This window comes from Ranitomeya variabilis, chromosome 1 (assembly GCF_051348905.1).
Source record: "Ranitomeya variabilis isolate aRanVar5 chromosome 1, aRanVar5.hap1, whole genome shotgun sequence".
Taxonomy (NCBI): Eukaryota; Metazoa; Chordata; class Amphibia; order Anura; family Dendrobatidae; genus Ranitomeya; species Ranitomeya variabilis.
This window is the reverse complement of record NC_135232.1, coordinates 28,343,658-28,487,836: the sequence shown is the minus strand read 5'-3', so window position 1 is coordinate 28,487,836 and position 144,179 is coordinate 28,343,658. Positions and strand designations below refer to the sequence as shown.

The window sequence follows — 144,179 nt, the reverse complement described above, 5'->3', positions numbered from 1 at the left end:
CATATCAGCATTATTACTTTTTCTTTTAGAGTATCTTCATTCTCTAAGTACTATCAATGAACATCCCCTTTAAGAGGGGACCAAGTCTCTATGATGTAGTGCAACTTCTCAAGCTGCAAGTCTGTTCGTTCGCAGTAAGGACTCCGGTGCTGGTTCCAAGACCAGTGTCTTCGCAAAGAGTCCTTTCCTTGTGTAAAACCAGTAGGGAGCACCTTTAAGAAGGTGCAAACTATTTACAATGAGTTAGTAATCATGCAGTGTTCATGATCCAGCAGTTCTTTTCAACAGTGATGAACAAGAAACAAAAACAAAAAGACAAAATAGGGATCCCGGGTAAACGAAGGGATCCCTTTAAGAATAACCCTAGTCGGGTTTAAAGCAGCAAAAAGCAGGGAAACAAGCAGTTAACTATTTACATATCCATGGCATCGAGGTTTACTCTCGCTCTGGCGGCCGTAGCTCCGCATAGACCTCGCCCGGCAAGGTGATCGGCGAGATCGGGGCCTTTAAGAAGTACTCCATACCCGTGGCCCGACCCCAGGGTGTAAAGCGCCGGAGTCTATAGGTCCCAGGGAGAGGGGGTGCCGCGACGGGGCCTATCAGCAGGTCCTCTGCTGGCGGGGCAGGGTCTTTCTTCATACCTGCTTCAGATGTGGTCCCTCCAGTGCCGATTTGCTCCGTCTCCGCTGGGTTCTGGAACGCTGGTTGCAGGGCCTTGCGCTGCGGCATTGTCCTCTCCGTTCGCAGCATCTCGCTTTTCGGCAGGGCACTGCTTTCTGGCTTTGGAGCGCTGGAACTTCTTTCTTGCTCCGGACCAGACGAGGCTGCCGACAGATGTCTGGTGAGGCTCCCGTTGATGGTCTCCTTCCACCCGGCCTCAGTGCTCAGCTGCGTCCGCAGGAGTTGGTGGATCAGCTCGTCAGCTCCGGTCTGCAGGAGGTCAGCGTCAACTGTGGAGGTCTGGCTGCGGTGCCTCTCCGGGTAGCTGGGGGAGTCCTCGGCTCCGACCCCACGCTCCGGCTCCGGGCGGCTGGCCATGACGTCCTCCATGTCGCTCACTTCTTCTTCCTGGTCCTTTTCCCGCTCTCTCCTTCGTGGGCGGTTTCGTTTTCTCTGTCTCCGCCCACCATTGAGAATCAGGAGGCGGATCTCGGCTGCTGACGGACACGTCCTCACGGTGCAGAAATATTTAGACTGGGCGGCCATTGTCCTTCGCGCTCTCCAGCTTGTCTACGCCCACTCCACGCCCCTCTTCTCCTGCGCTCTCCTCAGCGCTGTAATGGCGGCGGTTTTGGCGGCAAATGGCAATGCACAGTCTTTGCAATAAGTCACAGTCCAAGTACAATAAATCACAGTTCCAAGGCACACATGACCCGATTCCTCAGGCTTAAGTAGATCCTGTTCGTGACGCCAAGTTGTAGCGCCCCCGCTGCCGCAGGGCTGAGGAGTACCCGATACCGGGCCTCTGAGTCTCTGCTCTGGGGTTGTCACGGTGGCTAGACCCGGTCCGTGGCCCTGCTGAGGGGCGCACAATGATAGGTGGTGGTATGGTGCTGATGTTATGGTGCGGTGTAGTGCCGGTCGCGGTCAATAACGAGGACACCAGGTTGCAGTCTCTTTACCTCTTTACTGAAGGCTTCTGAGTCCTCAGTCCGGAATACGGTTAACCGGGCTGCGCAAGTCTGGCCGGTCCGATGGCACCTCCAGAGTTCCCTTTGCAGGTGGAAATCTGTGCCTACCTTCCTGCGCTTGTGTTGTGGTCCTCCCCTGCTGTGCTTATGGGATAGTCCCCACAACTGTTGTGTCTGTTTCTCGCGTTCCCTCACAACTCGATTCTGATGTTCTCCCTCTACGTCCCCCTGATCTTACGGTTAGGACGCACCCATATGACGGGGAGGCTCGGAGCTCTTCCGGGACTCCAGCGTCGCCCCACTCCTGTTGTTACCCCCCCTGTGTCTTCCTGGGTCTGGGTGAGACAGCCCGCCTGTAACTGACTGTCCTGCCGTAGGTTTGAAGTTTGGCTTGGAGCTCTATACTTCCTCGGCGTTCCGGCCGCCGGTTATGCGCCTCAATAGGATGTTGCCTCGTCTCACAGCACGACTCCTACTGGTATTCTCCTTGTTGCGTTGATCTCGTTTCTCACTCAGCACAATAAACCTCGCTTCTTGTCCTTTCTTGGGGTACCGCCGCTATATCGTGCAGGCGCGGTCCCGTAACGTTCTCTCTGGTTGCTAGGCCTCTGTCAGGATCCCACCCCTGACAGGGACCCCTCTGAATCTTCCCCTACAACACCCTCTGCCACAAGGTGTTGCCTGGTTCCAACCCAGTCAGCTTTCTCCCTAACTTCCTGCCTAACCCCCAGTTTTACCAGATTGTGAGGAGTGGCCTAATAAATAGAACCCTTAGCTCCCCCTGGAGGCCAGACTGTGAAATGTATTGGTGTCTGTGATACCTGGTCAGATGAACTCCTTCAGTGCCATCAGACGTACCATAGCCCCCCTTAGCGGCGGAGCAACAGTACTGCAACGACCAGGACTCTGGGGCGCTGCACATACAGATCAAGTAGGGTTTGTCAAGTGCCGGGAGGCCAGAGATGACACGTATAAAACTCATCTCCCAATGGCTCGGTCCAGATCGCTCCCGTTTTGTTTGCTCTCCGTTGACGCGGAGAAGGCCTTCGACCGGGTCAGCTGTAGCTTCATGTTGGCTTCCTTGCATCAATTGGGCCTGGGCGCCAAATTTATGGAGAAGATTCTCTCTATATAGGAGCCCTTCAGCTAGGGTTAATGGGTTCCTGTCCTCCCCTATCCACATCAACAACGGTACACGGCAGGGGTGTCCTCTGTCCCCTCTCTTGTATGTATTGATAATGGAACATCTGGCAATAGCCATTAGAAAGAACCCCAGCATTCAGGGTATTCCAGTTGGGGTAGGTCAATGTAAATCGGCCTTATATGCAGATGACCTCATGTTTATATCACAGCCTCGCATTTCCTTCCCCTCCATAGTCAAAGAATTTGAGACATTTGGCCATCTTATTATTTATTGTGTGTATATATGTATATATATATATATATATATATATATATATATATATATATATATATATTAATTATTATATTATAATAAAGATTATATTATCTTAGTAATTTTAAATATTGATTATGTTATAATAAAGATTATATTATCTTAGTAATTTTAAAGTGAATTTTTCTAAATCGGAGGCCCTTAATATAACTTTATCTAGAGATGAAGTTCAACATCTTAAAGATAATTTTTCCCTTTAAATGGCAGGAAGTATTAAAATACTTAGGAGTAACTGTCCCGGCAGATCATATTCTTTAAATTTCCAACCCCTTTTGGATAAGACTTTGAAAGACTTCTATAGCTATGAAAAGTGGAAGCTCTCATGGTTCGGCCGTATCAATGCGATAAAAATGGATGTATTGCCTCGTTTCCTGTATGTTTTCCAGACCGTTCCTCAATGCCTTCTTTCTTATCCAGAATCCAATCGGCCATCTCGAGGTTTGTGTATGTGGGGAAGGGTGGTAGACCCTGGATCGGCATGGGTACTTTATATAGGCACAAAGGCTCAGGGGGTGATGGTCTTCCAAATTTCAAATGGTATCACAAAGCAGCTCTGTTGACACGCATGCTAGACTGGCAGTTCCACAGTTCGGACAAACGATGGGTGGGAATAGAACAAGATAGCTCTAAAATTCCACTCCATAACCTCCCCTGGATCAGCCCTAAAAGTAGAGGTCAATTCAGGTCACTTAAAAGGATGGGATCTGGAGACCCGCAGAGGCTCTGTCCTTAAGCAGTGGACCGCTTACACCCCTCTTCTCTAATCCGGAGTTTCCCCTGGGGGTGGAGAGGGATCGTTTTCTTGCTTGGGAGTGAAGGGACAATACTAGATGCTTTCATGTCCTCAAGGGTTCGGCCATGCCCCCCTTCGAATCAGTGCAGCCGTTAGAGGGCGGGGGCCCTTCTGATTGGCTGAAGTACCTCCAACTAAAATCCTCTCGTCTCCAGAAGGCGCAGGCTCCAAGTAAAATCCTCTCGTCTCCAGAAGGCACAGGCTCATACTCCTCCCTTCCTACTCCATTTGAAAAACCTGCACATGCTGTCTCCTTAACATATGCTCTTTTGAAGCAAAATACCAAAGACTAGTTCCCCCCAAGTACATGGAGGGGTGAGTTGGGAGTTGATATATCTGAGGCAGAGTGGAGGAAGACGGTTGTATAGTAACATAAATTCTCTAGCCTGTGCCACACAGGAAAAGAATTACAAAATTCTCACCAGGTGGTATCGCTGTCTTGATGCCTTACACGCCGCTTTTCCCTCTGTCTCCGATAGGTGCTGGCGTTGTGGAGTAGAGAGAGGTACCATGCTACCCATTTGGAGGGGATGTAAGCATTTTAAGCCATTTGGGGGTTCTGTCTTTTCCACTTATCAAGCAGTTAGCAGTCATTCGGTGACCAGCTCCCCCCAGGTGGCTTTATTATCTATCATCCCAGCTGGTTCCAGAAAAAGGGGCTCCTAAGATTCTGCTTTACTGCTGCGCGCACTGTGATCCTGAGACTTTGGAAAGCCTCCCAATCTTCGAATATGTCTTAATGGGTTAAGGAGATGACCAGCCTTCAAAGTATGGAGGAATTGTCCGCTGAGGTTAATGGTTCAATGGAGAAATATCTGCAGGTTTGGAGACCTTAGATTTTGTATATGGACTCTCAGGATTTTCAATCCCTCTTTTCTATAAGGAAGATAGATTGAACAATACGGGTTAGACGGACGTCCGTTGCCCCCTGTAATATCAGACTTCGTGGTCCCCCCTTTTTGTTTCTCTTTTTAACCCTTCCCCCCCATTCCTTTTCTTCACCTCATTCTTTCCTTTTGTGTTTATACCACTATTATTTGGAGGGACCTGGCTTCTCTGGTTTGGGTCGCTCTCTTTCAGCAGATACTTCATATGTATCGCCAAAGGTCATACAGTTTCCCTACATCCGTCATGGATTTATTTTTCTGTTTTGATTTTGTTGGACTTGATTGAAAATTACTTTTGACCTGAAAATTCTATTATTTTGAGACTCGGCTACAGGTTTTGATATACAATTGTGTAAATGAAATTTATTTCTGCACTCAGTAATCGTTATGTTGCTGAATCCTTTGTTACTTGATTGTCTGAATTTCTTTTCAATAAAAACCAGATTAAACATAAATGTACAAGGGGGGGAAAAAAAGCTAAAACTGGTTAGCTATTGTCGGCAGCATACACCCATGGTTTTCTGTCTACCCCCCCCCCCCCCAAAAAAAAAAGCAGCCTAGAAAAAGTTTCTAATTTTGTAGGTAAGTACCTGGTCCTGCTTCTTTTGTGGCCATAATAGTATGTGGTCTTCTTTTAGGAGCCTTCAAACTTACCTGTATCAGATTACTTTTTTTTTCCAATAAGCTGTCCTGTACTTTTTCATGAGGAATAACACTATTTCTGGTCATTTTATGAATTAAATACTGTAAATTCCATTATGCAGGCTCCGTTTCTAATTTTCAGTTGTCTCTGAGCTAGCTGGATTAGACTAGTTGCTACGTTTCCCATACAGAACACACAGTGGTATAAGTGGGATTCCTGCTTTTCTGTGGCACATATTCATAAACAGTGGCATGAAGGACATTAAACAGCAGTATTGGGCAGTGTACCTGTGAATCCAGTACTGTGAGATTCAGAGTTTCTAGAAAGCAGTGGTATGCCAGACAATATAGAGCAGTAAAGATCAATATAACGGTGAATCCAGCACTGGTACGGCAGTACCAGTTTCTAGAAAGCAGCGGCATGCAGGACAGTATAGAGCAGTGCGGCTGTGAATCCAGCACTGAGGTGCAAGACACTTTAGAGAAAGCAGCTGCATGCTGGACAATATTGAGTAGTGTAGCAGTGAATCCATCACTGAGGTGAGAGGAAGTCTTGAAAGCTGTAGTGTCATATTGCTTTTTCCTGCCTCCACTCCCCTTCCTTTCCTCTCCATAGACTTAAACACTCAGCTGTAATATGATCTCTCAGTGAGCTGGCAGTATATTTTGTTTTGACCAAAATGGATATCGTCTCTTTTTGAGACTGAAATGAGTTCATGTGGCAGGGGAAGAGGTGGAGAAAAGAACATTTCTCATAAGATCAAGCACGTTTCTTTTAACCCCTTAACGACCGCCGATATGCCTTTTAACGGCGGCCGCTAAGGGTACTTAAACCACAGCGCCGTTAATTAACGGCGCTGTGGAAAAAGTGAATAGCGCCCCCCAGAGTCGGATTTTCTCTGGGGTCTCGGTTGCCGAGGGTAGCCGAGACCCCAGAGAACATGATTCGGGGAGTTTTTACCGACCCCCGAGTTGCGATCGCCGGTAATTAACCGTTTACCGGCGGTCGCAACAAAAAAAAAACAAAACGCGATTTGCCATTTAATTTCTCTGTCCTCCGATGTGATCGCACATCGGAGGACAGAGAAATAGTGTCCCCGATGGCCCCCAATAGCCCCCCAATACTCACCTATCTCCCCCGGTGCTCCTTGTGGCTCCCGATGGGCGCCGCCATCTTTTTTCTGGGAAAAAATGGCAGGCGCATGTGCAGTGCGCCCGGCACCCGGAAGATCTTTGGGGTCTCGGCTGCCGGGGGTAGCCGAGACCCCAAAGAACATGATCGGGGTCGGTTTTTACCGACCCCTGTTTTGCGATCGCCGGTAATTAACTGTTTACCGGCGACCGCAAAAAAAAAAAAAAGCGATCTGTAATTCTCTGTCCTCTGATGTGATCACACATCAGAGGACAGAGAAATAGGGGGATTCGGGGACCCTATCATACTCACCCGGTGTCCCTGGGTCCTCCTGCGTCTCCTCTTGCCGGCCGGCTTCTTCCTCGGTAAAGAAAATGGCGGGCGCATGCGCAGTGCACCCGCCATCTGCTGCCATCTGCCGGCCGGCAGGAGAGACGAGTTGGGGCTAAAATTAGGGTTAGGATTGGGGCTAAATTTAGGGTTAGGGTTGGGGCTAAATTTAGGGTTAGGGTTAGGCTACTTTCACACTAGCGTTTTTTGGCTTCCGTCGCAATGCGTCGTTGGAGAAAAAACGCATCCTGCAAAAGTGCTTGCAGGATGCGTTTTTTTCTCCATTGACTTGCATTAGCGACACATTGCGACGGATTGCCACACGTCGCATCCGTCGTGCGACGGATGCGTCGTGCTTTGGCGGACCGTCAGCACAAAAAAAGCTACATGTAACTTTTTGTGCGACGTGTCCGCCATTTCCGACCGCGCATGTGCGGCCGGAACTCCACCCCCGCCTCCCCGTACCTCACAATGGGGCAGCGGATGCGTTGAAAAAACAGCATCCGCTGCACCCGTTGTGCGGCGCTTACAACGCTAACGTCGGTACGTCGGCCCGACACACTGCGATGGGCCGAGTACGACGCTAGTGTGAAAGTAGCCTTAGGCTTCTTTCACACTTATGTCGGTACGGGGCGGTCGCAATGCGTTGGCCCGACGCACGTTGTGAAAATTGTGCGCAACGTAGGCAGCAGATGCAGTTTTTAAACGCATCCGCTGCCCAGTCTATGTCCTGGGGAGGAGGGGGCAGAGTTACGGCCACGCATGCGTGGAAATGGCGGACGCGACGTACAAAAAAAGGTTACATTGAACTTTTTTTGTGACGACGGTCCGCCAAAACACTACGGATCCAGTGCACGATGGACGCGACGTGTGGCCATCCGTCGGTAATACAAGTCTATGGGAAAAAAAAGGCATCCTGTGGGCACATGTGCAGGATCCGTTTTTTGGCCAAAACGACGGATTCCGACGGATGCCACACGACGCAAGTGTGAAAGTAGCCTTAGGGTTGGGGCTAAAGTTAGGGCTAGGGTTAGGGTTAAATTTAGGGCTAGGGTTGGGGCTAAAGTTAGGGTTGGGGCTAAAATTAGGGTTAGGGTTGGGGCTAAAGTTATGGTTAGGGTTGGGGCTAAAGTTAGGGTTGGGGCTAAAGTTAGGGTTAGAGTTGGGATTAGGGTTAGGGTTTGGATTTGGGTTGGTATTAGGGTTACGTTTGGGATTAGGGTTGGGATTAGGGTTAGGGTTGGGATTAGGGTTAAGGTTAGGGTTGGGATTAGGGTTAGGTTTGAGGTTAGGGGTGTGTTGGATTTAGGGTTTTGATTAGGGTTATGGTTAGGGTTGAGATTAGGGCTGTTTTGGGGTTAGGGTTGTGATTATCGTTAGGGTTGTGATTAGGATTATGGATCAGGTTGAGATTAGGGTTAGGGGTGTGTTGGAGTTAGGGTTGGAGTTTGAATTGGGGGGTTTCCACTGTTTAGGTACATCAGGGCGTCTCCAAACACGACAGCCAATTTTGCGCTAAAAAAGTCAAATGGTGCTCCCTCCCTTCTGAACTCTGCCGTGCGCCCAAACAGTGGTTTACCCCCACATATGGGGCATCAGCGTACTCGGGATAAATTGGACAACAACTTTTGGGGTCCAATTTCTCCTGTTACCCTTGTGAAAATAAAAACTTGGGGGCTAAAAATCTTTTTTGTGGGAAAAAAAATATTTTTTTATTTTCACTACTCTGCATTATAAACTTCTGTGAAGCACTTGAGCATTCAAAGTTCTCACCACATATCTAGATAAGTTCCTTAGGGGGTCTAGTTTCCAAAATGGGGTCACTTGTGGGGGGTTTCTACTGTTTAGGTACATCAGTGGCTCTGCAAACGCAACAGAACGCCCGCAGACCATTCTATCAAAAGCCTGCATTCCAAAATGGCGCTCCTTCCCTTCCGAGCTCTGCCGTGCGCCCAAACAGTGGTTTACCCCCACATATTGGGTACCAGCATACTCAGGAAAATTTGGACAACAACTTTTAGGGTCCAATTTCTCTTGTTACCCTTATGAAAATAAAAATTTTGGGGCTAAAAAATCTTTTTTGTGGGAAAAAAATATATTTTTTATTTTCACTACTCTGCATTATAAACTTCTGTGAAGCACTTGGGCATTCAAAGTTCTCACCACATATCTAGATAAGTTCATTGGGGGGTCTATTTTCCAAAATGGGGTCACTTGTTGGGGGTTTCTACTGTTTAGGTACCTTAGGGGTCTGCAAACGCAACATAACGCCCGCAGACAATTCTATCAAAGTCTGCATTCCAAAACGGCGCTCCTTCCATTCCGAGCTCAGCCATGCGCCCAAACAGTGGTTTACCCCCACATATGGGGTACCAGCATACTCAGGACAAATTGGACAACTTTTGGGGTCCAATTTCTCTTGTTACCCTTGTGAAAATAAAAACTTGGGGGCTAAAAAATCTTTTTTGTAAAAAAAAAAATATTTTTTATTTTCACGACTCTGCATTATAAACTTCTGTGATGCACTTGGGCATTCAAAGTTCTCACTACACATCTAGATAAGTTCCATGGGGGGTCTAGTTTCCAAAATGGGGTCACTTTTGGGGGGTTTCTACTGTTTAGGCACATCAGGGGCTCTCCAAACGCGACATGGCGTCCGATCTCAATTCCAGTCAATTTTGCATTGAAAAGTCAAATGGCGCTCCTTTGCTTCCGAGCTCAGCCATGCGCCCAAACAGTGGTTTACCCCCACATATGGGGTGTCGGCGTACTCAGGACAAATTGTACAACAACTTCTGGGGTCCATTTTTTCCTGTTACCCTTGGTAAAATAAAAATTTGGAGGCAAAAAGATCATTTTTGTAGAAAAAATGCGATTTTTTTATTTTCACGGCTCTACGTTATAAACTTCTGTGAAGCACCTGGGGGTTCAAAGTGCTCACCACACATCTAGATAAGTTCCTTAAGGGGTCTAGTTTCCAAAATGGTGTCATTTGTGGGGGGTTTCCACTGTTTAGGCACAACAGGGGCTCTCCATACGTGACATGGCGTCCGATCTCAATTCCAGCCAATTCTACATTGAAAAAGTAAAATGACACTCCTTCTCTTCCAAGCTCTGTGGTGCGCCCAAACAGTGGTTTACCCCCACATATGGGGTATCGACGTACTCAGGAGAAATTGCACAACAACTTTTGTGGTCTAATTTCTCCTGTTACCCTTGTGAAAATAAAAATTTGGGGGTGAAAAATTCATTTTTGTGAAAACAAATGAGATTTTTTATTTTCACGGCTCTACGTTATAAACTTCTGTGAAGCACTTGGGGGTTCAAAGTGCTCACCACACATCTAGATAAGTTCCTTAAGGGGTCTAGTTTCCAAAATGGTGTCACTTGTGGGGGGTTTCCACTGTTTAGGCACATTAGGGGCTCTCCAAACGCGACATGGCATCCGATCTCAATTCCAGCCAATTCTGCATTGAAACAGTCAAACGGCACTCCTTCTCTTCCAAGCTCTGCGGTGCGCCCAAACAGTGGTTTACCTCCACATATGGGGTATCGGTGTACTCAGGAGAAATTGCACAACAAAATTTGTGGTTAAATTTCTGTTTTTACACTTGTGAAAATTAAAAAAAATGGTTCTGAATTAAAATGTTTGCAAAAAAAAGTTAAATGTTCATTTTTTTTCTTCCACATTGTTTCAGTTCCTGTGAAGTACGTAAAGGGTTAATAAACTTCTTGAATGTGGTTTTGAGCAGCTTGAGGGGTGCAGTTTTTAGAATGGTGTCACACTTGGTTATTTTCTATCATATAGACCCCTCAAAATGACTTCAAAGGTGATGTGGTCCCTAAAAAAAACATGGTGTTGTAAAAATGAGAAATTGCTGGTCAACTTTTAACCCTTATAACTCCCTAACAAAAAAAAATTTTGTTTCCAAAATTGTGCTGATGTAAAGTAGACATGTGGGAAATGTTATTTATTAACTATATTGTGTGACATATCTCTCTGATTTAAGGGCATAAAAATATAAAGTTTGAAAATTGCAAAATTTTAAAAATTTTCGCCATATTTCCGTTTTTTTCAGAAATAATCGCAAGTAATATCGAAGAAGTGTTACCACTAACTTGAAGTACAATATGTCACGAAAAAACAATCTCAAAATCAGCGAGATCCGATAAAGCGTGCCAGAGTTATAACCTCTTAAAGTGACTGTGGTCAGAATTGTAGTAATTGGCTCGGTCATTAAGTACCAAATTGGCTCTGTCACTAAGGGGTTAATTAGCTCAATTCATTTATGCAAATTTTTTTTTAATAGCGTCCATTTCTCCTTCGCCTTATTGATGACACTAAGTGGCTCCAGTCGAACCAGTTCATGCTTAGTGTCTGTAGAAGGCACATGGGTCTGGTCTTCAGACCACAATTTTTTTATTTTTACTTTATTTTTTATATTCTTATTCCTTTTAGTGGAGTACAGTGGGCGACGGATCTCCATTTTAAGTGGTTGTTGAGAATTAAAAAACAAACAAACATGGCTTTCTTCCAAAACTAGCAGCACACTTGTTCATGAAGCATTGAGTCATCGGCTTAATTTTAACCAGCCCGGAGAGGATTAAATGGACAGTATTTCATGCTGGCCGTTGGTTTTGGCATGAGATAGACAAATGAGAGCTGTAGGATTCCCGGGAGATTGCAGTCACGCTGGATGGAGATGCTAAAGAGAACTTATTTAAAAAAAAAAGTGATATTTAAGTTGACTGCAAAATTCCCGTTATGAATAATGGACAATTAATTGGGACACGGCTTTTGGACTGATTGAATGGGACCTTGGTAAGTGTTTATAGTTTTCCTAACTTTGGTGTTTAGTGACTTTTTTTCATTCATGTAAATGACTTCTTCACTCGTGTGTACACTGATATGGCCCATCACAAGCCCTCTCCAAAAGTTCCCTCCAAATTAATTATTTCCTTGTCCTGCACCAGAAGGCCACAACAAGGTTTAGGGACTGGCAGCCTCCTTTTGAGGCTTATGGAGACCCCAATTTGCTGCTTACTCATGTGTCCACAAAGCACTATATCTGAGGTCAGGTACCCCAATGAAGTGTTGGGAGCAAGTGGCGCACCGCCTCCTGAATGATCAGTATGACCAACGTGGACTGGGGGCAGCCTACGGGCGGCCAACCTGACCACAGAGCAAAGATTACAGCTTTTCTACAGGTAAGGCATATCTGCTATAACACAGGAAGTTAAATATCAGTCTGTTTATGGTGGAAATCTAAAAAAAAAAAAAAATTGTTTTATGATTGGGTCTGTCCTGCAGAGCTGATGCAGCAGCCGTGGTTTGAGAGTAAGAACTGCTTTCAGGTAGAATTTTTAAGTCCATGGCTCGATAAATTCTGTAGTATTTGAGAATTTGTGTCAAGGGTGGTCATTAAATGTAGCACCACTCAAAGCCATATAATGTATTAGTTATTGGCTTCAAAGTGAATGAACCTGATGGGAAAGAATGAGCAAAGCATGAGCGCTTCATTTCTGCAAATTAGCTGGACTAAACCTAAAGATTTGTTCTCCGTGTGTTTATAACTGGTGAGGAGCGTGCGTGTTTGGATATCATGTTATCAGAATATCTTAGGCGTGCTCTAGTAATATGTTCTAGTCCCTGCGGCTGTTAGCACCAACCCATGCATGGATTGCCTAATAAACAGGTAATCCCCAAATGTCGAACAGCCGTGAAACATGCAGCCACGGGGACTCAGGCATACCCGATATACTCGGATAACACCCTAGCTTGCTCGCTCATCACTACTTTTAAAATCAGTATACTGCCATTATTAAAGGAGTTTTCCATGTATATGGGTTTTATTTTTTTCATTCAAAAGTATGTAAATTGACCAGCTCACTTGCCTTGTTGCTATTTGAAACCAGGGCCGCACCATTGTCTTGCGTTTCAACTGAGCTTGACATTGTAACCACTTTTCTCTATCGCTTCATTGGGGGACACAGGAAACCAAGGTGTATGCGGCTGACACTAGGCAATGAATTTAGCTCCCGAGTAGCATATGCCCACCAATCGAAGCCAAGCTAACCAGTTTTAGCTTAATGTCAGTAGGAGGCAGACACAGGACTACTGTTGACCCCATTTTAACCATACAGAGGGATAGGTGGACCTTGACTCCATTCCTCTGACATGCAAGCTCCCCAGATCCAGACATACAGGGTGGGAAGACTGAACTGGTACCTTCCATCTGTCCGACGGCCTCCGGGACCCGGTACCTTCCAGCCACCCAACGGGCTCCAGGACGTTGATGACAGTCTTCTCCATATGTTGCGAAGATGGATCCCGGGGCCTTCAGGACAGGTATCCCTCTCCCTAAGTCCCAGGAAAATAAGGGAGGGACTCCCTTGTAAATATACACTGCTCAAAAAAATAAAGGGAATACTAAAATACAACATCTTGGATATCTCTGAATTAAATATTCCAGTTGCAAATTTTTATTCATTGCATAGTGGAATGTGTTCAGAATAATAAAACAATTATCAACGTAAATCAAAATGAATGTCCCATTGAGGTCTGGATTTGAAATGATGCTCAAAATCAAAGTGTAAAATCAAATTACAGGCTGATCCAACCAGTGGAAATGCCTCATGACAAGGAAAAAGATGCTCAGTAGTGTGTGTGGCCTCCATGTGCCTGTATTACCTCCCTACTATACCTGGGCATGCTCCTGATGAGGCGACGGATAGTCTTCCAGACCTGGACTAAAGCATCCGCCAACTACTGGACAGTCTGGTGCAACGTGACATTGGATGGAGCGAGACCTGATGTCCCAGATGTGCTCAATCGGACTCCGGTCTGGGGAAAGGGCAGGCCAGTCCATAGCTTCAATGCCTTCATCTTGCATGAACTACTGACACTCCAGCCACATGAGGTCTGGCATTGTCCTGCATTAGGAGGAACCCAGGGCCAACCGCACCAGCATATGGTCTCACAAGGGGTCTGAGGATCTCATCTCGGTACCTAATGGCAGTCAGGCTACCTCTGGCGAGCACATGGAGGGCTGTGCGGCCCTCCAAAGAAATGCCACCCCACAGCATTTCTGACCCACTGCCGGTCATGCTGAAGGATGTTGCAGGCAGCAGATTGCTCTCCACGGCGTCTCCAGACTCTGTCACGTCTGTTGCATGTGCTCAGTGTGAACCTGCTTTCATCTGTGAAGAGCACAGGGTGCCAGTGGCGAATTTGCCAATCCTGTTGTTCTGTGGCAAATGCCAAGTGTCCTGCACGGTGTTGGGCTGTGAGCACAACCCTCATCTGTGGACATTGGGCACTTAGGCCATCCTCATGGAGTCGGTTTCTAACAGACACAGGCACATTTGTGGCCTGCTGGAGGTCATTTTGCAGGGCTCTGGCAGTGCTCATCCTGTTCCACCTTGCACAAAGGTGGAGGTAGCGGTCCTGCTGCTGGGCTGTTGCCCTCCTACAGCCCCGTCCACATCTCCTGGTGTACTGCCTCTGGACACTACGCTGACAGACACAGCAAACCTTCTTGCCACAGCTCGCATTGATGTGCCATCCTGGATGAGCTGCACTACCTGAGCCACTTGTGTGGGTTGGAGAGTCAGTCTCATGCTACCACAAGTGTGAAAGCACAACCAACATTCAAAAGTGACCAAAACAGCCTGAAAGCATTGGTACTGAGATGTGGTCTGTAGTCCCCATCTGCAGAACCACTCCTTTATAGGGGGTGTCTTGATAATTGCCAATAATTTCCATCTGTTGTCTATTCAATTTGCACAACAGCATGTGAAACTGATTGTCAGTCAGTGTTGCTTCCTAAGTGGACAGTTTGATTTCACAGAAGTTTGATTTACTTGGAGTTATATTCTGTTGTTTAAGTGTCCCCTTTATTTTTGTGATTAGTGTATTTAACCATTATTTTTTTTTATTGTTTTAGGCGCACTTATAAAGTTAAAAACCGAGAAGTTTGATTTACTTGGAGTTATATTCTGTTGTTTGTGTTCCCTTTATTTTTTTGAGCAGTGTATAAGTGATGTAGATGGTTTTTATAGCATTGTGTTTTAATTTTTAATTAAATGCAATTGTGGTGTTATTTCTCCGTTCTTTTGTTCATGGGGTAATTTTTTTTCCTAGGTTTTCAGCTCAGCGTGGCCACCCTAGCCCTCTCCTGATTCCTTCCGGTGGCCAGGTTTCTAAATTTATTTCCCGGCCTGGTTCGGGACCTTTGCCTCTTGCCCACTTGGCTCATCCAATCACAGGTCGCCTTGTTTCCTAGATGCGTGGGATCTCATTGCGCCTTTTCTTTTGCTGACACCCCCCCCTTCATCGCAATCTTTCTTGCCCTGGTGCTGGCATATTACACCACAATATAAGGAGAGATGAGCTGTTTCCAGATCTCCTCCACCGCAGTGTTTGGCCCGGTCCCCAGCTGACGAGGCTCTGTGCTCACTAGCAGTCTCCCTCTGTTCTCCAAATAGGACAGGACATAACGCCAGGACAAAATTCATGGGTGCAGGACACAACATAGCCTGGCACTGGTCTAGGCATTTACGCTGAATAAGGTTACACTTATTTGCTGTCTTTAGCCTATGCATATGATATCTTATGGACCTTTCCAATGCAGCTCTCTCAGCTGTCTCTAAAGTGCGTTCTTCCTGGGCTGCTATTCACTTTATTTCTGCCAAATATCCAGATCTCCATGCCCACGTTCACTGGGTATTGAGAATGGCTCTATAATACCTTGCGACTGGCTCACCATGGATGCAACAGTGGTTCTAGTGTTTCTGTCCACTAACCAGTGAGTCGGATGCACCATTTACCATGTACCTCATGGTTGGTCGCAGCAGTGGTCCATTTGTCCTGTCCATTATCCAGTGAGCCAGATGCACCATCTACCACGTACCACATGGCCAATTGTAGCAGCAATGCAAGTGCCCTGTCTGCTAAGACTCATCATACACCAAGTACCATATGACTGGTAGTAGTAGCAGTGGTCTTGGTACTCTGTCCATTATCCAGCGAGTCAGTCCCACTTTATACCACGCACCTCATCCTGATTACTGTTGCACCCCAGGTGCCTTGTCCACCATGCGGTGAGTCGGACCTACTACGAATTATCCAATATGTCAGGACCTATATCTAATGCGAACCACATTACTGTGTGCAGCACGGTCCAGGTGCACCATCCAGTGATCTAGACCCACCATATGATCCACATGGCTGATGGCAGCAGCGTTCTCTAGTGCCCTATCCAGTAGCCAGTGAGTCAGATCCTACATCTACCATGATCTTCATGGATGATCACAGCGTGGTTGATGGGCCTCAAGCGATTTCATCACCTCAGTTCTATGTCGGTACTTACCCTCTCGTCCTTTTGAATCTAGAGCCAAAGTATGATGGTTTCTTCAGGCCTGGATCAGATTCCGAACATCAGGTAGAGTTCCCCCCTCCTGCAAGAATTGTATCATTTCTCAAGATTAGAGTTGCATTCTGATAATTCCCTCCTGGTGATTAGATCATGACTCTCGGGTTAATCTGTCTGGGAACCCTCCTTTCCATGGTTCGACCTTGCTGAAGAGATTGCCCATGTCAGGTTTTTTTCTTTACAGCTGCTGACATTTCTCGACTCATGAATATCGTGTTGTGACTCATGTCAAGGTAAGCGATTCTGCATGAATGGAGCCTTGCTCCGTTCCTTTCCAAGATGGCTTGGGTCGGACAAGAGCTTCCCAAGAAGCCTCAGGTTATCAATACTTGTTTTCATAGGCTGGACCAGTTGTCCTTATAGGGTCATTCCACATCAAGTGGACCAGTTTTAAAAATCCCCACTCGACCTTCTCCGATTTTGCTGAAAATTTATAAGGATGTACATGTATGTTTGAAAAGAGGTTCTGTAAATTTTTAGGGCCAGATCTCAAATACATTGGCCACTGTTGACCTTTCACTGGAGGTTCCACCAAGCCTGCCGCTTCAGCTAAGAGGATTTTGCAAACTTTGGCACATAGCCATTAGAGTTCTATACTGGCTATGATGCTGAAATTTGGCATACTAGCTCAACTTTTGCTGTTAAACACGATAAAATTATTACCCGCTATGACAAAACAATATTTCGGTCGCAATTTTGTGTCAAAGTAGCTTGAAAAACGCGTCGCATAAAATTTATGCCAAACTTTGCCCATGTATAACTCAAGACCAAAAACCAATAGTAACTGGTGCTTTGCCCTGTACACCAAACATCTACATTACTTTGCATTGCTGCAATATCACGGTCAAAGCATATGTATTTGTGGAAATATTCACACCCACATATGATGAAAAACTTTAAAAAAACGAATTTTACCTATTTTTAGGTCAAATTTCTCAAAAAGGGTACCCCTAAAATATATTAATTCTGATATCATTAGAAAGAGCACATTTTTCTCTACAAGGATCATTGTTTTCTTTTTTGGAGTCTCTCAGTTTAAGAAATGAAAAATGCCACTGAACATGGTGTTATTTATTAATACGCAATGAATGGTAACTGCACTATTCAAACCCTTGCGTTGGTCCATGGTGGTTATACCACAACCAATTCCCTAAGAATTGGTATTATAATCCTATTAAGAATTGTAATAATGCTGTCTTTCGAAAATTGGCAGCCCCATCGCCTAGGAGCCATGGCCGGTAGCCATGCAAGGCGAGCCTCGGGCGGTCTCTTTATCGCAGGTTCCGAAGCCTGAGGGTGGGTGTCTTTGCCTAGGATCCCAAGCCTAATATTGGGTATCTTTTGTTGGTTCCCAAGCCATAATGCTCAGTCTAAGTGGTCTGGAATTGTTGCTGAATTTGCAACATAATCGGTTCAGAGAAGCTGTATTGTCGGCCCATTGCTGTTGCTGGAATTATTGCAATGATTGACTGCTCGGGAATCCGGCATGTATCATTTCTCCCAGGCCAGTGAAAGAAGCTAGCTGGTCCATGAGGATGCATAAAATTTATTAATGCATCATGCTCGTCGACTGAAATTTCAGAAATATTTCCAATCCACCAGTTCCTATCGTAAATGCAGGCAATGTATTGCCCTGGCTGGAGGTTTGCAATTGGCACAAAAGGCATTTCTGATCTGACAGATCTATCTACATGGGCAATGAAAGATGATGGGTCATTTGACACCCTTGAAATGCAAATCTTTTTGTCATCAATTGGCACAAACTGGTAATTTTCTCTTGTTCCAGCAATTGTATGTCCATCTTTGAACCTTTCCTCTTGAACTACCCGTATTTCGTCAGTTTTTTTTCTTTTGGAATAAAAAAAAAAAAACTTGATTCCATGCAGTTGCTCGTTGCAAAAGTTGAATAAATCCACCGGGGTCAGTATTCGGTTTTCAGTTGGGCGTTGAAGACTGGCACGAGCTGCCAACCTCTTTGCTGTCCGTCCAATCCCATCACAGGGCGACTTTCCATGACTGGTACCAAAAAAATTCCATTCAGCGCTGATATTGAAATCAGCATTGTGGTGGCACAAGTTGAGAAAATTTTTGAAATTTTTGTACTGGGCTGCAGATCCATCGCTGAAGTAGTGGATATGACGAATCCCATAGATGAGTCTTGAGATACTCCACAATTACTGTTAAGAAAGTGTGGACTGCAACTGTGTCATGTCGTGAGCAATCACTGATTATGCACAAGCTGATGTTCTGCGCAGCTTCAACATTTAACTCCTTGAAGTAAATTACAAATGGGTGTACTGTAGCTTGACTATTTTCCCAGTGGAAACTTTGAATGGCATCTTGAACAATAAATGAGTAATTTTCAGCAAAGTCCATAAGGATCACAAGCGCTCCAGGTCTCAGATTTTCCTTCATCATTTCAGATAGCAACTTTGATGCTTGGCGATGTAGTGATGGCTACAAAGTTTAGAAATTTTCAAAACCAATTCTTCAATGAAATCTTCTATAGTCAGTTGTTTGGTATCAAGCATGTCTCGATCAGTGTGAATCCATTGTTGGAACTCAATAATATCTTCAGGGTCACTGTTGACAAACACATTGACTAGAAATTCTTTTAAAACTTCAGAACCCGGGCATTTATCACAACGGCCAAGCATACAGTCCTTGGATTCAATTCCACAGACCATTTTGCATATGAGCTCTTTGTAGTCATCATTGATTGGGCATGCTGCAAGCATTAGTTTGACATTTTGGTGAATGGTACACACATAAACGGAATGTGTTCTAGCAGATCCAACGGTTACGCACCACTTTGGCCGAAGCTCACAAAACTTGGAAAATCCAATTTCAGGGCCATTCCAATCCCGATAGGCAACAAACATTTCCCTCATATTGCTCAGTAATAGTCGCTTTTGCATCTGCTTTTTTTATCCTGCTATTCGCACTGATACATAGTCTTTTTTACCAGGGCACATTCGACTGAATTCATCATCCTCAAAAAAATGCCTGCACCTTTTTCTTCACTTCCTCAGAAACTTTCTTGCCACACTTGATTCTAGGTAAGATGGACATACAATTGCTGGAACAAGAGAAAATCACCAGTTTGTGCCAATTGATGACAAAAAGATTCACATTTCAAGGGTGTCAAATGACCCATCATCTTTCATTGCCCATGTAGATAGATCTGTCAGATCAGAAATGTGCTTTTGTGCCAATTGCAAACCTCCAGCCAGGGCAATACATTGCCTGCATTTACGATAGGAACTGGTGGATGGGAAATATTTCTGAAATTTCAGTCGACGAGCATGATGCATTAATAAACTTTATGCATCCTCATGGACCAGCTAGCTTCTTTCACTGGCCTGGGAGAAATGATACATGCCGGATTCCCGAGCTGTCAATCATTGCAATAATTCCAGCACCAGCTGCAACAGCAATGGGCCGACAATACAGCTTCTCTGAACCAATTATGTTGCAAATTCAGCAACAATTCCAGACCACTTAGACTGAACATTATGGCTTGGGAACCAACAAAAGATACCCAATATTAGGCTTGGGATCCTAGGCAAAGACACCCACCCTCAGGCTTCGGAACCTGCGATAAAGAGACCGCCCGAGGCTCGCCTTGCACGGCTATCGGCGATGGCTCCTAGGCGATGGGGCTGCCAATTCTCGAAAGACAGCATTATTACAATTCTTAATAGGATTATAATACCAATTCTTAGGGAATTGGTTGTGGTATAACCACCATGGACCAACGCAAGGGTTTGAATACTGCAGTTACCATTCATTGCGTATTAATAAATAACACCATGTTCAGTGGCATTTTTCATTTCTTAAACTGAGAGACTCCAAAAAAGAAAACAATGATCCTTGTAGAGAAAAATGTGCTCTTTCTAATGATATCAGAGTTAATATATTTTAGGGGTACCCTTTTTGAGAAATTTGACCTAAACATAGGTAAAATTCGTTTTTTTTAAGTTTTTCATCATATGTCGGTGTGAATATTTCCACAAATACATATGCTTTTACCGTGATATCGCAGCAATGCAAAGTCATGTAGATATTTGGTGTACAGGGCAAAGCACCAGTTACTATTGGTTTTTGGTCTTGAGTTATATATGGGCAAAGTTTGGCATAAATTTTATGCAACGCGTTTTTCAAGCTACTTTGACACAAAATTGCGGCCGAAATATTGTTTTGTCATAGCCGGTAATAATTTTGTCGTGTTTAGCAGCAAAAGTTGAGCTAGTATGCCAAATTTCAGCATCATAGCCAGTATAGAACTCTAATGGCTATGTGCCAAAGTTTGCAAAATCCTCTTAGCTGAAGCCGCAGGCTTGGTGGAACCTCCAGTGAAAGGTCAACAGTGCCCAATGTATTTGAGATCTGGCCCTAAAAATTTACAGAACCTATTTTCAAACATACATGTACATCCTTATAAATTTTCAGCAAAATCGGAGAAGGTCGAGTGGGGACCACTGGTCCACTTGACATGGAGTGACCCTATAGTGATTTGAGTCCTCATCGGTGTCATCCTTTATCGCCATCCGACTGTTGTTCCTCAGCACTTAGTTTCATGGACAACTCTTCAGGGGAGCTTGTAGGTACTTTCTCAGGTTTGCGTCGCCTTACTCCAGCCACACAGTGGTAGGACTACCTCGCTTTCCATTTAGAATCTCTAGCTTATGACTGATGTATCCTTCAACGTCCTCCAGGATGGAGTCCTCATTTCAGCGGATAATCCCATGGAATCTACAGCCTTCCTTCTCCCAGTGCACTTGAATTTGCCTCTGTTCATCTTCTGGATCAGCAAAGACGCCAAAAATATCTGTCAACCCTTGGTGTTACCATTCAGCTTAGCCTCTTTGCCAGTGCTCTTTCAAGGCTCACACATATGGTTCAAGGCTCCTCTTTTCTACATGCTGGGAGATTCTTCTCACATTTTCCATTCGGTTTCGACCTTCAGCAGGTCAAAATCGTCTCGTAATCCAACCTAGATCTTCAGAGCATACTGTTTTGATCTGCACGAGAAGCCTTCCTCTCCCTGCAGAAGGATTTTTAACCCTTCGTAAAACTCAAACGCTCTGACCTTCCTTTCCCTGTCCCTCTCCTCTGAGCATACTCTTATTCTTGGTCTAGTAGCGGTGTCTTAACCCCCACTGTTTGCAAATCACGGGCATCCCTTTTCTCACACATTTTTTTCAAGTGTTGCATAGCTTAGGATCGCTCGTAGGTTAAGCTTGTAGCCCCTCTCCCTTCTGGAACCCAGAGAGGTAGGATTGTCCTTTCCAACGTGGAAGCCTATCCTGATCAACCTCGGTAGAGGTATATCTGGTCATGGACTGAACAAGGTCTGCAGGTGTCTTCAGCAGTTCATTCGTCCATAGTAAACTATGTTCTACCGACTTCCTAACTTGCAAAACTCATTCGATAGGAGAGGGGTTTGACTCACTAGACCGTTCTCTGGGTTGCGTCATCAGACTTTTTTTTTACTCTCCCATAGTCTCTTATGGCAGAACATTCCCAACATCGATCCTAGGACATCCATTTTGCCCTATGGGGTCTTTCAGTCCGTTTCCAGACTCGATGGCTGTTCTGCAACACTTTCGTAGTCTCCTGGACTCGCATCCCCCCTTTTCCTTGTGTCCTCTGCTAGCGCAAAAATAGTCTACTTGAAGTAGTCTCTTTCCTTACAATCTTCTGTTGGAAACTTCCATATGTTTTCCAGCTTTATACTCTTCTCTATCAAGATTTTACCTTCCGTTTCATGGCCTGACTTGTGGTGTTCATGTTCCGGTCTCTCTGATCACATCTTGATCACGATCTAAGCAGGGAACCCTCTTACTCTTCCCTTCCTCTTCCCTCCCTCCTGACCTGTCGGGCCTTGAGTCTGGTTTGTTCCTCAGCTCCCTATGATTGGGTTTCTGCCTTGCCTTTTAAGGAATCTGGTTCCTGTTTTATCCGTTCCAGTTTTCCTGTGGGGTGCGCATGATTGGTAAACCTCTACCGGCCTCCCGTGGATCTTTGAGGCCCCCATCTGGTGTTGAACGCTCAACAGTGCTTTTCTTCGTACCCTTTTCTTGCTTTCTAGTAAGTTCTTTCGACGACTATCTCTTCCAGCACTGTCCTGTAGCCTTTCTTTCCTTACCTTCTCCTGGTCATGATGGTCACCCATTTGGTTCTCTTCTTTATTATGGGAGATGGCCTCTCTCACTCTGTTCTTTCTTCTTGTCACCCTCATCAGTGTCTAGGATATATTATAGCTGGCCATAGTTTTGTTGCGGTGCCTTTTCGGTGGAGAACAGATTCCTCAGATGCTTGGATTCCCTAACTGTCCAGACACTATCAGAATGGTCTTCCAATCTGGATTCTCTCTACCATTCTGGATGCTTATTGGCAAGTGACAAAGCGTCGTCATTGACCTTCCTGCTCTCTTCATCTTAACATGGGGCCTCCTGCATATTTAGTCATCAGGCCTCTATTGGCAGCTTTCTAACCTGTTCCTTAATTATTAAACTTTCCAGGTTATACAGAGTACTTGGCTTCTTCCCCTTGGCTGTCTTGGGCCTGAGCATAAAGGTTTTACATATGCAAAGTGGTTGGTTTCTGACCTGCCCCTGTTCTTACATTTGGCTAGTCCATTTCTTTTTCTCAGCTTCATTGGTGGACACAGCACCCGCCCTTTATAAATGCATCTGTTGGGCCAGTCTGTTTAATTTTAGGTGGCTTCTACTATTGCTTTCACACTAACTGGTCAGCTTGGCTCCTACTGGCACTAAACTAAAACTGGTCAGCTTGGCTCTCACAGTTGGGCGTATACTACTGAGGAGGAGCTAACCTTTTTATTGCCTAGTATTTTCTGTGTTCCTCAATGCAGGCTCCAAGAGATTTTAAAGTGTCCTCAAAATCTTCTTTTCTCTATCACTTTATTGGGGGACACGGGAAACCATGGGTGTATGCTACAAGGCACTACACAGTTTTTTTTTTTTTAAATGTTCATCTGGGTGTATTTCCTCACCCTCCAGTGCTGTCTACAACCTCTACATCAATTCTGGATGCAGAGGTTCCAAACATAAGAAATTTTTGGTCAAGTTTATTTACAATGACACTACTGTAGTTGTGCTGCTGCAATTGATTGTTGAACTGACAGCATAGGGATGGCATTGTCTCCTGCACTTAAGGGAGTGTCTGTAGGAAATTAAGAGTTCATAAACTCCTCAATATCCATATCTGCAGAGGGGACCAGAGATCACGCAATGAGTCTGTTGAAGAGTGCAGCCGTCTAGTACAAAAAAGCTAGTGAAGGCAGTTGTAATTTATGGACCTCACATCTAGCCGATCTAAGACTAGACGCAACCTGCACGTTGCATGTCTGTAAACAACCTGTATCTGTCACAGCCAGTAGAAAGCTTCCAGATCTAAAGAGATTCAAGCTACTGTAAATATATATAAAAAAAAAATCATAATTTTATTAATTACTAAATGGTGGCCCGATTCTAACGCATTGGGTATTCTAGAATATGTATGTAGTTTATTGATGAAGATTTAAGAATAATGCAATGAATACATAGGATTTTGTGGGTAAAATATATACATTATTAAATTTTATTGCTCATAGAACTTAATACAACTGAACGAAATTAATAAACAGATCATCAAACTATATAAACCATTACATGAATATCTAACTGTATTTAAATAAATCTGATGAAAGAAGTACATCGACACTATAATATATTTAACAATATCAACCCAAAATATTTCTGTACACCACATTGACAGAACTTGTTTCAGTAAACGTGACTGAACTGCGTGGCACTGTGACAACTTGTTCAGTAAAGGTGACTTGAACTGCATGGCACTGTGACAGAACTCGTTCAGTAAACGTGACTGAACTGCATGGCACTGTGACTGACAGAACTTGTTCAGTAAACGTGACTGAACTGAGTGGCACTGTGACTGACAGAACATGTTCAGTAAACGTGACTGAACTACATCACACTGTGACTGACAACTTCTTCAGTAAACGTGACTGAACTGCGTGGCACTGTGACAGAACTTGTTCAGTAAAGGTGACTGAACTGCGTGGCACTGTGACAGAACTTGTTCACTAAACGTGACTGAACTACGTGGCACTGTGACGGACAGAACTTGTTCACTAAACGTGACTGAACTATGTGGCACTGTGACTGACAGAACTTGTTCAGTAAATGTGACTGAACTGAGTGGCACTGTGACTGACAGAACTTGTTCAGTAAACGTGACTGAACTACGTGGCACTGTGACTGACAGAACTTGTCCAGTAAATGTGACTGAACTACATCACACTGTGACTGACAGAACTTGTTCCCTAAACGTGACTGAACTGAGTGGCACTGTGACTGACAACTTCTTCAGTAGACGTGACTGAACTACTTGGCACTGTGACTGACAGAACTTGTCCAGTAAACGTGACTGAACTACGTGGCACTGTGACTGACAGAACTTGTCCAGTAAACGTGACTGAACTACATCACACTGTGACTGATAGAACTTGTTCAGTAAACGTGAGTGAACTATGTGGCGACCAATCAGCGATGCGGGATTTCCGTTACAAACAGACAGAATTAGACGATTATATAGTAGACTAGCTGAAGAGCCCGGCGTTGCCTGGGCATAGTAAATATCTGTGGTTAGTTATAGCACCTCACTTCTCTTATTTTCCCATCACCCCTCTCATTTAGCACCTCACATCTCTCATTTTCTCCCTCACACCTCTCATTCCCCCCTAACACTTGTCATTTCGACCTCACATCTGTCATTTTCTGATCACTCCACTATTTTCCCTCACTTCTCTCATTTTGCACTCACACCTTTTCATTTTCACCTCACACGTCTCATTTTCCCCTCCGTATATACATGTTTTTCATCTCCCTTGTATATAGTATACACCTGTATGTCATCTCCTGTATATAGTATATACCTGTATGTCATCTCCTATATATAGTATATACCTGTATGTCATCTCCCCTGTATATAGTATATACCTGCTGTATGTCATCTCCTATATAGTATATACCTGTATGTCATATCCTCCTGTATATAGTATTTACCTGTCATCTCTTCCTGTATATAGTATATACGTGTGTCATCTCCTGTATATAGTATATACCTGTATGTCATCTCCTGTATATAGTATATACCTGTATGTCATCTCCTATATATATAGTATATACCTGTAAGTCATCTCCTGTATATAGTATATACCTGTATGTCATCTATATATAGTATATACCTGTATGTCATCTCCTCTGTACATAGTATATACCTGCTGTATGTCATCTCCTATATAGTGTATACCTGTATAGTGTATACCTGTATGTCATATCCTCCTGTATACAGGTCCTTCTCAAAAAATTAGCATATAGTGTTAAATTTCATTATTTACCATAATGTAATGATTACAATTAAACTTTCATATACTATAGATTCATTATCCACCAACTGAAATTTGTCAGGTCTTTTATTGTTTTAATACTGATGATTTTGGCATACAACTCCTGATAACCCAAAAAACCTGTCTCAATAAATTAGCATATTTCACCCGTCCAATCAAATAAAAGTGTTTTTTAATACCAAACAAAAAAACCATCAAATAATAATGTTCAGTTATGCACTCAATACTTGGTCGGGAATCCTTTGGCAGAAATGACTGCTTCAATGCGGCGTGGCATGGAGGCAATCAGCCTGTGACACTGCTGAGATGTTATGGAGGCCCAGGATGCTTCAATAGCGGCCTTAAGCTCATCCAGAGTGTTGGGTCTTGCGTCTCTCAACTTTCTCTTCACAATATCCCACAGATTCTCTATGGGGTTCAGGTCAGGAGAGTTGGCAGGCCAATTGAGCACAGTAATACCATGGTCAGTAAACCATTTACCAGTGGTTTTGGCACTGTGAGCAGGTGCCAGGTCGTGCTGAAAAATGAAATCTTCATCTCCATAAAGCATTTCAGCCGATGGAAGCATGAAGTGCTCCAAAATCTCCTGATAGCTAGCTGCATTGACCCTGCCCTTGATGAAACACAGTGGACCAACACCAGCAGCTGACATGGCACCCCACACCATCACTGACTGTGGGTACTTGACACTGGACTTCAGGCATTTTGGCATTTCCTTCTCCCCAGTCTTCCTCCAGACTCTGGCACCTTGATTTCCGAATGACATGCAAAATTTGCTTTCATCAGAAAAAAGTACTTGGGACCACTTAGCAACAGTCCAGTGCTGCTTCTCTGTAGCCCAGGTCAGGCGCTTCTGCCGCTGTTTATGGTTCAAAAGTGGCTTTACCTGGGGAATGCGGCACCTGTAGCCCATTTCCTGCACACGCCTGTGCACGGTGGCTCTGGATGTTTCCACACCAGACTCAGTCCACTGCTTCCTCAGGTTCCGGTCACCTCTTCTCGTTGTACAGCGTTTTCTGCCACATTGTTTCCTTCCAACAGACTTACCATTGAGGTGCCTTGATACAGCACTCTGGGAACAGCCTATTTGTTGAGAAATTTCTTTCTGGGTCTTACCCTCTTGCTTGAGGGTGTCAATGATGGCCTTCTTGACATCTGTCAGGTCGCTAGTCTTACCCATGATGGGGGTTTTGAGTAATGAACCAGGCAGGGAGTTTTTAAAAGCCTCAGGTATGTTTTGCATGTGTTTAGAGTTAATTAGTTGATTCAGAAGATTAGGGTAATAGGTCATTTAGAGAACCTTTTCTTGATATGCTAATTTATTGAGACAGGTTTTTTGGGTTATCAGGAGTTGTATGCCAAAATCATCAGTATTAAAACAATAAAAGACCTGACAAATTTCAGTTGGTGGATAATGAATCTATAGTATATGAAAGTTTAATTGTAATCATTACATTATGGTAAATAATGAAATTTAACACTATATGCTAATTTTTTGAGAAGGACCTGTATAGTATTTACCTGTCGTCTCCTCCTGTATATAGTATATACCTGTGTCATTTCTCCTGTATATAGTATAAACCTGTATGTCATCTCTTCCTGTATATAGTATATATCTGTGGGTCATCTGCTCCTGTATATAGTATATATTTGTATGTCATCTCCTCCTGTATATACCTGTCATCTCCCCTGTATATAGTATATACCTGTATGTCATCTCCTCCTGTATATAGTATATATGTCATCTCCTCCTGTATATACCTGTCATCTCCCCTGTATATAGTATATACCTGTGTCATCTCCCCTGTATATAGTATATATGTGTGTCATCTGCTCCTGTATATAGTATATACCTGTGTGTCATCTCCCCTGTATATAGTATATATATATGTGTGTCATCTCATCCTGTATTAGACCTTGTTCACACATTATTTGGTCAGTATTTTTACCTCAGTATTTGTAAGCTAAATTGGCAGCCTGATAAATCCCCAGCCAACAGTAAGCCCACCCCCTGGCAGTATATATTAGCTCACACATACACATAATAGACAGGTCATGTGACTGACAGCTGCCGGATTCCTATATGGTACATTTGTTGCTCTTGTAGTTTGTCTGCTTATTAATCAGATTTTTATTTTTGAAGGATAATACCAGACTTCTGTGTGTTTTAGGGCGAGTTTCGTGTGTCAAGTTGTGTGTGTTGAGTTGCGTGTGGCGACATGCATGTAGCGACTTGTGAGATGAGTTTTGTGTGGCGACATGCGTGTAGCAACTTTTTATGTGTCGAGTTACATGTGACAGGTTAGTGTAGCAAGTTGTGTGCAGCAAGTTTTGCACATGGCGAGTTTTGCGTGTGGCGAGTTTTATGTGTGGTGCGTTTTGAGTATGTGCAAGTTTTGTGAGAGGCAACTTTTGCATGTGTTGCAACTTTTGCATGTGTTGCAACTTTTGTGCATGTGGCAATTTTTCCGTGTGCAAGTTTTGCGTGTGGCGAGTTTTCCATGAGGTGAGTTTTGCACGTGTGGCGAGTTTTGCATGTGGAGAGTTTTGCGCGTGGCGAGTTTTGAGCGGCGACTTTTGTGTTTCGACTTTTATGTGGCGAGGTTGGTGAATGTATGGTGAAATGTGCGCTGAGGGTGGTATATGTGTTCGAGCACGTGGTAGTGTGTGGCGCATTTTGTGTGTGTGTTCATATCCCCGTGGTGGTGTGGTGATTATCCCATGTCGGGGCCCCACCTTAGCAACTGTACGGTATATACTCTTTGGCGCCATCGCTCTCATTCTTTAAGTCCCCCTTGTTCACATCTGGCAGCTGTCAATTTGCCTCCAACACTTTTCCTTTCACTTTTTCCCCATTATGTAAATAGGGGCAAAATTGTTTGGTGAATTGGAACGCGCGGGGTTAAAATTTCGCCTCACAACATAGCCTATGACGCTCTCGGGGTCCAGACGTGTGACTGTGCAAAAGTTTGTGGCTGTAGCTGCGACGGTGCAGATGCCAATCCCGGACATACACACACACATTCAGCTTTATACATTAGATATAAAACCAAAACATAAATTTAAACACAGGGCAAAAAGTCTCCAACAGAGGGGGAGGCATGTCCCCGGAAAAAGCATAGGCGAAACGGCATCGGGTGTGGGGAGGACACATCAACCTGCATTTTACCCACTGATGGTCTTCAGGATTTAGGTAATACACCTTTTTCATTTTTTGCTACTAGAGGTGGGTTCCTTTTACTATCCAGGCATAATCCTACTGCCTGTGACAGATACAGGTTGTTTATTTTTTTGGCAAAATGTCAAGCATTTATTGTTTAGGACATTTAGGATAAATGGTGACTCTGAGAATGAGGAACTGAAGATTGCAGACTGACACGTGGGTTTATCAAGCTAAAAAATTGACAAACCATTTTTCCTTGTAAAGTGTACATCCCCTTTGTAATTAGTCTTTATCAGTCTGATCACGTCTCCCATCCTCAGTTGGGCAGGACAGAACCAAGCATTCTATACAAGACATGTGAAGCATTCATTTGGTGGCTGGATAGCCTTAAAAGTAAGGTCGGTAGGTAACCTGAATCTGTTTGGAGGGTGTGGGTGACTTTTTAGTCTATCAACAAGTTCCACATTCCCTTTCCAGACATGGGATAGACCAGGAAAGCTCAACCTTGATCATAAATCAGGTAAGGAGATAGTTCATTAGAAGGTCCACAGACCCTGAGGTCAGATGAGCTCACCGATTCACTGGTAACGTTTTCTGCAGTCTATGTACTGTGATTCATAGAGCCTGAAGATATCAAACAGGTGAGTGTATATCCTTCCCCACTCATGTTCCCCTTGTGAGAAAGGATCCTCCTGGGGTCATATATAGGTTTTTTTCCCCTCTCCTTGTGCCTCAAGAGGTTTTTTTTTCTTCCAGCCGTGTTGTATTCGTTATAAAAAAAAAAAAAAAAGCCCCCCTCAGACTTCTCCATCACGTTGCTTACCTATATTGTTTACCATGCTCTCAGCCAAGCTACCCCTGTGCCCAATATCTTAACTCCCTGCCTGCTCAAGAATCAAGCTTCCACCATGGGTCAGGTGTTTGGCCAGGTTACTGGTTGAGCTGCCCCCAAACTATGGTTGATTTCACTGGAGCGCTTGGCAGCTCGATTGTGAATGTTATCTAGCCCAATTGGGTCTAGTGGTTGCCTCTGTAAAGCTTGAGAAGCCTACCCTCTTTCCCAACAGATGTTCTTACAAGAGCCATAAGATCTCTTCCCACAGATCTTCGTTGGTCTCCTTGGAACACCTTCACAAGAGAGCCACAGTGGATTTGAAGCTTCTCCTTCTGCACAGTCCAAACACCTGGAGGACACCTCACGCTCTTAGCTTGAGCAGAATGCTAATCTGGTCTCGGCCTTACCTGGATAGTGAGGGACACCTTTCATGTGCCCGATGAGTCTGCCTCTATTTCCCAGGTAGCGGTTTGTTTCCATCGATACCAAATTTTCCCAACCACAAAGACTTTGCCAAGATTATATATTCTTCTTGCCAAGATTACCTACCCTGAAGTGCTTTTTCTGTATACATCAATAATGGGGATGAGCGAATAAATTCGCAGGACCCTTGTCCAGTGGTCAGATCAGCATTCCATGGCACTTCTTTTGATTAGCCTGCCTGGCAAAGCGTAGTGTGCACATCACGCCGCAACGATGACATGTGCCAACTAATCATAAAGGCTTCAGCTGCCATTAAGTAGGAGGCAGTTCCCAAGGCCACAGTATTAAATCATCTGCTTCCACCTCTAATTGGACATCTAAAATTTCAATATCGCTCTGATGCCATTTGTAAGTTTTCTGTTAAAAAGGATCAGATTCAAGGTCTTCATAAACTCATCCATTTCCATTCCCTGATCTTTTTTGCCAAGAAATTGAACCACGTGGACAGGCACTTTCCTCTTCATAGAGGTACTTTTCCTCTTTTGGAAGGATTTGGTGACCAAATGGTTCACACCTCCCTCTGTGGATACCCATATAGCTAGTTTTAGAAAGAGGCAAGATAGAGGCTCTACAGAGATGATGTCCCTCAGAGATCCGCTGGATAATGAGTCCCTCTGTAACGTAGCCTTTACAGCAGCTCTATGTCCTGCTTTTGTTGCATCGCTTGATAAAGGCCTTTTTGATAGATTGAAACATTGTTACCTTTTACACGTCAGAATAAATTTTATTTTACTTTTTCACTCAGGACGCTGTCACTGTCACTACGTACTGGATTACCTTCTAGTGGGTTCCTTGGATCTTTCAACTTGGCTTCCTTTGATAAAGTGCTGCTGGTTGCTTTCTTCATTCCTGTTCTGTTGCATCGTGTCAACCAAATCTGGACTAAGCGGCTTCACCATGTTTTATCCTCCAGGGATCTTTGGGAGGATCTTTTTGATCCTGCTTCTTGATTGCTGCACACCTTTTAATTTCTTTTGTGAGACATTTCTCAATTCAGTACAACTTGCAATAGGCGCCGCAGAGGCTTCTGTGGCTGTTCGGTGCGCCATTTGGCTCACATCCTGTTCTGATGAGCCATGGTGGAAAAAGGCCCTTATTGGGCTCCCTTTCACATGGTACCTAGAAGCGATCATCACAGATGCCACAGTGGGACAAGAGTGCTGTGCTTCACCAGACCTGTAAATGCCCTCTTCTGTTTAGGCGATTCCAGTAGTTTTGCTCCTTCCACAACTCTTTGTTGGAAAGCTCCTTCAACTGCAGACAGCCCTCGTCAGGTCTTCCTGGCATACCTGCCCCAAAGTCGCATAACACTCCATTTCCAGGCCCTCCATCACAGAAAGGTCTTCCCTACCCAATCAAAACATCATTTTGGGTGTGGGATCGTCTTGTCAGATTTGGATGGCTCACGTGGAAGACACTGGTGGCAGGTAGACGGTAGAGATTAGTTGTCCCCAAAGAGGACTCTTCCTTCATCCGAACCACCCACAACCGTTAACTCCAAAGAGTAAAGGTACCTTCACACGAAACGACATTATAACGATATCGCTAGCAATCCGTGACGTTGCAGCGTCCTCGCTAGCGATATCGTTTCGTTTGACACGCAGCAGCGATCAGGATCCTGCTGTGATGTCGCTGGTCGCTGAATAAAGTCCAGAACTTTATTTGGTCGTCCGATCGCTGTGTATCGTTGTGTTTGAAAGCAAAAGCAACGATACCAGCGATATTTTACACTGGTAACCAGGGTAAACATCGGGTTACTAAGCGCAGGGCCGCGCTTAGTTACCCGATGTTTACCCTGGTTACTAGCGTAAAATGTAAAAAAAACAAACAGCACATACTTACATTCACGTCCCCCTGCAGTCTGCTTCCTCCTCTGACTCAGCGCCGCAAAGTGAAAGTGAAAGCAGCACAGCGGTGACGTCACCGCTCTGCTCTCACTGTACGGCGCTCAGTCAGTCAGGAAGTGGACGCAGGGGGACGTGAATGTAAGTATGTGCTGTTTGTTTTTTTTAGATTTTACGCTGGTAACCAGGGTAAACATCGGGTTACTAAGCGCGGCCCTGCGCTTAGTTACCCGATGTTTACCCTGGTTACCAGGGGACCTCGGCATCGTTGGTCGCTGGAGAGCGGTCTGTGTGACAGCTCTCCAGCGACCAAACAGCGACGCTGCAGCGATCGACATCGTTGTCGCTATCGCTGCAGCGTCGCTTCGTGTGAAGGTACCTTTAATGTTCCCTTTCTAGAACTATTCCATAAACCATGACTTAATCAGACACAATCTTGCTGCTTCAAGTGTAAACTGAAAACTAGACTACAGTAGCTTACCTCAAGGGTCGGGTTGGCAGTAAGCAGGAACTTGGAAATCACGAGGAGCCATCACAATCCCTGCCATTTTAATTTCTAGAGTAGAGAACTGAGCTGCAGACTCTCAGGTGAGAAACCCGAAATACCAGAAAGAGGGCTCTTCACCTAGAAGCTTTCAGCCAGCCCTGCATCACCCCCAAAGTAGACCTCAAGTCCAGTCTCGATCACAAGGATCCAACTATGTAGCTAGGACTAGAGGGCCTTTGCGGTGGATATTCCTTGGACAGAGTTCTTTCTGCTCTTTTTCGCGTTCTGAAGCACGTCAAAGCGGAGGGTGTTTTGGCTATCCGGATAACTCCAGACTGGCGGTACCAGGCATGGTACTTTGGCCTCATTGAGCTAGCTGCAAACGCCCCATGCCCCCATCATATACCGTCTTTCAATCCAACATTGCTTCTAGCCTTTGGCTTCCACATCCATACAAACGCAGCTCAGATTTAAGTGTCTTTTTTTTTTTTTATATATCATTTTCAAGACAAGGCTGAAGACTCGTCAGCCTCTACCTGCTAGGGTTTACCACTTTCCCTGGTGCGAACGACAGTATTTCCCCATCTCATAGATTTCTCTTTCTAAGATATTTTCCAGGAAAGGAACTTTGGGAAGATGCTGAAAAGTGGTTTGTGTCTGTTCAAACACCATGGAGATGATCAAGTCGTTTGTCCTCTCCCTCTCCATCCTTTCTTCCAAATGTGGGTTTGACCTTCCATATCATCAAGGACAACCCCTCCTTGTCCATTCCCTCCACCTCTTGGACCTCTTAGGGCCGACCTTTCTGTTACAGAAATCTTTTTACTCTTTGGGAGCTTTACAAGGTCCTGGCTGCCTCCAAGACTATCATTTCCAAGTGGATCAGGTCACTTATTTGGTTATTGAGCGAGCCTTCAAAGCCAAGGGTCGATCTCTGCCCTTTCGGGTTACCACTTTCACTAGGGGACTCCTTGGCGGTCAAGCATCAGGCCTCTATTTTTCTGATCTGCAACATCTGTGTCTCTGTCCACACCTTTGTAAAATATTACAATATTCACACAAATGGTTTGTGTCGGTGCCATCTTGGGACATAAGGTGCTGCTCGCTTTCTACATTGTCAGTTTTTCCTACCTTTCGGAACTGCTCTACAACGTAGACCAATGTAAAAGTTGGACTTTTGTTACGTAAAATCCCACCATATTCCTTTCTTTCTCCTCCTGTCCTGGGGTCACATCTGGTTGCCTGTGGGCAATGTTTTTCGTTCCTGGTTCAGGGCATGTTAGTTTCTGGGTGGTATACCCCATCTAAAGCCAGGGTGTTCACCCACCAATATATTAACCACGAAAGGGATTTCACAGGAAGTACTAAAAACCATTCTGAAAAAAAAAAAAAGTTCAATTTATGGAAGTCAAACAACAAATCTGCTGTGACTCTGCCCCTAGGAAGACTAGATTAATGAGGTTTTATATATTCAGATAGTGTCTAGAAGGACTAAGATGAGCCTAATACACAATCTGTACAAGGCTCAACTTTATTCCACCATAATTGGATAAATCTTATAAAGACAAAATATAAATAGATAATCTTCATAAAAAAATGTAAAACTTTATAAAGCCTCATATCATACAGAACAGAAAATCCTCATAGTTACAAAGTAAGGCAAAGACCACAACAGGAGATGGAAACGATGGCTGTCCAGGCACACGAGACGCCCTGTGTCACGCCGGCCGCAGGACTGTCAATTCAATAAGAACAGTACTATGTTTCGGGGCTTCGGACGCCGGCCACCAGGTCATCTATTGCATTCCAGTCCAGCTCGCTGAGAGTACTGCCAGTGCGCTCTGAAGAAATGTCCGGGTGATGGAGCTGTAGATCTACGTCTCCGTTCAGGAAAGACCCCTTGAAAATTTAAAAAAAAAAGGGTGATATTATTAAATCAGAAAAATGCTGACCATAACATTACAAGGTAAAACACAGGCTGGTGAATGGGGAACAATAAATGATGGCTGGAGAAAGGCTCGGTCTCTGCTGACAGTGACCCTCGCAGAGCAGCTGGTACTGTTGATGGTTGATTTATTCCACCATGACAATATAAAAAAAAAAAAAACCCTATGCAAGAGCCAACACTTTTCTGCAGACGCAGTGGGTGACACCACTCACTTATGAGTTACTTATAGATTTTACATCAGCCCCGTCCACTATTACTACAGTCTGCACAGGGTGTGGAGTCTGTAACCGCTGCACCCCGACAGCTGCCGACTCCTCACTATCTACAAGTGGCCTCTGTCTCCCTCTGCTGGTGGTTGTGGATATTACAACAAGGTACAGATGTATTCACATGCTGGGCTGTACCTGGGACAGGATGGAGTTTCTGCTGCTGTTTAAGATCCTGTTGATTTCATCAGGGATTTCCCAGGGGCTCACAATGTCCCTCTCGTAGTCTTCTTCAAGGTGGACTTCATCAAGCTGTGACAGGGGGCTGGTCCCTTTACTGCTCTTATCTGTCCGTGCGATGCAACATAATGGAAATATTACATAGAGAATAAGTGTAGAGGACCAGTAAAGATAAGTAATGTATGTACATACAAAGTTTACCCCAGAGCTGCACTCATTATTCTGCTGGTGCAGTCACTGTGTACATACATTACTGATCCTGAGTTACATCCTGTATTATACCCCAGAGCTGCACTCACTATTCTGCTGGTGGAGTCACTGTGTACATACATTACTGATCCTGAGTTACATCCTGTATTATACTCCAGAGCTGCACTCACTATTCTGCTGGTGCAGTCACTGTGTACATACATTACATTACTGATCTTGAGTTCCATCCTGTATTATACTCCAGAGCTGCACTCACTATTCTGCTGGTGCAGTCACTGTGTACATACATTACATTACTGATCCTGAGTTACATCCTGTATTATACCCCAGAGCTGCACTCACTATTCTACTGGTGCAGTCACTGTGTACATACATTACATTACTGATCCTGAGTTACATCCTGTATTATACCCCAGAGCTGCACTCACTATTCTGCTGGTGTAGTCACTGTACATACATTACATTACTGATCCTGAGTTACATCCTGTATTATACCCCAGAGCTGCACTCACTATTCTGCTGGTGCAGTCACTGTGTACATACATTACATTACTGATCTTGAGTTCCATCCTGTATTATACTCCAGAGCTGCACTCACTATTCTGCTGGTGCAGTCACTGTGTACATACATTACATTACTGATCTTGAGTTCCATCCTGTATTATACTCCAGAGCTGCACTCACTATTCTGCTGGTGCAGTCACTGTGTACATACATTACATTACTGATCCTGAGTTACATCCTGTATTATACCCCAGAGCTGCACTCACTATTCTACTGGTGCAGTCACTGTGTACATACATTACATTACTGATCCTGAGTTACATCCTGTATTATACCCCAGAGCTGCACTCACTATTCTGCTGGTGTAGTCACTGTACATACATTACATTACTGATCCTGAGTTACATCCTGTATTATACTCCAGAGCTGCACTCACTATTCTGCTGGTGCAGTCACTGTGCACATACATTACATTACTGATCCTGAGTTACATCCTGTATTATACCCCAGAGCTGCACTCACTATTCTGCTGGTGCAGTAACTGTGTACATACATTACTGATCCTGAATTACATCCTGTATTATACTCCAGAGCTGCACTCACTATTCTGCTGGTGCAGTAACTGTGTACATACATTACATTACTGATCCTGAGTTACCACCTGTATTATACCCCAGAGCTGTACTCACTGTTATGCTGGTGCAGTCACTGTGTACATACATTACTGATCCTGAATTACATCCTGTATTATACTCCAGAGCTGCACTCACTATTCTGCTGGTGCAGTCACTGTGTACATACATTACATTACTGATCCAGAGTTACATCCTGTATTATACCCCAGAGCTGCACTCACTATTCTGCTGGTGCAGTCACTGTGTACATACATTACATTACTGATCCTGAGTTACATCCTGTATTATACCCCAGAGCTGCACTCACTATTCTGCTGGTGCAGTCACTGTGTACATACATTACTGATCCTGAGTTACATCCTGTATTATACCCCAGAGCTGCACTCACTATTCTGCTGGTGCAGTCACTGTGTACATACATTACATTACTGATCCTGAGTTACATCCTGTATTATACCCCAGAGCTGCACTCACTATTCTGCTGGTGCAGTCACTGTGTACATTACTTGCACTGTAGATATTACTAATTACAGGATGCCGTTTCGTTATTAACCCTTACCTTGTCTGGACATTTGCTTCGCTGCGGCTTTTAGAATGGGCTTTGTGTTTTTACTGTGTACATTTAACCTGTTCCTGGCTGCCAGCATCCCCCGGCGTGTGATTTGGGACAGGCGGTCCCCAGGCAGGGACGGATCTAGGCAGAAATATAACAATGTGAACATTACATGGCGTCTGTAGAAATTCACAAGTACTGTGTGACCATTGATCATTTAAAGGGGTATTCCACCAGGGAAATAGTTATCATCTATACAATGAATAGGTGATAAGTGTTATATTTAGCAAGGGAATGACTGCTGGGCCCCCACTAATGTCTACAACAGGGGCCCACAGACATGAATATAAATGCAGCACGCTCACACAGGGTGGTATGAGGCCAGGGTGTGCACGCTCCATGTTTGATGAAGGACTGAGGGTCTCTAATTCTGGTGACTGGTGGGTTTTCCCTAACAATCTTCATTTATCACCTAATTCACAGGTGCTACAAGTTTCTGGGTGGAGTACCCCTTAAATCTGCAGCGGCAAACTCCTGCTGGTCAGCGAAATCTTGTGATGAGTAAAAAGACATGACCCATGGAAATGCAGACGACCACATAAGAATCCTCCTGGTGGTCTGCACGCCTGCATCTCTTACCATGTCTCCTGTGGACGGAGTAGCTGGGGGCGCTGCGCGTCCGGAGTTTGGGTTCCCAGTTGCTCTTCGGAAGCACAAAGGTTGCGGTTCCTGTGAGAGGAGAACATGGCAGCACTGGATGTAGATACATAGAAGATGCTGCTCTCTATATACTATGTAGTTTGGGCTGGTGGTCTCACGGCTGAGGCCGCCACACATCCTGATAACGCTTTGTGTGACTGGAGCTCCAGTGATTGTGCACAAGAGTACAGCTGTGCCAGACCACCGCCCATCGGGGTCCCTGTGCAGAGACCCCGCAACTGAGAGCAAGTTAGCACTTATTGTGTGGACAGGGAATGACCCCAATGCAACCTGCAGATTCATCTCCATGCGCCAATCGTCCTACCCCGTATCTGTGGCCGTGCCGGGGACGACGCGCTCCTCGTCTGTGATCTTTCACCTCTGGAGGACGATCTACGCTTTTCCTTGTCGGCGGACGCGCCGCGAGCTCTGGAACAACAATGAGGCGATCAGTGCAAATATCCCCCCTCATCTAACACTGCGAAAGACGAGCGATGACCCCTACGGCGTTGTGGACAGCAGGCCGACATACGGGTCGTCGAACGGTCTGGCCGAAAAACAGCAACTGGCAACGACACCTTACAAAGAGAATTGTTATAGGTGCAAGTTTTTGGAGGTAATTTACCCTTTTGGTGAGACCAAATGTCTTAAGGGGGCAGCTCGGAGTGCGGTGGGCTGGGAACTGGAGGAAGGAATTTGTTTGGCTTCCGATAACATCTCCTGCATGAGGCCGATGGCATCTGACGCCCGATGACTGTGATGATCTGACAGCAGAGTCCTACATGACAGAAATAAATATAGAGGATCCCCGGGGGAAGGTGGGGACGCAGCCCCTGTCATGCATCATACCTTCACATCCAGGCTGCACAATGCCGCTGGAGTCTGGGAATAAATGCCGGACTTACCGATCTCGCTCGTCCTTCACGTGCTGCATTTCTCGGATTGCTTTTGATGTGTTCTAAGGGAAGGAAATGGAGAAAACCCAAGTGAAAAGCGATGTAATAAAACAGAGTCCGGAGCCGTAGACTATATGTCGTCTGAACAGGCGGAAGTGACCAGCTGAGGGCTGGGAGGGATCGACGCACAGAGGGCTGGTGACCGGCGTGCCAAGGGCTGGGAGGGACTCGACGCGCCGAGTTCTGCGAGGGACAGACGCGCCGAGCTCTGCGAGGGACAGACGCGCCGAGCTCTGCGAGGGACAGACGCGCCGAGCTCTGCGAGGGACAGACGCGCCGAGCTCTGCGAGGGACAGACGCGCCGAGCTGTGCGGGGGACAGACGCGCCGAGCTGTGCGGGGGACAGACGCGCCGAGCTCTGCGGGGGACAGACGCGCCGAGCTCTGCGGGGGACAGACGCGCCGAGCTCTGCGGGGGACAGACGCGCCAAGCTCTGCGGGGGACAGACGCGCCGAGCTCTGCGGGGGACAGACGCGCCGAGCTCTGCGGGGGACAGACGCGCCGAGCTCTGCGAGGGACCTGCGAAACTATCACATAAGTGATGCTATGTTACTTGTGGACCCTTTATACAAGTCAAATGCTGAAGCCTCAGTTTTTTTGCTGCAACTGCAGTGAGACCCCAATTACTGCTGTAGTTCCCCATAAATATGGGCCCTATAGTAGAGCAGCAGTTCTCGTCCGTCTCGCTGACTCCTGGGCTCTTTGTGCTTGATGTCTGGTAGGTATTGTGCTCTTGTAGGCCGTACATGCTGCTGCCATGAAATGTTCAAAGCTCCGAGGAGACTTCGAAACTAACGGCACACATTCACCCAGCGCTGCCGCAATCACTGGAGCGCGATATTGTGCCCGGTTATAGCTGCCGATCTCCATCTGGCAATCAATCATTTATACTGAGGAAACAGACAAGGCTAGGTGCAACTGGTGGACAACAAGTCCCAGAATGATGAATGCATGTACTGGAGTCTGCAGCGATTGGAAGGGTTTGTGCTCCTTCTCCCTGAGCTCCCGCAGCCTCCTCCGGTGATCGGCCAGACGCTCTCTCTGCTTTTTCTTCATCCAGCGCAGCAGATCTGCCCGCTCCCTCGGAGTTCTCCTCGAGGTCCCCGGGGGCTTCGCCCTGTGAAGATAAAGATGTGTTGTGGCCATGATCATAAGGCACCATTATACGGAGGGGAACACTACTGCCGTGTACAAACCTGGAGAGATTGTCCGCCTGCGCCGGCGTCAGCCCGAGATCAGAAGCAGAGACCCCTCCAGCCATCAGATCCCCCAGAATATCAGCGATATCACTAAGGCCGCTCATCTGAAGGGCATCCTGGAAAACGCTGCAGAAAAAAAACCTCACAGGATCAGGAAAGTCCTAACGTGGAGAGTCCGAACGCAAGGAAGCGCAAAAGAGAGAACCCTGCGACTTCTCCAAACTAAATCTGGTGCTGAGAGTGAGAAACGGAGCAGAAATCTGCAAGAACAGCAGAAAAAAATCCACTAAGTGTGAATGTCGGCTTATAAGAGAATGTAACGCCCCGCGCTGCTTACCTGGGATCCGTCTCCTCGGAGCGTCCGAGAGCTGAAACAAGAGGAGACGACACATGAGGACGGTGCAGTGATAATGTGCCATGTCTGTTCCCAGCGCTCGGCCCTCACTTACTGGGTAACCCGGGGAGACAACTGGAAACACGACCATTTCTCACCGACGCCTCGTACCGACAATGGGGAACCCGAGAGGAGCGTCGCTCGCTGGATATTGGACTCCGAGGAGAACATTTCATTCTCAACTTTAATTAACCCCATAAGGACAGGGACGATTTTAACTTTCCAAAAACTTTTTTTTGTTCTGTCTTTATAATAACTTTTATATTTTTCTGTCGCCGTATGAGCAGGGTTTGCTTTTTGCCAGATAACTTGTATTTTTCAATGTTCTTATTTTAACTATTTATTTTTTGTACTAATTTTGCGATATTTTCCCTCGTGGAATAAATAACATTTTACTATTGTTCTAAGATTCCGAGGTACTCAGAGTTTGATGGAAACGACACATTAATTATTACTTTTATACTTTGCATAAAACTTTCTGAAACTTTTTTTTTTTTTTTATAACTTCCCATGATAATATGGAAACAGTCCTGTATCTCAATATATTAAAGAGTCTCAGTGTAAAACTGACAAGCGCTTATAGACTTTTTGGTAATCATGTACGGCAGCCGCTCACTCTGAGGGTCTTTCTTTGGTCGTTGGCTGCCATATTCAACTTGGAACCACTCACTAAGGGTTAATTGGCAGAGATCAGACCATTGTAGAAGGACCGGCTCTTAATCTCAGCCACAGACGTCACTTTTAGAGTCCGAGACATCCCTACGGTATACACATATGCAGCCAGTCTACATACTCAGGCAATAACGACCCCTCTGACATTTTTGAGTGGTCAATCAGGTTTTAGTATCCATGACTGAGCGTCAATCTATCCAGGGGGCAAACGCGCACCGAGACGGAGGTATCACATGCCCCACTACATTATTAGACCGGACACACATACCTGTGGTGAGATCTCCATCCCCACTGGAAAATATTAAGTCCTCCAGGGGGCGCTCACGTGAGCCGATACCCGCAGGACCGGTTCGGTCATAGGCCTCTTCCTCGTTCAGGTCTTCCAATGGATCATCACGTAACGGGAACACTAAAAATATTATCAGAGAAGAGAGAAATCATGTGCTGCCAGGTAATAACCCACAGACGCGTCCCCTATGAAATGTGCGTCCCCCCAGACAGTATATGATTAATACCAGCTGGGGACTGGTTCATGCCGGGTCGCGGCACTACGTTCCCATATATAGTCACAACATTCGCTTTAAGGGAAGGTAACATAGTTTTACGGCTCAGAAAAATTCTTGGAGGTCAAACTTATAGGATTTTTTATCAATATATTTTCCCATTAAAAAAAAAAAAAAAAAAAATACAATAAAACTTGCAAAAAAAATGGTTTCAATTGCCATCTTTCTGAAAGCTATAGCTTTGTTTTTGTACGCTTTACACAAGGGGTCCGCACCGTTAGGGGAGCGACATCACTGCTGGGAGCAGATATCAAGTCTGCAGATAGAACATGATGGGTGACCCCGTCCACAGCACTGGGACCCCTATCCCCCAATTGTGCCACCTCCGGTATATCTGGTGAGAAGATGGGACGAGGAAAAAGTTATAAAAAAAAAATGGACTTTTGCTAATTGCTGCTTGCTGTAAGCCAGTGGAAAACTTCTCATTTACATCCAAAACGCAGGAAATAAAAATGATTCTAACAGCTGAGGGTTTGTCACAATGTATCAGTGCAGGTAGAACCGTATCAGTCAGCCTACACTGCAGACGTGGACATTTCTATTCACTGGTGTTAGGCGGACAGATTACAAATGGTGACAAATCGTACCAGTCGTGTAGGGACCTGTGGGCTGGATGCGCTCCGGAGCGTGCACGGTGGTGACGGACGCCGCTAGGTGATGGACCTCAGCTGAAGATGGAACATCCGGATCAGTGAAGTCTGAAAAACGCTCTGGAAATTCTCCCACGTCTCCATAATGGACGATCTGTAATAAAAGGAGGAATAAAACGAACCTCTCCAATGTACACACAACCAGGAGGACCCCGATAATCGGCCGGAGGTCCGGTGCACCGAAAGTGAAACGCTGCTACAGGGGACATTGTGCCTCCCGCCTGCACTGCGGAGCTGATCGGGGGCTGCTAAGACCCTACAGTTTCCTGCTCCTTCCAAGCCCCCAACGATCACATGATGACAGGAGGAGGAAGCGGCGACACCGACGATTCTCATAAACAGAAGACGGCGGCCACATCTCACAGGGTGCCAAATACTCAGAACTTCTTACACGGCTGCGCGGCTTCTCCAGTTGGCCATCGTGCGGCTGCTGTAGATTTAGGAATAACTCCGGAGGCATCTGCTCCTGTACGTCGGGGGGCAACACTTCTGTATAAAGAAGAGGATGGAGAAACATGAGCAAAAAAATCCTTTTATTACATTTTCAGGCAAATGTTTTGTATTTATTAATGGTTAAAGGGTTTTTTTCCCGTCTGCTTTTGGGAGAAAAAAAATTACCCGAGAACAGCTGATCATCAGGCGGCAGTGAGCCCGAGTGGGGAGGCGGAGGTGAGCCCGAGCGGGGACAAAAGGCCGGAAGCCCGAGCGGGGACAGGCGACCGTGAGCCCGAGCGGGGACAGGCGACCGTGAGCCCGAGCGGGGACAGGCGACCGTGAGCCCGAGCGGGGACAGGCGACCGTGAGCCCGAGCGGGGACAGGCGACCGTGAGCCCGAGCGGGGACAGGGGCCAGAAGACAAATTATTATATTATTGTACCATCCACGGAGAAACAGTGGCATCAAATAAAGAATGGCAAAGGTTAAACAATAATAAAAAGGGCTCTCCACCGCCATTCACTGCTGCATACTACTTATTAGAAAAGCACACGTGCAATCCCACCCCCTTCTGGCCGAGCACACGTGCGATGCCACACTTCCTGGTCGAGCACACGTGCGATGCCACACCTCCTGGTCGAGCACAAGTGCGATGCCACACCTCCTGATCGAGCACACGTGGGATGCCACACCTCCTGATCGAGCACACGTGCGATGCCACACCTCCTGGTCGAGCACAAGTGCGATGCCACACCTCCTGATTGAGCACACGTGCGATGCCACACCTCCTGGTCGAGCACACGTGCGATGCCACACCTCCTGGTCGAGCACACGTGCGATGCCACACCTCCTGATCGAGCACACGTGCGATACCACACCTCCAGGTCATGCACATGTCACACGTTATCCATACAAATAATGTCGCATTCACACATCTTGAGCAAAGACCATGATGGACGGATCGTCCGCGGGTCAAACAGCCAGCAGCTATTCCTGTCCACACACGTTCAGCAGAGCGACCATGTGCCACCAACAGGAAGTGTGCCATAAGCCAGGGCCTCTCCCTCTGGTGGCGACTTATTTATCCAGGTGAAAAAAAATGGTTCTAAATGAAGCATTGATGGATATTTCTTTATTGCTGGTGAACGAGAAATCTGCAGAGACGCCGGCGGATGGAAGAGGAGAGGACTGCGAGCAAACCTGGAGCTGGAGGACCGGCAGCCGAGCCGCGAGGAGGAAAGTCTTCTGACCCCACCGAATATTGGTCTGGGAGATGTCTGGCTGTTGCAGCGAGAGATGAGAAGAAAGAGCAAAGTAAGATTAGGGGTGAGGAAAGATCCCGCAATGTCTGACCGTTCATTAACAAGAAGCCCCCAATGTACAGAACGTCAGAAACTTCAGAAAAGTCCAACACCCGCCTTCCTCACCGATCAGCAGCTCCCGCAGCGGGCGGATGAAGCTCTGTACTCGGTAGTGGCCGCGGCGTGGTGCACAGTGCGGTCTGGTTCCATACACTGTGTATATACAGAGCTGATAGGTGGGTTGTCAGGTGTCAGACCCCCCACAGATCTGATACCGGTGACCAATCCCAAGCATCGATTATCAATATCTAAAGTCCTGGACATCCCCTTTAAGTAAACCTCAGTATTACCAGAATCCGTGTTGGTGCTCGCATCCCGAATATCCGGTGGTCTCTTCATAGTAGAAGCTAAAAAGTGAAGTTCTGCCATAGACGAGATGGGGGTCTCAGGGATTTCATGAGATAACATGGATTCAAAGGAGCCTGAAAAACAAGAAGAAAAACGTACATGCTGCCATTACTGCCCCCGTTGTGTACACTGCAGGCAACTCACTGCGGGGGGAGGCGGATGAGCGGACGCTACAGTCACACACTGAGGGGGGACGACACGCACCCAAAGGGATCACAAAATCGTTTCCGCCTTCGGGGTCCGGCTTATCACGATATACGATCTGGGGAGGTGAAAGAAAAAAAAAGGTAAAGGGACATTACACGAATAATGAAAAGGAGGGAAATCAGAAATTAATAATGTACAAGGAACCTTAATATTGGTGATTATCAGTGGGGGTCCGACTTGTCACCCGACCATTCGGCAGATTTAAGGGACTGGAGACTCGAAACTGGGAATTCTATATTTTGTGTTGCAGCTGCATAGAGCTGCAGTACCTATCTTGGCCACCACACAATTCACGGCGCTGTGCCGGCTCCACTGCACCACAACCTCCTCGATCAGGGGAAGCAAAACGCAACAACTGCTCCTTCCTTTCAGGCGGAGATTTTTTTTGTCCTTTTGTTACTTTCCTCCTTATTCTTCTTTTACGAGCCATAGATTTTGTTTAAACATTTTTCAGTCCACATAGGCCGGTAATGAACGTTTATTTTTACAGCAACAAAAAACTTGGAGAGTTTATTTTATATAAATATTTTGTGAACTTAAAAAAAAAAATTCTTTGTTTACATTTTTTTTTTTATTATTTCTCACTATTTTTTTTTAAGATATGAGATTTGAACCGGCACCCACCAGGGTAGGGGGTGATGAGTGTCCAAACGCCCAGCCACGATCGCACCACTTACGTGCTACAGTCAGAGATTGACAGCAGCATTTAAATGGTTAAACATCAGTGATCACAGCAAACTCTGGTCGCAGCTGTTCCAGTCAAGTACTGGCTGTGGAGAGCGGGCGCAGCTCCTGAGCCTGCTACATACACCTGCACCCATAATGGGGCAGAGAGGGATTTTCAGTTGATCGCTGAGACTAAAAAGACGACATTTAATCCCCCGGAAATGAACAGACAATCCCGCCAGAATACCTCGGGTCGTGTCACCTCATCAAGGTTGTTAGAAGCGATGATGGAGTCATCTGGACGGAAGCTAACTGACACTTTCTTTTCCTTCTTTTCATTTTTTTCCTTTAAAGTGCGTCTGTTCTTTCTAAAGTAAGAAATATAACATTTATTTAATGGGGATCGCAGCTTTGGACAATCCCTGGTAAGCAGATTACAAAGAGAAACCTACCGATCAGCACTAATCACCTTCCCTGCAGCGCGTCCAGAGGAGAAATTAAGTATTACACAGAGTCCATTTAGATCAGTGGGCTTATTTTGCTTTGGAGGACTAATTGTGTAATGTTTCATTACCCCTGAGGGGGCGCTGCAGGGAAACTGAACTGATGCTAGGCTCCTCTATAGATTACAGATGACCACTGGAGGTCCTGCAGGGAGATATTCTGAGAGCAGTGCATTGGCTGGGCACTGCTTAAACCAGTGTTTCCCAAACTCCAGTCCTCACGGACCCCAGCAGGTCATGTTTTCAGGATTTCCTTAGCATTGCACAGGTGATGGAAGAATCAGGAGTTCTCTCACTTGTGCAGCACTATGGAAATCCTGAAAACATGACCTGTTGGGGTCCGTGAGGACTGGAGTTTGGGAAATACTGGTTTAAACCAAAAGCCTCAAAGATCCCAGCCTGACATGATCCGTCTTCAAAGACTCCAGCCCAGCCTGGCCCAACCCTACCGCAATGAGTCCAACTCGACCTGTAAAAACACAGCATAGCCTGAACTGGCCTTACAAAAACCCAGCACAGCATGCCCAACCATAAAGGTCAAACGAAGCTCGACCTGCCCCAACCTCAAAGACCCCAGCCCGATTAAACCCGGCCTTCAACCTCAAACACTCCAACCCAATCCAACCTCACAGACCCCAGCCCGATTAGACCCAACCTTCAACCTCAAACACTCCAACCTGATCCGACCTCACAGACCCCAGCCCGATTAGACCCAACCTTCAACCTCAAACACTCCAACCCGATCCAACCTCACAGACCCCAGCACGATTAGGCCCAACCTTCAACCTCAAACACTCCAACCCGATCCAACCTCAAAGAACCCAGCCCGATTTAAACCAACCTTCAACATCAAACACTCCAACCCGATCCAACCTCACAGACCCCAGCCCGATTAGACCCAACCTTCAACCTCAAACACTCCAACTGATACAACCTCAAAGAACCCAACCCAATCTCAAACAACCCAGAACAGTCTGTCCTCAAAGACCCTAGTCCGACCCAACCAAAAAAAACCCCGGCCCAGCCTACCTCAATTTCAAAGACCTCAGTCCCATCTGACCTCAAAAACCCTAGTCTGACACAACCTCAAAGACTTGAACCCAGCCCAATCCAACCTCCAAAGACAGCAGCCCAGCCCAACTTTAGACACCCCAGCCTTGTCCGTCCCCAAAGACACCAGTCTGAGCAAACCACAAAGACCCAAGCGCAACCTAAATCAATCTTAAAGACCCCAATCTGATTCAGCCACAAAGATGCCAACACAACCAAACAACTTCAAAAACCTAAGCCCGACCCAACCTCAAAGACCTCAGCCCAGCCCTAATCTCCAAGACCCCAACCCAGGCAAATATGAACCCCTCACCTACAGAGTAGCTGTGGTCCAGAATGTCCTACAGATCTGTGACATAACATGGATGATAAATACCTGGGCAGTTCCTATATTGGAGCATTGTGATTGGTGCTCGCTCTAGTCTGGGTATGTGTGTGCACACCGGAGCTGGTCCAGACTGTGCGGGAGGAATCCGACTACTATACGATCTCTTACCTTTTGATACTGTCCCCCGCATCCTCAGTCCGGATGATATTTGCTTTCAGCCGCTGGTGATTTTCTTCTGTAACTCCGGGATCTCGTCTCTTGGCATCGGTCTGAAAAAGTCATTGATCCCAAAAAAATTATATCTAGACTGGTCCTAAATCAGGTTCTCAGATGATCAATATGGAAGTCAAAGGGGTTGTCAACGATTAAAAATAAAAGTCTGTTTATATTTTATAGAAGCAGCGCCTCTCCTGTCCACAGGTGGGATTTGGTATTGCAACATATTGGAACCAAAATGCAATTCAACCTATGGACAGGACTGACGTTGTTTCTGGAATCAAACTTATTCTTTCTGATCCCAGAAAACCCCTTTTATACCTCAACAACCAAGTATGTAGAATGCAGAGTATAGAGAGCTCAAAGCAGCAAAGACTCATAATATGGCAGCACTGAATGCAGCACTCCCACATCTCCCGATCACAGCCAGGACCACACTACAACCTATAGTCTGCTATTTCATACTGTCAAGGTGAAAATATATTTTCTTATATACCTTTTGTACTTTTATATATCTTATACTGTGAAACAATAAGTTTTTCCTATCTGCTAGCTAATGCAAATGTAATTGTATCTAAAGATGGCTGCCAGTGTTCATTCTTCATTTCAGTTTAGAATGTGAAGGGTTAAGAATTATTTCTCCTGAAAAGATAACTCTGGAATGTGAAGAAAGAAGTAACCACTGGGAGATGTCCTGACGAATCAGAGAGAGAGACTGAGCACTAGATGTATGCTGCTTAAACTCCGCCTAATGCATTCCTTTTCCTAGAACAATATAGTGCTGTGTATTTGGAAATAAACGCAGTTGCTGTGACCGTTACACACGTGTGTGGATCCACGAGCATGCACTGAGATTGAACCAGCTACCTGTCTGACTCATTCTTACCCGGTACCACATGCTTATAGTTTAATTTGGAATGACTGGTGAATGAGGGTATATTGTCGTTTACGACCCCGACAATTTGGCAGCCCAACGGGGGGCGTGGCCAGCGATCCGAGACCCTCTGGATCCATGCCTGGATGTCTGTGGATGATACCCGTAGTGGCTGACCTCGAGGACTGATCACCCTCCGAACACGGTAAGTGGCGATCATGTACACTGTATATGTCACACTTGCTAGTGTCTCAGCCGTTATTGGTTTGTCTGTGGTCTCCTTGGGTCCGGGAGGTGACCGGTCGAGTGGTGAGATCGAACGCGATCCTGTGCCACGCTCTGAACCAGCAACTGAGAGACGTCGCATCCTGTGCGTCCTCTGTACACCACACCTCCTCCACCGGTCATTGTACTCCGTTCAACCACCCTACCCGTAACTATTGTCCAGTAGTGAAGTGGAGTGATAGATTGAGAAAGTTGTAGAGTGTGGGGCAGCTTAGAGAAAGGGATAGGAGACGCAGCCTCTGTGATATTGTGCTGACAGGTAACTAAGGCGTTCCGTGAGGGGACCACCTGTGCTGACAGGTAACTAAGGCGTTCCGTGAGGGGACCACCTGTGCTGATAGGTAACTTAAGACGTTCCGTGAGGGGACCACCTATATTTTTGTGGAGGGGTCTCATTAGGAGGCTGCCTCCCAACGGTTGGAATATCGTGGCAGGATAGTCTGTAATCACTGTTGTTCAGGTTAGGGACAGGAAATATTGAGCACGAGGCTCTTTTCCTAGTACATCGAACGTGAGGCTCCGTACTGTAGAACAAAGTGTTGATATCGCTGCCAGTGGTTTTACTGCAGAAAACCACAGTATTCTGTGAGTCATGTTGCGTCTCTTAAAGCAGAAGAAGTCCATGCCCCACAAGTTAGATGAGGATGCCGTGGAAGTCAAGGCAATAGTTGAGTCACGGGAGGGCAAGAAGGCAGTCAAGAATGTTGAGAGATTGTATAAGCATGTAGGATTGCCCTAGTCAGGGAGATTGTAGCCGGCTATGTGGCCCAATCTCATAGAAAATAAAAGGGGCATGCTGAAAGATAAAGGATTGTTAGAACAAGCGCAAGCTCATCTGCGAGTTGCGCGAAGCTTAAAGAACAAAGGATGAAAATAGGTTGATGGAGAGGAAGGATCAGACAATATAGAACCCGTATTTGGTTATAAAATGCCTTTGAACTGTGATCTTACAGATTGTAAAATGGCCGCCGTGCCACTGATGATGAAAATGTAGTCCCAGCCACCGCCCGGTAATGGCGGCGGAAAGAGATCTCCAGAAGCGTAGGTGTGTTCTGTTTGTGTTGTGCAGAATCCAACCTGGGTGGAAACCTGCTGTGTGTGTGTGTACGGGCCGTCCTTGGGGCTCCGCCCAGACCACGGAGGATCATAGGAAAGTTTTGTAGAAATTAAGTCTGAAAACTGCTGCAATTTGTGACTTTGTAGAAGATACGGAGCTTTGTATCAGTGCTGTGTAGTGGATGGGAGGGGCGGAGCGGACCGCTGCGAGATTTCTTTGTCGGTTTTCTTCTTTCCTCCTTATCTATGCTACAAGCCAGAGAAAGGGGGGCAAAGATCTGGGCTTTTGTGTTCTCCCTTCTGTGCTGACTCGCTGAGGAATGCAGTGCTGGATGGGAGGGGGCATGTGAGCCCCTGCGCGATCTGCTTGAAATCTCTCCCCTCGGTTCTATGGGCTAGAGGGAAGGGGCCATGTATTGCATTCTAAGTTTTCTCTGTCCTTGGTTTAGTACACGCTGAGAGATTTATGTTTAAAGCAATAAGTACTGTATGAAATTGAAAGTGAAATAGACCTGTGCCTGGTCTTGGAGGAAAACTTGTAAATAATTGAAAGATTGGTAAATTAAGCCTCTTCTCCCGACTGTAAGCTCTGTGCCCCTCAATCCCAAAGCACCAATATATACTGGGTTGCCAAAACTTAGTGCGCCTCTATTCTATGATCCTGTCGGGTGGATTTGTGATGTATGCGGAGTTACTAATTCTCAGTGTAGAGAGGTCTGTTACAATTGTGGAGCGAGTAGATTCAGGGTCGTAGCCCCCACCTTTCGCTTTCAAAACGCTGACAGCAATTCCCCGCTCCAAATACAGCCCCCACCGCAGTCCGCAGTACAAGGACGAAGCTTCATTCCTTATCAGAGTCTATGTAACAGAGTTCAGCCCCTGCCTTCCCCACCTTACACAAATCTAGTCTCATACTAAAATATTCTTTTTAACCCTGTCTGGGAATCTCCCTCCCCAGCCCCATGTCAATTTTCAGACCAAGAGCTTGCTTTAATCGGTGTAGATGGCAGACCCCCCAGCCCGGAAAGGCCCCTACATCTCCTCTTCCCATGAAACCTTCACACTTACAAGGCCAGATTTTCCAGCGATCTGAGGTTTGGTTCCCTGTCATTCACGTTACTACATCACACTTCAGGAATCCCAGGTTCTTTTCTCAGTAGGGTATGGGGACATAGTTACCCAACAGGTAGGAGCTATAAGTGAACCCAGCTAATTCTACCCTGTCACATAGAGGTTGTTTGGCCCAACAGATAGCCAACGGGGGGGGGGGGCCCAGCCATAGCCCAAGAGTGTCAGGCCTACTTTGCCGTTTATGGCCCCTTGCATCCAGGAGACGCTATGTCCACCCAAAGAGGGAATTTGCCCTGTGATATAGTGTTACACACTGCAGGCCCTATATATGATTACAAGACACCCGAGCACTGCCGTACAGTATTGCAGACTGCCTTGCAGACAGAGCTCACCTATGCAGGACATGCTACAGGTGTGCTGATTCAGCTTCATGGAGACAAACAGACCTGTTGTTTATTACAGCAGCCGCCAGGATAAGGTGGCAAGAGGAAGTCCCTTATGTGTTTGGGCTGTGTTGTCTGTCCAGCTGTTGCTACACAAATCTTCAGAGATTGTTTTGGATTATCCACTGATGGTCCACATCCCACACGATGTACATAGTATCTTTAACCAGGTACAATCTAGCCACATGTCCATGGCTGGACAGCTGCGACTTTGGTGTGCTATTCTCATGCCTACTAATGTGACTTTGAAAAGGTGCACTGTCCTGAACCCCGCTACTTTTCACCTAGTTCCCCTGGATCCAAAGGGGGGAGGAGTAGGTGACATAAGGAGTAGGTGACATGAGCAAGGACACTCTTTTTCTTTTAAGAATGGATCCAGAGGAACAAGATTAGGTTTCCAAACCACATGATTGTCTAGAATTGATGTCTTAGGAAACGGCTGGTCTCTAGTGTGCCTATTCTAATGCTGATTTTGAGCTTTTTGTAGATGGATCCCGTCACCAAGATGACCAAGGACGCTTCTGTACCAGATATGCTGTGGTCTCAGAACATGAGGTAATCAAGGCAGAGTCAATGCCAGCTCATATGTCTGCACAAGAAGCAGAGCGTGCAAACTAGCAGAAGGTAAGACTGTAAATATCTACACTGATTCCAGGTATGCTTTTTGGCATTGCACACGATTATGGGCCTATCTGGAGAGCCAGGGCTTTCCTGACAGCAAATGGCCACCCCTTTAAACATGCTGAGGCAGTCCAGCAACTTATGAATGCACTACAGCTTCCCACCCAAGCAGGCATCATAAAGGTAAAGGCACATACTAAAGGCACTGATGGACAGAGAAAGGGTAACGCACTGGCAGACCAGGCTGCCAAGAAAGCAGCAAGCACTCCTGTAGCCTCTCGAGTACATCACCTGGACACCCCACCATCTCCACTTGTGTTGAAAGACATCTTAGCCCGGTTACAAGAACAGGCAAGTAAGGAGGAGAAAAATAGGTGGCAAAGGATAGGGGCTTGCTCTGATACCGTCACTGGACTATGGGGGAGGGGTGAAAAGGTCTGCCTACCACAGGCACTGTACCCAATGATGGCACAGGTTCTGCACGGGAATGTGCACCACTCGAAGACGGCCATGTGTGACACCCTACAGAAACAATGGATTGCCCCCGGGTTTTCCACCTGCGCAGAAAGGCAGGTACAGAGCTGCATGATATGTGCCACACATAATCAGAGTAGGACAGTGAAAACCCCATCCAAACACACTCCCCGGCCCCTTTACCAATTCCAGAGACTGCAGATTGATTATATTCAGTTACCCAGGGTAGGGACGTATGAGTATGTGTTGGTCTGCATTGATTTATTTTCAGGTTGGCCAGAAGCCTACCCAGTTGCCAAAGCTACGGCTAAGACAACAGCGAAGAAACTGATGGCTGAGATCATATGCAGGTATGGAGTTCCTGAAGTCATTGAAAGCGATCGGAGTTCCCATTTTACTGGAGAGATCATGTCAGAGGTAATGGCAGCACTGGGGGTAAGTCAAGCATTGCATACTCCATCCGCAGAGTAGTGGAAGAGTAGAGAGACTAAGTGGAACTCTTAAGCTTAACCCCTTCCTGACATCAGACGTACTATCCCGTCGAGGTGGGGTGGGCCCGTATGACCGCCGACGGGATAGTACGTCATCACCGATCAGCGGCGCTCACGGGGGGAGCGCGGCCGATCGCGGCCGGGTGTCAGCTGCATATCGCAGCTGACATCCGGCACTATGTGCCAGGAGCGGTCACGGACCGCCCCCGGCACATTAACCCCCGGCACACCGCGATCAAACATGATCGCAGTGTACCGGCGGTATAGGGAAGCATCGCGCAGGGAGGGGGCTCCCTGCGGGCTTCCCTGAGACCCCCGGAGCAACGCGATGTGATCGCGTTGCTGCGAGGGTCTCTTACCTCCTTCCTGGCTGCAGGTCCCGGATCCAAGATGGCCGCGGCATCCGGGTCCTGCAGGGAAGGAGGTGGCTTACCGAGTGTCTGCTCAGAGCAGACGCTTGGTAAGCCTGCAGCCCTGCACAGCAGATCGTAGATCTGGCAGAGTGCTGTGCACACTGCCAGATCAATGATCTGTGATGTCCCCCCCTGGGACAAAGTAAAAAAGTAAAAAAAAAATTTTTCCACATGTGTAAAAAAAAAAAAAAAAAAAAAAAATTCCTAAATAAATAATAAAAAAAAAATATATATTATTCCCATAAATACATTTCTTTATCTAAATAAAAAAAACAAAACAATAAAAGTACACATATTTAGTATCGCCGCGTCCGTAACGACCCAACCTATAAAACTGCCCCACTAGTTAACCCCTTCAGTAAACACCGTAAGAAAAAAAAAAAAAAACGAGGCAAAAAACAACGCTTTATTACCATACCGCCGAACAAAAAGTGGAATAACACGCGATCAAAAAGACTGATATAAATATCCATGGTACCGCTGAAAACGTCATCTTGTCCCGCAAAAAACAAGCCGCCATACAGCATCATCAGCAAAAAAATAAAAAAGTTATAGTCCTGAGAATAAAGCGATACCAAAATAATTATTTTTTCTATATTTTAGTTTTTATCGTATAAAAGCGCCAAAACATAAAAAAATGATATAAATGAGATATCGCTGTAATCATACTGACCCGACGAATAAAAATGCTTTATCAATTTTACCAAACGCGGAACGGTATAAACGCCTCTCCCAAAAGAAATTCATGAATAGCTGGTTTTTGGTCATTCTGCCTCACAAAAATCGGAATAAAAAGCGATCAAAAACGGTCACGTGTCCGAAAATGTTACCAATAAAAACGACAACTCGTCCCGCAAAAAACAAGACCTCACATGACTCTGTGGAGCAAAATGTGGAAAAATTATAGGTCTCAAAATGTGGAGACGCAAAAACTTTTTTGCTATAAAAAGCGTCGCTGGTTTCACACTTGCGTTTTTGTCTGCAGCGTTTTTTGCACAAAAAAACGCATGCGTTTTTTCCCTATATTTAACATTGAAAACGCATGCGGTTTTTTTGTACGCGTTTGGTCGCGTTTTCAAACGCATGCGGTTTTTTTCTGCATGCGTTCATTTTCAGAAATACAACCTGCAGTATTTTCTTGCGTTTTTAAGCACATGCGTTTGTTTGCGTTAAAAACGCATGCATTTTTATCGAAAAAAAACAGAAAACACACTGAAAAGCCACCCACCACCATCAAGGTGATAAAGGGATCCAAACCCTAACCCTAACTCTACACCTAACCTCACCCCTAACCGTTTAATGAACATTTTCTGACAGTCATAGTGCCATGTATTTCAGTGCCACGTATTTCAGTGCCACGTATTTCAGTGCCACGTATTTCAGTGCCACGTATTTCAGTGCCACGTGTTTCAGTGCCACGTATTTCAGTGCCACGTATTTCAGTGCCACGTATCACGTATTTCAGTGCCACGTATCACGTATTTCAGTGCCACGTATCACGTATTTCAGTGCCACATATTTTAGTACGTATTTCAGTTGCACGTATTTCAGTTGCACGTATTTCAGTTGCACGTATTTCAGTGCCACGTATTTCAGTGCCACGTATTTCAGTGCCACGTATTTCAGTGCCACGTATCACGTATTTCAGTGCCACGTGTTTCAGTGCCATGTATTTAAGTGCCACGTATCACATATTTCAGTGCCACGTATTTCAGTGCCACGTATTTCAGTGCCACGTATTTCAGTGCCACGTATCACATATTTCAGTGCCACGTATTTAAGTGCCACGTATTTCAGTGCCACGTATCACGTGTTTCAGTGCCACGTGTTTCAGTGCCACGTATTTCAGTGCCACGTATTTCAGTGCCACGTATTTCAGTGCCACGTATTTCAGTGCCACGTATTTCAGTGCCACGTATTTCAGTGCCACGTATTTCAGTGCCACGTATTTCAGTGCCACGTATCACGTATTTCAGTGCCACGTGTTTCAGTGCCACGTATTTAAGTGCCACGTATCACGTATTTCAGTGCCACGTATTTCAGTGCCACGTATTTCAGTGCCACGTATTTCAGTGCCACGTATTTCAGTGCCACGTATTTCAGTCACGTTTAGGGTTAGGGGTAGGGTTAGGGTTAGGGCTAGGGTTGGAGGTAAAGTTAGGGTTGGGGCTAAAGTTAGGGTTGGGGCTAAAGTTAGGGTTAGGGTTTGGATTACATTTACGGTTTGGATTACGGTTGGGATTAGAATTATGGGTATGTCAGGGCTAGGGGTGTGGTTAGGGTTACCGTTGGGATTAGGGTTAGGGGTGTGTTTGGGTTAGGGTTTCAGGTAGAATTGGGGAGTTTCCACTGTCCAGGCACATCAAGGGCTCTCCAAGCGCGACATGGCGTCCAATCTCAATTCCAGCCAATTCTGCGTTGAAAAAGTAAAACAGTGCTCCTTCCCTTCCGAGCTCTCCCGTGCGCCCAAAAAGGGGTTTACCCCAACATATGTGTTATCAGCGTACTCGGGACAAATTGAACAACAACTTCTGGGGTCCAAGTTCTCTTGTTATCCTTAGGAAAATAAAAATTTGGGGGGCTAAAAATCATTTTTGTGGGAAAAAAAAGATGTTTTATTTTCACGGCTCTGCGTTATAAACTGTAGTGAAACACTTGGGGGTTCAAAGTTCTCACAACACATCTAGATAAGTTCCTTGGGAGGTCTAGTTTCCAATATGGGGTCACTTGTGGGGGGTTTGTACTGTTTGGGTACATCAGGGGCTCTGCAAATGCAACGTGACGCCTGCAGACCAATCCATTTAAGGCTGCATTCCAAATGGCGCTCCTTCCCTTCCGAGCTCTGTCATGCACCCAAACAGTGGTTCCCCCCCACATATGGGGTATCAGCGTACTCAGGACAAATTGGACAACAACTTTTGGGGTCTAATTTATCCTGTTACCCTTGTGAAAATACAAAACTGGGGGCTAAAAAATCATTTTTGTGAAAAAAAAAAGAGAATTTTTATTTTCACGGCTTTGCGCTATAAACTTTAGTGAAACACTTGGGGGTTCAAAGTTCTCACAACACATCTAGATAAGTTCCTTGGGAGGTCTAGTTTCCAATATGGGGTCACTTGTGGGGGGTTTGTACTGTTTGGGTACATCAGGGGCTCTGCAAATGCAACGTGACGGCTGCTGACCAATCCATTTAAGTCTGCATTCCAAATGGCGCTCCTTCCCTTCCGAGCTCTGTCATGCGCCCAAATAGTGGTTCCCCCCCACATATGGGGTATCAGCGTACTCAGGACAAATTGGAAAACAAATTTTGGGGTCCAATTTATTCTGTTACCCTTGTAAAAATACAAAGCTGGGTGCTAAAAAATCATTTTTGAGAAAAAAAATAAAAATTATTTTCACGGCTCTGCGTTATAATCTGTAGTGAAACACTTGGGGGTTCAAAGCTCTCAAAACACATCTAGATAAGTTCCTTAGGGGGTCTACTTTCCAAAATGGTGTCACTTGTAGGGAGTTTCAATGTTTAGGCACATCAGGGGCTCTCCAAACGCAACATGGCGTCCCATCTCAATTCCAGTCAATTTTGCATTGAAAAGTCAAATGGCGCTCCTTCCCTTCCAAGCTCTGCCATGCGCCCAAACAATGGTTTACACCCACATATGGGGTATCATCGTACTCAGGACAAATTGCACAACATTTTTTGGGGTCCAATTTCTTCTCTTACCCTTGGGAAAATAAAAAATTGGGGGCAAAAAGATCATTTTTGTGAAAAAATATGATTTTTTATTTTTACGGCTCTGCATTATAAACTTCTGTGAAGCACTTGGTGGGTCAAAGTGCTCACCACACATCTAGATAAGTTCCTTAGGGGGTCTACTTTCCAAAATGGTGTCACTTGTAGGGAGTTTCAATGTTTAGGCACATCAGGGGCTCTCCAAACGCAACATGGCGTCCCATCTCAATTCCAGTCAATTTTGCATTGAAGAGTCAAATGGCGCTCCTTCCCTTCCAAGCTCTGCCATGCGCCCAAACAATGGTTTACACCCACATATGGGGTATCATCGTACTCAGGACAAATTGCACAACATTTTTTGGGGTCCAATTTCTTCTCTTACCCTTGGGAAAATAAAAAATTGGGGGCAAAAAGATCATTTTTGTGAAAAAATATGATTTTTTATTTTTACGGCTCTGCATTATAAACTTCTGTGAAGCACTTGGTGGGTCAAAGTGCTCACCACACATCTAGATAAGTTCCTTAGGGGGTCTACTTTCCAAAATGGTGTCACTTGTAGGGAGTTTCAATGTTTAGGCACATCAGGGGCTCTCCAAACGCAACATGGCGTCCCATCTCAATTCCAGTCAATTTTGCATTGAAAAGTCAAATGGCGCTCCTTCCCTTCCAAGCTCTGCCATGCGCCCAAACAATAGTTTACACCCACATATGGGGTATCATCGTACTCAGGACAAATTGCACAACATTTTTTGGGGTCCAATTTCTTCTCTTACCCTTGGGAAAATAAAAAATTGGGGGCAAAAAGATCATTTTTGTGAAAAAATATGATTTTTTATTTTTACGGCTCTGCATTATAAACTTCTGTGAAGCACTTGGTGGGTCAAAGTGCTCACCACACATCTAGATAAGTTCCTTAGGGGGTCTACTTTCCAAAATGGTGTCACTTGTAGGGAGTTTCAATGTTTAGGCACATCAGGGGCTCTCCAAACGCAACATGGCGTCCCATCTCAATTCCAGTCAATTTTGCATTGAAAAGTCAAATGGCGCTCCTTCCCTTCCAAGCTCTGCCATGCGCCCAAACAATGGTTTACACCCACATATGGGGTATCATCGTACTCAGGACAAATTGCACAACATTTTTTGGGGTCCAATTTCTTCTCTTACCCTTGGGAAAATAAAAAAAAGGGGGCAAAAAGATCATTTTTGTGAAAAAATATGATTTTTTATTTTTACGGCTCTGCATTATAAACTTCTGTGAAGCACTTGGTGGGTCAAAGTGCTCACCACACATCTAGATAAGTTCCTTAGGGGGTCTACTTTCCAAAATGGTGTCACTTGTAGGGAGTTTCAATGTTTAGGCACATCAGGGGCTCTCCAAACGCAACATGGCGTCCCATCTCAATTCCAGTCAATTTTGCATTGAAAAGTCAAATGGCGCTCCTTTCCTTCCGAGCTCTGCCATACGCCCAAACAGTGGTTTACCCTCACATATGGGGTATCAGCGTACTCAGGACAAATTGTACAACAACTTTGGGGGTCCATTTTCTCCTGTTACCCTTGGTAAAATAAAACAAATTGGAGCTGAAATAAATTGTGTGTGAAAAAAAGTTAAATGTTCATTTTTATTTAAACATTCCAAAAATTCCTGTGAAACACCTGAAGGGTTAATAAACTTCTTGAATGTGGTTTTGAGCACCTTGAGGGGTGCAGTTTTTAGAATGGTGTCACACTTGAGTATTTTCTATCATATAGACCCCTCAAAATGACTTCAAATGAGATGTGGTCCCTAAAAAAAAATGGTGTTGTAAAAATGAGAAATTGCTGGTCAACTTTTAACCCTTATAACTCCGTCACAAAAAAAAATTTTGGTTCCAAAATTGTACTGATGTAAAGTAGACATGTGGGAAATGTTACTTATTAAGTATTTTGCGTGACATATGTCTGTGATTTAAGGGCATAAAAATTCAAAGTTGGAAAATTGCAAAATTTTCAAAATTTTCGCCAAATTTCCATTTTTTTCACAAATAAACGCAAGTTATATCGAATAAATTTTACCACTAACATGAAGTACAATATGTCACGAGAAAACAATGTCAGAATCGCCAAGATCCGTCAAAGCGTTCCAGAGTTATAGCCTCATAAAGGGACAGTGGTCAGAATTGTAAAAATTGGCCCGGTCATTAACGTGCAAACCACCCTTGGGGGTGAAGGGGTTAAAATCCAGAAGGCAATGACAGAGACTGGTAGACCATGGACAGAATGCCTCCCTCTAGCTTTGTTTTCAGTAAGATATACCCCAAACAGGAAGACAGGACTGTCACCGTATGAGATTCTGTTTGACAGGAGCCCCAGTCTTGAATGTTTCTTTCCACAACAGTTGCAACTCAAGTACCAAGACTTGACTAGCTATGTGCAGGCCTTACATGGACACCTTGCCAAAGTGCATTTAACTGTCTTCAGTTCTCTTCCAGACCCAGACAAGGTTCCTGGACACCATCCCTTTGTGCCAGGAGACCTAGTGTATGTGAAAAAGTTTGTGCACAGAGACTGTCTCCAGCCGAGATTTGAAGGACTTCACACGGTGATCGTGGTCACCCCCACTGCAGTGAAACTTGAAGGAAAGAGCACCTGGATCCATGCCTCACACTGTAAAAGAGACTGTTGTTTTTGATCCTGGAAATGGGGGCCATCCTCGCCCCTACCTTTTCGGCCCCTAATGTAAATGAAAATACTAAGGTCCCACTATTCTCTGGGTAAACCTGACAGCCCCGGTGAATATCTGGCGATTTGATTTCTGTGATGTAGTCAAGTGCCCCGAGACTGAACGGGTGGTAGAGGGAATCATCCAGTTTTATATGTGTGTTACCAGAAATGACAACAATAACTGTTATTATTGGTCAGATGCTGCCTGGAATACGGGAGATGATTGGGGATATAAATCTAGCGAAGCCATGTTCCCAAGGATGGGACGGGTAGGAGTCTTCGTGGGAGAATGCATCTAACAGCCTTTCTGCAACCACTTAGGGGCTGTAGATGGGGTAATAGTTGTCATCCCCTCCTCCTAAATCTCGAAAGCCCCCAATCTGCTGACCTGCAGACGTTTGTACTGGGAAGATATTATAATTATGTATTTAGTAGTGGATACCATGGGAATTTAGGCCATATACAGCTCCAGGATATTAGCTTCAGACCAACCAAGGCCCCTGTTACCAGTACACCTAAAACAGGCCCAGGTGAGCGTTTGCAAAATATAGTTAATGAAGTGATCCCCATTCCAGGTCTCAGTTGGCAAGAGGTTTTCTCCATAGAAACACAAACAGCCCCAAGGAAAAACCTGTGGTTAGAATGGGTGAGATACAATGTAAGAGTCCAGAATATCTCTGTAGGATGTATTGCTTGTGCTGCTGCGAATACACATCTATACACACATGCATTGCTTTTTCCTGATGACAACACCACTACCTGTGTCATGAATTTGTTGAAAGGTTTGAAGCCCACTGATTGCTCAGATTACGTCCCACTAATTCATGAGATACCCAAACTAAAGGTTCCAGGAGAAGTAACCGTATTAGCTGACAATTATACCTGCTATAATTCCCATGACACCACAGGTACACCAGTAGAAATCTCCGACACAGGTTTCTGCAAGGAGAACAGTTCCTTAGATACTGATTTGCTAATCAAATATACACAATGTATGTATGACATTTATTGGTTATGTGGAGATGGTAAGCTCCGTCCTAGGTTGCCTAATGCCTGGATAGGCCAATGCACCCTTGTTAAACTAGCCATGCAGTTCAAGATTTTATCTTGGGATCCAAAGATACCTGATGAACCTACCAGAAAAAGGAGAAGTCTCGATCAGCTCCACATGAGTTATGAAGAAGATCCACTAGTATATATTGATACCATTGGAGTGCCAAGGGGGGTGCCTGACCAGTTTAAAGCCCAGAACCAGATTTATGCCGGCATTGCTTCTATAATCCCACAGGTGCAGATTAATAAAAATGTTGAATGGATCAATTACATATATTACAGTGAACAAAGGTTCGTCAATTTCAGCCAAGATGCCTTCCAGGGTATAGTTGAGGATTTGGGCCCTAACACTTGTATGACCCGTGCAGCAACCCGACCTAAGAGAATTACACTGAATCCTGTCCAGACAAGATCACATGTAGTGACATAAGAAGCTGACACAGGATTGTGGTTGGCAGATAGTGGGGACATTAACTTTTAGGAGTAGGCTGACAGTAATCCTTTTGGGAAGGAGCTGTAGACCAGCATGTCATGTCATGCCCCCACCACCAGAGAACCAACCACATCAGGTAGGGTAAGACAGATACAGGAGTATTATCCCTGGAGGCCCTCTGACTAGCTAACTACGCAGAACAATTGGCTGACCCGGAGAACCAACCTTTCCCATTTTTCAGATAAAGACAATATGATGGATGTATAAGTGCACCTAGGCAGGCCTAGGTAGTTAGTGAACACAAAAACAGATGACGTACTAGGACGCAAATTAAGATTTTTTACAGATGTGACAAAAGGAAAGTGTAGAGCTATTGTTTGGACGGTTACAGCTGAAATGGGAAGACATGGGGTACAGTCCCATAAACCCACTTGATGTTAAAGTATTGGTAAATACATTCATTGACGGTATGATCAAAGACTTACGAGACGAAATATAGACAGCCAGACCTGAATGGAAAAATGTAGATCCGAAAGACCTGAAGGTTTCTAAAGAAGTTGAACAAATTAGGACAATAAGACGACGTGTCATGTATGCTGGAGCAGACACATCTTTCTTCTCCAGTTGGTTAGGTGGGATCAAGGGATTCCTTCAATAAGTTTGTTTGGTACTAATTGCCCTCCTTATAGTTGGATCGATAATTCTCTGTTGTGTTATTCCCTTGTATAAAAAAGTTATTGCCAAAGCAACTCCGACTGGCGCCTTCCTCAATCAAGAAATAGATCCACAAGAGTACAATGGTACTGATCCAGGGGAGATCCCGAAGTATATTCCTCTCAAGAGAGTAGACAAAACCCCTCATTCTCAGATGATGCCAAGACATTTAGTTTAGGGACAGTGGGAGAACTCCATGTGAAGTTAGTGAAGGGTTCAGCTGCCTGGAGGCCTCTCGCTAGGGGAGAGTTTCTGAGGTGTCTGGATGAAGAAATCCACCTCCCCTTTTCCCATCACATGGACAGTCTCGAAGGATCTTTCTTTAAGGGAAAAACTTAGTGTTTAGGGGGGATTGTCAAGGTGAAAATATATTTTCTTATATACCTTTTGTACTTTTATATATCTTATACTGTGAAACAATAAGTTTTTCCTATCTGCTAGCTAATGCAAATGTAATTGTATCTAAAGATGGCTGCCAGTGTTCATTCTTCATTTCAGTTTAGAATGTGAAGGGTTAAGAATTATTTCTCCTGAAAAGATAACTCTGGAATGTGAAGAAAGAAGTAACCACTGGGAGATGTCCTGACGAATCAGAGAGAGAGACTGAGCACTAGATGTATGCTGCTTAAACTCCGCCTAATGCATTCCTTTTCCTAGAACAATATAGTGCTGTGTATTTGGAAATAAACGCAGTTGCTGTGACCGTTACACACATGTGTGTGGATCCACGAGCATGCACTGAGATTGAACCAGCTACCTGTCTGACTCATTCTTACCCGGTACCACATGCTTATAGTTTAATTTGGAATGACTGGTGAATGAGGGTATATTGTCGTTTACGACCCCGACAATACCTATATGAGACAACAGATACAGAGCCCAAAATCCCATGCACAGACGTAATGTACTGCTCAGCTTCCTGCAGTCACCACTAGGGGGAGCTCCCTGTATACAGAGATACATGATAAGATCCTGCCTGCGGTCACCACTAGGGGGAGCTCCCTGTATACAGAGATACATGATAAGATCCTGTCTGCAGCCACCACTAGGGGGAGCTCCCTGTATACAGAGATACATGATAAGATCCTGCCTGCGGTCACCACTAGGGGGAGCTCCCTGTATACAGAGATACATGATAAGATCCTGTCTGCAACCACCACTAGGGGGAGCTCCCTGTATACAGAGATACATGATAAGATCCTGCCTGCGGTCACCACTAGGGGGAGCTCCCTGTATACAGAGATACATGATAAGATCCTGTCTGCAACCACCACTAGGGGGAGCTCCCTGTATACAGAGATACATGAGAAGATCCTGTCTGCAGCCACCACTAGGGGGAGCTCCCTGTATACAGAGATACATGATAAGATCCTGTCTGCAGCCACCACTAGGGGGAGCTCCCTGTATACAGAGATACATGATAAGATCCTGTCTGCTGCCACCACTAGGGGGAGCTCCCTGTATACAGAGATACATGATAAGATCCTGTCTGCAGTCACCACTAGGGGGAGCTCCCTGTATACAGAGATACATGATAAGATCCTGTCTGCAGCCACCACTAGGGGGAGCTCCCTGAATACTGAGATACATGATAAGATCCTGTCTGCAGTCACCACTAGGGGGAGCTCCCTGTATACAGAGATACATAAGATCCTGTCTGCAGTCACCACTAGGGGGAGCTCCCTGTATACAGAGATACATGATAAGATCCTGTCTGCAGCCACCACTAGGGGGAGCTCCCTGTATACAGAGATACATGATAAGATCCGGTCTGCAGTCACCACTAGGGGGAGCTCCCTGTATACAGAGATACATGATAAGATCCTGTCTGCAGCCACCACTAGGGGGAGCTCCCTGTATACAGAGATACATGATAAGATCCTGTCTGCAGCCACCACTAGGGGGAGCTCCCTGTATACAGAGATACATGATAAGATCCGGTCTGCAGTCACCACTAGGGGGAGCTCCCTGTATACAGAGATACATGATAAGATCCTGTCTGCAGCCACCACTAGGGGGAGCTCCCTGTATACAGAGATACATGATAAGATCCTGTGTGCAGTCACCACTAGGGGGAGCTCCCTGTATACAAAGATACATAATAAGATTCTGTCTGCAGCCACCACTAGGGGGAGCTCCCTGTATACAGATACATGATAAGATTCTGTCTGCAGCCACCACTAGGGGGAGCTCCCTGTATACAGAGATACATGATAAGATCCTGTCTGCAACCACCACTAGGGGGAGCTCCCTGTATACAGAGATACATGATAAGATTCTGTCTGCAGTCACCACTAGGGGGAGCTCCCTGTATACAGAGATACATGATAAGATCCTGTCTGCAGCCACCACTAGGGGGAGCTCCCTGTATACAGAGATACATGATAAGATCCTGTCTGCAGTCACCACTAGGGGGAGCTCCCTGTATACAGAGATACATGATAAGATCCTGTCTGCAGTCACCACTAGGGGGAGCTCCTTGTATACAGAGATACGTGATAAGATCCTGTCTGCAGTCACCACTAGGGGGAGCTCCCGTATACAGAGATGTTTATTGCTCCGCTGGCGGACATTGGGGACATTTTATGTCCTGCCTCCAGCCTTATAGGAGAGATACCCTCCTTACCTGTACGTTCGGCGGTACGTTGCTCTTCATCCACATTATCTTGGACGGATCGGGTACGTCTTTGGGGAGATGTAATAACATTGGGGCGCAGCGGGTGGCATTTTGCGCTGGCGGGGTATAGAGCACTGGAGCTGAGCGCAGGTGGAGCAGATGGATTCCAGTTTTGTTCTGTTCACTTCCAAGAAGACTGATCTGCGGTTGTTGGTGACTGTGGCCGGCGCTCTGTGACGTGGACGGAGGGGCTGGGGATCTTCTGCTCACAGATTCCGCCCATTTCTGCAATTTCTGTGTCCTGATGGGATCACTGGCACCAGTGATACCTGGAGGTTGGGTCAGACGAGCGGGCACAGGGATGGGCATTCTCGGGGCAACGCTCGCAGGTGCCCATGCTTCTCTTACTGGGGGTCTTATGTTCAATGGTAGGAATTGGGGGTCGGACTGCAGTCTGAGCAGCGGAAATCCACTGGGGTTATTCATGACAGGAGGTCTGATGAGCATTGGAGTCATCTGTGGCCCTGATGGGGCAGTTACTAGGGGCAGCCGGTGGGGAGGACCGGTGCTTAATAACCCCAACCTCGCTGGGATCTTTGCTCCATCACTGGGGGGAATGCGGAGCTCCGGAAGTTTCTGCATAGAGAAAAAGAGCCAGAGGGTCAGCAAGAGAGCTAAAAAGTAGACTAAGCCCTGTCTCTGCCAACCGCAACGACCCCGGCCCTGTCCACCGCGACTGCAAAGACCTTGGCCTTGCCCAGTGAAACCTCAAAGACATTGGCCCTCCCCACCACTATCGCAAAGAACCACCCACCAAGAACCTGACACTGCCCACCATGACCGCAAAGACCCCAGGCCCTGCCCACTGCAACCACAAAGAGCACAGCCCTGCCCACCGCAAAGTCCATGGGCCACCGAAACACCACGGCTCTCCTGTCCATCAAGACCTCTAACTTGTCCACCGCAAGGCACCTGACCTCAAAGAACCAACCTCAGCTCACTGCAACGATCCCACCATGACCATAAAAGTCCCGGCAGGGCCCATCGTGACCTTATAGACCCCAGCCAGCCCTGATTCTGGCCCATCGTAACCTTATGGACCCTAGCCAGCCCTGACCCTGGCCCATCGTGACCTTATAGACCCCAGCCAGCCCTGATCCTGACCCATCGTGACCTTATAGACCCCAGCCAGCCCTGATCCTGGCCCATCGTGACCTTATAGACCCCAGCTAGCCCTGATCCTGGCCCATCGTAACCTTATGGACCCTAGCCAGCCCTGACCCTGGCCCATCGTGACCTTATAGACCCCAGCCAGCCCTGATCCTGGCCCATCGTAACCTTATAGACCCCAGCCAGCCCTGATCCCGGCCCATCGTGACCTTATGGACCCCAGCCAGCCCTGATCCTGGCCCATCGTGACCTTATGGACCCCAGCCAGTCCTGATCCTGGCCCATCATGACCTTATGGACCCCAGCCAGCCCTGATCCTGGCCCATCGTAACCTTATAGACCCCAGCTAGCCCTGATCCTGGCCCATCGTAACCTTATAGACCCCAGCTAGCCCTGATCCTGGCCCATCGTAACCTTATGGACCCTAGCCAGCCCTGACCCTGGCCCATCGTGACCTTATAGACCCCAGCCAGCCCTGATCCTGGCCCATCGTAACCTTATAGACCCCAGCCAGCCCTGATCCTGGCCCATCGTGACCTTATGGACCCCAGCCAGCCCTGATCCTGGCCCATCGTGACCTTATGGACCCCAGCCAGTCCTGATCCTGGCCCATCATGACCTTATGGACCCCAGCCAGCCCTGATCCTGGCCCATCGTGACCTTATAGACCCCAGCCAGCCCTGACCGCTCATCACGACCCAAACCCTCATGTGGATACATAACCAAACCACCAAATACACTGCAGGAACGTGTAAAACTCCTGCTGCAGATATTCTACATTTTCACTACCTCCAGCCTCCAGTAGGGGGCCCACATGTACACAGCTGTGACCTGCCACGTCTAATGACCTGAGGTCAGCGGGGGTCCGGATCTCTGATGGACCTGGGTGATATCGGGGGATCGTCACGTAGACGGAGGACATTACACATTACCTGTAGAGCCTCCTTATTCTGCTCGTTCCCGCCCATTCCTGCAGCTTCGACAGCGCCGCCCGTTTGCAGCACGTCCGCTTTCCGCTGCACGTCAGGCACTGGTTCTGCAGCCGCGGTTTGTGACGGGGCCGGATGAATGACCTGAGGTGCAGAGCGGTCGCCCACAGGGTTTAAGACTGGATTCCTTCCCATTTGTGAGGTTTGCTCCAAGACGTGCTGCAGCGCCGGCACAGCCGCGAACGACGACCCCACCACCTGCATGAGACTCATGAAGTTGATCTGCTGGAGCTGGAAAAGAAATGCAGGAGAAACATCACTGCAATGTGTAACGGAGACCGTGCCGTCATCTGCAGGCGATACAGCCCCTGCGCTCTGCAAAGCAACACACTGAGATCTGCTGCGCAACGCGACCACAAACAACACACAAGATGCACGGCGCACAATGCACCATCCTCAGACTGTGTCTGTATGTGGCGTCAGGAGAGACATTTCCATACAGGACCCTGAGCCGGGTCATCAACGCTCGATCACAGACCGCCGACCTCCCGCTCCCCCCAATTAGCACAGTGAGGGTCCGTCCGGCTCTTCTGGATCACTGTGCGGCAGGTGCAGCAGACTGTGCCTTAGACTCGGTAAGGCAATGACGGTGATGTGTAGTAGCGTCATGGCCCCCGAGGTCGGACCCTCGCCAGCCACACATTCTAGAAATGAAGCACGACGGGGGTCACCACCGCGGCCACGAGAAGCGAGACGTGACCTACCTGCAGGAGCCGGAACATCTCGTCCTGGAGAAGTTGTCTCACGGCCTCGGAGCCGGGAACCGGCTGTGGATAACAGCTGAGGTCAGGATTGGTGGGTTCTGGCTGATTGGCGGTGGGAGCAGGAGGCAGGAGAGGCGCCGCGCTGGAGACAGACTGGGGGGCCGGGGGGTTCCATCCTGAAGCTGGGGGGCCGTCATAACTGGAAGACAGAAACAATGCAAAATATGAGTAATTCGGATCTTTCCTCAATATCAGAAATGCTGGCATGGAAGATTAGGAGCCCCGCACAGACGATCAGGAACCCCACTGACCCCGGTACCAAGGATCAGGACCCATGCTGACCCCGGCATCGATCGGGACCCCCGCTGACTTCAACACCGAAGTTCAGAACCCAGGGCTGACCCCAGCACCAATGATCAGGACTCCCTGTAATAATGGCATCAATGATCAGGACCTCTTGCTGACCCCGACACCAGAGATCAGGACCCCTGCTGACCCCATCAACGGAGATCAGGACCCCGCTGACCTAGTCATCGATGGTCTGGACCCTCGATACAAGAGATCAGAGAGATCAGGGCCCCCACGCTGACCCCGGCACTGATGATCAGGATTCCCCACTGACCCCAGCAGCAGAAATCAGGACTACCGCTGACTCCGGCACCGATGATCAGGACCACCGCTGACCCCGGCACTAGAGATCAGGACCCCCACTGACCCCGGCACCAGAGATCAGGACCCCCACTGACCCCGGCACCAGAGATCAGGACCCCCGCTGACCCCGGCACCAGAGATCAGAACCCCCGCTGACCCCGGCACCAGAGATCAGGACCCCCGCTGACCCCGGCACCAGAGATCAGGACCCCCGCTGACCCCGGCACCAGAGATCAGGACCACCGCTGACCCCGGCACCAGAGATCAGGACCACCGCTGACCCCGGCACCAGAGATCAGGACCCCCGCTGACCCCGGAACCGGAGATCAGGACCCACGCTGACCCCGGCACCGGAGATCAGGACCCCCGCTGACCCCGGCACCGGAGATCAGGACCCACGCTGACCCCGGCACCGGAGATCAGGACCCCCGCTGACCCCGGCACCGGAGATCAGGACCCACGCTGACCCTGGCACCGGAGATCAGGACCCACGCTGACCCCGGCACCGGAGATCAGGACCCACGCTGACCCCGGCACCGGAGATCAGGACCCACGCTGACCCCGGCACTGCAGATCAGGACCCCCGCTGACCCCGGCACTGGAGATCAGGACCCCCACACTGCTGTATACTCCATGCGCTCATCTGTATACAGGCTGCAGCCTGTCACCTGTACATTAATGGACGCTCCTCTACCACGATCCGCCCGATGCTGCCGGCGGCCGCTGTTTGTTTTCATCTCCAAAGCAACAAAGTCTGGAAATCAGCGGCGTCCGATCTGGGAGGAAATGTGAAATGTGCTGCACGGCTTAACCCCTTAACGCCCAGCAAGTTATAGGCCTCAGATTTTGTTCATCTACTGATCAAATAGCGACGACGTTATTTATTATTTTTCAACTTCATTAAAAGTATATTTTTGCAGCTTTTTTTCTGCCATTATTTTATTTATAGAAAAAAGGTAAAAAAAAAAATATTCTTTGCACACATTTATCTATTTAATAATATAAAATGAACATTCAATTTTTAATCTTTTTTTTTTTTTTTTTTTTTACTATGGTCTAGTGCGGGGCACTGTGCTGGGGGCTTTTTATTATGGATTTTCTATTACTATTATTTTTTAATTATTATTTTGCAATTCTTTCTTACATTTTCTTACAAAGACGGATCTAGTTTTGCATTCACTGACCACCCGACCCTCGACAGGTAGGGACCCCCCCACTCTGATAAGTTTAGGAGAAGCAGCTAAATAAAACAATCCAGCCACCACCAGGGGGAGCTCACTGCTATGGAGTAGAATAGGAGCTGTGTATACCCTATGCAATGAGCTCCCCCTAGTGGTGGATGTAGGTGAACAGAACTTTATAGTGTAACTTTTTGAGCTGTTCGGAAGCTGGAACAGAAAAACAAAACTCCGACCACTAAAATAAAATATAATAATGCATCCGCTTTCCTTTCCTACCTCCGTAACTATCACAAAATATTAGGCGACATATCTGGACAGTCTGTATACAAGGAAAAGTGCAGTTTAGTTTCTCCACCAATGTAATCGATCCCACTCTGGAACTGGAGAAACCCCCTGAACTCACAGTGACGCTCCTCTTATGTTCGGGACGGCCGCTTCCTCTGGATCTGAATGTTCGGAGTCACCGGGCCGGATCTGAAGAAGAGGAGAGAGCGTCGGATACTGGCTGCAATGATTTGGTCCCGGACTATCGGGGTTCGGGGCTCACCTCCGCCTCCTGGTGGACAGGACGAATGCTGACAGCGATCTTTACGCTCCTTTGTGTGTCACTTTCCTCTTCTTGGTCATCTGTCAATCAAAGATTATTTATTTCAGCTTTATTGGATTCTTAAAGGGGTTGTCCAGTATTTTTTTACATAGATGCATGTGGCTAGACGTTGCAGCAGAAAGGATAGAGAAGGGAAACGGTGCAACTAATGAAACCAAAATATAAAAATGATACTCTAGAAGCAAGAAACTATAGTCAGACCCCCATCTTCATGAAGGAAAACTGCTTCTACTTCCATTTTGACATTAACACAAGATAAAAAGGCCAAATCCAGCACGAACCGTCCGTTTCTGACCGAAGCTCCAGTCTGTGGGGGTCACTCAGGACGGACTGACCCTCTTGAGACTTTTCCTGAGCCCCCGGCCGCCTCTGCTCATCCTGCTTGAGACTTATTTCTGATGACGCTCTAGGAGGACAGATCAGAGTTACAGCGGCTCGGATGTGATGACACCACGTCTACGGAGACCACTCACCTGGAAGCGTTCTCCTCCCCCGAATCACCATCCAGCTCATGTTCTCCACACGGGGGAGAGGTATCCGGCTCCAATCGCTCAGCACCCTCCAGGGATTTCTCCTGTAATTTGGGATCTTCTGCACCTTGTATAATGGGAGCAACAATGGATTCACCGGGAGGAACCTGCAGATAATAATGGCGACAGTCCAATATCAGGGAAAATGAGGTTCAGCAGCATAAACTAAGACCCAACAGGTCCGTCCGATACCAGATTTTGGGACACAAGAGTAATTAAGCGGCAAATATCCGGAGAATATATTCATTGGAAAAGCAGAAAAGATGATGAACCATCTCTGAGGAATGTGGTTATCTCTGACAGATTTAGTGACCACTAGAGGGAGCGCACTATATACAGATTATACAGCCACCACTAGGGGGAGCTCATTATATACAGATTTATACAGTCACCACTAGGAGGAGCTCACTACATATAGATTATACAGCCACCACTAGGGGGAGCTCACTACATACATATTTATACAGTCACCACTAGGGGGAGCTCACTACATACATATTTATACAGTCACCACTAGGGGGAGCTCAATACATACATATTTATACAGTCACCACTAGGGGGAGCTCACTACATACAGATTTATACAGCCACCACTAGAGGGAGCTCACTACATACATATTTATACAGTCACCACTAGAAGAAGCTCACTACATACAGATTTATACAGCTACCACTAGGGGGAGCTCACTGCATACAGATTTATACAGTCACCACTAGGGGGAGCTCACTACATACATATTTATACAGTCACCACTAGGGGGAGCTCACTACATACAGATTTATACAGACACCACTAGGGGGAGCTCACTGCATACAGATTTACACAGCCACCACTAGGGGGAGCTTAACGTATAAAGATGTTGTTGGGTAGGCCAGGAGAAGTTAAACTACCTTTAAAGTGACCCCACCAAACGCTCAAAAAAAAAATGCTGCAAAACGTCCATCTAAAGAGGCAGAAGTGCTCAGAGCGGTGTTCAGGCCATGCCTCATGCGTTGGGCACTTTAGAGCAGTATTTGAGCAACTGGTGGGGGTCTCAGGCTCCGGCCCCCCACTGATCTACAGGATTCTTTAAAAAGGAGCTTCCATCCACCAGTAAGAAGATGGCACAGCTGGCTGCTTTCGCCTAACTTTCTTAAAATCCTGTCCACATCCTTGAATACAATACCGCCCCTAGGACAATCTTACATGGTGCATGTAGGTGCTCCCCAGGTACGGCCGCTCCAGCAGCCATAGTGATGTGAGTAAGGCAGCGGAGGACGTCTTGGCGCGGATGGCGGTGCTCGCAGCAACATGGCACAGTTCAGCTTTGCCCGTGCTCCAGAACAGCCTGCGGTCGGACCACCGGATCAGCCATTCCACCAGTTTGGCTTCTTGGCTGTACTTGGCCTGCAGCTCGCCCCCCAGTTCTTCATTGGGGGTGCAGTGCTTGCCCTGGATTAGTCGGTATCTGTGGTGGTCCTGTCTGGGGGAGGATGGCACAGATGCTGATGGCACATTGCTGTCTCTGTCCTTTGGTCCTGGATCTTGCAGACCAAACAGGCCGCTCCGGACTGGCTGTCCTGATACCTTAGGAATGGATCTCTTCCCCGCGATCAGTGGCTTCCCCAGTACGATGGTGGGACCCGCAGCGCGGTGGGGCTCAGCCGCACCTCGTGAGGGAAACGACACGCCCTCCGTGTCCACAGAGTCACCTACACTTTCAGATTTCAGCATAAAGCAGGACCCCGCCCTGAAGACGCTCCCGATCCCGGCCCTCACCAGCTTACGCTTCAGGGTGGTGTGAACATCGAAGACGAGAGAGTTCAGCTCGTGGTCTCGCAGCTGCTGGGAGAAAGACGTGAGGAACGGGATCCCGGGCTCGCTGCCGTGGAGAAGGTCCCGCTCCAGGAGATAGCTGAGGAACAGATCCAGAAAACGGCAGTACTCGTCATCGTTGCACTCAAATTCCCAGGTGCCGACTCTGGGTGGAGACGGCCCGGACTCGCCGCGAGCTTCTCTTTTTGCCTTTAATTTCTTATTGGCGCCTTTGCTCGGTTTTCCAGCGTTCACATCTCTATCCAAAGGAAGACTGCCCTCCATTCTGTAGAAAAGAAATGCTGACATCAGAAATGACGCAGAAAACCACCATCAAGATGTAGCTCCACTATAAGCCGGCGACATGGCAGCTCGGTACAGATTAATACAGCCACCACTAGGGGGAGCTCACTACATATTTATATAGTCACCACTGGAGGGAGCTCACTACATACAGATTTATACAGTCATCACTAGGGGGAGCTCACTACATACAGATTTATAGTCACCACTAGGGGGAGCTCACTACTTACAGATTATACAGCCACTACTAGAGGGAGCTCACTACATAAAGATTTATACAGTCACCACTAGAGGGAGCTCACTACTTACAGATTATACAGCCACTACTAGAGGGAGCTCACTACATAAAGATTTATACAGTCACCACTAGAGGGAGCTCACTACATACAGATTATACAGCCACTACTAGAGGGAGCTCGCTACATACAGATTTATACAGTCACCACTAGGGTGAGCTCACTACATATAGATTTATACAGCCATCACTAGAGGGAGCTCACTACATACAGATTTATACAGCCACCACTAGGGGGAGCTCACTACATACAGATTTATACAGCCATCACTAGGAGGAGCTCACTACATACAGATTTATACAGTCACCACTAGGGGGAGCTCACTACATACAGATTTATACAGCCACCACTAGGGGGAGCTCACTACATACATATTTATACAGCCACCACTAGGGGGAGCTCACTGCATACAGATTATACAGCCACTACTAGAGGGAGCTCGCTACATACAGATTTATACAGTCACCACTAGGGTGAGCTCACTACATATAGATTTATACAGCCATCACTAGGAGGAGCTCACTACATACAGATTTATACAGTCACCACTAGGGGGAGCTCACTACATACAGATTTATACAGCCACCACTAGGGGGAGCTCACTACATACATATTTATACAGCCACCACTAGGGGGAGCTCACTGCATACAGATTATACAGCCACTACTAGAGGGAGCTCGCTACATACAGATTTATACAGTCACCACTAGGGTGAGCTCACTACATATAGATTTATACAGCCATCACTAGGAGGAGCTCACTACATACAGATTTATACAGTCACCACTAGGGGGAGCTCACTACATACAGATTTATACAGTCACCACTAGGGGGAGCTCACTACTTACAGATTATACAGCCACTACTAGAGGGAGCTCGCTACATACAGATTTATACAGTCACCACTAGGGTGAGCTCACTACATATAGATTTATACAGCCATCACTAGGAGGAGCTCACTACATACAGATTTATACAGTCACCACTAGGGGGAGCTCACTACATACAGATTTATACAGCCACCACTAGGGGGAGCTCACTACATACATATTTATACAGCCACCACTAGGGGGAGCTCACTGCATACAGATTATACAGCCACTACTAGAGGGAGCTCGCTACATACAGATTTATACAGTCACCACTAGGGTGAGCTCACTACATATAGATTTATACAGTCACCACTAGGGGGAGCTCACTACATACATATTTATACAGCCACCACTAGGGGGAGCTCACTGCATACAGATTATACAGCCACTACTAGAGGGAGCTCGCTACATACAGATTTATACAGTCACCACTAGGGTGAGCTCACTACATATAGATTTATACAGCCACCACTAGGGGGAGCTCACTACATACATATTTATACAGCCACCACTAGGGGGAGCTCACTGCATACAGATTATACAGCCACTACTAGAGGGAGCTCGCTACATACAGATTTATACAGCCACCACTAGGGGGAGCTCACTACATACAGATTTATACAGCCACCACTAGAGTGAGCTCACTACATACAGATTTATACAGTCACCACTAGGGGGAACTCACTACATATAGATTTATACAGCCATCACTAGGAGGAGCTCACTACATACAGATTTATACAGTCACCACTAGGAGGAGCTCACTACATACAGATTTATACAGTCATCACTAGGGGGAGCTCACTACATACAGATTTATACAGTCATCACTAGGGGGAGCTCACTACATACAGATTTATACAGTCATCACTAGGGGGAGCTCACTACATACAGATTTATACAGTCACCACTAGGGGGAGCTCACTACATACAGATTTATACAGTCATCACTAGGGGGAGCTCACTACATACAGATTTATACAGCCACCACTAGAGTGAGCTCACTACATACAGATTTATACAGTCACCACTAGGGGGAGCTCACTACATACAGATTTATACAGCCACCACTAGAGTGAGCTCACTACATACAGATATATACAGCCACCACTAGGGGGAGCTCTTTACATACAGATTTCTACAGCCACCACTAGGAGCCTGTAGTCTGTGGAGGAAGGTGTGCTGGTTTGTTCGCTCCAGGAGAGTCACAGTTTTTTTTTTCCACCCAGTAATTCCCCCCCCCCCTCTCTGACCTAGGAAAGAGAGGGGTGTAGTGGATGGACTGTGGGGCTGAGTCCCCGTCTCCCACCCCTCGGTCTAAGCCGGCGAGGGGTGGGAGCTCATTCCTACCGGCAAAGAGGGTCACCAGATCCGGCAAGGCCCAAAACATGGAGGAGCCCAGGAAGACCCAGGAGGGCTGCAAAGCCCCTAAGGCTGAGGCGAGGGCCACTGCGGTGTCTCCTCCCGGAGGTGAGCGGAGTACTCGCAGAGGTGCAGCGGCGGCGGTGCAGAAGGATTGGGGCACTAGGGCCGCACGGGAGCCAGTTACCAGCTATGGCTCCCGCATCCATACGTACCTCAGCGAGTATGATGAGGCTGGGAAGACCATCAGGAGACTCCGGGAGGAGCTGAAGGAGGTGAGGCAAGCTGCAAGCAGAGCCTCCCGCACAGAGAAGTCTGCCCTGACAGCCAGGATATCCAGCCTGGGGATATGCATTGAGGGCATGGAAGCCCGGAGAGCGGCTATATTGGACAACAGCGGGCCCTTCCGGGAAAAACTGGAAAATGAGGACCGATTCCACAACATGGCTGCTGCAAAGGAGCCAGAGGGGTCTCGGCGTCCGACCCAGGTGGAGGAGGTGGACCATGAGGAGATGGAGGAGGCGCCATACCCACCTGGGGGCTTGGTAAGTGATCTCCAGGCCACACACAGTGAGATAGATCCAGTGCAGGTCCCACTCCCATCAGACAATAGTATTTCAGAGGATGATGGGGGTGATGCGGATGATAGCAGCAGCGATAACAGCAGTAGTGGGGGTTGCCTCGTCTTGCAGCAGATCCGTCAGCTAGAGTCCCCAGTAAATTATGCCCACCTGAAGTTTGGGGATGAGGTCTGCGGGGACGAGGCAACCAGGAGGGGGAAAAAGAAAAGCAAAAAAAGGAAGAAAACATCGGAGGAGAGGTTGGTGTTTGTCCCCCTTCCTGGGACCCCCCGATCCCGCTGTGTGGAGCCCGCTACCCACCCCGGCCCGGGACCTGCAGTGGGTCCGGTGCGAGGGAGCGGGGAGAGTACAAGTCATATGGCGCAGGTCGCCGTCTCTGCTGGCGGTAGCAGAGGGGGCGAGAGTGGGCATGCGGCTGCAGAGCCGGACAGTGTGCATGGTCTGGAGTGTGGCCCTGTGGCGGGCGGTAATAAGATCGGTGGAGGTGTCCAGGCCCGATCCTCTGTGGAAACGGGGGACGGCCTGGTGCCTGCTGCACCTGCTGGCGCTCGGGGGGTGGAGGCTGTGGGTACCTTGCCGGTGGTCGCCGCTCCCCGCAGTGTTGGCGGTGCGCTGTCAGCCGGGGCCGCATCATCGGCGGCGTGTGCTGTGGTGTCGGGGTCCCCCACATGCAGATCCGATGCTGGGTCAAAATCCGGGACCCCGGCACCGGTTATCATCTCAGGTGCAGCTGTAATGGCTGCGGTAATGCCGGACCGGATCGCACCCTCACCGGAGGGGGTCGCACCGCTGGGGTCCTCTGCATGTGTGTCACCTGTATCTGCGGGGGACCCGGCGGTGAAATGCACACAGGAGCGTGGAGATGGTCTGCAGGAGAGGCTGGAGCAACAATCTGCAGCTGCCAGCACATGCTCTGCTGAAAAGCAGGGTGTGGTAATCAAACCCTGCAGTATGGATCTTAAAGGGGCAGCTGCACTGCAAATAGCAACAACCCCAGCAGAAAACAGAAAAAAAAATGCAAATAAAAATGTAAATGTAAATAAGAATGGAATTGGTGCAAGTGGTGTGAATAGTGTCTGTGATAACGGTGACGGGTCAGGGGTGGTTTCTGCTGGAGGTGTGGTTGGTGTGAATGGTGCCAGTGCGGTGATTTCTACCAGTGAAAATGGTGAGGCTGAGGTAAGTGAGGTGGAGATGGTTGACTGTGAGGTTGAGGGTTCAGGGAATATAGGGGCTGGTCCATCGTCCCCCTCACCTGCAGCCGCCATTAGTTATGCGGCTGCTGCCGCTGGGGTTCCACAGGGGTCTTCCTCATCTCCGAACCCAGGGAATGAAGCTTTTCGCCGCTGTTTCCTGGAGGCCCTCAAAAAAGGGGAGCGGACGATCAATGTAGAGGGAGGAGAGGTGGCGTTGTCCTACTGGCTAGATAAGTTTGGTCTAGCTGCCTTCCAAGAGAAAGGGGGGGGGGGGGAGACCGTGTGGTCCCTCCCAACAGCCGGGCAGGGGGTCTCCAGGAGAAATGTGGTTCGTCTTCGCTGGAGGGGCGATGAGGCGTGTCCATCCAGGACAAATGTGGTGAAGCTCCTCATGAAGATGGACTTCAGGGCTATTGACATCTTTGCTCTGATACATCCTTTTGGGACCTCCACCTTTGATATCAGCTTTGTTCGGCCGGAGGGCTTGGAGCTCTTTTGGTCGAATTATGAGCTGGTAAAAGAGGAGCCCGGCTGGCGAGGGTTCGCTGTGGAAGCAATTTCTCGCCAAAGTGGGCCAAAGAAAGTGACCGTTTTAACATGTAATGAGTCTCTTTCTGGCGTTGACATAATGACCTGGTTGAGCCGGTACGGCGAGGTTGTGGAGGTCCCTAAGAAGAACCGGGACGATTTTGGTATCTGGTCAGGTGGCTGGACCTTCATGGTAAAGTTGAAGCGTTCAGGTGGCACTGTCACCCACATCCCTTCCTCGGCTTTCCTGGGAAGGGATCGGATTCTGGTCTTCTACCAGGGGCAGCCGAAGGTTTGCCACAGGTGCGGTGATCCTCGCCACTTCAGCGCGGGCTGCAAGGTGCAGAAATGTGCCTTGTGTGGCGAGGTGGGTCACCTCGCCGCATCCTGTGGTGTCATTCGATGTCACCTGTGTGGTGATCTAGGTCACCCGTTCAGCCGCTGCCCTCGTTCCTTCTCTAATGCCATGGCCGGCCGGGCGGAGGGGAGCCGTGAGGAAGTTCCTGGCGGTGCAACTTCTGCAGAGGTTGGAGGTGGCAGCGGGGGAGGAGCTGAGGGGCCGATGAGGAATGGCAGGGCGAGGGGCCCCTCTTACCAGCGGAGGCAGGCAAGGCGTCAGGAGGGCAGGGGGCAGGAGGAGCCTCGGGAAACTGGGGTAATGGCTGCCCCCTCCTCCGAGGCGACAGCTCATGTCACTGAGGCCCCGGGGGAGGAAGCGGTGAATGAGGAGATCAGACGGATGGAGAATGAGGAAGTGGCTGATCTCTCAGATGCCTCTCAATATGAAAGTTTTGATGAGGATGGAGGGGAACAGCCAAAAGAAATGGGTGACAAGGGTACCAAGAGTGCCAAGAGTGCCAAAAGTAAAAAAAAGAAGAAAAAAGGTGGAAAATCTTCTTTCCTGACCAAGGTGCCTAAGGAAGGTCCCACCGACTCCCCTCTGATCCCCCTCTCCAACCGGTTCCAAGCCCTTGACGATCCTGCTGAGACGGGAGTCGGGGGTGAGGTTCCGGAGGTAACATCGGGAGGGCCTTTGGGAGGCGGGGGAGTCCCTTCTCCAGGGGGTGTGTCTTCCTCGGGAGGTAGGGACGACCCTGGGTCCGGAGATGAGAAAGAGGTGGGAGGGATGGATACCTCTGTCTCTCTGAAAAGAAGAGGGGGGGCTTCATCGTCCGGAGATGAGCGGGCTAAGAAAAAGGGTGGGGGGAAGAAAAAGGCCATCTAACTCGATCACTCATGATGGCGGCACCCACCCCGTTGACTCTAGCGACCATTAATGTTGCTAGTATAAAGTCTGATGCGGCTAGATTTGCGGCCTTTGATTTTCTCACCCGATTTGAGGCTGAAATTTTGTTTTTGCAGGAGACCAGGCTTACCGATATGGGGGCCATACGCAAGGCGGAGAGCGAGTGGAGGTGCGGGTCTTCGTACTGGTCTCTTGCGGCCGAGCCGTGTAGCGGGGTGGCAGTCCTTTTTAAGACTGCATCGGTTGAATGCCGGAGAGTTATCGAGGTAGAAATGGGGAGGTGCCTGGTCTTAGACGTCTTCATGAGGGGACAGGAGCTTCGGCTCATTAACATCTATGGTCCGCAGTCAAAGTGGGACCGTAAATGTCTCTTCCTGAAGATTAAGCCCTATCTTTTTACGAGTCGGCAGGTGGTCTTTGGAGGTGACTTTAACACTGTCACAAGGCTTCGTGATAGGGGAGGCTCCATTGACCGGCTGGCTTATGATAGTAATACTCTTAATAGCATAGCTAGTGACGCTCGCCTGGTGGATGTCCACATCCGGCACACCCCAGGTCACTGTGGTTTCACCTTTCATAGAGGTAATTGTAGGTCTAGGATAGACAGGTTTTTTTTAAAGGAGGATGCCATCTCTTCAGCAGTGTCCGTTGTTGAGGTGGAGTTCTCCGATCACTGTCTGATTTCTTTTTCTCTGAATGTTTCAGAAACCCCTCGGATGGGAAGGGGACTATGGAAGCTGAATTCGTCCCTCTTGGAAGAAGCAGAGATAAGACAATCCTTTGAGGACTTTCTTCAGAGCCAGGTACCGCTTTTGGATCTCTGTAGCGATAAGTCAGAGTGGTGGGAGATGTTCAAGGATCGGGTTGCGAGTTTCTTCCGCCGGCTCTCGAGCCTCAGGAGCCTGAGCAGGTACCGCCTGTATCAGGAACTGAGGAGGAAACTCGAACATCTCGTCTCGGCTGGAGGTGACCGTGAGGAGATCTCCAGAGTGAAGTCTTTACTCAAGAGGTGTCAGTACGATAGGCACACATCTTTGGTTTTTGAGAGGGATTTCGGGAGGTACCGCTCGCCTGACCCCTACAGAAACTGTAAGATGTCAGTGAGTTGTAAGGTGGTGACAGGTTTGGTCGACGATACGGGTTCCCTGAACAGATCCAAATCAGGGATCCTGGAGGTGATCAGATCTTTCTACTCACACCTCTTGGGGAAGAGGGATCTGGATCGGAACGTGATGTCGGCTTTCCTGGCCGAGGCCATCCCTGAGCCAGGAGATGACCCCTCGCTTCACGTTTTGACAGAACCAATCAGGGAAGAGGAAGTGCGACTGGCCATTGATGGGCTTCGGCCTAAGAAATCGCCAGGTCCGGATGGCTTAACATCCGAGTTTTATAAGACATTTAGGGACTCCTTGGTCCCCCTCTTGACCGAGGTGTTTAACGAGTGTCTCTCCTCGGGCGCTCTCTCCCGGTCAATGAGGCAGTCGGCCCTGATTATCCTGTCAAAGGGTAAGGACCCGTCCCGTATTGAGAATTGGCGTCCCATAGCGCTTCTCAATACGGACCGGAAGGTTCTGGCAAAGGTGCTGTTCAAACGGCTGGTGAAGTTTGCACCCCGGCTCCTTTCGGGGGCCCAGCACTGCTCTGTTCCAGGCCGCAGTACGTTTAGTGCTGTGCTCGGTGTCCGAGAGGCAGTGGAGCAGGGCAGGGCAGGTCACTGGAAGGGGTACTTGCTGTCCTTAGACCAGGCGAAGGCTTTTGATCGGGTTAACCATGAGTACCTCTGGTCCGTCCTTCTGAGGTACGGTCTGCCTGGGGGGTTTGTAAATTGGCTAAAGATCTTGTACGCGGGGGCAGAGACTTTCCCGCTCGTGAATGGTTGGTCTGGCCGCCCTTTTGAGGTTGGGTCTGGGGTCCGCCAGGGCTGTCCATTGAGCCCGCTGTTATACGTGTTCGCGATAGATCCCCTTTTAAGGAGGATTGAGCGTGGGCCGTTGGCGGGAGTCAGGATGGACCAGGTGGCCCCGGAAGCCACTCTGAGGGTGGTAGCGTATGCCGATGACGTCTCCCTTTTCGTGTCCTCGGGTGAGGAGGCAGAGTGGATCATGTCTGAGGTTGATCGCTACTCGGAGGCTTCTGGGTCCAGAATTAATCAGGAAAAGTGTGAGAGTCTCTGGCTGGGAGGGGGTGACCCTAGTTTTGGTCTCCCGGACACTCTTCCAGAGCCCCAGGCATCGGCAAAAATCCTAGGCATCGAATTTGGCCCTGGGGACTACCCCCAGCAAAATTGGGAGGGCAGACTTAAGATCGCCGCCCAGAAGGTGGACCAATGGAAGGGTTGGTCTTTGACCCTGAGGGAAAGGGTTAGCCTGGTTAAGGGTTTTTTGCTACCCTTGTTAATATACCTGGGCAGTGTCTGCATGTTGCCAGAGCCGCTCTGGACACGGGTCTACAGCCTGTTTTTCCAGATGTTATGGGGAAATAGGCTGAACCTAGTCAAGCGGGAGGTCACGTACCGCACGAGGAGACTAGGAGGGTTGGGTATGGTCAACCCAGTGGTGTTTCTAATAAACACTTTTGTCAAGACTAACATCGCCAACCTCTGGTCAGAGAGGGCTCCTCCGTGGGTATTCTCCTGCAGGGGATGGCTTCGACCCTTCTTCCAGGAATGGGAGACAGGAGGGCAAGTGAAGGACCTGCGCACACCGCACGGGCATCTCCCGGCTTACGCTACCCCGGTTCTGAAGGTGATCCGCCGGTGGGGTCTGGGAATGTGGGAGATCAGGACCATGTCGAGGAAATTCCTTGACAGGAGGGTCCTGTTGACCCATTTCCAGAAGCCTCTGGTGCTCAAAGATTGCCCAAGTCGGGATCTGGACGGTGGGCTGAGGTTATTGAATTCTACACGGGTCCCCTTGAAGTTTTGGGACTTGGCTTGGCGCTGCTTCCATGGGAAACTGTATGTAAGGGACAACCTGAAGTGTAGGAACTCCGATGATCGGGGTTGTCCCCGTGAGGGGTGTTGCGACACGCTGGAAAGCATGGAGCACTTCCTCCTTCAGTGTCCTTTTAATACAGGGGTCTACAACAGGGTGGGTACTTCCATAGGCTGGCCTCGGCTGGCACACCTTTCCTATGCGGAGTGGGCGTATGGGGCATTCGGATCCCTGGGTGGCCGAGATCGGGGCACTTTATTTCTAGTCAGTTTAGTGGTCAGGTTTTACACGTGGAATGCACGGTGCTTAGTGTCAACTCAGCAGAAAATCCTCCCCAGGGACGAGGTTGTTAGGAACATTCTTGGTGGCCTGGTGAAGGTGCGCTCTCTGGAGTATGACAGGCTGGGTGCAGCGAGGGACTCTCTTCTCTGGAGAGGGTTCTCATTTAATGTACCTAGGGCTTAGATAAGCAGGTAAATGATAGGGACAGGTAGACAGCTTCAGTAGGGACAGGTAGATAGTTAGGGACAGGATAGGGACAGCCTAGGGACAGTTAGGTGGGCACGCGGTGAGTTAGGTAGGGTAGTAGGGTCAGGCAGGGAGAGACAGGGAAAGGTAGGTAGATGAATAGGGGCAGATGTCTAGACAGGTAGGGACGGCTGGTAGGGTAAGGATTGTTAGGGTAGAAGCCTGTCATCTCCGGTTTCCCGGTGGCGGGCTGGGGCTTTTCACTATCAGATTTTTGTTTTGCAGAAGTGAATTATTGATATAGGGCTCACAGGCACCAATCCTGGCTCTGGGTAAGTGTTGTATATAGAGTTATGTAGCATTGTATTGTAATGTGATGATCCTGTCTTGTAGGCAAGAGGATATAAGTTCCTCGGTGAGCTAATTTTTGTATTGTGTGGGTTTGGTGGTAGGTTGTTTATAGTTGTGTTTGCTGTGTAAAAAAAAAAAAAAAAAAAAAAAATATAAAATAGATAAAAAGGAAAAAAAATGTGTTTTGTGTGATTTAGATAGATGTGTTTAAGCCAGGTGGCTATAATGTTTCTTTTTGGGCGATGGACCAGAGTTTTTCTTTGTCAGGTTTGGTATGAAGTGTGTATGTGCGTGTGTATTAATAAAATGTTTCTTCTCTCCTTGGGTGATGTAACCTGGGGAGGAGGAGATCTGGATGGATAAAAAGTGAAAAGACGAGTAAAGGACGGAAAACAACATAAGAAAGAAAGATGGATGAAGCTTCTCTGAGAAAGAAGAAGGCAGTTTTGTTTTCTTTTGCGGGGTTGCTTTGACTGGGGGCAGTTATGCTGGACTCGGACTTTGCTTTGGACTGGGGGGGTGGTAATGTTGGACTCGGACAGTTGCTTTTGCTGGGGTTTTGATTTGTGCTATTTATTGATTGTAAGTTTTGTATTTTTATAATAAAAGAGTTCACTACATACAGATTTATACAGTCACCACTAGGGAGAGCTCACTACATACAGATTTATACAGTCACCACTAGGGGGAGCTCACTACATACAGATTTATACAGCCACCACTAGAGTGAGCTCACTACATACAGATTTATACAGTCACCACTAGGGGGAGTTCACTACATACAGATATATACAGTCACCACTAGGGGGAGCTCACTACATACAGATTTATACAGCCACCACTAGGGGGAGCTCACTACACACATATTTATACAGCCACCACTAGGAGGAGCTCACTACATACATATTTATACAGTCACCACTAGGGGGAGCTCACTACATACAGATTTATACAGCCACCACTAGGGGGAGCTCACTGCATACAGATTTATACAGCCACCACTAGGGTGAGCTCACTACATAGATTATTCTGCCACCACTCAGTGACTTGCAGACTCTCTTTGCTTCTCTTCCTCCATCTTCCTTGTCCCTAAACGTCCTTGCATGTGAATGATCATTACCTGTCATCCATTTCTTTCCCCATCACTGCGTCAGATAACGTGTCAGTGTCGCTGTAGATCTGCGGCCTTCCCAGGTCAGTTATTGTGCTCCTGCTGAGACTTGTGGTGCCCAGTGAGTACTTATCATAACAGCGGAGCTCATCCCCCAGGTTTTCATCCAGAGGAGGTTCCCACAAATATGTCTCCACCGGACCAATGTTCCTCTGGACCCGTCTGAGAGCCTTCCTCCGCACCCTCTGCATGTGGTGGAGAATGACGGACATAGTTTCCTCGCTGTGGGGCCCTACAACAAGCAGAGACTGGTCTATAGGGGGGTCCATAGATCAGGGTCTATAGATGGGTCCAGGAGCCACAGTCACCTCTTATTCTGGAGTGTCTCAGTCGCTGCTGCACCGAGTGATACTTGTCTCGTAGCGGCACACGGACGTCATCAGGATTAGGAAAAGCTGTGACCATGATCTCCGCAACCTACAGGAAGACGACCACATGGTAAAGGTGACTGCAAAACCAGAGAAGGATCCTGCGGCTTCTGACTCAGCGAGCAGCGCTGTAGTATTAGGGGCTCACGTCTACGGCAGACCTGGGGCCGACTACCATGGCTAACTATCGTGGCACAGAGATCCAAAGGGGAGAGAGGGGCTTATAATGGGGCCATGATCGAAAGACCATGGCATCAAAGTGGTTACATTACCAGGATCGGAGACCTCACATCCCAGCCGTGGCAGCAGGATGTCGGCCGTATGTGACAAGGTCAGAATCAGGGTCATCTTTCTTACATATATTGCTGCTGTGAAGGAACGTCCACCCATCGGTGCCGTAAAAGTCCATGAGATGGAGAGTGGAGGTTTTACCTTTTTCACTGGAGGCAACTCGCTGATCAGACTGAGGATGAGATCCTGGATCAGCTCCTCACTATTTGTGGCCCTGGTGAACGGCAGCATGCGGCAGGCCCAGTCCAAAGCCTCGAAACATCGCTCGGTCACACAGGAGTCCACCTGGTCTGCAGTCTGGAAGAAGCGGGGAAAGGCCAATGGTCAGAGCATGTACGGGACGCAGCTCCGAGGGAGCAGATTCAGGCTGACTGTCGGAGCATGCACGAGACGCAGCCCCAAGGAGGGAGCGTGGAGAGGCCGAGGGTCAGAGCATGCACGAGACGCAGCCCCAAGGAGGGAGCGCGGAGAGGCCGAGGGTCAGAGCATGCACGAGACGCAGCCCCAAGGAGGGAGCGCGGAGAGGCTGAGGGTCAGAGCATGCACGAGACGTAGTCCCAAGGAGGGAGCGCGGAGAGGCCGAGGGTCAGAGCATGCACGAGACGCAGCCCCAAGAGAGGGAGCGTGGAGAGGCCGAGGGTCAGAGCATGCACAAGACGCAGCCCCGAGAGAGGGAGCGCGGAGAGGCTGAGGGTCAGAGCATGCACGAGACGCAGCCCCAAGGAGGGAGCGCGGAGAGGCTGAGGGTCAGAGCATGCACGAGACGTAGTCCCAAGGAGGGAGCGCGGAGAGGCCGAGGGTCAGAGCATGCACGAGACGCAGCCCCAAGGAGGGAGCGCGGAGAGGCCGAGGGTCAGAGCATGCACGAGACGCAGCCCCAAGAGAGGGAGCGTGGAGAGGCCGAGGGTCAGAGCATGCACAAGACGCAGCCCCGAGAGAGGGAGCGTGGAGAGGCTGAGGGTCAGAGCATGCACGAGACGCAGCCCCAAGGAGGGAGCGCGGAGAGGCTGAGGGTCAGAGCATGCACGAGACGCAGCCCCAAGAGAGGGAGCGTGGAGAGGCCGAGGGTCAGAGCATGCACGAGACGCAGCCCCAAGAGAGGGAGCGTGGAGAGGCCGAGGGTCAGAGCATGCACGAGACGCAGCCCTGAGAGAGGGAGCGCGGAGAGGCTGAGGGTCAGAGCATGCACGAGACGCAGCCCCAAGGAGGGAGCGTGGAGAGGCTGAGGGTCAGAGCATGCACGAGACGCAGCCCCAAGGAGGGAGCGCGGAGAGGCTGAGGGTCAGAGCATGCACGAGACGTAGTCCCAAGGAGGGAGCGCGGAGAGGCCGAGGGTCATAGCATGCACGAGACGCAGCCCCAAGAGAGGGAGCGTGGAGAGGCCGAGGGTCAGAGCATGCACGAGACGCAGCCCCAAGGAGGGAGCGCGGAGAGGCCGAGGGTCAGAGCATGCACGAGACGCAGCCCCAAGGAGGGAGCGTGGAGAGGCCGAGGGTCAGAGCATGCACGAGACGCAGCCCCAAGGAGGGAGCGCGGAGAGGCCGAGGGTCAGAGCATGCACGAGACACAGCCCCGAGAAAGGGGGTGGAGAGCTTCTGCCGCCATGCGTCATCCGCTATATCAGTGGTGATGCAGAGGGGGGCTGCACGGACGCCATATATATCATGTCCGGCTATGCACCTGGCTCCAGGAGAGGTAGATGGAGGACTACTCCATGTGGTTGCCTGCTATAGAGGGGGGAGATCCGAAAGCAAAGGAACCGTCGCCCGTAATATGAGCTCAGGGCTGGCATCCAACGGTGCAGGAAAGGGTACGGGAGGGACGCTCCACGTACTCGCCTGTTGATGGTTCGGGGGAGATCAGAACCTAGAAAGGATCCGTCGCCCCCATTCGCTCCGTTAAAGGAAAAATAGAACAAAAAATCAAAAGCTAAAATAAAAACGGTGGGGTCTGAAAGCAGACCCAAGTGCCTCCTACAGACACTAAGCAAGAACTGGTTCACTGAGAGCCAGCAGGAGGGTGTATACTGCAGGGGAGGAGCTGAGAGCCAGCAGGAGGGTGTATACTGCAGGGGAGGAGCTGAGAGCCAGCAGGAGGGTGTATACTGCAGGGGAGGAGCTGAGAGCCAGCAGGAGGGTGTATACTGCAGGGGAGGAGCTGAGAGCCAGCAGGAGGGTGTATACTGCAGGGGAGGAGCTGAGAGCCAGCAGGAGGGTGTATACTGCAGGGGAGGAGCTGAGAGCCAGCAGGAGGGTGTATACTGCAGGGGAGGAGCTGGGAGCCAGCAGGAGGGTGTATACTGCAGGGGAGGAGCTGAGAGCCAGCAGGAGGGTGTATACTGCAGGAGAGGAGAGCCAGCAGGAGGGTGTACACTGCAGGGGAGGAGCCGAGAGCCAGCAGGAGGGCGTATACTGCAGGGGAGGAGCTGAGAGCCAGCAGGAGGGTGTATACTGCAGGGGAGGAGCGGAGAGCCAGCAGGAGGGTGTATACTGCAGGGGAGGAGCTGAGAGCCAGCAGGAGGGCGTATACTGCAGGGGAGGAGCTGAGAGCCAGCAGGAGGGTGTATACTGCAGGGGAGGAGCCGGGAGCCAGCAGGAGGGTGTATACTGCAGGGGAGGAGCTGAGAGCCAGCAGGAGGGTGTATACTGCAGGGGAGGAGCTGAGAGCCAGCAGGAGGGTGTACACTGCAGGGGAGGAGCTGAGAGCCAGCAGGAGGGTGTACACTGCAGGGGAGGAGCCGAGAGCCAGCAGGAGGGTGTATACTGCAGGGGAGGAGCTGAGAGCCAGCAGGAGGGTGTACACTGCAGGGGAGGAGCTGAGAGCCAGCAGGAGGGTGTATACTGCAGGGGAGGAGCTGAGAGCCAGCAGGAGGGTGTATACTGCAGGGGAGGAGCTGAGAGCCAGCAGGAGGGTGTATACTGCAGGGGAGGAGCCGAGAGCCAGCAGGAGGGTGTATACTGCAGGGGAGGAGCCGAGAGCCAGCAGGAGGGTGTACACTGCAGGGGAGGAGCTGAGAGCCAGCAGGAGGGTGTATACTGCAGGGGAGGAGCTGAGAGCCAGCAGGAGGGTGTATACTGCAGGGGAGGAGCTATTCTTTCTGTATTACTTAGTGTCCTCCTAGTGTCAGCAACATAACACCCATGGTCCTGTGTCCCCCAATGAGGCGTAAGAGAAAACCTCTGTCCCCAGATGCAGTTTCTGATTGGCCGCAGTCAGCGCTACAGACAATAACACACCGGGGGAGGGGCAGAGACTGCAACCTTTTTTTTTTTTTTTACCAAAGCAAAACTGCACTAGGGGGAAGAGGAGGAAAATCCCTTCAAGTATAAAGCCTAATGAATCCATCACCTTGAACAATTGCCCGCTGTCTCGCGCCATCTGGTATTGTCTGCAGCTCAGAGACAATCGCTCCCGTACATGAAGCATCCAGCACAGGGCGCAGAGCTCCCGAAAACAGACTGTGGAGAGGAAAATGCAGAAATGTCACCTTACTCATCAGGTCCACGCCAATATTAATCCTCGGAGGTTTCCCGCATCTTGATACTACATGACTCTTCCATCGGTCGCACCTACGATGCTGCAGGACACCAGGTCATCTGGGGCTTCTCCGCTGGGTCCCGGCTTTAGCAGCACCGTCCGACTGTTCGCGTAATTCTGCAAGTTTTCCGGAAGGGAATCGAGAGGCGGCAGCGAAGCTTTGGCTCTAATCTACAAAATCCAAAGTCAATTCATGGAAGTAACGTTGTGTGTATCACCTGCCCAGACGCCCATCTACCCCTGGACAGATACCTTCTGCATGACTTTTCTTGCCCGTTTGATCTGCTTGATGTACCACTGGGCAGCGGGGAGAGAGCAATGAGCTGCGCGGAGCAGGAGGAGTGCGCGCTGCAGGACGCCCGACAGGCTCTGGCGGCTCCGCTTCTCCGAATACAAGAGAAAATCGCTGGGATCCTCCTAAGAAGAAGAGTGAAGAAGAAAGTCACCAGACATTGGAAATCCTCCAGTCATTCGACCACTACCACATCCCCAACAGAACCCGCCAGCACGGCAGGAGGACGAGAGCACGCCCGCACCGCAGGAGGATGAGAGCACGCCTACACCGCAGGAGGATGAGAGCACGCCCGCACGGTAGGAGGACAAGATAACGCCCGCACCGCAGGAGGACGAGAGCGCGCCCGCACCGCAGGAGGACGAGAGCACGCCTACACCGCAGGAGGATGAGAGCACGCCTACACCGCAGGAGGACGAGAGCACGCCTACACCGCAGGAGGACGAGAGCACGCCCGTACCGCAGGAGGATGAGAGCACGCCTACACCGCAGGAGGACGAGAGCACGCCTACACCGCAGGAGGACGAGAGCACGCCTACACCGCAGGAGGACGAGAGCACGCCTACACCGCAGGAGGACGAGAGCACGCCTACACCGCAGGAGGACGAGAGCACGCCTACACCGCAGGAGGATGAGAGCACGCCTACACCGCAGGAGGATGAGAGCACGCCCGCACGGTAGGAGGACAAGATAACGCCCGCACCGCAGGAGGACGAGAGCGCGCCCGCACCGCAGGAGGACGAGAGCACGCCTACACCGCAGGAGGATGAAAGCACGCCTACACCGCAGGAGGACGAGAGCACACCTACACCGCAGGAGGACGAGAGCACGCCCGTACCGCAGGAGGATGAGAGCACGCCTACACCGCAGGAGGATGAGAGCACGCCTACACCGCAGGAGGACGAGAGCACGCCTACACCGCAGGAGGACGAGAGCACGCCTACACCGCAGGAGGACGAGAGCACACCTACACCGCAGGAGGACGAGAGCACGCCCGTACCGCAGGAGGACGAGAGCACGCCTACACCGCAGGAGGATGAGAGCACGCCTACACCGCAGGAGGACGAGAGCACGCCTACACCGCAGGAGGACGAGAGCACGCCTACACCGCAGGAGGACGAGAGCACACCTACACCGCAGGAGGATGAGAGCACGCCCGCACCGCAGGAGGACGAGAGCACGCCTACATCGCAGGAGGACGAGAGCACGCCTACACCGCAGGAGGACGAGAGCACGCCTACACCGCAGGAGGACGAAAGGACGCCTACACCGCAGGAGGACGAGAGCACGCCTACACCGCAGGAGGACGAGAGCACGCCTACACCGCAGGAGGACGAGAGCACGCCTACACCGCAGGAGGACGAGAGCACGCCTACACCGCAGGAGGACGAGAGCACGCCTACACCGCAGGAGGACGAGAGCACGCCTACACCGCAGGAGGACGAGAGCACGCCTGCACCGCAGGAGGACGAGAGCACGCCTACACCGCAGGAGGACGAGAGCACGCCTACACCGCAGGAGGACGAAAGGACGCCTACACCGCAGGAGGACGAGAGCACGCCTACACCGCAGGAGGACGAGAGCACGCCTACACCGCAGGAGGACGAGAGCACGCCTACACCGCAGGAGGACGAGAGCACGCCTGCACCGCAGGAGGACGAGAGCACGCCTACACCGCAGGAGGACGAGAGCACGCCTACACCGCAGGAGGACGAGAGCACGCCTACACCGCAGGAGGACGAAAGGACGCCTACACCGCAGGAGGACGAGAGCACGCCTACACCGCAGGAGGACGAGAGCACGCCCGTACCGCAGGAGGATGAGAGCACGCCTACACCGCAGGAGGACGAGAGCACGCCTACACCGCAGGAGGACGAGAGCACGCCTACACCGCAGGAGGACGAGAGCACGCCTACACCGCAGGAGGACGAGAGCACGCCTACACCGCAGGAGGACGAGAGCACGCCTACACCGCAGGAGGATGAGAGCACGCCTACACCGCAGGAGGATGAGAGCACGCCCGCACGGTAGGAGGACAAGATAACGCCCGCACCGCAGGAGGACGAGAGCGCGCCCGCACCGCAGGAGGACGAGAGCACGCCTACACCGCAGGAGGATGAAAGCACGCCTACACCGCAGGAGGACGAGAGCACACCTACACCGCAGGAGGACGAGAGCACGCCCGTACCGCAGGAGGATGAGAGCACGCCTACACCGCAGGAGGATGAGAGCACGCCTACACTGCAGGAGGACGAGAGCACGCCTACACCGCAGGAGGACGAGAGCACGCCTACACCGCAGGAGGACGAGAGCACACCTACACCGCAGGAGGACGAGAGCACGCCCGTACCGCAGGAGGACGAGAGCACGCCTACACCGCAGGAGGATGAGAGCACGCCTACACCGCAGGAGGACGAGAGCACGCCTACACCACAGGAGGACGAGAGCACGCCTACACCGCAGGAGGACGAGAGCACACCTACACCGCAGGAGGATGAGAGCACGCCCGCACCGCAGGAGGACGAGAGCACGCCTACATCGCAGGAGGACGAGAGCACGCCTACACCGCAGGAGGACGAGAGCACGCCTACACCGCAGGAGGACGAGAGCACGCCTACACCGCAGGAGGACGAAAGGACGCCTACACCGCAGGAGGACGAGAGCACGCCTACACCGCAGGAGGACGAGAGCACGCCTACACCGCAGGAGGACGAGAGCACGCCTACACCGCAGGAGGACGAGAGCACGCCTACACCGCAGGAGGACGAGAGCACGCCTACACCGCAGGAGGACGAGAGCACGCCTACACCGCAGGAGGACGAGAGCACGCCTGCACCGCAGGAGGACGAGAGCACGCCTACACCGCAGGAGGACGAGAGCACGCCTACACCGCAGGAGGACGAAAGGACGCCTACACCGCAGGAGGACGAGAGCACGCCTACACCGCAGGAGGACGAGAGCACGCCTACACCGCAGGAGGACGAGAGCACGCCTACACCGCAGGAGGACGAGAGCACGCCTACACCGCAGGAGGACGAGAGCACGCCTACACCGCAGGAGGACGAGAGCACGCCTACACCGCAGGAGGACGAAAGGACGCCTACACCGCAGGAGGACGAGAGCACGCCTACACCGCAGGAGGACGAGAGCACGCCTACACCGCAGGAGGACGAGAGCACGCCTACACCGCAGGAGGACGAGAGCACGCCTACACCGCAGGAGGACGAAAGGACGCCTACACCGCAGGAGGACGAGAGCACGCCTACACCGCAGGAGGACGAGAGCACGCCTACACCGCAGGAGGACGAGAGCACGCCTACACCGCAGGAGGGCGAGAGCACGCCTACACCGCAGGAGGACGAGAGCACGCCTACACCGCAGGAGGACGAGAGCACGCCTACACCGCAGGAGGACGAGAGCACGCCTACACCGCAGGAGGACGAGAGCACGCCTACACCGCAGGAGGACGAGAGCACGCCTACACCGCAGGAGGGCGAGAGCACGCCTACACCGCAGGAGGACGAGAGCACGCCTACACCGCAGGAGGACGAGAGCACGCCTACACCGCAGGAGGACGAGAGCACGCCTACACCGCAGGAGGACGAGAGCACGCCTACACCGCAGGAGGACGAAAGGACGCCTACACCGCAGGAGGACGAGAGCACGCCTACACCGCAGGAGGACGAGAGCACGCCTACACCGCAGGAGGACGAGAGCACGCCTACACCGCAGGAGGACGGCCCAATAACACAGGACGGGCAGCTGACTACTGATCACTTACCTCGCTGACTGATGAAGGCTGCGGACAGTAGAGCGGCGGTGCTGGGAGATATAAGCGCTCCGGCACCAGACCGGACAGTTTTCCGCTGAGCTCCTTTGCGGAGTCCATCAGTTGGTGGAGAGTTTCGGTGAGAATTTCTGCGTCGGCCATTACGGCTGCCTTCAGCATCTCTTGTACTGAGCTGAACACAAGATCCGCATCCTCTTCCTCAATGGGATCTGAAGTCAGAAAAATAAAGATTTTTGGTATTCGCTGTAATTCTGGTTCTCGGTGACCTTCATTGAGGGAACCAGAAACCATGGGACGTCCCAAAGCTGGAAAGCTGTCCCTGGGGTGGAAAACTGAATAATATACTGTTACCGCAGAATTCTCCACTCCTGCTTAAGCTGCCGCCTGCAGCAACTGCCGCCTGCAGCAACTGCCGCCTGCAGCAACTGCCGCCTGCAGCAACTGCCGCCTGCAGCAACTGCCGCCTGCAGCAAGGAGGGAGAAGTCTGCAGGGGAGAACATTTTCATTTAGGATGTAAGAATAGGATCAGCCTGCAGGTAGCATCCTCCATGGTTTCTGTGTTCCCCAATGAAGGACTGAAAAGTACAAAACATTGAATGTAAGTGAAGAACGGGTAGAATGGCACCCCACATTAGGAGGCAAGTGGCCTTAGTGACCCTGCACCTGCAAATACCTACTGGGATGATGGCAAGAGATAGGAATAGAACTGGTGCTCGACCTCTGACAACCAGACCCTGTGTAATCAGCACCTGCAGTCATGCGGCCGTGTACCCTGTCTTTTGCTAATCTTCCAAGTGTCTGCAATCATGAAATAGTGGACAGATGGAAGGAAGCAGCAGGACTGCAGGGTCTGACCGCACAGTGGTCGTCTGTAGTCTGTTACCATGGAGACGCATATATCTGCACAGGAGTCGTAGACATAAGACTATAAGGCATCACTTTCTGATATTGATTTCTTTGGCAGAGGAGAGCTGAGCAGCTTCTCTGCTTTCTGGTGTTTGTCTCCAGCCCTGAGTGCCCCAGAATCGTTACCCTACAGCCCCATCATCTCCCATCAGGGTGTTATCTGCTCCTCGCTTCGCCCCATCAGACGTTTACCATTGAATAGATCCGCTTCGGTCTGACCTCGCTCCGAGACTCGAGTACTAGGTGGCCGACCGAGGAAGGACTGCAGCTTCTCCTGGAATATGTGTGCAGGAGACAGATGCGTGGACATTGCAGGAAATGCTCCTCTCTGCCTGCAACCAAGGAGAGTAATGAGGCTGTGTAGCACAGACGGCGGCCTCTCGTGCGCCTCCTCGCGGCACCTACTCCTCAGCGATGCTGCTCCTGTGCAGGTTATAAGCCACCGACATGGAGACTGACATCTTCCAGTCTCCCAGTGTGTTCGCCAGCCACGCGGCTTCTGTTACCAGGCCCCCGATAAGCAGCAGGTCAAGGGTATAGTCCACGGTCCAGACACTGGAAAGGTTCTGACCTCTGACCGCAGCAGCAACTAATCCATGCTGCAGCGGAACGACCCGAGGGGGTTCAACTGCGGGAAGACACAGGAGACATTAAAGAGAGATCGGCGCATGGGGGGAACAGAGCACAGGGGGAAAGATGGCGCATGGGAGAACGAAGCGAGAGGGGGAAAAAGACGGTGCATGGGAGGACGAAAGGCGAAGGGAGGACGAAAGGCGAAGGGAGGACGAAAGGCGAAGGGAGGACGAAAGGCGAAGGGAGGACCAAAGGGGGAGGGAGGACCAAAGGGGGAGGGAGGACCAAAGGGGGAGGGAGGACCAAAGGGGGAGGGAGGACCAAAGGGGGAGGGAGGACCAAAGGGGGAGGGAGGACCAAAGGGGGAGGGAGGACCAAAGGGGGAGGGAGGACCAAAGGGGAGGGAGGACCAAAGGGGGAGGGAGGACCAAAGGGGGAGGGAGGACCAAAGGGGGAGGGAGGACCAAAGGGGGAGGGAGGACCAAAGGGGGAGGGAGGACCAAAGGGGGAGGGAGGACCAAAGGGGGAGGGAGGACCAAAGGGGGAGGGAGGACCAAAGGGGAAGGGAGGACCAAAGGGGAAGGGAGGACCAAAGGGGAAGGGAGGACCAAAGGGGAAGGGAGGACCAAAGGGGAAGGGAGAACCAAAGGGGAAAGGAGGCGAAAGGAGGACGAAAGGGGCAAGGAGGAAAGATAGCACATGGGAGAATGAAGGCGAAGGGGGAAGATGGAGTGTGCGGAGCGGAGACAGACAGGGTGCAGGGGGAGGGACACAGACAGGCGGGGCTTTTATTGAGTCTATGATGAGCTATATAACTGCATCAGACAGTTGTAGATGAGGTTTTGCACGGCTGCTTACAGCGTTACCTGCAGAGACATGGAGCGGAGCCAGCACGCTCACGTTGTGTGGAGGAAACACGTACAGCCGCTGGTTGGTGAAATATGCCGCCATGAACCTGCCCATGGAGCGGATCACAGCGAGTGCTGCTTCTGGGTGCACCTGCGCCAGCGACCGGCCTCCGGGCGGAGGATGACCTGTGGAGGTACAGGAGATATATACACACAAGTTAGCTGCAGGGCTCGTCCTCTGCCCATACATAGACACAGACAGACATTCAAGGCTCTTCAATTACGATATTTAGTTTTAGTGTCGCATTAATCTGTTCCTTTCTACATGCAGTAGGTGCGACATGTCCATTCTCTGAGTGCAGAAGAAAACATTTTAGTGAAAAATGCTATAAAATCCCAGTTGCTCACTACTAGGGGGAGCTCACTGCGCACCTGGCGGCTGAAAGTGCACATAATTGGACAGAACAGCGCCATACTCTGTGTAGTGGCTGTTCTTGGTACTGCATCTCGGTCCTATTGAAGGGACAGGGATCTGAGCTGCAGTACCGAAAAAGGCCAATACATGGTGTCCCAGCTCCATTTACTGATTACATCCCGCCACAGAGGGACATCGGGCGCCGGACCTGAACCGATGTCATAATGATGATCAGGACTTGGGGGGTCCATGATTTAATCCCTGAAAGTAATAGTATATTTGGCTCCACCTCCTTGACACCTAGCACGTGAGAGTCACAAAAACCCTGAATCTGCTGCAGCACCCCCTGCTGTTAGAATACAGCTGCTGCAGGTGTCCTGGTGGAGGTGTGTGGAGCAGCGGTGGTCACACTGACCTGCAGGGGTCTCCTCCTGGCTCCGCGGCTCGGGCAGCAGACTGGACCGGACCAGCAGCTCCTGCACCAGCTGGTCGCACATTCCCTGGGCGTCATTGAGGTCGTAGTGATAGAGGCGGCAGTAGAGCAGCGCCAGGTAATACCGCGTCTGCAGCGCCTCGCTCCTCCTGCCTCCTGCCAACAAGAACCACATGAAGAGTTTCTGCAATCTACAGCTATGAGCCACGCATCACATTGACGTGGCCGCCGACAGGGCTCGCTCCACCTTCTGCTGACTCCAATAATGCAGAATAGGAACTCGCAGGTGCCACGCTCATGTCAGCGACCAAGGGTGGCGGTGTCAGCGCCAAAAAAAAAAAAAAAGACCCTCTTTCCTAATCATAGACGACCCCTTTAAGGCTTAACTCGCAGCCCAGACCGTTATGTGCATACATCAACATCCCTACATGTTCCCCAGTATTGCCCATGTTCTCCAAGACCGAAAAAAGACACGTTTTGCAAATAGCCTCGATCTACCGTTTTGGGTCTACAGCTCCCATGCAGATCTATGTGCCTCTAAAGTAAAAAGCAACAGAGAAATCCTTTAGTTTTCTAATCCAGCAGCCATGTCTGAGCCATGTGTCTGTGACTTCTGGATAACGAACAAATGTATATTAGTATGAAGCAGAAAGCCTCGTATGACTCCAGAATCAGACTACACATGTAGGATTTGTAGTCTGTTACCGTGCAAACGCATAGCAGAATCAGACTACACATGTAGGATTTGTAGTCTGTTACCGTGGAGATGCATAGTAGAATCAGACTACACAATAGTCTGTTACCATGGAGACGCATAGCAGAATCAGACTACACATGCAGGATTTGTAGTCTGTTACCGTGGAGATGCATAGCAGAATCAGACTACACATGCAGGATTTGTAGTCTGTTACCGTGGAGATGCATAGCAGAATCAGACTACACATGCAGGATTTGTAGTCTGTTACCGTGGAGACGCATTGCAGAATCAGACTACACATGCAGGATTTGTAGTCTGTTACCGTGGAGACGCATAGCAGAATCAGACTACACATGCAGGATTTGTAGTCTGTTACCGTGGAGACGCATAGCAGAATCAGACTACACATGCAGGATTTGTAGTCTGTTACCGTGGAGACGCATAGATTCGCATTGGTGCTTTGCACATACAACCATGGCCTCATTTTACATTAAGAATTCTTACTTCCTTTTGGATGTAACTAAAATAATTGTGAAAGACAGAACAGGACGTTTACCTCGAGTGCTCGTCTCCAGCAGTTGTTTTTTCCAGAACTCTACCGACTCTCTGTAAGATCCTAATAAGAAATATTCTTCTCCTGTAGTGAAAGATTCAGTGCAGGAAAAGCTGAGAATGAGAACGTACAGGAGACGATCTGGTCCACACATCCATGTAATTCTGAGGAAAGATTGCGCTCCCTAGTGCCTGCATGCTCAGAACAATATTTAAAGGGTCTTTTCCCATTTTCCTAGATTGATACCATCGGATAGTACTTATAAAAACATTTACTTTTGCAATTTACTGCCTACTAAAATTTGGTTCCGTTCTTCAGATATTAACAATTTTAATTTTGTTTATATCTTGTTGCCATGGAGACTCAGCTGTAAACAAACAAAAACTGCTAATATCTTGAGAACGGATGCAAATTTTAACAAGCAGTGAATTGCAGAAGTCCTTGTTTTTACATGTACTACCCAAAAATATCAATTTCTGAAAATGAAAAAAAAACCTTTAAGATCCATTTTCTGCGTGTTTTTTTTAAAGTATAAAAGTGAAACTCTACCAGTGAATGGAAGAAGATGTAAATCCCCCGAAATCTGATCTCCCCTGGTCTGGAGCTTGGCCTGTATATGGCACAATAGAAAACCAATGGCTTTTTCTTCATTTTGGATCTCGGGTGCCGAATGTACGGAGCGATGGAGAGAAATCCTCTTCCTTAGCTGAGTCTTGTACCAAAGAGTCTGATTGTACAGGAGACGCCAGAGCACGGCCAGCCTGTAATACAGAGAAAGGATCATACAGGAGAAGCCAGAGCACGGCCAGCCTGTAATACAGAGAGAGGATGATACAGGAGACACCAGAGCACGGCCAGCCTGTAATACAGAGGGGATAATACAGGAGACACCAGAGCACGGCCAGCCTGTAATACAGAGAAAGGATCATACTGGAGAAGCCAGAGCACGGCCAGCCTGTAATACAGAGAGAGGATCATACAGGAGACACCAGAGCACGGCCAGCCTGTAATACAGAGAGAGGATCATACAGGAGAAGCCAGAGCACGGCCAGCCTGTAATACAGAGAGAGGATGATACAGGAGACACCAGAGCACGGCCAGCCTGTAATACAGAGGGGATAATACAGGAGACACCAGAGCACGGCCAGCCTGTAATACAGAGAGAGGATAACACAGGAGAAACCAGAGCACGGCCAGCCTGTAATACAGAGAGAGGATAATACAGGAGAAACCAGAGCACGGCCAGCCTGTAATACAGAGAGAGGATAATACAGGAGAAACCAGAGCACGGCCAGCCTGTAATACAGAGGGGATAATACAGGAGACACCAGAGCACGGCCAGCCTGTAATACAGAGAGAGGATCATACAGGAGACACCAGAGCACGGCCAGCCTGTAATACAGAGAGGATAATACAGAAGAAGCCACAGCACGGCCAGCCTGTAATACAGAGGGGATAATACAGGAGAAACCAGAGCACGGCCAGCCTGTAATACAGAGGGGATAATACAGGAGAAGCCAGAGCACGGCCAGCCTGTAATACAGAGAGGATAACACAGGAGACACCAGAGCACGGCCAGCCTGTAATATAGAGAGGATAACACAGGAGACGCCAGAGCACGGCCAGCCTGTAATACAGAGAGGATAATACAGGAGACATCAGAGCACGGCCAGCCTGTAATACAGAGAGGATAACACAGGAGACACCAGAGCACGGCCAGCCTGTAATACAGAGAGGATAACACAGGAGACATCAGAGCACGGCCAGCCTGTAATACAGAGAGGATAATACAGGAGACACCAGAGCACGGCCAGCCTGTAATACAGAGAGGATAACACAGAAGACACCAGAGCACGGCCAGCCTGTAATACAGAGGGGATAAACACAGGAGACACCAGAGCACGGCCAGCCTGTAATACAGAGAGGATAACACAGGAGACACCAGAGCACGGCCAGCCTGTAATACAGAGAGGATAATACAGGAGACATCAGAGCACGGCCAGCCTGTAATACAGAGAGGATAATACAGAAGAAGCCAGAGCACGGCCAGCCTGTAATACAGAGAGGATAACACAGGAGACACCAGAGCACGGCCAGCCTGTAATATAGAGAGGATAATACAGGAGAAACCAGAGCACGGCCAGCCCGTAATACAGAGAGGATCATACAGGAGACACCAGAGCACGGCCAGCCTGTAATACAGAGAGGATAATACAGGAGAAACCAGAGCACGGCCAGCCTGTAATACAGAGAGGATAATACAGGAAAAACCAGAGCACGGCCAGTCTGTAATACAGAGAGGATAATACAGGAGACACCAGAGCACGGCCAGCCTGTAATACAGAGGGGATAATACAGAAGAAGCCAGAGCACGGCCAGCCTGTAATACAGAGAGGATAATACAGGAGACACCAGAGCACGGCCAGCCTGTAATACAGAGGATAACACAGGAGACACCAGAGCACGGCCAGCCTGTAATACAGAGAGGATAATACAGGAGACACCAGAGCACGGCCAGCCTGTAATACAGAGGGGATAATACAGAAGAAGCCAGAGCACGGCCAGCCTGTAATACAGAGAGAGGATGATACAGGAGAAACCAGAGCACGGCCAGCCTGTAATACAGAGGGGATAATACAGGAGACACCAGAGCACGGCCAGCCTGTAATACAGAGGATAACACAGGAGACACCAGAGCACGGCCAGCCTGTAATACAGAGAGGATAATACAGGAGACACCAGAGCACGGCCAGCCTGTAATACAGAGAGGATAACACAGGAGACACCAGAGCACGGCCAGCCTGTAATACAGAGGGGATAATACAGAAGAAGCCAGAGCACGGCCAGCCTGTAATACAGAGAGGATAATACAGGAGACACCAGAGCACGGCCAGCCTGTAATACAGAGGATAACACAGGAGACACCAGAGCACGGCCAGCCTGTAATACAGAGAGGATAATACAGGAGAAACCAGAGCATGGCCAGCCTGTAATACAGAGAGGATAATACAGAAGAAGCCAGAGCACGGCCAGCCTGTAATACAGAGAGGATAACACAGGAGACATCAGAGCACGGCCAGCCTGTAATACAGAGGATAACACAGGAGACACCAGAGCACGACCAGCCTGTAATACAGAGAGAGGATAATACAGAAGACACCAGAGCACGGCCAGCCTGTAATACAGAGAGGATAACACAGGAGAAGCCAGAGCACGGCCAGCCTGTAATACAGAGAGAGGATAATACAGAAGACACTAGAGCACGGCCAGCCTGTAATACAGAGAGAGGATAACACAGGAGACACCAGAGCACGGCCAGCCTGTAATACAGAGAGGATAACACAGGAGAAGCCAGAGCACGGCCAGCCTGTAATACAGAGAGAGGATAACACAGGAGACACCAGAGCACGACCAGCCTGTAATACAGAGAGAGGATAATACAGAAGACACCAGAGCACGGCCAGCCTGTAATACAGAGAGAGGATAATACAGGAGACACCAGAGCACGGCCAGCCTGTAATACAGAGAGGATAACACAGGAGAAGCCAGAGCACGGCCAGCCGGTAATACAGAGAGAGGATAATACAGGAGAAACCAGAGCACGGCCAGCCTGTAATACAGAGAGAGGATAACACAGGAGACACCAGAGCACGGCCAGCCTGTAATACAGAGAGAGGATGATACAGGAGACACCAGAGCACGGCCAGCCTGTAATACAGAGCGAGGATAATACAGGAGACACCAGAGCACGGCCAGCCTGTAATACAGAGGGGATAATACAGGAGACACCAGAGCACGGCCAGCCTGTAATACAGAGGATAACACAGGAGACACAAGAGCACGGCCAGCTTGTAATACACAGGGGATAATACAGAAGAAGCCAGAGCACGGCCAGCCTGTAATACAGAGGGGATAATACAGGAGACACCAGAGCACGGCCAGCCTGTAATACAGAGAGGATAATACAGGAGAAACCAGAGCACGGCCAGCCTGTAATACAGAGGGGATAATACAGAAGAAGCCACAGCACGGCCAGCCTGTAATACAGAGAGGATAACACAGGAGACACCAGAGCACGGCCAGCCTGTAATACAGAGGGGATAATACAGGAGACACCAGAGCACGGCCAGCCTGTAATACAGAGAGGATAATACAGGAGAAACCAGAGCACGGCCAGCCTGTAATACAGAGAGGATAATACAGGAGACACCAGAGCACGGCCAGCCTGTAATACAGAGAGGATAACACAGGAGACACCAGAGCACAGCCAGCCTGTAATACAGAGAGGATAATACAGGAGACACCAGAGCACGGACAGCCTGTAATACAGAGGGGATAATACAGGAGACACCAGAGCACGGCCAGCCTGTAATACAGAGAGGATAATACAGGAGAAACCAGAGCACGGCCAGCCTGTAATACAGAGAGGATAATACAGGAGACACCAGAGCACGGCCAGCCTGTAATACAGAGGGGATAATACAGGAGACACCAGAGCACGGCCAGCCTGTAATACAGAGGGGATAATACAGGAGACACTGTCAAGGTGAAAATATACTTTCTTATATACTTTTTGTACTTTTATATTTTTTATACTGTGAAACAATAAGATTTTTCCCTTGCTTGCAAATGTAACAGTATTTAAAAACGGCTGCCAGTGTTCACTTTTACTTTAGTGTCCGAAGAGTTAAGTATCATTTCTTCTGAAATCGAAACTTAGGAATGTGAAGAAAGGAGTAACCACCAGGAGACGTCCTGGACGAATCAGAAAGAGACTGAACACTAGACGTATACTGCTTAAACCCCGCCTATTACATTCCTTTTTAGTACTGTGTATTGTAAAATAAACTCAGTTGCTGTAACCGCTGCAGACACGTGTGGATGCAGGGACATCAGCTAAGATTGAATCAGCTGCGTGTCTGACTCATTTTTACTCGGTACCAGATGCTCTGCTCACACTATAATTTGGAATGACTGGTGAATGAAGGTTATTGTCGTGACGACCCCGACAACACCAGAGCACGGCCAGCCTGTAATACAGAGAGGATAACACAGGAGGGATAAGCGTCTGCCATACAGCCGCAGATTATTGTACGGCTTAGTACCTTTTCTCAGATTTCGCAGTGTTGCCTGCTATATTTGGGGGTTCCTGAAGAATACACTGAAGAGGTGACCCCATGGTTGGCTGTTTTATCGCCTGGAACACGGGCATCCTCAGATGAGCAGCGTCGCCCTCTGCAGGAGCGGAGGACACCGACTGTAATCTGGACGTATAAATGGCGCTCAGGCTGCGGGACACCATCTGTAACAGGCAGAAGCTTTCCAGGAGACTCTTGGAGAGGAGCGTCCGGTGCTGGGAAAGGATCAGCCGGAGGATCTCTGCCGTCAGTTTCATCACGTGCCCGATCGTCTGACGCGGAGCCACGTCCCAGTACAGACCAGTAAGACACTGGTGGAATATGGCAACGTAGGACGTCCAGGGGTCGCCTCCCGCTTTCTTCTTGGAAGGTTTATCCACTTTGAGCATCGGACATTTGGGATTCTGAAGAATGGACATTAAGTGAATGAGGCAGCCCACCGTGTAGTGCAGCAGGGCGCCCGTCTGTGCCGCGCCGCCCACCGACACCCCCACCGCCCACGCCACCAGGAGGGCTCTCTGCACTCGCAGCAGCTGGACGGTCACATCGCTCTTCCCAGGAGATGGGTCGCTGGCGTGGATGGTATCAAACATGGAAGCAAATTCAAGTCTGCCGTGCTCGGCTCTGCCAAAGGCGCCATCGCCAGGAGCGGGAGGAAGAGAATCATCCGGATCATCACTGTCCTCCTGACAACACAAAACACCAAAATCCATGAAGTATAGAAAAAGAAAGTAATGCAAACTAACAAAACATTCGCCAGTGATGTGCATGCCCAACCGAGCGCCCATGCACAACCGAGAGAAACTGCTGCCCGATGCCGCTCATCCAACCGAGGAGAGAAGCTGCTGCCCAACGCCGCACGTCCAACCGAGAAGGGAAGCTGTGACCCGACGCTGCTCGTCCAACCAAGGAGAAGCTGCTGCCCGACGCCGTTCGGCCAACCGAGGAGAGAAGCTGCTGCCTGACACCGCTCGTCCAACTGAGGAGAGAAGCTGCTGCCCGATGCCGCTCGTCCAACGGAGGAGAGAAGCTGCTGCCCAACGCCGCACGTCCAACCGAGAAGGGAAGCTGCGACCCGACGCTGCTCGTCCAACCAAGGAGAAGCTGCTGCCCGACGCCGTTCGTCCAACCGAGGAGAGAAGCTGCTGCCTGACACCGCTCGTCCAACTGAGGAGAGAAGCTGCTGCCCGACGCCGTTCGTCCAACCGAGGAGAGAAGCTGCTGCCTGACACCGCTCGTCCAACTGAGGAGAGAAGCTGCTGCCCGATGCCGCTCGTCCAACGGAGGAGAGAAGCTGCTGCCCGACGCCGCTCGTCCAACCGAGGAGAAAAGCTGCTGACCGACGCCGCTCGTCCAACCGAGGAGAGAAGCTGCTGCCTGACGCCGCTCGTCCAACGGAGGAGAGAAGCTGCTGCCCGACACCGCTCGTCCAACTGAGGAGAAAAGCTGCTGCCCGATGCTGCACGTCCAACCGAGGAGAGAAGCTGCTGCCCGACGCTGCTCGTCCAACTGAGGAGAGAAGCTGCTGCCCGACGCCGCACGTCCAACTGAGGAGAGAAGCTGCTGCCCGACACCGCTCGTCTCCTGCAGGAATGTTGGTAATGACCCCACCGATATTGGGAGACCGTCCATCCACGCTCACCTACCTGAGCCAGCACCTTCTCCAGCTGTCCGCACATCTCCTCCTCTTCTTGCAGGAAGGTGGGCACAGTGGACGCCGCACCTGAGGGGGTCTTCCAAGGGTCTCTTAATAACGTGGCTTGTAATGAAGAAAGCGTCCGCAATCTCATCCTGTTCTTCATCGACTGCAGAGAATAAAATGACTTGTTATGGCGCAGACACAGGACTCGTGGCAGCGTCGCCTTCTCTTCTCAGACCACCACCCTTCCAGATGTCCCTGGGGGGCTTCATCAGAGATAAGTTTCACATGTCCGGTGACACTATACCCCGCGCTGCGGCATCAATACCTTTCCCATCTGCAGCTTCTGCCGCACGTCCTCCAGTCTCCGCGCCGCGTCCACCAGTAGGGTCTTCATGAGGATCTGGGGCGAGAGGTTATCTGTGAAGCGCAGCGCGGTCACCATGTATCCGTCGGACGCCATGACGTAGGGCAGGCGAGGGTGGCAGGTCACAGAGTATCTCTGCCTCATGACATCCGACTCTGATGCCACCGAACCCAGCGAGTCGCTGGGACTAGAAGCCTCTGAAACCGGCACCGGGGGTCTGCACGAGAGAAGAGAGAGGTTGGCGAGCACCAAATCTGCAGCTTTACCGAACACAACGATGATTTAGTAGAATGCACATTGTGACGACACTTCAGCTCGCTACAATGTTTACCGGTCTCTTTAACAAATAAACCTGCGTACAGTCTTGAACAAAACGCTGCAGTGAACACGGGGTTAATCTCAGCTGTTAAACAGAAGTTTAACAAAGGGGGTGGCACATAAAGAGTTAACCTGTCATACATCTTGATTCCTGGGGTCCGGGAGCTGAGACCGCCACCGATCGCTATAACTTACAGAGCTGCGCTCCTTCCTCACAAACACAACCTCTTACTAAGGATAAAGCAGAAAGGGGAGAGGCTCCTGCTGCAGCCACTCACAGGACACAGAGGAGGAGGCGGGGACTGGATGGACGATCTCTGGAGACACAGAGAAACGATCTGTGTGTGTCTCTAGGATTTATATGCAAAGTCAAAACAAATAAAATCAGAAGAGACTAAGAGGAGGTTTCGCTCTTTTATCCCTTCTGTCCTCGTGTAGTAAAAATGGCAAAACATAAAAAAACAAAACCAGCGGTGACAATCTGCAGCGTTATACTTACACACGCGGGATGTCAGCGGGACAGGACAGGTGAGAAAAGGCTAGAAGGAGAAAAGCACGAGCGAGAAATAAATGGAAGATGACAAGAAGGGAGCAGAAAAACACAGAAAAATGAGCGGAAACCGAAAGAAGAAATCTATGACAGCAGTGATAGAGAGAAGGAGAATGGACAGGCATACCATATACTCCAGAGCTGCACTCACTATTCTGCTGGTGCAGTCACTGTGTACATACATTACATTACTGATCCTGAGTTACATCCTGTATTATACTCCAGAGCTGCACTCACTATTCTGCTGGTGCAGTCACTGTGTAAATACATTACATTACTGATCCTGAGTTACATCCTATATTATACCCCAGAGCTGCACTCACTATTCTGCTGGTGCAGTCACTGTGTAAATACATTACATTACTGATCCTGAGTTACATCCTATATTATACCCCAGAGCTGCACTCACTATTCTGCTGGTGCAGTCACTGTGTATATACATTACATTACTGATCCTGAGTTACATCCTATATTATACCCCAGAGCTGCACTCACTATTCTGCTGGTGCAGTCACTGTGTACATACATTACTGATCCCGAGTTACATCCTGTATTACACTCCAGAGCTGCACTCACTATTCTGCTGGTGCAGTCACTGTGTAAATACATTACATTACTGATCCTGAGTTACATCCTATATTATACCCCAGAGCTGCACTCACTATTCTGCTGGTGCAGTCACTGTGTATATACATTACATTACTGATCCTGAGTTACATCCTATATTATACCCCAGAGCTGCACTCACTATTCTGCTGGTGCAGTCACTGTGTACATACATTACTGATCCCGAGTTACATCCTGTATTACACTCCAGAGCTGCACTCACTATTCTGCTGGTGCAGTCACTGTGTAAATACATTACATTACTGATCCTGAGTTACATCCTGTATTATACTCCAGAGCTGCACTCACTATTCTGCTGGTGCAGTCACTGTGTACATACATTACTGATCCTGAGTTACATCCTGTATTATACTCCAGAGCTGCACTCACTATTCTGCTGGTGCAGTCACTATGTACATACATTACTGATCCCGAGTTACATCCTGTATTACACTCCAGAGCTGCACTCACTATTCTGCTGGTGCAGTCACTGTGTAAATACATTACTGATCCTGAGTTACATCCTGTATTACACCCCAGAGCTGCACTCACTATTCTGCTGGTGCAGTCACTGTGTAAATACATTACATTACTGATCCTGAGTTACATCCTGTATTATACTCCAGAGCTGCACTCACTATTCTGCTGGTGCAGTCACTGTGTATATACATTACATTACTGATCCTGAGTTACATCCTATATTATACCCCAGAGCTGCACTCACTATTCTGCTGGTGCAGTCACTGTGTACATACATTACATTACTGATCCCGAGTTACATCCTGTATTACACTCCAGAGCTGCACTCACTATTCTGCTGGTGCAGTCACTGTGTAAATACATTACATTACTGATCCTGAGTTACATCCTATATTATACCCCAGAGCTGCACTCACTATTCTGCTGGTGCAGTCACTGTGTATATACATTACATTACTGATCCTGAGTTACATCCTATATTATACCCCAGAGCTGCACTCACTATTCTGCTGGTGCAGTCACTGTGTACATACATTACTGATCCCGAGTTACATCCTGTATTACACTCCAGAGCTGCACTCACTATTCTGCTGGTGCAGTCACTGTGTAAATACATTACATTACTGATCCTGAGTTACATCCTGTATTATACTCCAGAGCTGCACTCACTATTCTGCTGGTGCAGTCACTGTGTATATACATTACATTACTGATCCTGAGTTACATCCTATATTATACCCCAGAGCTGCACTCACTATTCTGCTGGTGCAGTCACTGTGTACATACATTACATTACTGATCCTGAGTTACATCCTGTATTATACTCCAGAGCTGCACTCACTATTCTGCTGGTGCAGTCACTATGTACATACATTACTGATCCCGAGTTACATCCTGTATTACACTCCAGAGCTGCACTCACTATTCTGCTGGTGCAGTTGTCAAGGTGAAAATGTATTTTCTTATATACCTTTGTATTTTTATATAAATCTTTATACTCTTTTTGTACTGCTATACTTTTATACTGTGAAACAATAAGTTTTTCCTATCTGTTAGTTAATGATTTAAAATGGCTGCCAGGCAGTTTCGTTTCTGGTTTGTGTCTGGAGGGATGAATCATTTCTTTGGAAACGAAACTAAAGGAATGATAAGAAGAGGAGGAATTCACCAGGAGACGTTCGACGAATCAGAGAGACTGGGCACTAGATGTATGCTGCTTAAACCCCACCCATTGCATTCCCTTTTTAGTACTATGTATTGAAGAATAAAACACAGTTGCTGCTCAGCTCCTCACTGAGGTGATCGCAAGAGCATCAGCAAAGATTGAATCAGCTACGTGTCTGAATCATTTCTTTTTCCGGTACCAGATGTTCTGCGCTCACATTACAATTTGGAATGACTGGTGAATGAGGATTAATTGTCGTTATTACGGCCCCGACAATTTTGGCGCCCAACGTGGGGCGTGGCCAGCGATCCGAGACCCCCTGGACCCATGCCTGGATGTCTGTGGATGATACCCGTAGTGGCTGACCTCGAGGACTGATCACCCTCTCACACGGTAAGTGGCGATCATATACACTGTATGTGTCACACTTGCTAGTGTCTCAGCCGTTATTGGTTTGTCTGTGGTCTCCTTGGGTCTGGGGAGTGACCGGTCGAGTGGTGAGATCGAATGTGATCCTGTGCCACGCTCTGAACCAACTGAGAGACGTCGCATCCTGTGCGACCTCTGTACACCACACCTCCCTCACCGGTCATTGTACTCCGTTCAACCATCCTACCCGTGACTATTGTCCAGTAGTGAAGTGGAGTGAAAAATTGAGCCAGTTGTAGGTTGTGGGGCAGCTTAGAGGAAGGGATAGGAGACGCAGCCTCTGTGATATTGTACCAGCTAGGTAATTAAGACGTCCCGAGCAGGGACCACCTGTATTTCTGTGGAGGGCTCTCACTAGGAGACCGCCTCCCGACTGTTTAGAATATCGTGGCAGGATAGTCTGTTAAGCGCTGGTGTTCAGGTTAGGGACAGAAAATATTGAGCGCGAGGCTCGTCTTTTTCTAATACGTTGAGCGAGATTCCGTATTGCAGGACACCAGCGTTGATATCGCTGCCAGCGATCCTGAGCTATAGCAGGGCGTAGTATTCTGTGAGCCATGTTGCGTATCTTAAAGCAGAAGAAGTCTGTGCCCCACAAGTTAGATGAGGATGTCGTGGAAGTCAAGGCAATAGTGGAGTCACGGGAGGGCAAGAGACAGTCAAGAAGCTTATCTGCGAGTTGCGCGAGGCTTAAAGAACAAAGGATGAGAATAGGTTGATGGAGGGGAGAATCGGAGAATATAGAGCCCGTGTTTGGTTGTAAAATGCCTGTGAACTGTGATCTTACAGATTGTAAAATGGCCGCCGTGCCACTGATGATGAAAATGCAGTCTCAGCCAGCGCCCTGTAATGGCGGCGGAAAGAGATCTCCAGAAGTGTAGGTGTGTCCTGTTTGTGTTGTGCAGAATCCAACCTGGGTGGAGACCTGCCTTGTGTGTGCGTATGTGCCATCCTTGGGGCTCCGCCCAGACCACGGAGGATTATAGGAAAGTTTTGTAGAAATTAAGTCTGAAAACTGCTGCAGTTTGTGACTGTAGAAGATACGGAGCTTTGTATCAGTGTTGCGTAGTGTACTAGATGGGAGGGGCAGCAGCAGACCGCTGCGAGATTTCTTTTTCAGTTCTTCTCTTTTCTGCTTATCTGCGCTACGTGCTGGAGTAAGGGGGGCTAAGGGCTGGGTTTTTGTGCTCTCCCTTCAGCGCTGTGGAATGCAGTGATTTTTTCTTATCTCCGTGTTACTAGATGGGAGGGGCTGAGTGAATCCCTGCGCGACCTTGCTTGCAATTTTTCTCCTCGGCGCTGTGGGCTACGGGGGAGGGGGGGGGGGCCATGTATTGCATTCTAAGTTTTCTCTGTCCTTGGTACAATACACACTGAGAGATTTATGTTTACAGCAATAAGTACTGTATGAAATTGAAAGTGAAATAGACCTGCCTAGTCCTAGATGAAAACTTGTAAGTAATTGAAAGATTGGTAAAAGGCACCAATATATTCTGGATTGCCGAGAAGTTCTATGGGCGTCTTATGGTAGTGTTTAAAGATCTGGGATTCCCATTGTAACAAAAAGCCCATTCATACCTTTTTGTAGTAGACCCGATATTGGGATTTCCACTCCGGATGATGCATTGCAAATAGTAAAAGGTTTTCAAAAGAATTGAGTCCAGCTTCACATTCCAATACGCCTTTAACCCCGTATGGGAATTTCATTGTCTCCCCAGCCCCGCCATGCAAATTCTCAGATCAAGAGCTTGTTTTAATTAGAGTAGATGACAGACCCAATAAATATACTCTTATAAAATCTATCCCTGTGGGACCTTTCTCTGAAGTTACTGCTCAGTTCGTAATCTTTTCTATATGTTCGGTAAATTTACTGGGGGCAGATTTATTATTACAGTTCTGCTCCAGGATATAATTCCAAGATGATGGTCAGATGGTCCTTGCGTTATATAACTCCTATGCAGATGAATATAAAGAGATGTGTATCCTACACGCCCTTCCCACAGTTATGATGGTCCTGATAGACCCAGATTCTCCCCCAATAATGCCTGTAGAACCAGTAAAAGTGTTTCTCAAACCTGGTACCCCTTTTTCTAAAGTCCATCAATACCCTTTGAAATATGATCAGGAGCAGTGTTTCAAGGGGCAAATATAAATGTTATTCGGTAATGGTGCCCTGATACCCTGTGTTTCCCCATGTAACACACCCTTATTTCCCGTTAAGAAAAAGACCCCACCCGGCCAACCCCCTGTGTACCGGCTGGTACAAGATCTACAGGCATTTAATGCAGTTACTGTTCCAGAAACTCCGGTGGTGCCTAAGCCACATACTCTTTTGTCCCAGATATCTCAGGATGCTGCTTGGTTCATGGTTATCGATTTTGCCAATGTCTTCTTCAGCATTCCATTACACCCAGATTGCCAGTTCTGTTTGCATTCATTTATCAGGGATGACAATTGACGTGGACAGTTATGCCAAAGGGGGGCCAGTCATAGCCCAAGAGTGTCAGGCCTGCCTTGCCGCTCATGGCCCCTTGCATCCAGGAGATGCTATGACTACCCAGGGAGGGAATCTGCCCTGTGATACAGTGTTACACATTGCAGGCCCCGTATATGATTACAAGACACCCGAGCACTGCCGTACAGTATTGCAGACTGCCTTGCAGACAGAGCTCACCTATGCAGGACATGCTACAGGTGTGCTGATTCAGCTTCATGGAGACAAATAGAGACCTGTTGCTTATTACAGCGGCCGCCTGGATAGGGTGGCAAGAGGAAGTCCCTCCTGTGTTCGGCCCGTGTTGTCTGTCCAGCTGTTGCTACACAAGTCTTCAGAGATTGTTTTGAATTACCCACTGATGGTCCACACCCCACACGATGTATATAGTATCCTTAACCAAGTATAATCTAGCCATATGTCCATGACCAGACAGCTGCGACTTCGGTGTGCTATTCTCATGCCTACTAATGTGACTTCGAAAAGGTGCACTGTTCTGAACCCCGCTACTCTTCTCCTAGTTCCCCTGGATCCAAAGGGGGGAGGAGGTGACATGAGCAAGGACACACTCTTTTTCTTTTTCTTTCTAGAATGGATCCAGAGGAACAAGATTAGGTTTCCAAACCCCATGATTGTCTAGAATTGATGTCTCAGGAAACGGCTGGTCTCTAGTGTGCCTATTCTAATGCTGATTTTGAGCTTTTTGTAGATGGATCCCGTCACCAAGATGACCAAGGACGCTACTGTACTAGATATGCTGTGGTCTCAGAACATGAGGTAATCAAGGCAGAGTTAATGCCAGCTCATATGTCTGCACAAGAAGCATGCAAACTAGCAGAAGGTAAGACTGAAAATATCTACACTGATTCCAGGTATGCTTTTGGCATTGCACACGGTTATGGGCCTATCTGGAGAGCCAGGGCCTTCCTGACAGCAAATGGTCACCCCTTTAAACGTGCTGAGGCAGTCCAGCAACTTATGAATGCACTACAGCTTCCCACCCAAACAGGCATCATAAAGGTAAAGGCACATAGCAAAGGCACTGATGGATGGACAAAGGGTAACGCACTGGCAGACCAGGCTGCCAAGAAAGCAGCAAGCACTCCTGTAGCCTCTCAAGTACATCACCTAGACACCCCACCATCTCCACTTGTGTTGAAAGACATCTTAGCCCGGTTACAAGAACAGGCAAGTAAGGAGGAGAAAAATAGGTGGCAAAAGATAGGGGCTTGCTCTGATACCGTTACCGGACTATGGGGGAGGGGTGAAAAGGTCTGCCTACCACAGGTACTGTACCCAATGATGGCACAGGTTCTGCACGGGAATGTGCACCACTCGAAGACGGCCATGTGTGACACCCTACAGAAACAATGGATTGCCCCCGGGTTTTCCACCTGCGCAGAAAGGCAGGTACAGAGCTGCATGATATGTGCCACACATAATCAGGGTAGGACAGTGAAAACCCCATCCAAACACACTCCCCGGCCCCTTTAACCAATTCCAGAGACTGCAGAATGATTATATTCAGTTACCCAGGGTAGGGACGTATGAGTATGTGTTGGTCTGCATTGATTTATTTTCAGGTTGGCCAGAAGCCTACCCAGTTGCCAAAGCTACGGCTAAGACAACGGTGAAGAAATTGATGGCTGAGATCATATGCAGGTATGGAGTTCCTGAAGTCATTGAAAGCGATCAGGGTTCCCATTTTACTGGAGAGATCATGTCAGAGGTAATGGCAGCACTGGGGGTAAGTCAAGCATTGCATAGTCCATACCATCCACAGAGTAGTGGAAAAGTGGAAAGACTAAATGGAAGTCTTAAGTTTAAAATCCAGAAGGCAATGGCAGAGACTGGTAAACCACGGACAGAATGCCTTCCTCTAGCTTTGTTTTCAGTAAGATATACCCCAAACAGGAAGACAGGACTGTCACGTATGAGATTCTGTTTGGCAGGAGCCCCAATCTTGAATGTTTCTTTCCACAACAGTTGTAGCCCAAGTACCAGGACTTGACTAGCTATGTGCAGGCCTTACATGGACACCTTGCCAAAGTGCATTTAACTGTCTTCAGTTCTCTTCCAGACCCAGACAAGGTTCCTGGACACCATCCCTTTGTGCCAGGAGACCTGGCGTATGTGAAAAAGTTTGTGCGCAGAGATTGTCTCCAGCCGAGATTTGAAGGACTTCACACGGTGATCCTGGTCACCCCCACTGCAGTAAAACTTGAAGGAAAGAGCACCTGGATCCACGCCTCATATTGTAAAAGAGACCGAACCAGTGTTTAGTCACAGAAGTGACTGAAGGGAAATGTTGCTGTTGTTTTTGATCCTGGAAATGGGGGCCATCCTCGCCCCTACCTCTTCGGCCCCTATTGTAAATAAGAATTCTGGCCCCACTATTCTCTGGGGAAACCGGACAGCCCCGGCAAATATCTGACGATTTGATTTCTGTGATGTAGTCAAGTGCCTTGAGACGGAGCGGCTGGTAGAGGGAACTATCCAGTTTTATATATGTGTTACCAGAAATGACAACAATAATTGTCACTATTGGACAGATGCTGCTTGGAATACAGGAGATGATTGGGAATATAAACCTAGCGAAGCCATGTTCCCTAAGGATAGAGCGGGTAGGAGTCTTCGTGAGAGAATGCATCTAACAGCCCTTCTGCAACCACTTAGGGTCTGTAAATGGGGTAAAAGTTGTTACCCCCTTCTCCTGAATCTTGAAAACGCCCAATCTGCTGATCTGCAGACATTTGTACTGGGAAGGAATTATAATTATGTATTTAGTAGTGGATACCATGGGAATTTAGGCCATATACAGCTCCAGGATATTAGTTTCAGACCAACCAAAGCCCCTGTTACCAGTACAGCTAAGACAGGCCCAGGTGAGCGTTTGAAAATTGTAGTTAATGAAGTGATACCCATTCCAGGTCTCAGTTGGCAAGAGGTTTTCTCCATAGAAACACAAACAGCCCCAAGGAAAAACCTATGGTTAGAATGGGTGAGATACAATGTAAGAGTCCAGAATATTTCTGTAGGATGTATTGCTTGTTCTGCTGCGAATACACATCTCTACACACATGCATTGTTTTTTTTCCTGATTACAACACCACCGCCTGTGTCATGAATCTGTTGAAAGGTTTGAAGTCCACTGATTGCCCAGATTATGTCCCACTAATTCATAAGAAACCCAAACTAAAGGTCCCAGGAGAAGTAACCGTATTAGCTGACAATTACACCTGCTATAATTCCCACGACACCACAGGTACACCAGTAGGGATCTTCAAGACAAGTTTCTGCAAAGAGAACAGTTCTCTAGATACTGATTTGCTAATTAAACATACACAATATATATACACCAAAGATACCTGATGAACCTACCAGAAAGAGGAGAAGCCTTGATCAGCTCCACATGAGTTATGAAGAAGATCCACTAGTATATATTGATGCCATTGGAGTGCCAAGGGGGGTGCCTGACCAGTTTTAAAGCCCAGAACCAGATCTATGCTGGCTTTGCTTCTATAGTACCACAGATGCAGATTAATAAAAATGTTGAATGGATCAAATATATATATTACAGTGAACAAAGGTTTGTCAATTATAGCTGTGATGCTTTTTAGGATATAGTTGAGGATTTGGGCCCTAACACTTGTATGACCCGTGCTGCAACCCGACCTAAGAGAATTACACTGAATCCTGTCCAGACAAGATCACATGCAGTGATATAAGAAGCTGACACAGGATTGTGGGTGGCGGATAGTGGGGACATTAACTTTTGGGAGTAGGCTGACAGTAATCCTTTTGGGAAGGAGCTGTAGACCAGCATGTCATGTCGCCCCCACCACCAGAGAACCAACCACATCAGGTAGGGTAAGACAGATACAGGAGTATTATCCCTGGAGGCCCTCTGACTAGCTAGCTACGCAAAAACAATTGGCTGACCCTGAGAACCAACCTTTCTCATTCTACAGACAAATAATGACCATATGATGGACGTATTAAGTGCACCTGGGCAGGCCTAGGTAGTTAGTGAGCACAAAAACAGGTGACGTGCTAGGACACAAATTAAGATCTTTTTGCAGATGTGACAAAGGAGAAAGTGTAGAGCTATTCTTTGGACGGTTATAGCTGAAATGGGAAGACATGAAGTACAGTCCCATAAACCCACTTGATGTTAGAGTATTGGTAAATACATTCATTGACGGTATGACCAAAGACATACGAGACGAAATATAGACAGCCAGACCTGAATGGCGAAATGTAGATCCAAAAGACCTGAAGGTTTCTAAAGAAGTTGAACAAATTAGGACAATAAGACGACGTGTCATGTATGCTGGAGTAGACACATCTTTCTTCTCCAGTTGGTTAGGTGGGATCAAGGGATTCCTTCAATAAGCTTGTTTGGTACTAATTGCCCTCCTCATAGTTGAATCGATAATTTTCTGTTGTGTTATTCTTTGTACGAAAAGGTTATTGCCAAAGTAACTCCGACTGGCACCGTCCTCAATCAAGAAGTAGATCCACCTGAGTACAATGGTACTGATCCAGGGGAGATCCCGAAGTATATTCCTCTCAAGAGAGTAGACAAAATCCCCCATTCTCAGATGATGCTAAGAGATTTAGTTTAGGGACAGTGGGAGAACTCCATGTGAGGTTAGTGAAGGGTTCAGCTGCCTGGAGGCCTCTCGCTAGGGGAGAGTTTCTGAGGTGTCTGGATGAAGAAATCCACCTCCCCTTTCCCCATCACATGGACAGTCTCGAAGGATCCTTCTTGAAGGGAAAAACTTAGTGTTTAGGGGGGATTGTCAAGGTGAAAATGTATTTTCTTATATACCTTTGTATTTTTATATAAATCTTTATACTCTTTTTGTACTGCTATACTTTTATACTGTGAAACAATAAGTTTTTCCTATCTGTTAGTTAATGATTTAAAATGGCTGCCAGGCAGTTTCGTTTCTGGTTTGTGTCTGGAGGGATGAATCATTTCTTTGGAAACGAAACTAAAGGAATGATAAGAAGAGGAGGAATTCACCAGGAGACGTTCGACGAATCAGAGAGACTGGGCACTAGATGTATGCTGCTTAAACCCCACCCATTGCATTCCCTTTTTAGTACTATGTATTGAAGAATAAAACACAGTTGCTGCTCAGCTCCTCACTGAGGTGATCGCAAGAGCATCAGCAAAGATTGAATCAGCTACGTGTCTGAATCATTTCTTTTTCCGGTACCAGATGTTCTGCGCTCACATTACAATTTGGAATGACTGGTGAATGAGGATTAATTGTCGTTATTACGGCCCCGACACAGTCACTGTGTAAATACATTACATTACTGATCCTGAGTTACATCCTGTATTATACTCCAGAGCTGCACTCACTATTCTGCTGGTGCAGTCACTGTGTACATACATTACTGATCCTGAGTTACATCCTGTATTATACTCCAGAGCTGCACTCACTATTCTGCTGGTGCAGTCACTATGTACATACATTACTGATCCCGAGTTACATCCTGTATTACACTCCAGAGCTGCACTCACTATTCTGCTGGTGCAGTCACTGTGTAAATACATTACTGATCCTGAGTTACATCCTGTATTACACCCCAGAGCTGCACTCACTATTCTGCTGGTGCAGTCACTGTGTAAATACATTACATTACTGATCCTGAGTTACATCCTGTATTATACTCCAGAGCTGCACTCACTATTCTGCTGGTGCAGTCACTGTGTATATACATTACATTACTGATCCTGAGTTACATCCTATATTATACCCCAGAGCTGCACTCACTATTCTGCTGGTGCAGTCACTGTGTACATACATTACATTACTGATCCAGAGTTACATCCTGTATTACACTCCAGAGCTGCACTCACTATTCTGCTGGTGCAGTCACTGTGTAAATACATTACATTACTGATCCTGAGTTACATCCTATATTATACCCCAGAGCTGCACTCACTATTCTGCTGGTGCAGTCACTGTGTATATACATTACATTACTGATCCTGAGTTACATCCTATATTATACCCCAGAGCTGCACTCACTATTCTGCTGGTGCAGTCACTGTGTACATACATTACTGATCCCGAGTTACATCCTGTTTTACACTCCAGAGCTGCACTCACTATTCTGCTGGTGCAGTCACTGTGTAAATACATTACATTACTGATCCTGAGTTACATCCTGTATTATACTCCAGAGCTGCACTCACTATTCTGCTGGTGCAGTCACTGTGTATATACATTACATTACTGATCCTGAGTTACATCCTATATTATACCCCAGAGCTGCACTCACTATTCTGCTGGTGCAGTCACTGTGTACATACATTACATTACTGATCCTGAGTTACATCCTGTATTATACTCCAGAGCTGCACTCACTATTCTGCTGGTGCAGTCACTATGTACATACATTACTGATCCCGAGTTACATCCTGTATTACACTCCAGAGCTGCACTCACTATTCTGCTGGTGCAGTCACTGTGTAAATACATTACTGATCCTGAGTTACATCCTGTATTATACCCCAGAGCTGCACTCACTATTCTGCTGGTGCAGTCACTGTGTAAATACATTACATTACTGATCCTGAGTTACATCCTGTATTATACTCCAGAGCTGCACTCACTATTCTGCTGGTGCAGTCACTGTGTATATACATTACATTACTGATCCTGAGTTACATCCTATATTATACCCCAGAGCTGCACTCACTATTCTGCTGGTGCAGTCACTGTGTACATACATTACATTACTGATCCTGAGTTACATCCTGTATTATACTCCAGAGCTGCACTCACTATTCTGCTGGTGCAGTCACTATGTACATACATTACTGATCCCGAGTTACATCCTGTATTACACTCCAGAGCTGCACTCACTATTCGGCTGGTGCAGTCACTGTGTAAATACATTACTGATCCTGAGTTACATCCTGTATTATACCCCAGAGCTGCACTCACTATTCTGCTGGTGCAGTCACTGTGTACATACATTACATTACTGATCCTGAGTTACATCCTGTATTATACTCCAGAGCTGCACTCACTAATCTGCTGGTGCAGTCACTGTGTACATATAGAATGTAACTCAGGATCAGTAATGTAATGTATGTACACAGTGACTGCACCAGCAGAATAGCGAGTGCAGCTCTGGAGTATAATACAGGATGTAACTCAGGATCAGTAATGTAATGTATGTACACAGTGACCGCACCTGCAGAATAGTGAGTGCAGCTCTGGGGTATAATACAGGATAAAACTCAGGATCAGTAATGTATGTACACAGTGACTGCACCAGCAGAATAGCGAGTGCAGCTCTGGAGTATAATACAGGATGTAACTCAGGATCAGTAATGTAATGTATGTACACAGTGACTGCACCAGCAGAATAGCGAGTGCAGCTCTGGAGTATAATACAGGATGTAACTCAGGATCAGTAATGTAATGTATGTACACAGTGACTGCACCAGCAGAATAGTGAGTGCAGCTCTTGAGTATAATACATTACATTACTGATCCTGTGTTACCTCCTGTATGTCCACAGTGACTGCACCAGCAGAATAGTGAGTGCAGCTCTGGCTTATAATACAGGATGTAACTCAGGATCAGTAATGTAATGTATGTACACAGTGACTGCACCAGCAGAATAGTGAGTACAGCTCTGGAGTATAATACAGGAAGTAACTCAGGATCAGTAATGTAATGTATTATACCCCAGAGCTGCACTTACTATTCTGCTGGTGCAGTCACTGTGTACATACATTACATTACTGATCCTGTGTTACCTCCTGTATTATACCCCAGAGCTGCACTCACTATTCTGCTGGTGCAGTCACTGTGGACATACATTACATTACTGATCCTGTGTTACCTCCTGTATTATACCCCAGAGCTGCACTCACTATTTTACTGGTGCAGTCACTGTGTACATACATTACATTACTGATCCTGAGTTACATCCTGTATTATACCCCAGAGCTGCACTCACTATTCTGCTGGTGCACTGTGTACATACATTACATTACTGATCCTGTTACATCCTGTATTATACTCCAGAGCTGCACTCACTATTCTGCTGGTGCAGTCACTGTGTACATACATTACATTACTGATCCTGAGTTACATCCTGTATTATACCCCAGAGCTGCACTCACTATTCTGCTGGTGCACTGTGTACATACATTACATTACTGATCCTGAGTTACATCCTGTATTATACTCCAGAGCTGCACTCACTATTCTGCTGGTGCAGTCACTGTGTACATACATTACTGATCCTGAGTTACATCCTGTATTATACTCCAGAGCTGCACTCACTATTCTGCTGGTGCAGTCACCGTGTACATACATTACATTACTGATCCTGAGTTACATCCTGTATTATACTCCAGAGCTGCACTCACTATTCTGCTGGTGCTGTCACTGTGTACATACATTACATTACTGATCCTGAGTTACCTCCTGTATTATACCCCAGAGCTGCACTCACTATTCTGCTGGTGCAGTCACTGTGGACATACATTACATTACTGATCCTGTGTTACCTCCTGTATTATACCCCAGAGCTGCACTCACTATTTTACTGGTGCAGTCACTGTGTACATTGTTATGGTTCTCAATGGCAAGAGAACATAGCCCAGCATACATATGAACTAGCTCTTGGAAGGATGGAAACTTAAACTGACCATGAACTAAACCTGCCGCACAACTAACAGTAGCCGGGTAGCGTGCCTACGTTTTATCCCTAGACGCTCAGCGCCAGCCGGAGGACTAACTAATCCTGGCAGAGGAAAATACAGTCCTGGCTCACCTCTAGAGAAATTTCCCCGAAAGGCAGACAGAGGCCCCCACATATATTGGCGGTGATTTTAGATGAAAATGACAAACGTAGTATGAAAATAGGTTTAGCAAAATCGAGGTCCGCTTACTAGATAGCAGGAAGACAGAAAGGGCACTTTCATGGTCAGCTGAAAACCCTATCAAAATACCATCCTGAAATTACTTTAAGACTCTAGTATTAACTCATAACATCAGAGTGGCAATTTCAGATCACAAGAGCTTTCCAGACACAGAAACGAAACTGCAGCTGTGAACTGGAACAAAATGCAAAAAACAAACAAGGACAAAAGTCCGACTTAGCTGGGAGTTGTCTAGAAGCAGGAACATGCACAGAAAGGCTTCTGATTACAATGTTGACCGGCATGGAAGTGACAGAGGAGCAAGGTTAAATAGCGACTCCCACATCCTGATGGGAACAGGTGAACAGAGGGGATGATGCACACAAGTTCAATTCCACCAGTGGCCACCGGGGGAGCCCAAAATCCAATTTCACAACAGTACCCCCCCCTCAAGGAGGGGGCACCGAACCCTCACCAGAACCACCAGGGCGATCAGGATGAGCCCTATGAAAGACACGGACCAGATCGGAGGCATGAACATCAGAGGCAGTCACCCAAGAATTATCCTCCTGACCGTATCCCTTCCATTTGACCAGATACTGGAGTTTCCGTCTGGAAACACGAGAGTCCAAGATTTTTTCCACAACGTACTCCAACTCGCCCTCAACCAACACTGGAGCAGGAGGCTCAACGGAAGGCACAACCGGTACCTCATACCTGCGCAATAATGACCGATGAAAAACATTATGAATAGAAAAAGATGCAGGGAGGTCCAAACGGAAGGACACAGGGTTAAGAATCTCCAATATCTTGTACGGGCCGATGAACCGAGGCTTAAACTTAGGAGAAGAAACCCTCATAGGGACAAAACGAGAAGACAACCACACCAAGTCCCCGACACAAAGCCGAGGACCAACCCGACGCCGGCGGTTGGCAAAAAGCTGAGTCTTCTCCTGGGACAACTTCAAATTGTCCACTACCTGCCCCCAAATCTGATGCAACCTCTCCACCACAGCATCCACTCCAGGACAATCCGAAGATTCCACCTGACCGGAGGAAAATCGAGGATGAAACCCCGAATTACAGAAAAAAGGAGACACCAAGGTGGCAGAGCTCGCCCGATTATTGAGGGCAAACTCCGCTAAAGGCAAAAAAGCAACCCAATCATCCTGATCTGCAGACACAAAACACCTCAAATATGTCTCCAAAGTCTGATTCGTCCGCTCGGTCTGGCCATTAGTCTGAGGATGGAAAGCAGACGAGAAAGACAAATCTATGCCCATCCTAGCACAGAATGCCCGCCTAAATCTAGACACGAATTGGGTTCCTCTGTCAGAAACGATATTCTCCGGAATACCATGCAAACGAACCACATTTTGAAAAAACAGAGGAACCAACTCGGAAGAAGAAGGCAACTTAGGCAGGGGAACCAAATGGACCATCTTAGAGAAACGGTCACACACCACCCAGATGACAGACATCTTCTGAGAAACAGGAAGATCCGAAATAAAATCCATCGAGATGTGCGTCCAAGGCCTCTTCGGGATAGGCAAGGGCAACAACAATCCACTAGCCCGAGAACAACAAGGCTTGGCCCGAGCACAAACGTCACAAGACTGCACAAAGCCTCGTACATCTCGTGACAGGGAAGGCCACCAGAAGGACCTTGCCACCAAATCCCTGGTACCAAAGATTCCAGGATGACCTGCCAACGCAGAAGAATGAACCTCAGAAATGACTTTACTGGTCCAATCATCAGGAACAAACAGTCTACCAGGTGGGCAACGATCAGGTCTATCCGCCTGAAACTCCTGCAAGGCCCGCCGCAGGTCTGGAGAAACGGCAGACAATATCACTCCATCCTTAAGGATACCTGTAGGTTCAGAATTACCAGGGGAGTCAGGCTCAAAACTCCTAGAAAGGGCATCCGCCTTAACATTCTTAGAACCCGGTAGGTATGACACCACAAAATTAAACCGAGAGAAAAACAACGACCAGCGCGCCTGTCTAGGATTCAGGCGTCTGGCGGACTCAAGATAAATTAAATTTTTGTGGTCGGTCAATACCACCACCTGATGTCTAGCCCCCTCAAGCCAATGACGCCACTCCTCAAAAGCCCACTTCATGGCCAAAAGCTCCCGATTCCCAATATCATAATTCCGCTCGGCGGGCGAAAATTTACGAGAAAAAAAAGCACAAGGTTTCATCACGGAGCAGTCGGAACTTCTCTGCGACAAAACCGCCCCAGCTCCGATTTCAGAAGCGTCGACCTCAACCTGAAAAGGAAGAGCAACATCAGGCTGACGCAACACAGGGGCGGAAGAAAAGCGGCGCTTAAGCTCCCGAAAGGCCTCCACAGCAGCAGGGGACCAATCAGCAACATCAGCACCCTTCTTAGTCAAATCAGTCAATGGTTTAACAACATCAGAAAAACCAGCAATAAATCGACGATAAAAGTTAGCAAAGCCCAAAAATTTCTGAAGACTCTTAAGAGAAGAGGGTTGCATCCAATCACAAATAGCCTGAACCTTGACAGGATCCATCTCGATGGAAGAGGGGGAAAAAATATATCCCAAAAAGGAAATCTTTTGAACCCCAAAAACGCACTTAGAACCCTTCACACACAAGGAATTAGACCGCAAAACCTGAAAAACCCTCCTGACTTGCTGGACATGAGAGTCCCAGTCATCCGAAAAAATCAGAATATCATCCAGATACACAATCATAAATTTATCCAAATAATCACGGAAAATGTCATGCATAAAGGACTGAAAGACTGAAGGGGCATTTGAAAGGCCAAAAGGCATCACCAAATACTCAAAGTGGCCCTCGGGCGTATTAAATGCGGTTTTCCACTCATCCCCCTGCTTAATTCGCACCAAATTATACGCCCCACGGAGATCTATCTTAGAGAACCACTTGGCCCCCTTTATGCGAGCAAACAAATCAGTCAGCAGTGGCAACGGATATTGATATTTAACCGTGATTTTATTCAAAAGCCGATAATCAATACACGGCCTCAAAGAGCCATCTTTCTTAGACACAAAGAAAAAACCGGCTCCTAAGGGAGATGACGAAGGACGAATATGTCCCTTTTCCAAGGACTCCTTTATATATTCTCGCATAGCAGCATGTTCAGGCACAGACAGATTAAATAAACGACCCTTAGGGTATTTACTACCCGGAATCAAATCTATGGCACAATCGCACTCCCGGTGCGGAGGTAATGAACCAAGCTTAGGTTCTTCAAAAACGTCACGATAGTCAGACAAGAATTCAGGAATCTCAGAGGGAATAGATGATGAAATGGAAACCAAAGGTACGTCCCCATGCATCCCCTTACATCCCCAGCTTAACACAGACATAGCTTTCCAGTCGAGGACTGGGTTATGAGATTGCAGCCATGGCAATCCAAGCACCAACACATCATGTAGATTATACAGCACAAGAAAGCGAATAATCTCCTGATGATCCGGATTAATTCGCATAGTTACTTGTGTCCAGTATTGTGGTTTATTACTAGCCAATGGGGTGGAGTCAATCCCCTTCAGAGGTATAGGAGTTTCAAGAGGCTCTAAATCATACCCACAGCGTTTGGCAAAGGACCAATCCATAAGACTCAAAGCGGCGCCAGAGTCGACATAGGCGTCCGCGGTAATAGATGATAAAGAACAAATCAGGGTCACAGATAGAATAAACTTAGACTGAAAAGTGCCAATTGAAACTGACTTATCAAGCTTCTTAGTGCGCTTAGAGCATGCTGATATAACATGAGTTGAATCACCACAATAAAAGCACAACCCATTTTTTCATCTAAAATTCTGCCGTTCACTTCTGGACAGAATTCTATCACATTGCATATTCTCTGGCGTCTTCTCAGTAGACACCGCCAAATGGTGCACAGGTTTGCGCTCCCGCAGATGCCTATCGATCTGGATAGCCATTGTCATGGACTCATTCAGACCCGCAGGCACGGGGAACCCCACCATAACATCCTTAATGGCATCAGAGAGACCCTCTCTGAAATTCGCCGCCAGGGCGCACTCATTCCACTGAGTAAGCACAGACCATTTACGGAATTTCTGGCAGTATATTTCAACTTCATCTTGCCCCTGAGATAGGGACATCAAGGCTTTTTCCGCCTGAAGCTCTAAATGAGGTTCCTCATAAAGCAACCCCAAGGCCAGAAAAAACGCATCCACATTGAGCAACGCAGGATCCCCTGGAGCCAATGCAAAAGCCCAATCTTGAGGGTCGCCCCGGAGCAAGGAAATCACAATCCTGACCTGCTGAGCAGGATCTCCAGCAGAGCGAGATTTCAGGGACAAAAACAACTTGCAATTATTTTTGAAATTTTGAAAGCAAGATCTATTCCCCGAGAAAAATTCAGGCAAAGGAATTCTAGGTTCAGATATAGGAACATGAACAACAAAATCTTGTAAATTTTGAACTTTCGTGGTGAGATTATTCAAACCTGCAGCTAAACTCTGAATATCCATTTTAAACAGGTGAACACAGAGCCATTCCAGGATTAGAAGGAGAGAGAGAGAGGAAGGCTGCAATATAGGCAGACTTGCAAGTGATTCAATTGAAAGCACACTCAGAACTGAAGGAAAAAAAAAAAAAAAAAAAAAAATTTTCAGCAGACTTCTTTTTTCTCTCCTTTCTCTGCCAATTAATTTAACCCTTTGTAGGCCGGTCAAACTGTTATGGTTCTCAATGGCAAGAGAACATAGCCCAGCATACATATGAACTAGCTCTTGGAAGGATGGAAACTTAAACTGACCATGAACTAAACCTGCCGCACAACTAACAGTAGCCGGGTAGCGTGCCTACGTTTTATCCCTAGACGCTCAGCGCCAGCCGGAGGACTAACTAATCCTGGCAGAGGAAAATACAGTCCTGGCTCACCTCTAGAGAAATTTCCCCGAAAGGCAGACAGAGGCCCCCACATATATTGGCGGTGATTTTAGATGAAAATGACAAACGTAGTATGAAAATAGGTTTAGCAAAATCGAGGTCCGCTTACTAGATAGCAGGAAGACAGAAAGGGCACTTTCATGGTCAGCTGAAAACCCTATCAAAATACCATCCTGAAATTACTTTAAGACTCTAGTATTAACTCATAACATCAGAGTGGCAATTTCAGATCACAAGAGCTTTCCAGACACAGAAACGAAACTGCAGCTGTGAACTGGAACAAAATGCAAAAAACAAACAAGGACAAAAGTCCGACTTAGCTGGGAGTTGTCTAGAAGCAGGAACATGCACAGAAAGGCTTCTGATTACAATGTTGACCGGCATGGAAGTGACAGAGGAGCAAGGTTAAATAGCGACTCCCACATCCTGATGGGAACAGGTGAACAGAGGGGATGATGCACACAAGTTCAATTCCACCAGTGGCCACCGGGGGAGCCCAAAATCCAATTTCACAACAGTACATACATTATATTACTGATCCTGAGTTACATCCTGTATTATACCCCAGAGCTGCACTCACTATTCTGCTGGTGCACTGTGTACATACATTACATTACTGATCCTGAGTTACATCCTGTATTATACTCCAGAGCTGCACTCACTATTCTGCTGGTGCAGTCACTGTGTACATACATTACATTACTGATCCTGAGTTACATCCTGTATTATACTCCAGAGCTGCACTCACTATTCTGCTGGTGCTGTCACTGTGTACATACATTACATTACTGATCCTGAGTTACCTCCTGTATTATACCCCAGAGCTGCACTCACTATTCTGCTGGTGCAGTCACTGTGGACATACATTACATTACTGATCCTGTGTTACCTCCTGTATTATACCCCAGAGCTGCACTCACTATTTTACTGGTGCAGTCACTGTGTACATACATTACATTACTGATCCTGAGTTACATCCTGTATTATACCCCAGAGCTGCACTCACTATTCTGCTGGTGCACTGTGTACATACATTACATTACTGATCCTGAGTTACATCCTGTATTATACTCCAGAGCTGCACTCACTATTCTGCTGGTGCAGTCACTGTGTACATACATTACTGATCCTGTACTGATCCTGAGTTACATCCTGTATTATACTCCAGAGCTGCACTCACTATTCTGCTGGTGCAGTCACTGTGTAAATACATTACTGATCCTGAGTTACATCCTGTATTATACTCCAGAGCTGCACTCACTATTGTGCTGGTGCAGTCACTGTGTACATACATTACATTACTGATCCTGAGTTACATCCTGTATTATACCCCAGAGCTGCACTCACTATTCTGCTGGTGCAGTCACTGTGTACATACATTACATTACTGATCCTGAGTTACATCCTGTATTATACTCCAGAGCTGCACTCACTGTTCTGCTGCACAGCTGTTATAATACTCAATTAGGGGGACGCTGACGGGCTCGGATCCTGGCTGTGTATACCGCAGCGCTGCCACTTACCGCTCTCCACGTCTATAGTCCGATATGAAGCACTGACCTGTATGTAATAAAGGGATGAAGTGGAATAAACTCCGCTGGGCCAAATTCAACACTACACCCAAAGGTGGTCAGAGTCAGGATCTCCCCCGTACGAGTCAGCAGGAGCAGAGTCCCTCTCTTCAGTATGCAGGCTAGGAACAGACTACCTGCCGTCCATGACATGTCCGCCACCCAGTAAGACCTGCAAAACAAAAAAACGACACCTTAAAGGGTCACAATCACATTTCCACTGATGAACATTGTCAGATAGATCTTGTAAAAACAAGTACTTTTACAATTTACTGCTTTTTAAAATTTTCATCCGTTCTTGAGATATTACTAATTTTCTTTTGTTGACAGCTTGTTGCCTTGGAGACCGACCACCGCTGCTGAACAACAATACACACACCGTTATTACAAGAGGTTTTCTTTTGAGCTTGTACGTAGAGTCTTGTATCTGGTCGGGATCTCCAGAGCCTGCTGTTCCCTCCGAATAACCTGTCAGTTTCAGAGCAGTGCTTACAAAGTCGTCAGCAGCAGTGGTCGGTCTCCTAGGCAACAAGTTGTAAAGAAAATTCTTAATATCTCGAGAACGGCTGAAAATTTTAATAAGCAGTAAATTGCTTAAGTGCTCGTATTTACAAGATGTTTTCGACAACATACATCTGAGAATATGACACTGTAACCCTTTAAATGGGTTTTCCAGGTGCTAGGAGTCACATCCCCCTATATCGGATATAGGTGACCGATACCAAGGACAGGTCATCAATGGGATATTTCGACCATAGAAACTTAGAGGATGGATCATTCTCTGACCTTAGGAGCCTGGATGGGATCAGCTGATCCCTACTGCCGCATCCCCTCAAGCTGCCGCATACAGTCATGAAGTTCATAGTGTTTATATAGAGGATGCGGGTCTCCTGTAAGAAGGAAGGAGAACATGATCCCACCACACACGGCCCACCAGTCCTGGAGGGAGGTCATTAGGAACCGGTACCTTGGGGTCTTTTTGGTTTAATGCCAAGGTGAGGACCAATCCATCCCTGGAGAAGAGAGCAAGCAGAGCGCCTCGGGACTTCACGGGTGCACAGGCTGGAGCGATGCTGAGCACAGAGCAGTCCTGCTGAGCCCACTGAACGTGGAAGGGGGCTGCACTACAAGAAGAGATAGAGATCGCAACGGTACAGGCATTTGGCAGGTGTCAGCCGTATTACACAGCTGGCCCGTCTTGTATACAGCGGGTGAAATAAGTATTGAACATGTCACCAGTTTTCTAAGTAAATCTATTTCTAAAGGTGCTACTGATATGAAATTCTCACCAGATGTCGGTAACAACCCATCCACCCCACACAGGCAAAGAAATCACCATAAATGTCTATAAATCATGTGGAATAATGAGAAATGGGAAAAAGTATTGAACACTTTACTGAAATTTATTTAAGCCTTTGTTAGTGATAAAGCTTTAAGATGCCTCCTGTATGGAGAAACTAGTCACAGGCATTGCTCAGGTGCGATTTTGGCCCCTTCTTCCACACAAACACTCTTCACATCCTGAGGCTTCCGTGGTTCCTTCTATGAACTCTGAGCTTTAATTCCTTCCATACATTTTCTCTTGGATTCAGGTCTGGTGATCGGCTAGGCCATTCTAGCTTTATTTTCTATCTCTGAAACCAACTGAGAGTTTCCTTGGCTGTGTGTTTGGGATCATTGTCTTGCTGAAACGTCCAAACTCATTTCATCTTAATCATCCAGTTAGATGGAAGTAGATTTTATGAAGAATGTCTCGTTACAATTAGCCATTCATCCTTCCTTCAATTATATGAACTTTTCCAATGCCGTATGCTGAAAAACAATTCCGCATCATGATGTTCCCACCGACACACTTGACTGTTGGTATGGTGTTTTTGAGGTGATATGCAGCTTTTTTGGCCTCCAAACATGGTGTGTATTATGGCAGCCAAAGAGTTAAATTTTGGTCTCATATGACTAAACTATATTCTCCCAGTATTTCACAGGCTTGTCTAAATGTTGCTGAGCAAACTGTAAACACTCCGGAACATGCTTTTTGTTCAGCAAATAATTCTTGCATGTTGAGAGTGCATACAGGACATGGAGTGAGAGTGCATTACTTGTTGTTCTCTTTTAAACAATTGTACCTGCTGATTCTAGGCCTTTCTGTAGCTCTCCACAGGTGGTCACTGGCTCTTGGACAACTCTTCTCATAATTATTTTCACTCCTCTATCAGGGACCATCTGGTCATGGCCGGTTTATGGTGAATTGATGCTCTTTCCACTTCCGGATTATGCCCCCAGCAGTGCTCACTGGAACCTTCAGTAGTTTAGAAATTCTTCTGTAACCAATGCCATCAGTATGTTTTGCAACAATAAGGTTGTGAAGGTCTTGAGACGGCTCACTGATTTTACCCATCATGAGATGTTTCTTGTGTGGCACCTTGATATTGAGATACCTTTTTATAGACCATCAGTTGAACCAGCTGATATTATTTGTCACTAAGTGGCAGGATTACTTTCTGATAACTGAAAAATTTCAGCTGGTGTCAGGTCTTTCCAGGGCTTTTGCACCTCTCTCTCTTCATGTGTTCCATACTTTTTCTCTGTGTCATTTCTCATTATTACACATAATCTATGGACATCTATGGTGATTTATTTGCCTGTGTGGATTGGATGGGTTGTTACACACATCTGGTGAGAATATCATGACAATAGCAGCTTTAGAAATAGATTTACTTAGAAAACTGGTGACATATTGAATACTCATTGTGGCGTATAAAAATTTGGGCTTTTTTGGAATTTTTATTAACCAATAAAAGAGAACAAAAAAACCCCCACAAGTTTGACATCACTGACCTGGAGGATCACATTTACTTTTCATTATTCACCATTTCATTGCACTTGGATTTTTCCCAGTATCTTATACGGTAAAATAAATTAAGTCATTGAAAACTGCGCCTCCTCCTGCTATAACATAAGCCCTCGTACCGCGATGGAAAAAAAAAAAAAGTTCCGGCTCTTGGAAGAGGAAAAAATCTAAAGCACAAAGACAAAATTTGTCCGGGTGGGGAAAGGGGTAATGGGGGCTCCCGATCAAAGCAAGGTATGTTATGTTGTTGGGGTATGATGACCCCCGGAATAATGGCGGCACTACAGCCTCTACGCCGCCGCTCCTGACCATCCAGCGGACCCTTCATTCTCAGGATTGTGGGGGTCCCAAAGCATTTACCTGAGCATTTTCCGATCTTTCTCGCACCATTGTAGTGCCAGGAAAGTCATCACCAGCCGCGATCCGGAATAGAAGACGAAAGCGCACAGGCAGCGATCACCCAACACCTACGGGAGATAAGGCGGCCCACCGTCACCGCTCAGCGGGCAGGACGGGGGGCAAGATAGCAACAGCCCCATAAATAGCTGACCTGTCCGCCATTATGGCAGATGTAACACTATGTATGGTATTTGGGATTTTTCAATTTTCTGTGACCAATCGGATCTTAAAGGGATTGTCCGGACTCAAAAATATTGATGACCTATCCATAGGACAAGTCATTAATATCAGATCAGTGGGGGTCCGACACCGATCAGCTGATTACAGATGGGACATTGGATCTGTTCTGCGGCACTCGGCGGCGGCTGCTACACAACGGGACCAATGTTTCCATCTGAGCAGATGACCAGTGAGGGGCGCTAAATCCACAAGGGTAGGTCATCAGTAGCTTGTGACCGGATTAGAACCCCTTTAACAATAAGTGCAGAACGGGAGAATACACACGAGTCAGTGGGAAAAGAAATGAGACTTTCTACAACTTTCTAATTTACTTTATCTTTCCATTCCTCGTCATTTCCAATACGTCTGCTTGCTGTCAGTGACCGAGATCCCTCCTGTATAGTCGCCCTGTACACACGGGCGGTGGATACAATGTATCCAGGGCAGACAATGAGATAAACATCCCGGACTGATACATTGTAACAAACCAGCAGAGATCAGTGCAGCTGCTGCTGATGTGTTTAGAGCGTTGTCTACACTGGATACAAGGCCGGACCGGCTGTCTACAGAATTCTGAGTCTTTCTGTTCATTCACAGCCTGCAGAGATATTGATAAAGCCAAGAATCAGAAAGTCGCAGTTACACTCAATACCTCGCTCTTAATAAAGATGGCGGCGACGGCGGCCTCTTTGTCCGTGACACTGGGGAAGGCGACGCTCTCGCTGCGCTCTATTCCGCTCCACCGGCTCGGCAGGACCCTTTTCTTCTGGGACAGAAGCTGAGATTTTTCCTCGGTGTTTTCCCACAGGTAGACGGAGCCGGTGGGAGCCGCCAGGAGGACTCTGCTGCCGTCATCAGAGACGTAAAGGTGCAACTTCAGAGAGCTTCCTATAAAATAACAGTAAGTCCCGTCGTCACCGCTGGGCCCATGGACACGTCATAGAACGCCCCAACGAGTCCTGGGGTCACAGGAAGACCCCCTGCCCTTCATCAGCACCGCTCATAGAACAGAAGGGGTTAAACAAAGGTGATCGGAGTTTCCTTCAATCCCGGCCAATAGCGCTGGAGGCTGCCATCAATCACAGATGCCATCAATCACATCCAGGAAGCAGCGACAGTCGCAAGTGGAGAAGACCCCCGAGAACTCTTCCCACATCCCCCCATAGCTCAATGCTTACCCTGCGCCGATACAACTTCTGCGGAGAGGACGTCATTAGCCGGAACGATCTGCAGACAGTCCGAGTCCTTGTTCCACAGGGACAGCTCCCCCGTCAGATGCAGCGCGGCCAGCCAGGCCCCTGAGCGCAAAACACCAGGAAGAGGGATAACAGACGTGACACAGACTAACGAGATTACAATCTATGAAGAAACGGGCGATACAAGGGGAGATGGCATAGGAAGCTCAGGACAGAGCGAGGGCCGGGCTGCCGGCATATAACGGCTGTCCATTGGAGTAGAGGCCTCTGCAGTGACCAGGTAATTACAGCAGATAAATGCTCTGAGGAGAAGACACAAGGTCTGAGATCCATACATTCAAGAAGCAGAGAAGACGAAAATGTAACACCTTTCGTCAGGAATATGCACGCATACACAGCTCTGCTACATTTCCTTGGTATGTGACTTCCATGCTGCAGCTTCGATTTCCCGAACAGCCCCCCTTCCACTTACACACTCAGCCTGCTGGTGTAATTCTATCCCCCTCTTCTTTCCCCTCCCTCAGGAATGTGTGATTCCCCTCACCCCTTCCTCCTGCGTACAGCTGCGAAACTGAAAATAAAAAGCAGGAGCACATGGCCATTTCTTTGTCTTAGTTGTTTGTCTTAGTTATGGTGTTCATGTAAGATCAAAAGTACTGGCGCAGAAGAGCCATAAAAACACGAAACTTACATTTCTGGCATCTACAACGGTAGAACCACCACCCAGTGAGTTTTCTCAGCTCCAGCACCAGCAGAATCCAACAAATGGATTTCTACTTAACCGGGTCATACTTCTACTCCATGTTTAGATTTAATAGAAAGCTAATTATAGAACTAGATTGATGATAGTCCCGCCGTCACTCTACAAGGTTTCCACCCAGAGATATGGCATTAATAAGGTGTTCGTAGGTTTTCAGTCCTTGTGGAGAGTGACTTCCATAGCTCCGCCCAATCAGTGAGGTCATGAACAGAGGGTATAAGAATATGAAGCCCAATAAGGAAGGCGTCTTTTGCCCTCGACGTCTGCTATCAGAGGCTGTGCAACCTGACCTGATGCATTGGTACGTCGCCCCTCCCCCATGCCACATGGCTTGCCAGTAACTGAAATATGTAAGTCTTCACTTTAATCCCTTTTGTTTTACAATTGTCTATATATATTGTAATTGTCTCATTTTTGTAACATCTTTTTATACTTTTGTAACCACTGCCTATTTCTTTTGGAGTAAAATCTATAAAATTTTACTAGATTTGTTCTCCTTGCTCTAAACGTATCCCCGACGTCCTCCGAACTAAGTCAACGCTACTGATTGGGTTGGCTCCTGACCCGAAATTAATCAGAACATCAGGAGCTGGTGGCAGCGAAGTGTTCTCGGCTTTCTGGGAGACTCTGGCAGTGACGGACAGAGATTTATAAGTGTATGTCCCGCCTGAGACTGGAAATAGTTATATCGCCCTCACTGCAGCATGCCCAATAGCCAGTACAGAGCAAGGCAGCCCTTCTGGCGACTATTTATCCTAGGTGTAGTTCCCGGACTGACCTGAGGGTAAGGTGGGCGCCAGAGAGCTTCAAGTTCCAAACCAGAACTGGAAACTGGGATAAAATAAATCCCCTGACGAACTGGGGGCAACCAAACACCCCCAGTTCATGACACCATTAGAAGCAACTCCTGTTCTCTTCAAAGAAGAACTGAACAATTGCAGATAGACACTCTGAATCCGGTGTCCAGAGATAAATATTGGGGTTTGCATTGATCCGATAATTATAGGAGATATATTTTCTGTGTCATAGTGAAGGGATGAACATAACACATTCCCTCACCATAAGGCAGGCAAAAACCCCCTCCAACTTAGTAACATTCAGATGGATGATGCTATCCATGCCATGTTTGAAGTCTATATAAACGTAAAATCGTGATAAGACACGGACGGCAATATCTACCACCTGGGACCTCCATGTGCGAAGATATCCTGTAAGGTGGGGATCAAAGTTCTAACAGACCCAGCACACCCCACAATCAGCCCCCAAATCAGCTCATGAAGGGGAGTTATGATGACATAACCTTGAGCTAATAATAAAAAGCAGAATTTAGGTTTGGTCATTTGTCAGTTCCTGGAAGGTACAGCTTACTGTGGGTTCTAACTGTTTTCCTCAGGATTTCTTCCCTCCGCTAAGCTCTGAGAAATTTTAGTGACGTATTTCTCTTTTGTTATTCATATTTATTTCATGTGATTGTATATATCATATTGTTTCGCTCCCGTTTTCTATCATCTTAGTATATTTTTATAAAAACTGCCTACCTTTATGGAGTAAATATATAAAATGTAACAAACTCTGTTCCTCTTGTTCTGTAAACCGCACCCTTGATGCCATACGCTATTTGTAACAGGTGTCCAATTGGGCTGTATAAACGACTAGTGGTGGCAGCTAGTAGTTATTTTATTATTATTATGGAGTTAGCAGTAACCATACCGAGGAATATACTGTATATATTCCATGCGTTGAGATAGGAAGTGTGTATACCACCATATGCTCACAGTCTAGTAGTGGGAGCAGCAGCAGCCTCGTCCAGCATTCATCACTCAATTGCGTAAGAGTCCTGACAATTGGAGGCAGCGGAATTTCGTTCCCCTGACGAGCTGGTTGCAGCAGTAAGATAAGGAATGTAAAGTCTGCACTTTAATGGAAATCTATCATCTGAGCCATTTTACCATCTGCCACAGTAAAGAAGAGTCACGATTCCGAGGGGTCCGGCCGTGTGGCACCAGTTTCAATATCTCACCACTACATATCTCCAAAACGTGCACATGTGACTGCACGGGTTCCGGGAGTAAAGGACAATATGGCGGACACAGGATCTGGAGGGGCCTTGTGGGGACCCCCACTGACTCCTCCCACTGGACTCCTCTCAGGTCACCGGCATACAGGAAGATGACGAGACCGCACAGGTTCCTCTTTATTATGTCTCAGGTGCTGTGTTGTCATGGAAACATTACACAATTTAACTTAAATGTATCAAAGTTCAAATCTCTCTGGCCAACTGCCGCTCAGGAAAGAAGTGATGAGGACCGCCATGTCACAGCTCTGGGGTCCGGCAGCAGATCACATGATGGTAGAAGACAATCACAACATGTGACCAGCGCAGCAACGCGGGACATCGGGATCGCCGGGGAATGAAACACAGGTTTCGTGGTTATATTATAATGTTACAGAAAATCCCGCACCGCCCCTTTAACTACAAAACTCAATCAAATGTCTGATACAGAAAAAGAGCATCAGACTCTGGGGGGAATCAGAGAGCGCGGAGGAGACCACTGACCATTATCAGACGTGGCAACGCTAACAACGCTCTGCTTCTTCAGTAACGTCTTCTTTACATTCCCAGAACGAAGCTTAATCTCCCTGACCTGCCGCTCATCAACCAGGAACACTGCCTCCTTCTCCTGAGAAAAGAAAAGAGCAGAATAGTGAGTGCAGCTCCGGGGTATAATACAGGATGTAACTCAGGATCAGTAATGTAATGTATGTACACAGTGACTGCACCAGCAGAATAGTGAGTGCAGCTCCGGGGTATAATACAGGATGTAACTCAGGATCAGTAATGTAATGTATGTACACAGTGACTGCACCAGCAGAATAGTGAGTGCAGCTCTGGGGTATAATACAGGATGTAACTCAGGATCAGTAATGTAATGTATGTACACAGTGACTGCACCAGCAGAACAGTGAGTGCAGCTCTGGGGTATAATACAGGATGTAACTCAGGATCAGTAATGTAATGTATGTACACAGTGACTGCACCAGCAGAATAGTGAGTGCAGCTCCGGGGTATAATACAGGATGTAACTCAGGATCAGTAATGTAATGTATGTACACAGTGACTGCACCAGCAGAACAGTGAGTGCAGCTCTGGGGTATAATACAGGATGTAACTCAGGATCAGTAATGTAATGTATGTACACAGTGACTGCACCAGCAGAATAGTGAGTGCAGCTCTGGAGTATAATACAGGATGTAACTCAGGATCAGTAATGTAATGTATGTACACAGTGACTGCACCAGCAGAATAGTGAGTGCAGCTCTGGAGTGTAACACAGGATGTAACTCAGGATCAGTAATGTAATGTATGTACACAGTGACTGCACCAGCAGAATAGTGAGTGCAGCTCTGGAGTATAATACAGGATGTAACTCAGGATCAGTATTGTAATGTATGTACACAGTGACTGCACCAGCAGAATAGTGAGTGCAGCTCTGGAGTATAATACAGGATGCAACTCAGGATCAGTAATGTAATGTATGTACACACTGACTGCACCAGCAGAATAGTGAGTGCAGCTCTGGGGTATAATACAGGGTGTAACTCAGGATCAGTAATGTAATGTATGTACACAGTGACTGCACCAGCAGAATAGTGAGTGCAGCTCTGGAGTATAACACAGGATGTAACTCAGGATCAGTAATGTAATGTATGTACACAGTGACTGCACCAGCAGAATAGTGAGTGCAGCTCTGGGGTATAATACAGGATGTAACTCAGGATCAGTAATGTAATGTATGTACACAGTGACTGCACCACCAGAATAGTGAGTGCAGCTCTGGAGTATAACACAGGATGTAACTCAGGATCAGTAATGTAATGTATGTACACAGTGACTGCACCAGCAGAATAGTGAGTGCAGCTCTGGAGTATAATACAGGATGTAACTCAGGATCAGTATTGTAATGTATGTACACAGTGACTGCACCAGCAGAATAGTGAGTGCAGCTCTGGGGTATAATACAGGGTGTAACTCAGGATCAGTAATGTAATGTATGTACACAGTGACTGCACCAGCAGAATAGTGAGTGCAGCTCTGAGGTATAATACAGGATGTAACTCAGGATCAGTAATGTAATGTATGTACACAGTGACTGCACCAGCAGAATCGTGAGTGCAGCTCTGGAGTATAATACAGGATGTAACTCAGGATCAGTAATGTAATGTATGTACACAGTAACTGCACCAGCAGAATAGTGAGTGCAGCTCTGGGGTATAATACAGGATGTAACTCAGGATCAGTAATGTAATGTATGTACACAGTGACTGCACCAGCAGAATAGTGAGTGCAGCTCTGGGGTATAATACAGGGTGTAACTCAGGATCAGTAATGTATGTACACAGTGACTGCACCAGCAGAATAGTGAGTGCAGCTCTGGGGTATAATACAGAGTGTAACTCAGGATCAGTAATGTATGTAGACAGTGACTGCACCAGCAGAATAGTGCGTGCAGCTCTGGAGTATAATACAGGATGTAACTCAGGATCAGTAATGTAATGTATGTACACAGTGACTGCACCAGCAGAATAGTGAGTGCAGCTCTGGAGTATAATACAGGATGTAACTCAGGATCAGTAATGTAATGTATGTACACAGTGACTGCACTAGCAGAATAGCGAGTGCAGCTCTGGAGTATAATACAGGATGTAACTCAGGATCAGTAATGTAATGTATGTACACAGTGACTGCACTAGCAGAATAGCGAGTGCAGCTCTGGGGTATAATACAGGATGTAACTCAGGATCAGTAATGTAATGTATGTACGCAGTGACTGCACCAGCAGAATAGTGAGTGCAGCTCTGGGGTATAATACAGGATGTAACTCAGGATCAGTAACGTAATGTATGTACACAGTGACTGCACCAGCAGAATAGTGAGTGCAGCTCTGGAGTATAATACAGGATGTAACTCAGGATCAGTAACGTAATGTATGTACACAGTGACTGCACTAGCAGAATAGCGAGTGCAGCTCTGGAGTATAATACAGGATGTAACTCAGGATCAGTAATGTAATGTATGTACACAGTGACTGCACTAGCAGAATAGCGAGTGCAGCTCTGGGGTATAATACAGGATGTAACTCAGGATCAGTAATGTAATGTATGTACACAGTGACTGCGCCAGCAGAATAGTGAGTGCAGCTCTGGGGTATAATACAGGATGTAACTCAGGATCAGTAATCTAATGTATGTACACAGTGACTGCACCAGCAGAATAGTGAGTGCAGCTCTGGAGTATAATACAGGATGTAACTCAGGATCAGTAATGTAATGTATGTACACAGTGACTGCACCAGCAGAATAGTGAGTGCAGCTCTGGGGTATAATACAGGATGTAACTCAGGATCAGTAACGTAATGTATGTACACAGTGACTGCACCAGCAGAATAGTGAGTGCAGCTCTGGAGTATAATACAGGATGTAACTCAGGATCAGTAACGTAATGTATGTACACAGTGACTGCACCAGCAGAATAGTGAGTGCAGCTCTGCAGTATAATACAGGAGGTAACTCAGGATCAGTAGTGTAATGTATGTACACAGTGACTGCACCAGCAGAATAGTGAGTGCAGCTCTGGGGTATAATACAGGATGTAACTCAGGATCAGTAATGTAATGTATGTACACAGTGACTGCACCAGCAGAATAGTGAGTGCAGCTCTGGGGTATAATACAGGGTGTAACTCAGGATCAGTAATGTAATGTATGTACACAGTGACAGCACCAGCAGTATAGTGAGTGCAGCTCTGGAGTATAATACAGGGTGTAACTCAGGATCAGTAATGTAATGTATGTACACAGCGACTGCACCAGCAGAATAGTGAGTGCAGCTCTGGGGTATAATACAGGATGTAACTCAGGATCAGTAATGTAATGTATGTACACAGTGACTGCACCAGCAGAATAGTGAGTGCAGCTCTGGGGTATAATACAGGGTGTGGTGCTCTGTATACACGTGGTTTTGTGCCGGTTATAGCCGCACCGTCTGCACTGACCTCTCCTAACCAGCGCAGTTTGGGACTCGGCGTTTTCCTCTTGATACTTGTAGATATTAGCACCTCCAGACTGACGTCCATGCTTCTTGTAGCACATCAGTTGTCAGCTGCAGGTTCCGGCTGCTGGGAGTTGTAGTCCCACAGTGAGCTGTTTATCTGCAGATAATAAACAGATGCTCGGCCGATCAGCAGTGATGTCATGAGATACAACGAGATGTCAGCGGTTCCGGCGTCACAGCAGTGTACACACAGGATCCGACAGGCAGACATCCCAGCCGGAAGCCCGGGAACACGAGCGGCAACCGCGGCAGTAACGGAGGTGTCCGCCCGCCCGCCCCCGGGATACAGAGTCCGCCCCCGGGATACAGAGTCCGCCCCCGGGATACAGAGTCCGCCTCCGATCCTCTGACATGTGTTGTCATTACTGATTCCACCACAAGGCGGCGATAGAGTACAGCTAGACTAGCAGAAATGGCGCTGTCGTTAATTCACCACACGAGGGCGGTAGAGTAGAGCGTGGCCTCCTGTGCTACATATGTTATTTGCTATGGTGACCACTGGAGGGCGCCGGTTTGCACTTCAATCTTTATATATGCTGCACAGAGGCAGAGGAGCGCCCCCTGCTGCAGGGCGGAGTGTACTCTGCTCATGTTTAGCTAGAAGTACCCCAGAAATAACTAGGCTGCAGCACTACAAGTCCCAGCAGTCCAGTGTGATTCCTACTGACAAGATGGTAAGAGCTCAGACATGTAAACACCAAATGTACCTATATTACATGGAGAAAAGTAGGTTCCTCCTCCAGGAGCTACGAGGGGTTATTTTTTGGTTGACAAGACGCCGTCTTCGGCGCCACCATTTTCCCGCCACATCTGACGTTTTGATCAATTTTTATTACACTTTTTTACACCCGGAATCAACAAAGACATCAAATCTGGATTGTGTTATTTTCTCCCTTTTTTACACAATCTTCATTATTCCGTTTAATCGACGTTCCCGTTATTCTGCTGCTCGGTGCGATAATGACGACACCGAGATTATGTCATTTTAAAAATATATAAAAAAAAAAAAAAAGAAAGAAATTCACTAAAGAAAAATGCTGCTGCCGATCTGGGGGTAATTGGTGCAGCGGGAACCTAAAAAATCCCGTTCCCAAAAGCGCAACTTTATTCTTCCAGCAGGAGTCCGATCCATAATACGCAATCTGCGACCATTATTGCATTTTTTTTTTCTTTCTTTTTTTCTGGGTTTTTGGTGCAGATTTGATGCAGCTTTTTTTCGGGCAGCGCTAATAAAAGCAGCTCTGTTTTCTTTTTTGCGACGCGTTTCCCCCTGCATAGACTCCTGCACCGGCTGCTGTTGTCGGTGCGATGTAACACGTGGGGCAGAATGTGCCGCTCACCCGCTCCTGCCATCCAATAATATCCGCTGCTCACATCCACTGCCGACCATTCCCAGCGGAGACGCCACGTGGGAACAAAACCTGAAAGTGCAAAAGTGGGAAAATCTGCAGCAGAAGTGGAGATGCGACAGATAGGAAAATTCACATCGTCCAATTTCCCTGGAGAAAGATTTTGCAGCACAATATAATCTGCACAAAATCCACTGGTAAAATCCAGGTGAGCACACAGAGGGTACTGAGGAGCTTTGGGAGCAGAAACCGAACAGAAATTGTCCAAATCCTCCCCCAAATCTCCCCCCTATATACAGACCCTCCAACTGATTGTCATATTCCATGTACTCTGTGCACTATATAATTCATAATATATGATATCACAGCTCACCTCCTCCTCCTGTGCAATGACTGATAACACCTCTATATATAGTAGATAACACAGGATCCACCATTCACAATAGGTGATGTCACAGCTCACCTCCTCCTCCTCCTGTACAATGACTGATAACACCTGTATATACAGTAGATAACACAGGATCCACCATTCACAATAGGTGATGTCACAGCTCACCTCCTCCTCCTGTACAATGACTGATAACACCTCTATATACAGCAGATAACACAGGATCCACCATTCACAATAGGTGATGTCACAGCTCACCTCCTCCTCCTGTACAATGACTGATAACACCTCTATATACAGCAGATAACACAGGATCCACCATTCACAATAGGTGATGTCACAGCTCACCTCCTCCTCCTGTACAATGACTGATAACATCTCTATATACAGTAGATAACACAGGATCCACCATTCACAATAGGTGATGTCACAGCTCACCTCCTCCTCCTCCTGTACAATGACTGATAACACCTCTACATATAGTAGATAACACAGGATCCACCATTCACAATAGGTGATGTCACAGCTCACCTCCTCCTCCTGTACAATGACTGATAACCTCTATATACAGTAGGTAACACAGGATCCACCATTCACAATAGGTGATGTCACAGCTCACCTCCTCCTCCTCCTGTACAATGACTGATAACACCTGTATATACAGTAGGTAACACAGGATCCACCATTCACAATAGGTGATGTCACAGCTCACCTCCTCCTCCTCCTGTACAATGACTGATAACACCTGTATATACAGTAGGTAACACAGGATCCACCATTCACAATAGGTGATGTCACAGCTCACCTCCTCCTCCTCCTGTACAATGACTGATAACACCTGTATATACAGTAGATAACACAGGATCCACCATTCACAATAGGTGATGTCACAGCTCACCTCCTACTCCTCCTGTACAATGACTGATAACAGCTCTATATACAGTAGATAACACAGGATCCACCATTCACAATAGGTGATGTCACAGCTCACCTCCTACTCCTCTACAATGACTGATCACACCTCTATATACAGTAGATAACACAGGATCCACCATTCACAATAGATGATGTCACAGCTCACCTCCTCCTCCTGTACAATGACTGATAACACCTCTATATATAGTAGATAACACAGGATCCACCATTCACAATAGGCGATGTCAAAGCTCACCTCCTCCTCCTCCTGTACAATGACTGATAACACCTCTATATACAGTAGATAACACAGGATCTACCATTCACAATAGGTGATGTCACAGCTTACCTCCTCCTCCTGTACAATGACTGATAACACCTCTATATACAGTAGATAACACAGGATACACCATTCACAATAGGTGATGTCACGGCTCACCTCCTCCTCCTGTACAATGACTGATAACACCTCTATATACAGTAGATAACACAGGAGCCACCATTCACAATAGGTGATGTTACAGCTCACCTCCTCCTCCTGTACAATGACTGATAACACCTCTATATACAGTAGATAACACAAGATCCACCATTCACAATAGATAATGTCACAGCTCACCTCCTCCTCCTGTACAATGACTGATAACACCTCTATATACAGTAGATAACACAGGATCCACCATTCACAATAGGTGATGTCACAGCTCACCTCCTCCTCCTGTACAATGACTGATAACACCTCTATATACAGTAGATAACACAGGATCCACAATTCACAATAGGTGATGTCACAGCTCACCTCCTCCTCTGTACAATGACTGATAACACCTCTATATACAGTAGATAACACAGGATCCACCATTCACAATAGGTGATGTCACAGCTCACCTCCTCCTCCTGTACAATGACTGATAACACCTCTATATACAGTAGATAACACAGGATCCACCATTAACAATAGGTGATGTCACAGCTCACCTCCTCCTCCTGTACAATGACTGATAACACCTCTATATACAGTAGATAACACAGGATCCACCATTCACAATAGGTGATGTCACAGCTCACCTCCTCCTCTGTACAATGACTGATAACACCTCTATATACAGTAGATAACACAGGATCCACCATTCACAATAGGTGATGTCACAGCTCACCTCCTCCTCCTGTACAATGACGGATAACACCTCTATATACAGTAGATAACACAGGATCCACCATTCACAATAGATGATGTCACAGCTCACCTCCTCATCCTGTACAATGACTGATAACACCTCTATATACAGTAGATAACACAGGATCCACCATTCACAATAGGTGATGTCACAGCTCACCTCCTCCTCCTGTACAATGACTGATAACACCTCTATATACAGTAGATAACACAGGATCCACAATTCACAATAGGTGATGTCACAGCTCACCTCCTCCTCTGTACAATGACTGATAACACCTCTATATACAGTAGATAACACAGGATCCACCATTAACAATAGGTGATGTCACAGCTCACCTCCTCCTCCTGTACAATGACTGATAACACCTCTATATACAGTAGATAACACAGGATCCACCATTCACAATAGGTGATGTCACAGCTCACCTCCTCCTCCTGTAGAATGACTGATAACACCTCTATATACAGTAGATAACACAGGATCCACCATTCACAATAGGTGATATCACAGCTCACCTCCTCCTCCTGTACAATGACTGATAACACCTCTATATACAGTAGATAACACAGGATCCACCATACACAATAGGTGATATCACAGCTCACCTCCTCCTCCTGTAGAATGACTGATAACATCTCTATATACAGTAGATAACACAGGATCCACCATTCACAATTGTGATGTCACAGCTCACCTCCTCCTCCTGTACAATGACTGATAACACCTCTATATACAGTAGATAACACAGGATCCACCATTCACAATAGATGATATCACAGCTCACCTCCTCCTCCTCCTGTACAATGACTGATAACACCTCTTTATACAGTAGATAACACAGGATCCACCATTCACAATAGATGATATCACAGCTCACCTCCTCCTCCTCCTGTACAATGACTGATAACACCTCTTTATACAGTAGATAACACAGGATCCACCATTCACAATAGGTGATGTCACAGCTCACCTCCTCCTCTGTACAATGACTGATAACACCTCTATATACAGTAGATAACACAGGATCCACCATTCACAATAGGTGATGTCACAGCTCACCTCCTCCTCCTGTACAATGACTGATAACACCTCTATATACAGTAGATAACACAGGATCCACCATTCACAATAGGTGATATCACAGCTCACCTCCTCCTCCTGTACAATGACTGATAACACCTCTATATACAGTAGATAACACAGGATCCACCATTCACAATAGGTGATGTCACAGCTCACCTCCTCCTACTCCTGTACAATTACAGATAACACCTCTATATAATGTAGATTATACAGGATTCACCATTAAGAAGAGGTGATGTCACAGGACACCTGCTCCTCCTCTTGTACAATAACACCTCTATCAATACAAAAATTTCCAGATTCATTATAGTGACTACTGTCCGTCACCCAATCATCACACATACCTCCATAAACTAGCTACTTCAATCAGGAGAACCAATGGAAGTTTGTTTAAAAAATTAACAAGCTTTATTTAGAGAAATACAAATGCTTAAAACACAGGCACATGTCAACAAATGACTGTGCAATTGACGATAAAGTGCAAAAAAAGACACCAGACAAATGAGGTCTGCCACAAGGTAAATGTTCAGTACACACAATTGCATTATACTATAGATGCAGACAGGGATATTCCAACCATATACCCAAAAGACACTTTATGTATGTCAGGCATACATTCATATCCATTGCCCCATATTGTGTCCATGAGGAAGGGATAGTTGGACAGCCATGTCTCACCTGATGTGGGCAGACCGTTGCACGCACCCCGACGCGCGTTTCACTGCTATTAGCCTTGCTTTATCAAGGGGAAGTGTGGTTTCACATGTCTGTAGGACCTTAAAATAGTCATGGTAACAAGCCACATGACCGTCACATGATCTAACTGTACTGTTATGCTGTGCATTCACGGCGCGTGCGCACGCCGCCGTCCGGGTCCACCCACCCCGCCCGGACCCATCCCAACAGGGAGAATGAGCGGGCACCAGCTGGTCCCACCCACACTCACCGCAGGACATTGCCGGACAGGGGGGCGGAGCCAAGAAGGAGACGCGCGCACGCGCACTGCTACAGCAATACACCAGGAGTCTGTGTCTGCCCCATACAAACGTAGGTGACTATAGTAAGGAGATCATGTACAAAATAATAATAGTCCATGGTAAGTCCCATTTCTCTTCTAAGCGATCACATATTCCGTTCCACCTCCAACCGATGGTAGTGGAGACGCTGTATACCTGTATCAGCCATGAGGATGGTATTCGGGCGGTCCGCTTCTACCTGGGGACCTCCAACCTGGACGGCCCGCTGTGTGAATTCATCCTGGAGTTGCTGCACTTTGTCCTCACGCATAATTTTTTTACTTTCAAAAATCAGTTTTACCATCAGAAGCGTGGCGCGGCCATGGGTGCGACCTGTGCCCCCGCGTATGCCAACCTCTTCCTGGGTTACTGGGAGAGGTTGGTATTTGGTGAATCGGGGGCAGGGGCCGCCGACCATGTGCTGCGCCGGCTACGCTATATTGATGACGTTTTACTTTTTTGGCGGGGGGACGGTGCGGCAATTGGATGAATTCGTGGCTATGTTAAATCATAACAACTATAATATCAAGTTGACATATAGACATGATGCAATTAAAATGGATTTTTTGGACATCAGTCTGGAGGTGGATGCCACGTCCACTATCCAGACTGATGTCTTCCGAAAAGAAACATCAGTTAATGCGTTAATACACGCCACAACCTCACATAGCCATTCCACAGTTAGGGCCGTCCCGGTTGGACAGTTTCTCAGGGTGAGGCGGATCTGCTCGACGGATCAAAGGTTCGAAACCCAGGCCAACGATCTGAAAAAAAGATTTGAACAACGCGGCTATAGCCAGAGATGTATAAAAAACGGATATCACAGGGCTAAGTCGGTGTCTCGGGACTCACTATTATATCATAAGAAAATGAAGGACACAATGGATGACAATATACGCTTTATTGCAGTATTCAATCACGAGTGGGACAATATGCGGAATATTTTAATGAAATACTGGCCTGTCCTGAATGCCGAGCCCTCTCCGAGACCCTTTCTTAGGCCGGGGTCACACTAGACCGTAATACGGACGAGTGCTATGCGATAAAAAATCGCATAGCACTCGGCCCAATGTTAATCTATGGTGCAGCTCCCATCATCCGATATTTTCTCCACCGTATTTCGGATCCGAGGGAACTCGCAGCAGGCTGCGATTGTCAGCGTATCTCGGCCGAGACTCGCCAATGCAAGTCTATGGGGGCGAGAAAAAAATCGGATTACACACGGACCATGCGTGTGCATTGCGAGAAATACGCAGCGGTGTTCTATAGAAAAGCCGGTAATTCAATTGCCGGCTTTTCATTTCTCCTGCACAAACCCGACAGGATATGAGACATGATTACATGCAGTAAACCATCTCATATCCCCCTTTTTTTTTGCATATTCCACACTACTAATGTTAGTAGTGTGTATGTGCAAAATTTCAGCGCTGTAGCTGCTAAAATAAAGGGTTAAATGGCGGAAAAAATTGGCGTGGGCTCCCGCGCAATTTTCTCCGCCAGAGTGGTAAAGCCAGTGACTGAGGGCAGATATTAATAGCCAGGAGAGGGTCCATGGTTATTGGCCCCCCCTGGCTACAAACATCTGCCCCCAGCCACCCCAGAAAAGGCACATCTGGAAGATGCGCCTATTCTGGCACTTGGCCACTCTCTTCCCACTCCCGTGTAGCGGTGGGATATGGGGTAATGAAGGGTTAATGCCACCTTGCTATTGGAAGGTGACATTAAGCCAGATTAATAATGGAGAGGCGTCAATTATGACACCTATCCATTATTAATCCAATAGTATGAAAGGGTTAAAAAACACACACACATTAGTAAAAGTAGTTTAATGAAATAAACACAGCGGTTGTTGTAATAATTTATTGTTCTCTCAATCCATCAGGAACACCCTCGCTTGGCAAAATAATAAACGCACAAGATACATACCTTCTGATGTCCGATCACGTCCAACGAGGTAATCCATCTGAAGGGGTTAACTAATATTACAGGCAGAGCTGCGATAAACCACTCGCTCGTGCCTGTAATCCCCGGGTGCTGAAAGGAAAGCAGAGTGATCTGTACTTACATTGAGTCGCGGTGATGCGCCCTCTGGTGGATGTTCTCATGAACTGCAGCCTGGGAACTTTTTCCCACGCTCCAGGTCATATGAGGACATCCACCAGGGGGCGCATCACCGCGACTGAAGAAAATGTAGGTCAATGACCTACATTTCCTTCATTCCCCGGGGAATTACAAGCACGAGCACAGCTGCATTTGCAGGGCTCCTGCCTGTAAAATATTTTAACCCCTTCAGATCATGGATTACATCGTGGGACGTGACGGGTCATCTGAGGGTATGTATCTTGTGCGTTTATTATTTTGCCAAGCGAGGGTCTGCAGCTGGATTGAGAGAGCAATAAAATACTGAAAC

General features: G+C 47.8%; 1 protein-coding gene across 1 annotated transcript; it reads right to left on the bottom strand.

Annotated features, from left to right (window-relative positions):
- Positions 1–34,064: 34,064 nt before the first annotated feature.
- On the bottom strand, positions 34,065–136,135 carry CPLANE1 (ciliogenesis and planar polarity effector complex subunit 1). Its single transcript, XM_077280406.1, has 51 exons — positions 135,779–136,135; positions 132,284–132,407; positions 128,949–129,068; positions 128,423–128,658; positions 127,513–127,619; positions 125,269–125,425; positions 125,088–125,191; positions 124,291–124,473; positions 102,822–103,077; positions 102,501–102,659; positions 100,822–101,540; positions 96,266–96,477; positions 95,720–95,800; positions 94,449–94,622; positions 93,637–93,804; positions 92,603–92,825; positions 92,390–92,529; positions 91,282–91,499; positions 87,461–87,625; positions 87,241–87,379; positions 87,020–87,129; positions 83,813–83,968; positions 83,321–83,429; positions 82,962–83,244; positions 71,096–71,990; positions 69,853–70,016; positions 69,661–69,785; positions 69,320–69,399; positions 69,176–69,246; positions 66,941–67,139; positions 66,180–66,467; positions 64,087–64,713; positions 47,052–47,152; positions 45,250–45,370; positions 44,274–44,391; positions 44,072–44,203; positions 43,621–43,704; positions 42,377–42,474; positions 41,923–42,079; positions 41,529–41,669; positions 41,041–41,190; positions 40,044–40,074; positions 39,704–39,832; positions 39,465–39,624; positions 38,457–38,509; positions 38,177–38,329; positions 37,877–37,980; positions 37,492–37,581; positions 36,859–36,993; positions 34,909–35,057; positions 34,065–34,455 (listed from the first exon to the last, which is right to left on the bottom strand). The coding sequence occupies exons 1-51, from the start codon at positions 135,857–135,859 to the stop codon at positions 34,315–34,317; spliced, it is 9,120 nt and encodes a 3,039-aa protein (XP_077136521.1). The 5' UTR covers positions 135,860–136,135; the 3' UTR covers positions 34,065–34,314.
- Positions 136,136–144,179: the final 8,044 nt, after the last annotated feature.

Excerpts from the sequence above, each read along its gene's own strand:
- CPLANE1 (XM_077280406.1), bottom strand. The coding sequence starts at position 135,859 with ATGGACGTCAGTCTGGAGGTGCTAATATCTACAAGTATCAAGAGGAAA. Across the intron at positions 87,626-91,281 it reads AGCCTTCATCAGTCAGCGAG|GAGGATCCCAGCGATTTTCT; the intron begins GTAAGTGATCAG and ends TCTTCTTCTTAG. Across the intron at positions 36,994-37,491 it reads CTCCGTCCACAGGAGACATG|ATCCGTCCCTGCCTGGGGAC; the intron begins GTAAGAGATGCA and ends ATTTCTGCCTAG.